The 144,179-nt window shown below is 45.3% G+C and overlaps 1 protein-coding gene across 2 annotated transcripts; it reads left to right on the forward strand.

The window, feature by feature from the left end:
• The first annotated feature begins 32,908 nt into the window (after positions 1-32,908).
• Positions 32,909-96,319, forward strand: psmf1 (proteasome inhibitor subunit 1). Of its 2 annotated transcripts, XM_048550374.1 has the most exons (7): positions 32,909-33,083; positions 40,323-40,475; positions 42,484-42,566; positions 55,734-55,931; positions 78,440-78,493; positions 89,590-89,748; positions 95,831-96,319. In XM_048550374.1, the coding sequence occupies exons 1-7, from the start codon at positions 32,955-32,957 to the stop codon at positions 95,880-95,882; spliced, it is 828 nt and encodes a 275-aa protein (XP_048406331.1). In that variant the 5' UTR covers positions 32,909-32,954; the 3' UTR covers positions 95,883-96,319. The 2 variants fall into 2 exon arrangements, with proteins under 2 accessions (XP_048406331.1, XP_048406332.1); XM_048550375.2 differs by lacking the exon at positions 78,440-78,493.
• The last annotated feature ends 47,860 nt before the right edge of the window (positions 96,320-144,179 follow it).

Below are 144,179 nucleotides of genomic sequence, written 5' to 3' on the forward strand. Positions count from 1 at the left end.
GACTCTATAACTCTACTCTATTAGCTAAGTTTCTGGATTAAGAGTCCAGCGGTAATAACACTAGACCATCACCTCTTGTCAGATTGGTCAAGTTAAACTTCTGAACAATAGTAACTCCCAGAATGCTGATGGTAAGAGATTCATTGATGACAGTGATTAAATATCTGGTGCAAATGGTTTGATTCTGTCATGTCTTCCTGCCTGCAGTCCTGTTCATTTTTCTATATTTCGTGCAAAGAGCTGCACATGATTGTGTTCTATAGACTAGCACATTTGAAAGTCCAGCAATGACATGCTGGGGTTTGGACTTAACTTTGGGGCTGAAGTTGCAAAGTGTCACTGGAAGAAAGGCCATAGTTTAGGACAATTTGGCTCCAGTACATCAAGGAGCTGGAACTGAGTAAACATTCCACAAAATTCACATCTAACTACATATGCAATCTGCAATGTATGCAGTGAGGATCTTGAGTGCCACTTACTTTATTTACACACACAGTTCTGAGGAAGGGCCACCGGATCCAAAATGTTAACTCTGTTTTCTCCATCACAGATGCTGCCAGACTTGCTGAGCTTTTCCAGCAACTTTATTTACAGAGCATCTGCAATTCTTTTGGTTTTTACTTTATTTACCCAAATTGATTTGTAATTTATTATGTATGTTGTTGTAGTTGAATTGTACCGTAATGCATCTTCACTCAGCTGACACCTTTGTTCCTTCTGTATGGTACAGGGATTATAGTTTGTCAGATGGCTTGTTATGTTTCATCCATGAGTCTGTTGTCTTTTAATGTAGTCTTCAGGGCAACCATGAAGTCTGTTCTGGTTGCATCTTTGTGGTTATATAGTCCAGTCCATGTAGTAGGACAGCTTTCACAATTTCTATGAGTTGTCTGCTGGATAGGTTTCTTATCCATGTGTCCAGTTTGTTGTTGTCCTTGACTTTGTGGTGGATCAATTTGGCGAATTTCTCCTGTAGCTTGTGTCTTTTCTTAGTTTTGGCCTTGTGTCAATTCACGGTGATGGCCTGTTCTGGGGTTGTAGTCCATTGCTGGTCTGTACTGTTCAGATACTCTGATTTTTGGCGTAAAATTTCCCATTCATACCTGTAGCGTTGATTATGTGCATCATTAATCATTGTTCATAGCATTCTGCATCCATCCTGTTCAGCTATTTTATATGCCTGTGAGCTGTTGAGTGCAGGTTTGTATTTCATGCTGTGGGGCCGTACCTGGTTCCTGAGGCATTCATGGAGTATGAAGTTGATCCCAGATACAACTCAGTCAGTTGACGAAGGTTTCCCATTGTCGGGCAATTTTTAGCGTCTTGTGCCTACTTAAAGCATCTTTACACATTTTATTGATAAAGTACATTTGAGGAAAAATATGTTTGTTGGGCAGTAGCGAAATATATCAGCTTTTTTTTTGAAAATAAGCACAATTGGCCTGTTAGATGGCAGCAGAACAAGTTGAACTAGGCTGTTAGTCAGCATCATTGGGATGCACGGCCAAAGAGCACCCTGCACATGTCCAAGATGTAAACCACCAGTATGGGAAAGTTTCAATTTATTCCTGTGTGAACTCCAAAGATCAAACTCGTACAACCTTCTGTCTCTTATCCTCTACCTTTTAATAAAGGCAATGAGTCACTAACATTGAACATTTAATTTGATTTCCTCCAAAGCAACATCCAACATTCTCTCATAGTTCTCAGAAAATGGTTTACAATCAATGGAATTAACGATGCAGCCCAGAGGGAGCCTATATTAATGATAGAATCTTTCTCATCACAAGTTTGATACTTTAATTTTAAAGTCTCACATGGTTTCATTTCTCGAATGGTCAAATGTTCCTCATTTTAAGAAACCAAAACATTGTGAAAAGTAACTGCCTGTTCTTTTTCCTGGGCAAATTTTCTATTCAACATGCAGTAATGACCATGGGGCACTCTTCAAAGAAGATCAAATCAGAATTCCCACAGACAAAGCCTTCATTATGAGCAAATATATATTCTGAACTATTTTCCAATCAAGGGATGGTTGCAAAATTAACTAGTACTGTAACTGTAACTGAAATTTCTTTTTAATCAGACCATTAATCAAATTGTCTCATTAATATTTTGTCTCTTTCCTGATTTATGTGTTTTAGATCACACACTGCTGATAGTAACCTGATAGTATATTTCTTGACTACTCCATGGCCACTTTGAAACCAATACTCCAAACATGGCACATGATCTTAATGAATGTTAAGAGTGCCTCCTTGTTTGATTGAGGTATTCAAAGAGGCATTATATAATTATTCAGATAAACATAATGTGCAAGCAGTGGGGGGAGAAGCAGGAGATTGGCACTAGGTAATCATGCACAGTTACTCCTTGCTGGCGAGTAATTAATATTGTTCCTCTGTTCAAGAAGGGAAATAGGGATAATCCAGAAAACTATACACTAGTGTGTCTCACATCAGTGATTAGGAAGCTACTGAACAGAATTCTTAGGGATAGAATTTACACACATTTGGAAAGGCATGGTCTAACTAGGAGCAGTCAGCATGGCTTTGTGCAGGACAAGTTATGTCCTATTGACTTGATTGAATTTTTCAACGAAACGATGAAGGTGATCAATGAGGGCACAGCAGTGGATGTTGTCCACATGGGTTTTAGTAAGGTTTTTGACAAGGTCCTTCATGGTAGGCTCATCCAGATGATTAAGAAGCATGGGATCCACAGTAACTTCACAATTGGATTGCTCATAGAGGCAGAGAGTATTGATGGAACAATGTTTTCTGGCTGGATATCCATGTTCATGGTGTTCTGCAACAATATATACTGGGACTGCTGCATAAATAACTTGGATGAAAATGTAAATGGGTGGGTTAGTACTTTTGCAGATGACACAAAGACCGGTAGAGTTTTGTATAATGTAGAAGGTTGTCAAATGGTACAAAGAATATAGTTCATTTGCACATATGGGCAAAGAAATAGTAGATGAAGTTTAATCCAGGTACTGTGAGATGCTGCATTTTTGAAGATCAAATGTTAAGGTAAAGTATACATTTAATGGCAGGTTCCTGAACAGCACTGATGTACAGAAGGATCTTGGAGTTCAAGTCCATAGCTCTCTCAAAGCGGGCACACAAATAGATAAGATGGTAAAGAAGACGTTTGGCATCCTTGCCTTTATTGGTCAGGAAATTGAGCACAAGAGTCAGGATGTCATGTTGCAGCATTATAAGACTTTGGTTAGGCCACATTTAGAGTGTTGCATCCAGTTCTGGTTGCCACATCACAGGAAGGATGTGGAGGCTTTGCAGTGGATGCAGAAAGTGCTTACCAGGATGCTGCCTGGATTAGACGATATGATCTATTACAAGAGGCAAGAAAAGCTCAGGTTGTTTTCTCTGGAGTGGTGGAGGCTGAGAGGAGACATGATAGAAGTCTGTAAAATTATAAATAGGGTTGACGGTCAGAATCTTTCTCCCGAAGTTGAAATGTCTAATATTAGGGGGCGTGCATTTAAGGTGAGAAGGGGAGAGTTCAAAGAAGATGTGAGGGACCAGTTCCTGTGCAGTATGTTCTAGGCTCTATTTGAAGAGCCAATGTGGGCATTGTGGGACAAACAGCTTCCTTCTGTATTAGTAACTGTGGCTATCAATTGCATTCACTGAGCTGACAACAAACATTTGTATTGTTTATTCCATGAATATTTTACATGGTAAATGATATGGCTGCATTATTATCATAACAGAATATTCATGACACAGAAATTACAACATGAAACAGGTGGTTCAGCTGAACAAAGTTCATGTTGGTATTTATTCTTATTTTCAGAAATGTTGCCAACAACTTTGATTTGCATTATTTATTGAGCCACAATAATTAATCCCCAAAGGAAAAAACAATAGAAGAATAAAATATGCATATCTGATATCTATAAGTAAATATGTTTTCTTAAAAGCATGATTAAAATGCACTTCAAATACTACCACTTTATATTATGATTGCCATATATTATTATAATATGCGTGCCGGCAGCTCTGATTGCTAATCCATTTCAAGTGAGTTCTTCAACAAAAAAGCACAAGGACCACTCATCTAGGGATAGAAAATAAGCACCATCGTGCATATGAATGATGACACAAAGGCAGGTTGAAGGAAAAATGTGTTGAGGAAACAGGGAGACTACAGGACATGGAAAAAGAGACAGATGGAATACAATATGTGAAAAGTGTGAACTTATGCATTTTAGTCAGAAGAACAAAGGTGGAGGCTATTTTCTAAAAGGGGAAAGTCATTGGAAATCTGAAGCACAAGGGGATTTAGGAGTCTTAGTTCAGGGTTTCCTTCAGGCTAACATGCACGTTCTGTTGACAATTAAGAAGGCAAATGCAATGTTAGCATTCACTTCACATGGACCAGAATATAAAAACAGGATGCACTGCTGATGCTGTATGAGGGTCTGGTCAGACTACATTAGAAATATTGTGAGTAGTTTTGGGCCCCGCATCTAAGGAAGGATGTGCTGGCATTGGAAGGGTTCCAGAGGAGGTTCATTAAAATGATCCCTGGGATGAAGGGTGAGTCATATGATAAGCATTTGAGGATTCTAGGTCAGAAAAATGAGGGGGAATTTCATTGAAACTTACAGAATACTGAAAGGCCCAGATAGAGTGGACAAGGAGAAGTTACCACTGTTGGAAGAAGCTAGGACCCAAGGACACAGCCCAAGAGAGAAGGTATGGCCTTTTCGAACTGAGATAAGGAGGAATTTCTTCAGTTAGGGGGTTATGAATCTGTGGAATTGCCACAGAAAGCTGTGGAGGTAAAGTCATTGAGTGCATTTAAGACAGAGATAGATAGGTTCTTAATTATTCAGTACATCAAAGGAGGGACACTGGAGAATGGGGTTGAGAAACATATCAGCCATGATCAAATGTCAGGGCAGACTTGATGGGCTGTATAATCCAATTCTGCTACAATATCATATGGTCTTATGAATAACAAGCATAAATTTGGATACCTGTCTGCAATTTGGGATTTGCTGGAGTTTGGTGCTTTTGATGTAATAACATTGGATTGTTGCCAGGATTAACTTGAAAAGCCTGCTCAAACTCAAAGTAAAATCCTAGAACAAGCTAATCAAAGAAGTGAAAAATAGATCCTGAAGATCTAATATTCCATAAAGAATGGACTTCTAACATTTTGCCAATATAGATGGCGGGTGTTCAAAGAATACAATTTGAATCTATGTTTGATCAGCAAGAATGGAAAACTCCATATGTTAAAGATTTCAAGTACAATTCAGATAGACTCAGAACAGAAAATGTTTTCTCTGCATGGTTTAACGCAATGAGATTTCTTCCATAAAATTGTTTGAAGGCCAATTATGTAATGAACACAACTATGAAACTGATCAACTACATTCAAGGAAAAGAATTAAAAACTAGGCGATTTTTATTTCTACTTGAGGAATCTGAATCTCAGTTTATGGACGCTATGCATTACATCAACACAATTTGGCTTAGTTTGAGCAAAGCATTGATAAGTGTGAGGATTGAGAATGGAAACTTGGTTTGTTTTTGAAAATGAAAGATAAAGGTTCAGATTTTCCACATTTGATCAAAGTGGATTGGCTCGCTCATTTTAAATTCACTGTTGATACTGTAGGCAGGCAAACAAGCTGAATTTGAAACTGGCATTTTGCTTATGATTTGTATTTCATTAATTTAACACAAACTTAATTGCTTTCTCTTGTGAAATAAACATGAAACTGTTCAGTCATTTTTCCCATTTTACAATTGACTGCTGTTAGAATTTAAAATGCTGAAAAGTGCATGTATTCATAAATTGACTTGCAAACTGATTTTTCTGGTCAATTTGAGGATTTTAGAATTATAGAAAATTAAATTTCTGTGATATCCTCATTATTCACATTTAACGTTTTTCTGTGATCTGTGTGACCTCTGACTGAAGCTCATTCTTAGGAACTTATGAAATAGGAACAGATGTGGAAGTTTCAGTCCCTCGAGCTTGCCTACCATTCTATACGATAGAACATAGAACATTGAACAGTACAGGCCCTTCAGCCCACGATGTTGTGCCGAACTTTTACCCTAAACCTATGGTCTATCTAACCTCCACCCCTACCTTATACTATCATCCATATGCCTATGTAATAGCCTCTTAAATGCCCCTAATGAGGCCTACTCCACTACCATCTCTGGCAAAGCCTTCCACACCCCACCATTCTCTGAAGAACCTACCTCTGACATCTCCCCTATATCTACCTCCACTCACTTCAAAACAATGTCCCCTTGTAATAGTTACCTCCACCCTAGGAAAAAGTCTCTGGCTGTCTATCATAGCTGATCTTCCATAGGCTTCAACTCCTCTTTCATGCCAGCTCCTCAAAGCCTTCAACTCAATATTTCACAAATCAAACAACCCCCGCTTAATTACTTTCAGTGACCTAGCCTCCACAACTTTCAGGGGCAGAGAATCCAGATATTCACTACTGTCTGAGAGAAGAAATACTGTCACATTCCAGTTTTAAACGTTTGTTCTCTTATTTTCTATGTCTCTTAGTTTGAGACTCCCACATTTGTATAATTATCTTCTCAACATCCACCCTGTCAAGCCCCCTTAAAATTTTAAATGCTTCAATAAGATTACCCCTCATTCTTTGAACCTCTAATGCATAAAGATGTAACCTCTTTAGCTGTCCTGTTTTGCTCCATGAAACAAAACCCATTTCTCTCACACCAATCTTTGAGCCACACATTTCTATCTCTAGTCTTATTCACCCTATGCTAACTTGCACATGTCTCAATTAGCAATCGAGAGATTATCATGCTTGTGGTTATGTGTTTTAATTTAGCTTCAGCTACACACAATCCCTCAACAGGACCTCTTTCCTAGTCCGACCAATGTCATTGGTACTAATGTGGACAATGACAACTGGATCTTTCTCTGTCACTACAACTTTCTCTCTGGCCCAGAATGATGTCCTTAACCTTGGCACCAAAGAACAAAGAACAGTACAGCACAAGAACAGGCCCTGCAGCCCACCAAGCCGACAATGACACATCGTGCTATCTAAACTAAAAACCTTCTGCCTCTATGCAATCCAAATCCCTCTATGTCCTGTATATTCATGTGTCTGTCAAGATGCCTCTTAAATGTGCTATTGTATCTGCTTCTATCAACTGCTCTGGCAGTGCATTCCAGGCACTTACCATCCTCTGTGCAAAAAACTTGCCTCTCACATCTCATAGAACATAGAACATAGAACAGTACAGCACAGAACAGGCCCTTCAGCCCACAATGTTGTGCCGACCATTGATCCTCATGTATGCACCCTCAAATTTCTGTGACCATATACATGTCCAGCAGTCTCTTAAATGACCCCAATGACCTTGCTTCCACAACTGCTGCTGGCAACGCATTCCATGCTCTCACAACTCTCTGCGTAAAGAACCTGCCTCTGACATCCCCTCTATACTTTCCACCAACCAGCTTAAAACTATGACCCCTCGTGCTAGCCATTTCTGCCCTGGGAAATAGTCTCTGGCTATCAACTCTATCTATGCCTCTCATTATCTTGTATACCTCAATTAGGTCCCCTCTCCTCCTCCTTTTCTCCAATGAAAAGAGACCAAGCTCAGTCAACCTCTCTTCATAAGATAAGCCCTCCAGTCCAGGCAGCATCCTGGTAAACCTCCTCTGAACCCTCTCCAAAGCATCCACATCTTTCCTATAATAGGGCGCCCAGAACTGGACGCAGTATTCCAAGTGCGGTCTAACCAAAGTTTTATCTCCTTTAAACTTTCCCCAATTTGCCTTAAACCTATGTCCCCGAGTAATTGATATTTCTACAATAGGAAAAAGACTGACTAACCATTCTATCCTTGTCTCTCATAATTTGTAAACTTCTTTCAAAAATGTCACTTCTCCGCATCCATCGTTCAAGCGAGAACAAACCAAGTTTGTTCAATCTCTCCTCATTGCCAATACCCCCCAAATCAAGCAACATTCTGGTAAACTTTTTCTACACTGTCTCCAAAGCTTCCATATCCTTCTGGTGTGGCAGCCAGAGCTGTATGCAATATTTCAATGTGGCCTCACTGAAGTTCCATACAACTGCACTTGTGTTGCCACTTTCAGGAAATTGTAGACATGCACTCCTAGATACCTGTTTATATTAATGCTTCTAGGCATTCTTCCATTTACTGTACACTTCCCTCCTGCATTAAACCTTTCAAAATGCAATACTTCACATTTGTCTGGATTAAATTCCATCTGCCATTTCTCAGCCCAAGTCCCCAGCCTGTCTGTATCCTGCTGTATCCTCTCAATTCCTCTCACCATCCACAGCTCCACCAAACTTGGCATCATCCACAAACTTACTAATCAGACCACCTGCATTTGTCAACTCATTTGCATACATCACAAACAACAGGGGTCCCAGCACTGATTCCTGCAGAACACCACTGGTCACAGATCTCCAGTCAGACAAACACTCCTCCACTGGTGATAATGGGAACTGCAGATGCTGTAGAATCCAAGATAACAAAGTGTGAAGCTGGTTGAACACAGCAGGCCAAGCAGCATATCAGGAGCACAAAAGCTGACGTTTCGGGCCTAGACCCTTCATCTCTTTTGAAGGGTCTAGGCCCGAAACGTCAGCTTTTGTGCTCCTGAGATGCTGCTTGGCCTGCTGTGTTCATCCAGCCCCACACTCTTCCACTGGTATTCTTTGAAATTAAGAATATATGAGAGCAGAGCTAGCTGAAATGAAGTCAGGACAATACAGATGTAGTGGAAGACATTTAAGCATAAATTTCAGAATGCACAAAATAAGAAAGAACCATTTCCAAGTGGATGGCATGGTAAATCAAGAAGATTAAATAGTATCAAACTTAAAGAAAAATTATGTAATTGTTACTAACGTGGGTAGCAGTTCAGAATCAAAAACAGAAATTGCTGGAAACACTCAGCATGCCTGGCAACACCTGTGGAGAGAAAGCAGAGTTAGCATTTCAGATTGAGTCACACTTCCCTAGAATTGTATTTGGCATTGGCCTTTATTGCAGAAGATAAATAATATATAATATTCTTGTGAAGTACCTTGGTACATCTCATTATGTTAAAGATGCTATATAAATATAAGCTGTTGTAGCTAGTTGTGGGACCTTGCTGTGTGGAAATTGGCTGTTACATTTTCTTCATTACAACAGTGACCACAAATTTGATACTGATATTTTGTGATGCCCTGATGTCCTAGAAGCTGTAATATCCAAATCTTTACTTTTTATTGCATTTTTCAGTACACAAAATGAACAACTAAGACTGTCCCTTTTGTATAAATTTCCTCTCAACCCTCAGGAACAGGGAGGTGATGGCCTAGTGGTATTATTGCTGAACTGTTAATTCAGAGACCCAGATAACTTTCTGGGGACCCAGGTTCAAATCCCACTGTGGCAGTCAGTGGAATTTGAATTCAATTAAAATATCTAGAATTAAGAATCTGATGATGGCCATTACCAATTGTCAGGGGAAAACCCACCTGGTTCACTAATGTCCTTTATGAAACAAAGCTGCCATCCTTGCCTGTCATTTTTAGAATTTTGATTATTTTCAAAAAGCCAGATGCTTGTGGGTTAGTGCTGCAAAGGTTTCTTTTAAAGGTCATCAAGTCATTCTGGAAGAGTAACATAAAATGCATCAGTTCCAAGAAGACATATGGCTTCAGACAAATGTCTGGCCCCTGTGATGTTAGCTGAATGAAATATTTATACTTTTGGATTTATGGCATACCATGGAAAAACTTTAAACATTAATTTTTTGTGACTTCAGAGCAAATTATTAAGGATATTATTAAGCTGAAGTGGGTTCAGAGGAGACATACCAGGAAGTTGCCAGGAATTGAGGGTGTGATTATAAGGAGAGGCTGGGTAGGTTGGGACTTTTTTCACTGGAACATAGGAGGTTGAGAGGTGACCTTATAGAGATTTATAAAATAATACAGATAAAGCGATTATTCCCCAGGTTGGGGGATTTCAAGACTAGAGGGCATATGTTTAAGGTGAGAGGAGAAAGAGTTTAAAAAGACACGAGGGGCAATTTATTTTACACAGAAAGTAGTTCATGTGTGGAATGAACTTCCTGAGGACGTGGTGGATGCAGGTACAGTTCTAATGTTTAAAATAAATTCAGATAACTACATGATAAGACATGTTTGGAAGGATATGGGCAAAACACAGGCAGGTGGGACTAGTTTAGTTTGGGATTAAGGTTGGCACGACTGGTTGGACCGAAGGGTCAGTTTCTGTGCTGTATGATTCTATAACTCTAAGAGCTCAGTGTTCATGTCTTCAATGACCAAGCCAGTTCTATATTCATATTACCAACTTACGATAGATTTCACATGACTTCAACTTTTGTATCATGAGGGACCTTGGCAAAAGCCTTGATAAAATGCATGTAGACAACATCTACCACCCTGCCCTCATCACTCATCTTTGTCACTTGCTCATAAAACTCAATCAAGTTTGTGAAGACACGATCTCTTCCACACAAAGCCATGCTACTCATCGTTAAAAAGTCTATATTTTTCCAAACATGAGTGAACCCTGTTCCTAACGTTCTTCTCCGATTGTTTCCTTACCACTCACCTAAGGTTTACTAGCCTGTAATTTCCCAGATTTTCCCTGTTGCCCTTCTTAAACAAAGGAACAATATTAGCTATTCTCCAGTCCTCTGAACCTCTTCTGTGATTATAAAGAATACAAAGATTTCATACAAGGGCCCAGCAATTTCCTCCCTCACCTCCCTCAGTATTCTGGGATAGATCATGTCAGGTCCTGGAGACTTGTCTACCTTATTAACATGCCCCAGAATATCAATAAATGCCTTCTAGCCTCACCATCCACCCTGTCCTTCTCCTTTGTAAATACAGATGCAAAGTATTTGTGAAGCACCTCACCCATTTCCTCTGACTCCATACATAAATATCCTCCTTTGTGCTTGAGCAGACTCATCCTTTCCCTAGCTATCTTAATTCTCCATATAAAATGCCTTAGATTTTCGTCAATTTTGTTTGCTAAGGACATTACATGGCCCTTTTTTTACCTTCCTAACTCCTTGTTAACTTCTTTTCAGCTTTCTTAATATTCTTTGATATCTCTGTGTGTCTTCAGTTTTCTAAACCTGACACATACCTCCGTTTTATTTTTGGCTCAGCTTACAATTTCTCTGAATCTTTCCATTGTTATCCTTCATTTTCACAGAAACATGCTAGTCCTGAATCCTAATCAACTGGCCTTTAAAAGTGTCCCACATGCCAGATGAAGAATTACCCTCAAACAGCCACCCCCAATCTACACTCCCCAGTCTCTGCTTAATATTGTCATAGTTAGCCCTCCTTCATTTTGGTACTTTCACCTGATATTTAGTCTTGTCCTTGTTCATAAGTAACTTAAAACTTACGGAATTAGGATCACTAATCTCGAAATGCTCCTCTACTGAAACTTGCATTACCTGGTCAGGGCCATTCCCCATTACCAGGTCTAGTATGGCCCCTTCCCTCATTAGACTATTTTCATAATTCTTCCAGAAACCTCCTGGATGCACCTAGCAAATCGAATCCTCCCCAATTCCTTGACACTAAGGGAGTCCCAGTCAATATAAGGGAAATTAAAATCACCCACCACAGTAGCCCTGTTGTTTTTACAATTTTCCATAATTTGTCCACATATCTGTTCCTCTATCTCCTGCTGGCTGTTGGGAGGCCTGTAGCACAATCCTACCAATTGATTGCAGCCTTCCTATTCCTGAGATCTACCCATATGGCCTCACTGGATGTGCCTTCCAAGGTGTCCTCCCCGGTTCAGCTGTGATATTCTGTCTAATCAGGAATGATTCCCCCAGTTCTGTTACATCCCTCTGTATCCAACATGTAAATCCCAGAACGTAAAGCTGCCAGTCTTGTCCCTCTCTCAACCAAGTCACTGTAATAGCTAAAACACAATAATTATTAATCCTACATTCATCTGCATTGCTTGAAATAATCCTAGTGTTAAAATGAAAAAAATGTCAGACCGCCAGCCCCACCATGTTCAGTAACCTCGCCCTGTCAGTTGTTCTTCTTAGCCTAACTGGCTTTAATCTTTAACTCCTCAGTCATTTCACTTGCTGACCTACTGCTCTGGTTCCCAATCCTCAACCAGACTAGTTTAAACCCTCCTGAGTGACACTAACAAACCTCCCTGCTAGGATACCCGTGCCCGTCCAGTTTAGGTCCCACCTGGCCTGGAAGACATCCCAATGATCTACATATCTGAAGCCGTCCCTCCAACACCAGTTCTTTAGTCACAAATGTAACCACACTATCTTCCTATGCCTAGTCTTATTATCACATGGCACAGGGAGTAACCCTGAGATTACAAGCCTAGAAATCGTGCTTTGCAATTTGCTACCTAACTCTCTGAACTCCCTTGTCTATGTTGTCAGTACCAATGTGAACCACAATCTCTGGCTGCTCACGTTCCCTTTTAGAACATAGAACATAGAACATTACTGCACAGTACGGGCCCTGTTGTGTCGACCTGTCGTACCGATCTCAAGCCCATCTAACCTACACTATTCCATGTACGTCCATATGCTTGTCCAATGACGACTTAAATGTACCTAAAGTTGGCGAATCTACTACCGTTGCAGGAAAAGCGTTCCATTCCGTTACTACTCTCTGAGTAAAGAAACTAACTCTGACATCTGTCCTATATCTTTCATCCCTCAATTTAAAGCTGTGCCCCCTTGTGCTCGCCGTCACCATCCTAGGAAAAAGGCTCTCCCTATCCAACCTATCTAACCCTCTGATTATTTTATATGTTTCAATTAAGTCACCTCTCAACCTTCTTCTCTCTAATGAAAACAGCCTCAAGTCCCTCAGCCTTTCCTCGTAAGACCTTCCCTCCATACCAGGCAACATCCTAGTAAATCTCCTCTGCACCCTTTCCAAAGCTTCCACATCCTTCTTATAATGTGGTGAACCAGAACTGTACACAATACTCTAAGTGCGGCCACACCAGAGTTTTGTACAGCTTCACCATAACCTCTTGGTTCTGGAACTTGATCCCTCTATTAATAAAAGCTAAAACACTGTATGCCTTCTTAACAACCCTGTCAAGCTGGTTGGCAACTTTCAAGGATCTGTGTACATGGACACCGAGATCTCTCTGCTCATCTACACTGCTAAGACTCTTACCATTAGCCCTGTACTTTGCCTTCCGGTTACTCCTACCAAGGTGCATCACCTCACACTTGTCTGCATTAAACTCCATTTGCCACCTCTCAGCCCAGCTCTGCAGCTTATCTATGTCCGCTCAGGGACATGCTTGATCCTAGCACTGGGGAGGGTGGGGAGGGAGTTGTGGGGGAGGGGAGGTGATGGTGTATATGGGGGTTACTGGGGGGAGTTGGGGGTCAACAAACCGTCTCTTGAAGCCACGGTGATAATGGGAACTGCAGATGCTGGAGAATCCGAGATAACAAAGTATGGAGCTGGATGAACACAGCAGGCCATCAAAGGGTCTAGGCCCGAAACGTCAGCTTTTGTGCTCCTGAGATGCTGCTTGGCCTGCTCTGTTCATCCAGCTCCACACTTTGTTATCTTGAAGCCACGGAATGCCTGTCTGTGCCCCTGGCTATAGAGTCCTCCATTATTACTGCTCCACTTTGACCCTCTCAACCGTACAGAGAGATAGCTAGCCACAGGTGTCTCCTGCACTATCTGCCTGCTTCTTCTGACGGTCACACATCTACCTGCTTAAACCTTGGGTGTGACCACAACTCTAAAAACCCTGTCTATGATGCTGTCCACCTTCTGCCTGCTAACTGAGTCCAACCGCTGCTACCACTGACACATGCGGTCTGACAGGAGCTGCTATTGGACACACTTCCTGCAGATGTAGTCATCAGGAATGTTTGACCTATATCTGACTTCCTGTATTTCACAGGAGAAGCATATTAACCCCCACCTATCATTTGTACCCTCTAGCGACTGCATAATTAAAAATAAATTTCCACTAAATTATTTCACATCAAACATGATGGTCTCTAGTGTTAGATTCTCACTAAAAATTACTAAACACACTATTCCATAAATGACAGACTGGTACTACTCCAATTCCAGTACTGTACTACGCTACCACTAGCCTAAATTCCACTACTTCAAAACTTTATGGGTATGAAAATTGATGGAAATTGAATGTAAGGAAAGAAAATTACCCGATCACTACTTACAAATCAGGAGCCCTACAGTCCGAGAAGTTCACTTTTGAACTTGTGAAATGTCAAACTGCAGTTCCCATGCTACTCCCCGTCTCTTCAATTAAGATAAGGCTGTTACTCAAAATTAGCAGTCACGGTGACTGTGGCAACTCATCCCATCATCCCAGAATCCTCCTCAGCATCTTCTCACCGATGGCCTCTGATCAGGTAGGAAACTCAGTCTTTGAAACTCTGCGATGACAAGGTGTTGGGCTGGATGAACACAGCAGGCCAAGCAGCATCAGAGGAGCAGGAAAGCTGACATTTCGAGTCTAGACTCTTTTTGAAGAAGGTTCTAGGCCTGAAACATCAGCCTTCCTGCTCCTCTGATGCTGCTTGGCCTGCTTTGTTCATCCAGCTCTACAGCTTGTTAGCTCAGATTCTCCAGCATCTGCAGTTCCTGCTATATTTGAGACTCTGTCTTTGCTACAGGGAACAATATCTATTACTCTAACTATGCTATCTTCCTAGTTCTTTTCTCTCCCCTACTCTGTAATGTGATATTATGGTCAATTCACTTGTCCTCTCTGTGCTTTTGTCCAGACTGGGAGCAAAACCCTCATACCTGTTGGACAAGGGAACCAGTTGAGGTGCCTCTAAAATTGAACTCTGTATTCCAACACCTGCCCTACTTGCAGTCACATTCTCCAGTACCTGCCTACAAACTGGATTTGAAGGAATTAATCTAAGAGGTGTGACTGTGTCCTGAACTACAGTGTCCAGGAAAATCTCACCCTTGCTGATGTGTCACAATGTCTACAGCTCAGTCTTGGGCTCATCAGCTCCAAGCTAAAGTTCCTCAAGTAGCCAACACTGAGTGCAGATGTAATCTAGATAGAATGCACTGGCTCCCACATTCTACAGCTGCAACACATCACTTACTCAGCCATCTCTATTCTACTTAGTTAATTATTTTAAATGTTAATCATTTTAAAAGTGAACTTCTTAACTGTATTCTTCAGTTGTGACACTGTTCTCCTGATTTAAATCAAATATGCCCATTGATTCTGTATCGTCAAAAATACACCACAACCTACACTAGACCAACTTTCTCACCCACAGCCTTGAATGTTATGACACTTCAAGTGCTCATCCGAGTATTTTTTAAAGGTTTTGAAGTTTCCTGTTGGCTTTTCCATTCCAACTGTATACAACAGGAGATAACAAGGTGTCGAGCTGGAAGAACACAGCAGGCCAAGCAGCACCAGAGGAGCAGGAAAGCTGATGTCTCAGGCCTCGACCCTTCTTCAGAAAGAAGGTCCTCAGCCCAAAATGTCAGCCTTCCTGCTCCTCTGATGCTGCTTGGCCTGCTGTGTTCTTCCAGCTCTACACCTTGTTATCTCAGATTCTCCAGCATCTGCAGTTCCTACTATTTCTGTATACAAGAAGAAATGGACTTCATCACAATAGCTGCTTAAACATTTTTTTCATAAAATTTTACAGCAGTTTTTGAGTAATCAATTTTACAGTGTTATTATGGCATAATTATTGCAATGGTTAAGTCTTTTTGAAAAACATTGATCAATTTGTTAGCATGTTATTGAGTATTTTTATTGCACGTGGAATCAACACAAAGGGTACTTTCTATATTAAATTCCAAAAATAGTAATGATAGAAGAAACATTATTAACACAATTACTTTTGTGCGTGGCATTGAATAGCTCACCAAAACATACAAATGGCTTCTCATAGAAACATAGAAGATCGAAGCAGGAGGAGGGCATTTGGCCCTTCAAGCCTGCTCTGCCATTCATCATGTTATGGCTGATCATCCAACTCAATAGCCTAATCCTGTTTTCTCTCCATAACTTTTGATCCCATTCCCCCAAATACTATACCTAGCTGCTTCTTGAATACTATTCTGCAGCTCAAATGAATGCTTTTCTCTTTTTTAGATGTTTTCTTCCCCCATACAACACATATATTTTAAAAGGCTCATTTTCCTGTACATTTTAAACCGGCTTCTCAGCTTCTTATCTCTAGGTGTTAGCTATGGCTCAGTAGCCAGAACTTGTACATCTAACCAAGAGGTTCATGACTTCAAGGCCTCACTCCACAGGCTTCACGGTGGCAATGATCTAGTTGTATTATTGCTCAATTATTAATCCAGAAACTCAGCTAACATTCTGGTGACCAAGGTTTGAATCCACCACAGCAGATGTGGAATTTGAGTTCAATAAAATAAAAACAACTCTGGAATTGAGAATCAATTCTCAAATTGAAACCATTGCTGATTGTCAGAAAAACCTCCCTGGCTCACTCAGAGATAGTAAGGACTGCCGATGTTGGACTCTGAGATAATACAGTGTGGAGCTGGAGGAACACAGCAGACCAGGCAGGAACAGAGGAGCAGGAAAGCAGACGTTTCATGTTGAGACCTGTCTTCAGAAATGGGAGAAGGGAAGAGGGCTCCGAAATAAATAGAGAGGGTTAGTGGTGATAGTAGGTAGATAGTGGAGTGATAGGGTGGGAGAGAAGATGGACTGGTCAAGGAGGCGGGCATGAAGCTCGTAAAGGCAAGTGTAGGTATAGAGAGGTGGGGATTGGTCAGTGAGGTGGGAGGAGTGGATAGGTGGGCAGGTCAAGGAGGCGAGGATGAAGCTAGTAGAGGTGAGTGTAGATAGGTAGGTAGTGGTGGAAATTGGTCAGGGAGCTGGGAGGGGCCGTTAGGTGGGAGAGAAGACGGACAGGTCAGTGAGGCGGGGAAAAGAGGAAGGTGCTGGTCTCGATTGAGGTCGGGGTGGGAAGATTTTGAAGCTAGTAAAGTGTACATTGAGACCATTGAGTTGTAGGCTTCCAAGGCAGAATATGAGATGCTGTTCCTACAGTTTCCAGGTGGCATTGTTGTGACACTGGAGGAGACCCAGGATGAACATGTCATCCAGGGAGTGGGAGGGGGAGTTGAAGTGGTTCACGAGTGGGAGGTGTTGTCATTTGTCATGAACCGAGCGTAGGTGCTCTACAAAGTGGCCTCGACCCTTCGCTTGGTCTCACCAATGTACAGGAGGCCATACCGGGAATAGTGGATACTATAGACCACATTAGCGGATTTGCAGGTGAACATCTGTTTAATGTGGAAGGTTTTTTTGGGGCCTGGGATGGAGTGAGGGGGGAGGTGTAGGGGCAAGTGTAGCACCTCCTGCGGTTGCAGGGAAAGGTGCCGGGTGTGGTGGGACTGTTGGGGAGTGGGGAGCGGAAGACGGAGTCACAAAGAGAGCGGTCCCTCCAGAAGGCAGGTAAGGGGAGAAATATATCCATAGTAGTGGGGTCAGATTGCAGGTGGTGGAAGTGGCAGAGAATGATGCGTTGAATCTGGATGTTAATGGGGTGATACGTGAGGACAAGGGGAATTCAGTCTCACTAATGTCCTTCACGGATGGAAATCTGCTATCCTCTCCTGGTCTGGCCTATAAGTGACTTCAGACCCACAGCAATGTGGTTCTCTTAATTACCCTCTGAACTGAGCAAGCCACTCAGTTCAAAGGCAACTAGGGATAGACAATAAATGCTAGCCAGCCAGTGATGCCCATGTCTCATAAATAAATAAAATACAAAGAATTAATTTAATCCGTGCTGACAATCTCAGCAGAGTGCTGCACTGTCAGAAATGTTAACCTTATCTATCAGGTCAGACCAAAAGATCAACTTAGAAGATATGAAAAATCAGAAAGTGGTCTTTGGGTTATGATTTGTACCTTACTTTTCAGGAAGCTCCAAGCAGTTTATGGGTTAATCCATAATGATATAAGCAGAATCTGACCAAAGCAAAAGAGACTTAGCCATAAACAAATAAATACAGAAAAACACACAGCAGGATTGATGGAGAGAGAAACCAAATAAAGCAGGACTTTGCCCCAAGTGTCAGGAACCTATTTTTGGAGTCATCTTGGTCATTAATTCCCTCAAGTCATCAGCATACCTTCCAGTTTAGAAGGCCATCTCCCCCTTTGATATTAAATTAAGCACCATGGAAAGCTCAGAGGACCAATCAGAGCAGCCAAGTGAAGAATAGCCGACGCTATGTAGGGCTGTGAGAGTTGAGTTACATGGAGCAAGAGAGGGCTGCTTAAAATGGAGCCACGATATTGATGATGATACTAGTAGCCAATCCCTTAAGTGACTGGGATTGAACAAGAGTTAGAATTGGTTCCAGTACTATTAAGCCATCCAAGAACTGTCCGAAAGAGGTATAGAGTTAAGCGTTTCAAAGTTCCTGTTGAAATAAGTCATTATTGGACTTGTGCTACATTATTGATTTCCTAAACTGTTGTTTCTTAATGGAATGCCTACAAAGTGAGCATTTTAATGGATAGCTCCAAATGTTTACAGAATGGAAATCTTTGTTTACATAAGGGGTTGAACATTGAAATGCCATTTTTGTTTTCATAACAGATGCATTGGAGGATTTCAATGTCTTGAATATTTTTCCATTTATGAATTTGTTTTTGTTCCAATTGTGATGTAATCAATAGATATATTATTTTCTATCAGCAGACCTCCTGAGACATGACCATGGTGGATACTAAGTGAGTTGGCATTGAGAGGGAAGGACAATAGCAAATGGTGGGTGGGGGCTCTGTGCATCCAATGTGAGAGTGAAAATCTGGACTTAACTTTATCTATATTATATGCACAACCATGCCTACTTTTTAAAATTCCAAAGGGTGCCTTACTTCTTCTAAAGTTATCTTAGGAAAGGATCTAGAGAGATACCTAATCTCTCAAAAGGGTACCAAGGCTGTCCAAACTGAGAACAGACTTGCCCTTACATGATCTAATCTCCAGACTTCGGATTCCACTCTCCAGGGACTGTAACATTCAGTTACAGTGGAGGCAGCTTCAATGGTCACCTGCCTTTAGAAAGTGCATGTACAATTTAAGGATTTCCATCAATTCCATCCCTGCAAAAATTATAGATGCCGGGCTCAGGCACAGGATTTGGGATTCTCATCTTCCTCTGGCATTTTGGCTTGAAAGGGGGGCATTTCATCATAGCAAAAATCTGGACGCAACAGACAAATGCCTAGGACACGACTTAGTTTGTATGCACAATGTTACAGGTTTACCTATCTTTAACTAGATTACACTGTATGCTCCAGCTTCAATATTTCTTAGGTACCATATCCATGAGAGATAGCAAGAACTGCAGATGCTGAGTTATAGTTGACACAGTGTGGAGCTGGAGAACACAGCTGTCTAGGGAGCATCAGAGAAACAGGAAAGTTGACGTCAGGTCAAGCGCCTTATTCACAAATGAAGACGGGGTAGGGAGCTCAGAAATAAATAGAGAGAGAAGGGGTGGGACTGGGGAAGGTAGGTGGGATGGTGATAGGTGAGTGCAGGTCAGGAGTGGTGGGATTGGTTAGTGGGATGGGTGGGGTAGATAGGTGGGGGAGAAGATGGACAGGTTGTGTCGGGCCAAGGAGGCAGGGATGACGGAGAGGGTTGGACATGGAATGAGGCCAGGGGTGGGGAAATTTAAACCTGATGAGATCCATGTTTAGGCCAATGGGCTGTGTACTCCGGAGGTGGAATATGAGGTGCTGTTCCTCCAGTTTGTGGGTGACATCATTGTGACACTGAAGGACGCCCAGGATGGACATGTCACCCAGGGAGTGGGAGGGGGAGTTAAAATTATTCGTGACCAGAAGGTGTGGTCGTTTGTCGCGTACAGAGCGTGGATGCTCTATAAGACAATCTCTGAGTCTCTGCTTGGTCTCACTGATGTAGAGAAGGCCACATCGGGAGCAGCAGATGCAGTAAACCAAGTTGACGGATGTGCAGGTGAACCCCTGTCTAATGTGGAAGGTTTGTTTGGTGCCTTGAATGGGGGTGGGGGGAGGTGTAGCACTTCCTGCAGTTGCAGGGGAAGATGCCAGGGGCGGTGGGGCTAGTGGGGAGTGTGGAGTGGATGAAGGAGTTGCGGAGAGAGTAGTCCCTATGAAAGGCAGATAGGGGCGGGGAGGGAAATATATCTTTAGCTGTGGGGTCGGATTATAGATGGTAGAAGTGGTGGAGAATGATACGTTGAAATTGGAGGTTGGTGGGGTGATATGTGAGGACAAGAGGAATTCTGTCTTTATTTTAGTTGAGGGTAGTTGAGGGGAGGGGTTGTGAGGGCAGAGGTGCAGGAAACACATGAGATGCAGTTGAGGATTTTAATCACCAGCGGGGGGATGCTACGGTCCTTGAAATAGGAGGACATTTGGGATGTGCCAGAGTGGAACACCCCATCTTGGAGCAGACACGGCACAGGCGGAGGAATTGGGAATAGGGGATCGCATCCTTGCAGGAAGGTGGGTGAGGGGAAGTGAAGTCTAGATAGCTGTGGGAGTTGGTGGGCTTGAAGTAGATATTGGTTTCGAGGTGGTCACCAGAAATGGAAACAAAGAGGTCCAGGAATTTCTTGGACTTCTTCCTGGCCGCTGTTACAGATGTGAAAGAAGCCGTCACCATGTGGCAAACCATACGATTCTATTAAAGTCACTGTAGAATAATCACATGGATTGACAAGACAGTAAAGGTATTTTGAAGTACTTATTTTACCCTCCACAATTAACCCTGATTTTTCCCAAGTGAAAACAAGTCCTGTGTTTGTATAAGCTCCTAATTCATATCAATATTCATGGGAACATAAAAATAGTAAATGTTTGCCCCATTCAGCCTTTTTCACCATTCAACGAGATTATTGTTGATCTGTGACTTAAGTCCACATAATCACATTTGTCCCATAACCTTTATTAACCTTTTGGTTAAGAAAAACCTAAGAAACTCGGATTTAAAATTAGCATTTGTGAAAGAGCATTAAAACTTGTACCACAAGAACTTGGAGTACTGAAGAGTAAGAGAAATATTTTTTAACTTCTTCCCTGAAAGAGCTGGTTCTAATTTCTAACTTATGTCCCCATTCTTAGAGTCTCCAACAACAAATTGGTCTTCATTCCTTAAACCAACATTAATATTCCAGGCCAGTAAAGACAAAGCCGTTCTTTGCCAGGGTTGCTTCAGATGGAAAGGGAGTTGTGAAGGGAAAGTGAATGCACTGCTTTGTTGTGAATACTCACATTTTTGTCACAAAAATCACAAAATTAAAATCATATATATGTTTATATATCATCATGTCAAGTTTATTCCTGTGATCCTCTACACAACTCAAAGAAGCACAGTTAATTCTCCAGTTGAGGCTGAATTTTTGCCAACTCTGGACCAGGACCATCCCTTGTCTTCCTTCGTACAGATATTAACTTTGTTGTTTTGGGGAGAAAAGCCAATGGGTTTATTTCTGAGATTTTTCATCCTCTCCTCTCTGAATCTCCCAAGTGGGTCCTTAAGCTTTCAAATGTCTAACCAGTATTGGTTGGTATCTCATGGGCTTTCACCATCTGTCAGATCCAGAGGTCACTTAGTTTTTATTCTTATGAAATCTTACAGCAGGGGTGGCCACTCAGCCTGTTTTGCCTGTGACAATTCTTTGAAAGAGCTTTCTATTTAGTTCCATTCATAAGAACAAGAGGAAGTAAATTTGGCCTATTAAGACTATTAAATGTAGGAGCAGAAGTAGACCATTTAGCTTATCAAGTATTCAATGAGATCATAGCTGATCGGAAAACCATCAACTCCATTCCTGCCTTGTCCCCTTTTCTGCTTCTATCAAATTAGTTCAGCCTGTCAAACCTGTCCCACCTTTCAATTTGACCATAGCTTGTTGACCATTTCAATGCCTTTTTTCCATCCCAATCACATTAATCCGGTATGCCACTAACCATAAGACATAGCAGCAGAAGGGGTAATTCTTGGACCCAGTTGCAATGTTGCTTCAATGTCCCCTTTCATATGGCAATGGGAAAGGAATTCTCCTCCACAATGCCAACCATTACCAGACTCTGGCTCAGAACTCGAAATCCTACCTTGGCATATACAAGCTTCTGCTGTCCACTTTGCACTTTGTACCATCCAGTTCAAGCATCATCCCTTTGTTCACCTTCCCACAAGCGCTCCTTTCTGGCTACCCTTCAATTTTAAAATTCTGATCCTTGTTTTGAAATCACTCCACAGCCCACTTCTGCCATCTCTGACACCTCTACCAAGTCCTCCAGCACACCAAGATATCTGCTTTCACAGGTACATATAAAAGCAAAGAAACCACTCTTTCAGAATTTTAAAAGACCATGCCACAAATGAGGCAATTTTTCCATGTTCGGGGTTCATTGCTACTGGGATTTTTTTTTGTCTAAGGCCTCATATTAATCTGAAGATGATTTTCATGCATGCACAGTATGTACTGCAGCTTTCTACCTTGTGTTAGTACATCCCCAATTCCCATGTTACCTGTTGACCTCTGATTCAGTTGACCCTATTGACCTCTGTTGACCCTATCTCCATTCCCTGTCCTGCCCCGGCTCCATCACCAACTCCTGGACCCTAGCTCTCTCAACACCTATTGTTTAGTAAAGCACTCTTAGTCATGAATATCACTGAATTCACCCCGTGCCATCTCACCCCCACCTCGCACAAATATTCCTCAAATCCTTTCACCTCGGTCCCACCCTCTCATCTGTGTTTGGGACTACCAGTCTCAGGCTGGTTCCAACTCATTGCAGATTCTTACAACCTAGACATAAAGAAATATGAGATACAAATCAAGAGATGTATTTAATTGCTAGAGATACAGATATGGACAGAGAGATACAGATGGATACAAAGATAGATATAGAGCTATAAGATCAACAATGGAGATAGACTGACGTAAATAGCGAGAGAGGAATAATAAAGAAATCATTGCTTCCCATACCACACACTTTCTCTCCACTAGACCCACGGTAATGCCAGCACTCAAATGGTGCCAGGATCATTCCAGAATCCCACACCCCTCTTCCTACTTGTCACCACCCTCTGCCCAATCGTCTCACATGCCTCTCCCCACATTCCCAACATAGTCAGGCCATCAAGCTCAACTGCCCCATTTAGTCCTTTGAGACTGATCACCATTCATCACAGCTGATCATCCAACTCAGTACCCTGTTCACACTTTTTCCCCATACCCCTTGATCACTTTAGCCCTAAAAAGATCTGACTCCTCAAAAACATTCAATATTTTGCGCTCAACTACTTTCTGAGGCAGAGAATTCCATAGGCTCACCTCTCTTTTAGTGAAGAAATTTCTCCACTTCTCAGTCCTAAACTCCATGCCCTTAAGGCCCATGATTACTCACGCCGGTGTCCCTTATTTTGTTACCCTGTAGATTAGATGCCATAGCAATATTTGAAGGAAAGAAGGCACGTTTTACACTGCTGTTCTGATAACTATCCATTCCTCCATGGCATCGTCAGAAAAGCAGATTATCAGGTCACTATCCAACTACTGTTTGAGGGAGCTAGTTGTATGTGAACTGATGGTTGTATCTGAGGAAGGGTCACCGAACCCGAAATGTTAACTCTGATTCTTTTCTTCATTGATGCTTCGCTGAGCTTTTCCAGCACCTTTTGTTTTTGTTGTTGTTATTGTTTGTGATGGATGTATTTCCAATATTACAACATTTCCTACATTACAACTATAACTTCCTTCACAAGTACTTAATTGGTGTAAAGTGCTTTGTCAGACCCGTTGGCTGTGAAAGCATCATGCAAAAATGGTTCGAAAGTAGTGTCCTCTTCCAAGCCAACTTCTCCAGCATCAAGGCCCTCCTCAACCAAAACAAAGTTCCTGTTGTAGGACATATCATTTGTATGTTGGATGCCAGGCTCCCAAAGCAATTGCTGCATGGTGAACTCAGTCATGGCAATATACCCTCAGGTGGATAACAGTAACACTTAAGAGATGTCCTTAAGAGGATCTCTGAAGAGGTCAAACATTGCACCAATTCACAGGTGACACTGGCTTGTGACCAATCAAAATTAAGGAAGGTCATTCAGAAAGTGACAAAACACATCAGGTGCTTCATTAGACACATCCAATGAAAGGGCAAGACAACAGAGGGGGCATGCAGGCCTCCAGTCTAGCCACCTCACTGCCCTTCAAGTACCAGCTGTTCGCACATGGAAAAGACTGCAAATCACACACTAGAATAATCGGTCATTTTAGAACCGATTAAACTGCGACGGAAGAAAGTCATCCTTGATGCCGAAAGATTGCATAAAATACAAATGTAAGAATTTTCGGTCCCTTATGCATTATTGATTTTAACCTTCCATCATTGCCAGCTGTGTGGGCTGTTAAGCATAGGTATTCTTTCACCAAAGTTCTCTATCTCCCTCTTCCTTTCAAGACACCCTTTAAAAACTCTTTGATCAAGCTTCTGGTAGTATGTTCCTATTGACTTCTATTCTTTGATGTTATGAGGGCATTGCTGACAAGGCCTTTTTGACCATCTCTAAGCATCATTGAACTGAGGTGATTGATGGACCATTGCTGTGGGTCTGGGTCACATATTGACCAGACCATATAAGATGGTAGATTTCCTTCCCTGAAAGACATTAGTGAATTCGGCTATCTGTGATGATTCCGTGAGCATCATTACTGAGGCTCGCTTCAATTGCAGACTTTATAAATCAGATTTAAGTTTCACTACCTGCTGTTGTCAGATTTGAATCCGTGTCCTGGGCATTAGCCTGGTCCTCTAAATCACTAGCTGAGTGACATTGTCACTGTACCACCATTCTCCCTTAAACACCGCTCTTACCCCCTACATGGTTCAGTTTCATATTTTGTTTTGCATGCTGAGTTTCTCCTGCAATTTCAGTTTGTTTCATATTGTCAGCACCCGCACTTCTGTTTTATTATGCAAGATATAGTTATTGATTCTGTTCACTGACATACAGTCAGAAATCATACGACACCAGGCTATAGTCCAAAAGGTTTAAATCAAAACACAAGTTTATGGAGTGTAGCCCCTTTGTCAGATGAATTGAGAAAGAAGCACATAGAACACAGAATTTATAAGCAAAAGATCAATAAGTCACACAACTGCTTAGAATCTGTTTGTGTCTTGGTTTGGAGTCAGACTGGGTTTATTTCTAAAGTAGGGATTTATAAAATGCCACATTGACTGACTGTCTATAAATTGTATGCTTTTTGAACAAAATAGAATGTATCTACAAACGCTGATTCACCCCATAAATTTATGTGTGTGTGTGTGTGTGTGTGTGTGTGTGTATGAGAGAGAGAGAGCGAGAGAGACAGGCAGACAGAGAGTGAGTATGTAGTGTGTTGAGATCACCTTTAGGGCGACATGAACCCAAAATCCTGGTTGATGCCGTTCTCAAGGGTCTTCCATCAGTTGTGTGAACCTTTGATCTTTTACTTATAAATTCTGTGCGCTTCTTTCTCAATTCACCTGATGAAGGAGCTGTGCTCCAAAACTTGTGTTTTCAAATAAACCTGTTGGACTATAACCTGATGTTGTGTGATTTCTGACCTTGTCCACCCCAGTCCAACATCAGCACTTCCATGTCTTGACATAGTGTTACAAAAATAAGCTGGAAGAAAGATTAAATTCTTTGAGGGGCAGTAGTTATTTTTAGCCCATTGATTTCTTAAATTTTCTATATTTTTTCGGTAGTTGTTCAGCACAGACTCCCGTTAGCAATTTTTTGGCTGTTTGATTTATTTCATCTCTATTTATAAGGATGGTTCTTGGATGTTCTTTTCTCCTGCCACTAACAATACAGGTATTCCTTTTCTGGAACTTTGACTAGCCAACTATTTTCTGTAAATCCATTTAAAAGCCAATCCTTGTTACACACATTCACTCACTCACACATGCCATAACACACACACTTCCCAGCAGGGTTCATTGATAAGCAATCGGCACTTGCTTCAAAGTTCTCCGACTATGCCTTTTTGTGGCCATTTGAAGAACAAGCAGTTTGCACTCATAAAGCACCTCAGGACATCCCACAATGCTATAAAGTTATAATGCATTAATAATGCATTGACACATAGCAAGCTCCCAAACACAGTAAAATGCCAATGGACAGCTAAGCTTTTTTTAAGTGATGTTTGCAGAGGGATAAACATTGGCACAACACAATGGAGAATTCCCTCACTCTCCTTCAAACATAAAGTAATTCTCAGCATTTTTATGGTTTATCATCTGATTTTTGAACTCATAGTAAAGGAAGCTACAAGTAACCCTATATGGTAATAATAGATAATGAGATGTGAGGCTGGATGAACACAGCAGGCCCAGCAGCATCTCAGGAGCACAAAAGCTGACGTTTCGGGCCTAGACCCTTTCTAGGCCCGAAACATCAGCTTTTGTGCTCCTGAGATGCTGCTGGGCCTGCTGTGTTCATCCAGCCTCACATTTCATTATCTTGGATTTTCCAGCATCTGCAGTTCCCATTATCACTATCACCTACATGGTAATAGTTGCTTCTTCCGCAGTGAGACTGCCAAGACATAGCAAACTGTGGGTTGTTTTGTGCTGAAGACTCAATCAAATATAGCAGTAGAGTGATTATATTACCAGACATTTGAATAAGATGTTAAACGAAAATCCCAATTTATCTTGCAGATGGATGTAAAAGATCCTGTGTTAATATTTCAGAGGAAAACAGGGGAGTTATCCCCAGGCCACCATTTATCCACAACCAGAGATACTAAAAAAAACTAATTATCTAATCGTCATCACCTTGTAATGTGTGGAAGCTAGCTTTGCATACATCGGTCATCATGTTTCCTATGTGGAATGAATTCTGGTTTAACAGAGAATGCAGGACTGCATGCCAGGAACAGCACCAGGCATACGGAAAAATAATGTGTCAACCTGGTGAAGCAACCATACCGCACTACTTGCATACCAAACATCACAAGCAGCAAGTGATTTACACAGCCAAGCGATCCTACAGCCAACAGATCAGCTGTAAGCTCTGCAAGTCCTGCCACATCCCGCCATGAATGCTGACGGACACTTAAACAATTAACTAGAAAAAAAGGCTTCACAACCATCCCCATCATCAATGATGGAAGAATCCAACACAAAAAGATAAGGCTGAAGCATTCACTGAGTAGATGATCAATCCTAGCCTCCAGTGGTCCCTAGCATCACAGTAACTAATATTCAGCCAATTGAATTCACTCTACATGATATCAAGAAACAGTTGGAGGCAGTGGCTACTGTAAAGGCCATGGACTTTGATATCATTCTTGCAATAATACTGAAGAGTTGTGTTCCAGAATTTGCCACTCCCCTAGCCAGGCAGGGTCACCACACTGGCATCTACCCAACAATGTGGAGAATTGCCCAAGTATGTCCTGGACACAACAGACAGGACAAATCCAATCAGCCAATTACCACCCTATCAGTTTGCTTCTGATCATTAGGCAAGTGATGGAAGGTGTCGTCAACAGTGCTATCAAGCAGCACCTGCTGAGTAATAACTTACTCATTGATGCCCAATTTGGGTTTCACAGGGATCACTCAGCTCCTGACCAATTCAAACATGAACAAAAGATCTGAATTCCAGAGGTTAGGTGAGAGTGACAACCCTTGGCATCATGGCCACATTTGACTTAGAACATAGAACAATATTTAGTGTGGCATCAAGGACCCCTAGCAAAACTGGAATCAATGGATGAAAACAAAAAATGTTGAAAATGACAGAAAGTCAGGCAGCATTCATGGAGGGAGATCAAGCTAATGCTTTGAGTCTAGGTTATTCTTCATCAGAGTATCAATGGATATCAGAGGACAAACTCTTCGCTGGACATCGGAAAATAATTGTGGCTGTGCATTTCAGTCATCTCAGCTCCAGGACATCTCTGCAGGAGTTCCTGAGGGTAGGGTCCTTGGCCCAACCCTCTTCAACTGCTTCAGCAATGACCTTCCCTCCATCATAAGGTCAGAAGTGGGAATGTTTGCCGAGGATGGCAAAATGTTCAGCACCATTCACAACTCCTCAGATACTGAAACAGTCCTTGTTCAAATGCAACAAGATCTGGACAATATACAGTGATAATGGGAACTGCAGATGCTGGAGAATCCAAGATAATAAAATGTGAGGCTGGATGAACACAGCAGGCCCAGCAGCATCTCAGGAGCACAAAAGCTGACGTTTCGGGCCTAGACCCTTCTCTCTGATGAACCCGAAACGTCAACTTTTGTGCTCCTGAGATGCTGCTTGGCCTACTGTGTTCATCTGGACAATATACAGGCTTGGGCTGACAAGTGGCAAGTAATGGTCATGCCGCACAGACCATTTCCACCGCCCCATGACATTCAATGGTGCTACCTACCATCACTAAATCCCCACGATCAAAATACGTGGGTTACCATTGATCAGAATCTCAGTTAGACTCAGAGCATAAACACAATGGAAACAAGAGCCGGCCAGAGGCTAGGAATGCCGCAGCAATTAACAGACCACCTGATTCTCCAAAGCCTGGCCACCATCTTCAAAACACACATCAGGAATATGAGGGAATTCTCTCCATTTGCCTGGATGAGTGCAGCTCCAATAACACTTAAGTAGCTCGACCCTATCCAGGGCACAGCAGCCCATTTGACTGGCATCGCATCCACAAACATTTCTGCCACTGAAACTCAGGAGCAGCAGTGTGTACTATCTACAAAATGTACTGTAGAAATTCACTGAGGATCCTTAAACAGCAGCACAGGAAACAGATAAATGGGAATATCATCACCTGCAAGTTCCACTCCAAACCACTTACCATCCTGAATACATCACCCTTCCTTCAGTGTTGCTGAGTCAGAGTCCTGAAATTCCTTCTTCAGGGAATTGTGGGTCAACCTACAAACATCGACTGCTGTGATTAAAGAAGGCAGCTCACCACCACCTTCTCAAGGACAACTAGGAACAGGCAATAAATGCTGATCAGCTTGTGATGTCCACATCCCATGAGTGAATAGTTAAAAAAACTTTACAATAGTAACTATAATTCAAAAGTACTTTATTGACAGTAAAGTGTCCTTCAATGTCCTGAGGTGCAACAAAGGCAATACAACGCAAGTCTTTCTTGTAATCTAGAAGCCTGGACTAATAATTCAGACATGATGAGTTCTTTGAAATGGGTGCACCTTAATATCCAGATGAAAATCTAAGTCTAAATCAAAGGAACAAGAGGCTATTCAATCTCTTGACCCTATTCAGCCTCTTGAGCCTATTCCTTTTCATTCATTCACAGGATGTGAGTATCATTGGCTAGTCTAGCATTTATTGCCCATCCAAGTAATTGCCCAGAGGGCAGTTAACAGCCAACTGCATTGCTGTGGGTCTGGAGTTCCAGGTAAACCAGATTAGGTGAAGATGGCAGTTTGCTTCCCAGATGAGTTTTCCCCTGACAATAGACAATTGACAACAGTTTCATGATCATCATTATGCTCCAGAGTTAATTTCAGCTGAATTCTTGGTTGGATTCAAATCCTTGTCCCCAGAACATTACCTCAGTCACTGAATTAATTGTCCAGCGATAATACCTATTGCCTTCTCCTTCATTCATTGAGATAATACTTAATCTGTATGTTAACTCCATTTATGAACCTTTACTCCAAATCTCTCGATATCTCTACTTAATGAAATTGTATTTTTACACAAAATATTGCAGGTACTTGAAATCTCAAACAAATCAGTAAATGTGGGAAATACTTGACAAATGGGCCTCTGAGACAAACAGCTTATGGTCTCAAAGTAGAGACTAGAAAGAAGATGTTGGACAACCTCAGTCCACTGGGCAGCAAGGTATCGCAGAGTATACCACACTATAAAGATGGTGACTTACCCCAAGCTCTCTGGTCCAATCAGAGGGCAAGCAACTCAGCAGTGCCACCACAAGCAGTGACTATGCTGAGGCTGCAACTGCAGGCTGAGGGTACATTGACGGCTTTCGACCGTATAGTTGGGAGTAACTGGGACCTGGTAGCAGGCCCCAGCAAGTAATGTACCATTTTATCAGACTCCCCATCTCCTAGTTTATCTGGCAAAATTCAACACAAATTGTCACAACTCACAAACTTTATAAATAAAACCAATTTAAAATCAGTCTTAAAACTGACAACAGCATCCACACGTTTTGACTGAGAGTATTCCAGACTTTCACCACCTTTTTTGAAATGCTTCTCAATTGTGCTTCTGAATATCTTCGTTCTAACTTGGAGTTTATGTCTCTTTGATAGTCCACAGGAGATAATTTTTCTACATATCTAATGATCCTTCTAAATTATCTTTATTCTGCACACCCTGTTCAACACGTGGTAGCCTCAAATTATTTTGTACAGCTATACACAGTACCTTAGAGAAAATGGATTATGACCAGACTACATAATAACTTAACAAAGATAATGGGAACTACAGATGCTGGAGAATCTGAGATAAAACAGTGTGGAGCTGGATGAACACAGCAGGCCAAGCAGCATCTTAGGAGCTGCTCCTAAGATGCTGCTTGGCCTGCTGTGTTCATCCAGCTCCACACTTTGTTATAATACCTTTACAGTTGCTGCACAATTTGCACCTTAAGGAAAACAACAAGGATCACATGCAAGTTCGTGAAGTGTTAGATTTTTTTGGGGGTGGCACAGTGGCTCAGTGGTTAGCACCGCTGCCTCACAGCACCAGGGACCTGGGTTCAATTCCACCCTCAGGAGACTGTCTGTGTGGAGTTTGCACATTCTCCCCGTGTCTGTGATAATGGGAACTGCAGATGCTGGAGAATCCAAGACAATAAAGTGTGAACTGGATGAATACAGCAGCCTCCCCCTGTGTGTGTTGGTTTCCTCCAGGTGCCCTGGTTTCCTCCCACAGTCGAAAAATGTGCAGGCTGGGTGGATTGGCCATGCTAAATTGCCCATTGTGTCCATGTGGATATGTAGATCAGGTAGGTTATGCAGGATGGGTCTGGTGGGATGCTCTGAGTTTCAATATGGACTTGTTGGGCTGACGGGCCTGTTTCCACACTGCAGGGATTCTACGAACTGTCTAATTCCACCAGATTTGAAATAAATTCACAAAGGCTGGTATCCCATCACCAAGTCACCCTATAGTTACATGTGCATAGCACATGATACTGATCCAGGTAGCTGAAAGCTGGCTCCGAGAGTGAGCAGAACTCCTGTTTCTATCTGTCAGCCAGGACTCCCTGATTTTGACAGGTTAAGAGACCCTATCAGGAAACTCATTCTATGAGATCCACTTGGCCCACCTCACTCCAATCATTACACAGTTGAATTCCTCATTCATTTTAAACACCTCCATTAGAACATTTAGGCAGTTGCAAGGCCACTGAGAATTGGAAGTGCCAGTGTTGGTCCGCAGTGGACAAAGTCAGAAATCACATGACATCAGATCGTAGTCCAACAGGTTTATTTGAAAACACAAGCTTTCAGACTGCATCCCCTTCATCAGGTGATGTGAGAAAAAGCACACAGAACACAGAATCCATAAATAAAAGATCAAAGAGTTACACAATTGATGAGAGTTAGAAAGTTATAATTGATTAATAGATATAGGTAAATCTTAGAATTTTTTTCAAGTCACTGCCATGATGGAACTAAAGATTTTATCAGTGTAAAGTGGAGGTCACATTTTAGGTCAGACAATGCATATTAGGTGTGAGGCCTTGCTTAGAATGTGTTTTGGTTTGAAGTCAATCTGGTTTTATTTCTAAAGTAGGAACTTATAAATTGCCACATTGACTGTCTATAAACTGTCCTTTTTTAACAAAATAGAACGTTTCTGCAAATACAAATTCATGTGTGTGAAGAGAGGAGGGGAAAGAAGAGAGTTTGTGTGTGCACGCGTGGGGGATGGTGTGTGTGTATGTGTGAGAGAGACAGAGAGATTGTGTGTGTGTATGTGTGTGTGTGTATGTGAGAGAGAGAGAGGTGTGTGTGTGTGTCTGAGAGAGAGAGAGAGTGTGTGTGTGTGTGTGTGTGTGTGTGGGGGGGGGGGGGGGGGGGGGTGGGTCACCTAGTGCAATACAAACCCAAGATCCCAGTTGATGCCATCCTCATGGGTACCAAATTTGGCTATCGGCCTCTGCTCAGCAACTCTGCGGTGTTGTGTATGTCAAGTCCACCTCGGAGGACGTTTAAGCGAAGGTCCGAGGCCAAATATCCTTGACCACTGAAGTGTTCTCTCCCTGGGAGGGAACATTCCTGTTTGCAAATGTTGCATGGTGTCCATTCATCAGTTGTTGGAGCGTTTCACCAATATACCATGCCTCAGGGCAACGTTGTCCGCAGCATTTGCAGTTTTAAAAATTACGATTTTACTTAATAAAACCCATCTTTCATGATAAATGATTCTCAGTTTTGATACCAACCTTGTAAACACTGTGTATTTTTGCCAATTCTTCCATTATTTTTGTCTACCAACGAGAATGATTAACTTAGGGCCACTTCAACCAAAAAGCCTTCCTACAGAAAGGGGCTCAAATGCCACCAAGTTCCACGAGGTAACTAAAGCAACATGAAATGAACTAACATTAAAACTCTTTTTTAAAACATAATTTTGTTTCCTTGATATTCCCAGAGTGTCTAATGTAAATAATATTTTTAACTACGGTTATTTGTTTTCTTTCTCTATTTGTATTTTGGGGCTTGAGGCCGTTGGTTGCTGTGGTGACCGCTCTGTGAACCCGCGCGCGCTCCCGACAGGCTCGTCCTCGCTCCCGCATCATGGCGGGCCTGGAGTTGCTCTATCACTCGGTGGCCCAGGATGTGTCTTCTCCCCAGGACGCCTTGGTCTGTTTCGTGCACTGGGAGCTGGTCAGGGCGGGATTCAAGTGCCTGGGGACCGGGGACCAGGTGAGCGAGAGGCCCGATGGAGGAGGAGCAGCAGGCCTCGGGGCTCCGGTAGCCGCTCATTGCCGGGGAGGTGGCAGGCGGAGGGGAAGTGAAAGCGAAAGTGCTTCCCCCGAACCGACGGGGACCTCGGCCTGTTGCAGCCCGAAGACGTGACCCCGCCTTAGCCCACACACCGCCATGTTCTCCGCCTCCGCCTAAAACCCTTCGCCCTGAAGTCCAGACCGCCCCTAACAGCGCTCCACTTCATCACCCCCCCCACCCCCCCCCACCAACCCCCCCCCACCCCCCCCACCAACCCCCCCCCACCCCCCCCACCAACCCCCCCCACCCCATTCACCAACCCCCCCCCACCCCATTCACCAACCCCCGCACTCTCCACCTCACACTCTCCACCTCACGCTCATCCGTCACACCCCCCCACACACACACTCTTTCCCCCCCCCACACACACACAGACTCCCCCCCCCCCCCACACGCACACTCCCCCCCCCCCCCCGCCACACGCACACTCCCCCCCCCCCCCCGCCACACGCACACTTCCCCCCCCCACACACACTCTTCCCCCCCCCCACACAGACACACACTCTTCCCCCCCGCACACACACACACTCCCCCCCCCCCACACACACACACACTCCCCCCCCCCACACACACACTCCCCCCCCCCACACACACACTCCCCCCCCCCACACACACACTCGTCCCCCCCCCACACACACACTCTTCACCCCCCCCCCCACACACACACTCTTCACCCCCCCCACACACACACACTCCCCCTCCCCACACACACTCCCCCTCCCCACACACACTCCCCCTCCCCACACACACTCCCCCTCCCCACACACACTCCCCCCTCCCCACACACACTTCCCCCTCCCCACACACACTCCCCCACACAGACACACACTCTTCCCCCCCCCCCACACAGACACACACTCTTCCCCCCCCCACACACACAGACTCCCCCCCCCACACACACACACACTCCCCCCCCCCCACACACACACACTCCCCCCCCCCCCACACACACCCCCTCCACACACACACTCCACACACACTCTTCCCCCCCCCCACACACACACTCTTCACCCCCCCCCCACACACACACACTCTTCACCCCCCCCCCACACACACACTCTTCACCCCCCCCCCACACACACACTCTTCACCCCCCCCCACACACACACACACTCCCCCTCCCCACACACACTCCCCCTCCCCACACACACTCCCCCTCCCCACACACACTCCCCCCCCACACGCACTCCACACACACTCTTCCCCCCCCCCACACAGACACACACTCTTGCCCCCCGACACACACAGACTCCCCCCCCACACACACAGACTCCCCCCCCACACACACAGACTCCCCCCCCCCACACACACACACTCCCCCCCCACACACACACACTCCCCCCCCCACACACACAAACCCCCTCCACACACACACTCCACACACACTCTTCCCCCCCCCCACACACACACTCTCCCCCCCCCACACACACACACTCTTCACCCCCCCCACACACACACACTCTTCACCCCCCCCCACACACACACTCTCCCCCCCCCCACACACACACTCTCCTCCCCCCCCCCACACACACACTCTCCCTCCCCCCCACACACACACACTCTCCCTCCCCCCCACACACACACACTCTCCCTCCCCCCCACACACACACACTCTCCCTCCCCCCCACACACACACACACTTCACCCCCCACACACACACACACTACCACCACACACACACACACACTCCCCCTCCCCACACACACTCCCCCTCCCCACAAACACACTCAACCTCCCCACACACACACTTCTCCCCCCCACACACACACACACTCCCCCCCCCCCCCCACACACACACACTCCCCCCCCCCCCACACACACACTCCCCCCCCCCACACACACACACCCCCCACACACCACACATACACCCCCCCCACACACACACCCCCCACACACACACACTCCCCCCCCCCCCACACGCACGCACACCCCACACACACGCCGCACACACCTCCCACACACACGCACACACCTCCCACACACACGCACACACCTCCCACACACACTCCCCGCACCCACACGCCCACACCCCCCCCACCCACACGCACACCCCCCCACCCCCCCCCACACACCCCCCCCCCACACACACTCCCCCCCCACACACTCCCCCCCACACACTCCCCCCCCACACACCCCCCCCCCCACACACTCCCCCCCCACACACACTCCCCCCCCACACACACTCCCCCCCCACACACACTCCCCCCCCACACACCCCCCCCCACACACCCCCCCCCCACACACTCCCCCCCCCACACACCCCCCCCCCCCACACACTCCCCCCCCCACACACTCCCCCCCCACACACTCCCCCCCCCCCACACACTCCCCCCCCCACACACTCCCCCCCCACACACTCCCCCCCCCCACACACACCCCCCCCCCCCACACACCCCCCCCCCCCCCACACACTCCCCCCCCCCCCACACACCCCCCCCCCCCCCACACACCCCCCCCCCCCCACACACTCCCCCCCCCCCCCACACACTCCCCCCCCCCCCACACACTCCCCCCCCCCACACACTCCCCCCCCCCACACCCCCCCCCCCCCCCACACACTCCCCCCCCCCCCCACACACTCCCCCCCCCCCCACACACTCCCCCCCCCCCCCACACACTCCCCCCCCCACACACACTCCCACCCCACACACAACCCCCCCCACACACACACCCCCCCCACACACAACCCCCCCCACACACAACCCCCCACACACACACACCCCCCCCACACACACACCCCCCCACACACACACCCCCCCCACACACACACCCCCCCCACACACTCCCCCCCCCACACACTCCCCCCCCCCACACACTCCCCCCCCCCACACACTCCCCCCCCCCCACACACTCCCCCCCCCCCCCACACACTCCCCCCCCCCACACACTCCCCCCCCCCACACACTCCCCCCCCCACACACTCCCCCCCCACACACTCCCCCCCCCCACACACTCCCCCCCCCCCACACACTCCCCCCCCCCACACACTCTCCCCCCCCCCACACACTCTCCCCCCCCCCACACACTCCCCCCCCCCCCACACACTCCCCCCCCCCCCCACACACTCCCCCCCCCCCACACACTCCCCCCCCCCACACACTCCCCCCCCCCACACACTCCCCCCCCCCCACACACTCCCCCCCCCCCCCACACACTCCCCCCCCCACACACTCCCCCCCCCACACACTCCCCCCCCCACACACTCCCCCCCCCACACACTCCCCCCCCCACACACTCCCCCCCCCACACACTCCCCCCCCCACACACTCCCCCCCCCCACACACTCCCCCCCCACACACTCCCCCCCCACACACTCCCCCCCCCACACTCCCCCCCCCCCACACACTCCCCCCCCCCCCACACACTCCCCCCCCCCCACACTCCCCCCCCCCCCACACACTCCCCCCCCCCCCACACACTCCCCCCCCCCCACACACTCCCCCCCCCCCACACACTCCCCCCCCCCCACACACTCCCCCCCCCCACACACTCCCCCCCCCCCACACACTCCCCCCCCCCCCACACTCCCCCCCCCCACACACTCCCCCCCCCCCACACACTCCCCCCCCCCCCCACACACTCCCCCCCCCACACACACCCCCCCCCCACACACACACCCCCCCCACACACACACCCCCCCCCACACACACCCCCCCCCCCACACACACCCCCCCCCACACACACCCCCCCCCACACACACCCCCCCCCACACACACCCCCCCCCACACACACACCACCCCCCCCCACACACACCCCCCCCCACACACACCCCCCCCCACACACACACCCCCCCCCACACACACACCCCCCCCCACACACACCCCCCCCCACACACTCCCCCCCCCCGCGCACTCCCCCCCCCCCCGCGCACTCCCCCCCCCCCCCGCGCACTCCCCCCCCGCGCACTCCCCCCCCCCGCCGCGCACTCCCCCCCCCGCGCACTCCACCCCCCGCCGCGCACTCCCCCCCGCCGCGCACTCCCCCCCCCCCCCCCGCGCACTCCCCCCCCCCGCGCACTCCCCCCCCCCGCGCACTCCCCCCCCCGCGCACTCCCCCCCCCCCCGCGCACACACACGCACACACACTCCCCCCTCCCCACGCACACACACTCCCCCCCACACGCACACACGCACACACACTCCCCCCCCCCCCACACACACGCTCACACACTCCCCTCCCCCCCCCCACACACTCACACTGCCCCCCCACACACTCACTCCCGCCCCTCTCACTCCCCCCCCACACATTCTCACTCCCCCTCCCACACACACCCTCCCTCCCCCACACACCCCCTCCCCACACACACACACACACACCCCTCCACACACACACACCCCTCCCCACACACACACACACACACACCCCCACCCCATTAACCAACGCCCGCACTCTCCACCTCACACTCATCCCAACCCCCCCCCACACACACACAACACACCCCCCACACACACGACCCCCCCCGCGGTCTCACACACACACCCCCCCACATGCGCGCACACAGCCCCCACACGCACGCCCCCACTCACATGCGCACACACCCACACACACATGCCCCCCACACACGCACAACCCTCCGCGTGCACGCCCCTGCACGCACACCCACACACACTCCCCCCCCCCGCGCGCACAGCCCCCACACGCCCCCCCCCCCACACACACGCCCCCCCCCACACACACGCCCCCCCCCACACACACACGCCCCCCCCACACACCACGCCCCCCCCCCACACACACACGCCCCCCCCCACACACACACGCCCCCCCCCACACACACACACGCCCCCCCCCCCACACACACCCTGCACGCGCACGCAGCCCCCCATGCGCGTACACACCCCCACGCACGCGCACCCCCCCCCCCCCGCACACAGCCACACCCCCCGCGCGCACGCACAGCCCCCACACGCATACACACCCACCGGCCCGCCCCCCCCCCCCCTACACACACACACACTGCACGCGCACACCCCCGTACGCACGCGCTCTCCCTCCCCCCCCCCCCCCCGCCGCTACGCGCGCGCCCCCTCTCTCACTCTATGGGGTATGCGAGATTACATGTAAATTGGGAGCAGGATTAATTTATTCAGTCTCTCCTATACTTCGCTGTTTTAAGATCTGATTGTACCCTCAACTCCGCACTGCTAACACCCCTATTGACCTTTGGCTCCCTTGTGAGTGTAAAGGCTATCCACCCTCCTCTTAAAAGTATTGAATGGCCATAACTCTACCACTTCCTAGGAAAACAAATTTCAAACTCTAACAACCCTCTGAGGGAGAGAATTCCTTATCTTTGTAAATAGATTATTTTAAAATGATGTTTCTCATCTCTCCAACAAAGGAAAGTTTCTTTTCAACATCCACCTTGTTATGCCCTCTCAGCAGCTTTTGTGCTCAATAAGATTACTTTTTATTCTTCTAAACTCCAATGTATACAGGCCTAGCCTGGCAAACCTTTCCTGATGAGATTAACGCTGGGCTCATCACATATCAGTAAAGGTGCTATTTCACCCCCTTCACTTGCATATCACCTCAAACCCCCAGGAGACAAGTGTGCTTCTCTGCTTGATACCTGTGATTCTCCTCACTGAAGTGTCGTCAAACTATTTTACTTTAAAGGATCGCCTTTAATGTGAGGAAACTATCCCTGATAAAGCTAAAATTGTGGTCAAATATACGCGCACTTAAATTGAATGCATTGTATTGAATGTATTCTTTTACTACTCACAAAGTGTTATAGTGTACTGTTGTGTTTTTAAAGGGAAATAATTATTATAGTGAAGGGAGCAGGGTAGTTTATTTGTGCATGTCAATATCCCACACACCACCAGTAAGAGGTGAGATCCACCCCAGAAAGGCAGGCAGAGTCTCTTCAACATTGATTACGAAAGACAGTGTCTCTGACAGTGCAAAACTCTTGTCAGCACTGCACCCTGTGTGTCAGGCTGGATTATCTGCTCCATCCTTGGATGTCAGCAAATTTCTGACTCAGATGGGAACGCTGGCAAATGAGTTGCAGCTGGTCACCACTGTTCAAATTGTTTAGAAACAGCCAGGTTTTTGGATTACTGAAATGTGCATGGAATTGCTGCTGGAATGCAGTTTGCTACGGCATAGAACCAGGTGGCGCATAGTACTGGCAATTTTACCACAAACTGGTTTAAAACTGAAATAGGCACGGACAGATTAAGTGAAAAATTTAGGACGATTTTTTTACATGTGTGGTGATAACATGGGATTCTCAACACTGGAATGGTTGGAGCAGAGTGCTGATGCATTTAAGGGACGTTTAAAGCATTATGAAGACAAAAAGATTAGAGCAATGTCAGGTTTGTTTGAACAAAAAGAAAGTTGCTGGAAAAGCTCAGCAGGTCTGGCAGCATCTGTGGAGGAGAAAAAAGTGTTAAGGTTTCAGGTCCAGTGACCCTTCTCCTCCACAGATGTTGCCAGACCTGCTGAGCTTTTCCAGCAACTTTGTTTTTGTTCCTGATTTACAGCATCCGCAGTTCTTTTGGTTCTTATTCAGGTTTGCTCGAAGTTGGAGGAAACTCAAATGGAGGATTCACACCAGCATTGATCTGGTTCCTCCCTGTAAAGTTTTTGTACTGTTGTAAGAAATTGTTTCATAGTAACTCCAAACTTTGTAGCACAGAGATAGGGGAGGCGATCGCCTGGTGGTATTATCGCTGGGCTGTAATCCAGAGACCCAGACGATGTTCTGGGGACCTGGGTTTAAATCCTGCCATGGCAGATGGTGGAATTTGAATTCAATAAATATTAGGAATTAAGAGTCTAATGATGATCGTGAATCCATTGCCGATTGTTGCCCACAGCAATGCAGTCAACTCTTAACAGCCCTCTGAACAATTAGAGATGGGCAATAAATGCTGCCTAGCTAGTGACACACTCATCCTGTAAATGAATAAGGGAAAAAATATACATTCTACGGGTTATGTTCCCTAACATTGTACTTCATTCCACCATTTCATTATTGGTTATAACCATTTTCTCTCAGGTACTTCTCCAGCTTTCATTTCAAATACAACATTAAAGACTGTAAAATAATTCAGGACAGCTTAAATTTTTACCAGTAATGGGTATATTTTACTTTTGGGCCGTAGACATTTTGACAGAATTTGTCTGTGTATCCTTACTTTGCAGGCTTTGATGGAGGAGAGAAAGAAGGAGCTCTTACCCACAGGTTGGAATGTCAATCGGGAACTTTACACACTCCGTTATAGCTCGGATAATGATCAGAAAATACTTCTGTTAAAGGCAATCACTGTTGATTCCAGTCTGATCATTAATGTTATGGTAATTATGTCATTATCTCAGCATTTGAGTGAAGTTTTATTGCATTTTACAACATATGAAGGCAGAGTGAGTGTGCATTAGAAATCTTAAGCCAATTGAGTTTAGTTTTGATGTTATGTGAGTTGTATTTTAGGTGACTCCATTGGAATCAAAGTGGAGCAGGTAAAGAAGCACTTGCAGAAGGTTTGCTGGTGTGCAGACCTGTTGAACTGAACCATTGGATAAGAGGCTTTGCAGCAGGCTGTAGTTGAGCATATCAGAGAAATCAAGGCATTCAAGGACAAATAGTGCTCAACCCTGATGGAGAATGAAAGTTTTGTTACATTAATAATATTGTTAAAATGCAAATTGCTTCTGGTATCAGAATCTTTATTATTTATAGAATACATTAACAGCTTGAATTGAGAAACAGATCCCAAGCTATGTAGATCCATAGATGATACCAAGTCAGTAGTGGGGTGAATTAGCAAATAGGCTAACCAGCAGTATTTTGTAGACTTTTTTTTAGCTCATGGGATGTGGGCATTGCTGGCTGGCTGGCTGGCTTGCATTTATTGCACATTCCTAGTTGCTGGTGAACTGCTGCAGTCCATGTACTGTAGGTTAACCCACACTGCTGCTCGGGAGGGAATTCCAGAAAATATGGTAGATTTGCCAATGTGATGGTTGAATCAATCCAGTCAACAAAAAAAGCACACTATTGTGCTGTAGAAAAAAAGCAGTAGGATGTAAGTAGCATGAAGTGAAGGCACACCTTGTGTCCAGAGTGCATCAGGGCACCGTTCCCAAGATACCAACGCACCTTCCATCAACTCAGTAGAACCTGGCCCCTCATACCACTGTCCCCTTACACCTTCTTGGGCTGTAGGATCCCGTCACGCTGTTAAACTCCTGTTGCAGCCGAGATCCTCTGGCCTTGGAGGCGTTTCTGTATGAATTGTGCATAGAACTGAATATAAAGTTTTAAACATTATCCTTGTTTTCACATTTTACCATACCCCCTCCTCCCTGCGTCTAAAATCTCCTCCAGTCCTAAACCACTTTGAGATCTCTGGACTCTTTAATTCTGGCCATTTGCGCATTCACTATTTTAATCATTTCACCATTGGCGACAAAAGTTTTAGCTATCCATGCCTTAAGCTCTGGAATTCCTTCCCTAAGCCTCTCTTCCTTTAAGACCCTCTGTAAAGCCCACCTTTTTGACCAAGTTGTTGGTCACTTACCCTAACATCCGCCAGAATTTACTCTGATAAAGATGCATTTATAAATGTAGTTTGTTTGATTGAGAAGTGAATGGATGAACTGAGACTGAATGGCTTTTCTCTTCTCGCTACGTTTTAGTTTGGACAAAAATTAACATGGCGGGGAGAATAAATAAGCCTGCCTCAAAGCCGTACTGCACTGTTGGCTAATTGTTGGATTGTGCCCCTCACACAGGGGAAGTTCCACCCTCCAAATCTGTCAGTCAGCCTGCCTGATTGCTTGGCAGTTCCATTACTCTGAATAGCACCAAAGTTCAGTTGTGGGCTCTGTCAGGACACGAAGGGGTCTGAAGAGGATCTCAGCTGCAACAGGAGTTTAACAGTGTGACGGGATCCTATAGCCCAAGGAGGTGGAAGGGGGCGGTGGTCTGAGGGGCCAGGTTCCATCCAGCCTCACATTTTATTATCTGTTGTGTTGAAGGAAGGTGCATTGGTATCTTGGGAACGGTGCCCTGATTCAAGGAAGGCACCAGGTGAATGTGATGTCCCCCTCACTTTCATGCCTTTTGTGTATGCATTTAAAAATAGGCTGCCCATTCTTGTCTATTTGCCGATTTTATTTATTTACGTATGGTAGGTGCCCACCCTCTACTATGAGATTGAGCTCAGGCAGGAAGGCATTGACTTCAGCACTCAGCCTATTTTACATGTACCCTGTCAACAACAACACCTGGAGGGGCCTTGCAATATGCGTTCCCTTGTATTTATTCATTCTTTTGTTTCTGTTTCTGTTTCTGTCTTTTCAGAATTGCCAGTCTGAACAGGTTGTAGATTTGACAGTAAATTTAAATGATTATATCAACTCCGATCACCTGCGGGACTATGACAGGTAAATACAAAAGAGGGCTGGATTTTCACATTAGTATTTAGCAGTACACCCTGTTTGACAATTAGAACAACAGTGAACTTTAGCATCTTTATTATATGGCAGTTTGTGTTTGCCTGTACATTTCATGTTTTGCTCTCTAGATGTGAAATACAACTCAGCTTTCTGCATAAAACACAGGCCCAATCATTTGAAAATGGGTTTTACAATGCGATAATCTAATCCAGGATCCAAGTTGGTTTTTCTTGATGCCCACATCTTTATCATGTTAGAAGTTTCTAGACTTTGAAGGATGATGGACCTTCAGTATTCTCCCTCTACAGTCTATTGGCTTTTAATATCTAAACTGGTTCAAGAACCTATCCCATTCTTGCTTTAAGATAACAAGGTGTAGAGCTGGATGAACACGGCAGACCAAGCAGCATCAGACGAGCAGGAAAGCTGACGTTTTGGGCCTAGACCCTTCTTCAGAAATGGGGGAGAGAAAGGGGGTTCCGAAATAAATAGGGAGATGGGGGAGGCGGATAGAAGATGGATAAAGTATAAGGTAGGTGGAGAGGAGAAAGACAGGCCAAAGAGGTGGGGATGGAGCCAGTAAAGGTGCGTGTAGGTGGGGAGTTAGGGAGGGGATAGGTCAGTCCAGGGAGGAAGAACAGGTCAAGGGGGTGGGATGAGGTTAGTAGGTAGGAGATGGAGGTGGGGCTTGAGGTGGGATAAGGGGATAGGTGGTAGGAAGGACAGGTTAGGGAGGCGGGGACGAGCTGGGCTAGTTTTGGAATGTGGTAGGGGAGGGGAGATTTTGAAGCTTGTGAAGTCTACATTGAGACCATTGGGTTGCAGGGTTCCCAAGCGAAATATGAGGTGCTGCTCCTGAAACCTTCAGGTGGCATTGTTGTGGCACTGCAGGAGGCCCAAGATGGACATATCGACTGAAGAATGGGAGGGGAGTTGAAATGGTTCGCAACTGGGAGGTGCAATTGTTTAGTGCGAACCAATGCCTCTGCTTGGTTTCCCTGATGTGGAGGAGGCCACAACGGGAGCAGCGGATGCAGTATACCACATTAGCAGATGTGCAGGGTCTTCTTAGGGCCTGGGATGGTGGTGAGGAGGGAGGTGTAGGGGCAGGTTCCTGTGGTTTCAGGGAAAAGTGCCGGGTGTGGTGGGGCTGGAGGGGAGTGTGGAGTGGACAAGGGACTAACAGAGAGAGTGGTTCCTCCGGAAAGCAGATAAGGGTGGAGAGGGAAAGGTATCTTTGGTGGACTCAGATTGAAGATGACAGAAGTGTCAGAGGATGATACGTTAGATCCAGAGGTTGATGGGCTGGTATGTGAGGACGAGGTGGATTCTATTTTTGTTGTTATTGCAGGGAGGGTGTATGAGTGATGAGTTGTGGGAAATGTGGGAGACATGGTCAAGGGCATTCTCGACCACTGAAGTGGGGTGGGGGGGGGGGGGGGTGTGGAGTTGTGGCCCTTGAAAAATGAGGACATCTGAGTTGTTCGGGAGCGGAATGCTTCATTCTGGGAGCAGATGCAGCAGAGGCAAAGGAATTGGGAATGGGGGATGGAATTTTTGCAGGAAGGTGGGTAGGAGGAGGTGTATTCTAGGCTGCTGTGGGAGTCGGTGGACTTGAAATGGATATCGGTTTCCAGGTGGTTGCCAGAGATGGAAACAGAGAGGTCCAGGGAGGCAAGAGAGGCATCAGCGATGGCCCAGGTGAACTTAAAGTTAGGGTGGAAGGTGTGTGTGAAGTGAATGAACTGTTTGAGCTCCTCATGGGAGCATGAGACGGCGCCGATACAGTCATCAATGTAACGGAGGAAGATGTGGGGTTTAGGGCCAGTATAGCTATGAAAGAGGGATTGTTCCACATAACCTACGAAGAAGCAGGTGGGTCTGGTCAGGCCTGCGGGACATGAAAAAATTGAAGGGCCTTGAGGCCATCTGCATGGGGAAAGCAGGTGTACAGGGACTAGACATCCATGGTAAGGTTGGAAAACGGAGCCGAGGTAGGTGGAGATAACTTCAGTGGGGCAGGACCAGGCGAAGACAGTGGGTCAACCGGGCCAGTCAGTTCTGTGGACTTCGGGAAGGAGGTAAAAGCGGGCGGTGTGGAGTTGGGGAATGATGAGGTTCTTTATTCATTTGTAGGATGTAGGTAAGGCATCTATTGTCTGTTCTCATATCCTTGAGAAGGTGCTGATGAGGTGCCCTCTTGAATACAATTGGGTAGCTTGCTATGATATTTTAGAGGCTGGTTAAGAGTCAAACGTGTTGCATTGGTTCTGGAGTTACAGATAGGCCAAACCGAATAAGTACAACATGTTTCTTTTCCTAAAAAGAAACGAATGAAACAAATTGATTTTTTTTTGACAATCGAGTAATTTCATGGTCATTTCTGTGATAAGCTACATTTCCAGAATGATTTAACTGATTGAATTAAATGCCCCAGCTGCTAAATTGGAATTTGAACTGTTGTCTCTATTATTAGAATACTGTTTAGTTACTGTATGACACCCTGCACATTGTCAGGCTCATACAGTGATGTCTTCAACATTCCTACCCTAGTACAAAAATTCCCTGAGAGGAAGCCTTTTAATTTTAATTTGGATCAAAATTATTTTCAGATGAATTGCACTCCAGAGGCTGAACTGCTACTGCGCTGCCCTGTTTGCTACTGCCCTACACTGAACAGCTATGTTATAGTCCCTGAGATAGCAAGAACTGCAGATGCTGGAGACAGAGATAACAAAGTGTGGAGCTGGAGGAACACAGCGGGCCAGGCAGCATCAGAGGAACAGGAAAGCTGACATTTCGGGTCAGGAGCCTTCTTCAGAAAAATTCAGCTGACCCAAAAAGTTAGTTTTCCTGTTCCTGTGATGCTGCCTGGCCTGCTGTGTTCCTCCAGCTCCACACTGTCCCATTCTGTGCTGAGTTAACTGATATCAGCTCACACGGGCTTAAGCCAGTATCTGAATTTCACCAAAAAAATCCAGTTCCCAGGAAGTCCCCTTTACTTCTGTTCAGTGAAATCAGGATTGGGCTAATACAAAATCAAACATAACATACTGGAACTACACTATGAAAAGAGGGACAGAGTTAACTTTTCAGATCAATGACCTTCTATCAGAACTAGGAAAAGTGAAATAAACCACTAGATTTTAAGTTGTGCAAATGAGAGAAGGTGGAGAAATGCAAAGAAGGGAAAATGATGCAGAAGATAGCAAACATTAAATAATAAGAAGAGATTGGGCAGAGCCAAAGGGTCTGGTGATCGGACAAGTTAGGGCACAGGATGGTTTGAATGACAATAAAGAGCAGCTGGCATTCAAAAGGAAAACTAGCAAGGAAGCAGACTAAGACAGAAACTTTTAAGAGAAAAGGAAATAAAATGGACTTCAGTTATTGAACTCAATGATGAGTTTGGAAGACTAAATTAAAGGATGAGGTAATGTAACTCGAGCTTGCATTGTGTTTCATTAGCAAGTTGCAAAAGGCCAATGATAAAGATCTCATCATGAGACCAAGATGGAGAATTAAAATATGAAAAGCTCAGGACCATGCTTACAGACTAAATGGAGTTGTTTCCTAAAACAGTTACCCAATCTGGCTTTGATCTCCCTAATGCAGAACAAACGTCATTGTGAGCAGCATGTACAGTACACTTAAAATAACACATTTAAGTTGATGAAAGGGACGTTCAGGGCCATGGATGATGAGAGAGACGAAGTAAAAGGGCAGGTGTTGCTTCTATGGACGATGCCATAGGAAGATGACAGGGTGTTTGAGTTGATGGGAATGTGACAGTAGAAGTAAACCCTTCAGCAAGCATAAAGGAGAGATGAAGTATAGATGAGTTTGGTGGCATCATAACGGATTTGCAGAAGTGGCACTACTCCCTGTTAGTTCTATTTAAAACCTTTATTTTTAAATCTGTTCATGGGATGTGGGCTTCACGACCTGGACCAGCATTTATTGCCTGTTCCTAATAGCCCTATTATTTCCAACTTTTCTCAGTTCTGAGACTCTCCATTTTTCCCTAAAGTTCTGCCAGACCTGCAGACAATTTCCAACATTTTCTGGTTTTATTTCATACTCTGGTATTTCCATCATTTTGCTTTTGCTTCAGAATAATCTAAACTGATGTCTTCAATCAAGAAGACATTGCTGAAATAGCCCCTCTGCTGATATACGAGGTAAACACCAGTTAGTGGGCAGGAATAAGGTGGGAAAAGAATCCATCCAAAAAATTGGTCCTGCTGATAAGAGCAACTGAGAACATAATAGCCTATTGTGCCTGTTCTGCATTTCTAATACATCACTCCTGCTGTGTACTTCAACTCTATTTTCTCAATATCGCTTGATGCTGGGTCATAACAGAAAGGGCAGACTGAGCCTTGATTTGATGGAAGTCCATAAAAATTCCAAATTCAGTTGGATAAATAGGATGTTTTCCATTTTGGGAAAACATGAAATATTTGTGACTATAAGATATTCTTGAACACATCCAATAAGGAATTCAGAAGAACCTTCTTTGCCCAGAGCAGCAAGAATGTTGACCTGATTACGATGTGGAGAGGTTCAACCAAGTGTTATATATGCATTTCAGAGGAAGTTAGATATAGACATGGTGAGGAATAGAGGGATAATCTGAGAAGTTTAGGAAGTCAGATCGAGTGTGGCTTGTTTGGATCATAAACATCAGTATAAATCAATACTGAAAAAGGGCCATTAGACCCCAAATGTTAACTCTGCTTTCTCTCCACAGATGTTGCCAGACCTGTTGAGTTTCACCAGTAATTTCTGTCTTTTTTCCTGATTTCCAGCACTGTAGTTGTTTGTTTTTGTTTTGTTTAGTATAAGGGACTTGAGCTGAATGACTTGGTTCTAAGCTTTAAAATTCTATGTAAAATCCAATTGATTTCAGTCTTGAACAATTTACATGTCTCCCTGTCTGTTTTTTAGTTCACTTGTGGTATGTGGGGTTATTGCTGGCTGGGCCAGCATTTATTGCCTCTCTCTATTTCCCTCTGAGAAGTTAGTGGTGAGCTGTCTACTCAAACAGCTGCAGTTCATATACTGTAGGTTGACCCATAATGTGGCGAGGGAGTTAATTCCGGGATTTTGACTCAGCTACAGTGAAGGAACAGAGATCTATTTCCAGGACAGGATGGTGAGTGGTTTGGAGTGGAGCTTGCAGGTGATGGTGTTACCGTGTATCTGATGCTTTGACTTCTAGATGGAAGTGGTTGTAGGTTTGGAAGGTGCTGTCTAAGGATCTTTTGTAAATTTTTGCATTTTGTCGTTGGTACACCCTGCTACTATTGAGTGTTGGTGGTCACGAGAGTGAATACTTGTAGATGTGGTGCCAGTCAAGTGGGCTCCTTTGTTCTGACTGCTGTCAAGTTTTTGAGTGCTGTTGGAGCTGCACTCATTCAGGCATTTGGTAAGTATTCCATCACTCCTGACTTGTGCCTTGAATTTGGTGGACAGGCTTTGGGAATCAGAAGATGAGTTACTCACTACAATATTCTTAGTTTCTGACCTGCTGTTGTAGCTGCTGTATTTGTATGGCTTCATCCCCCAATGATTTTTGATAGTGGGGGAGTCAGTGATGGTAACACCATTGAATGTCAAGGGGTGGTCATTAGATTGTCTCTTATTGAAAATTGTCATTGCCTGACGTTTGTGTGGCACAAATGTTACTTTCCACTTGTCAGCCCAAGCCTGGATATTGTCTAGATCTTGTTGCATTTGAATGTGGACTGCTTCAGTATCTGAGGAGTTGCAAATGATGCTAAACATTGTGCAATCATCAGCAAACATCCCCACTTCTGACTTTATGTTGGAACGGAGATCATTGAAGCAGCTGAAGATGGTTGAGCCTATGAAATTACCCTGGAAACCTCCTGCAGATATGGCCTGGAGCTGAGATGACTGACTTCCAACAACCATGACCATCGTCCTTTGCGCCAGGTATGACTCCAGCAGAGTGTATATCCCAGATTCCCGTTGATTCTAGTTTTGTTAAGGCATCTTGATGCTAAACAGTCAAATGCAGCCTTGTTGCCAAGGGCTGTCACTGCTGTCTCACCTCTGGAATTAATAGTTGTTTTGTCCACTTTGAAACAAGGCTGTAATACAGTGAGGAGCTGACTGGCCCTGGAGGAGCGCAAACTGGGTTCCGTGAACAACTTGTTACTAAGCACGTACTGCTTGATAGCACTGTTTATGATTCCTCCCATCTGTTTACTGATGATCAAGAGTAGACTGATGGAACAGCAGTTGGCTGGATTGGATTTGTCCTGCTTTTTATGCTCGGGACATATCTGGCACTTCTCACATTTTGGAATAGATGCCAGTGTTGCAACTGGACTGAAACAGCCTTCTGTGGAAGAGTGTTCAAAGTTTCTGCTACCTTTAGTGTGAAAGCATGCTTCCTGATTTTCGTCCAAATGGCCTGTGCCTGACTTAAGATAATACTCTTTTGTTCCAGACATAGAAAGGAATTATAAACCAGGACCTAGGTTCTCTTCAGATAATGCCTCGCTCTGTTTCAGTATGCTGTTTCAGATTAGAGATAATGGGAACTGCAGATGCTGGAGAATCCAAGATAACAAAGTGTGAAGCTGGATGAACACAGCAGGCCAAGCAGCATCTCAGGAGCACAAAAGCTAATTACTTGGGCTGACATGCAGTCCTTTTGACCTTCAATACATTTTAACTGAAATCTAAAGGAAGTGAAATCTTCAACATGTTCCCTCTGCATCACGGGGGGTAACCAAAACCTGGGAGGAAGGAAGTGTTTTATCACCTCCACTGGCAGGCTGGGTCTGAAAGGGTCCCATCCCTTGTAAGGAAGACAGATTAGAAGCAAAGACACTGCTCACAGTCGCACAGCGGCACCTAATGTGTATAACTGTAATTTGCTGTGCTTGTCAGTTAGAGAGTGGCACTGTTGAATGTCAGAATAATTCTATTCCCAGTGCGGCCTGCTGACTGTTCAGCAGCTGCACTGGCTTTAACAATTTGACAAGCCCAGAATACTGTGCCCCACTGGAGCATTCGATACTCGGCTGGATCTGGCAGCGGTCCAACAATGGACCTCTTGGTTTAACTTTAGCTGAATTAGGACCAAAGAATGAGTGTGCATATGTCATAGATAGCTCAAGACACTTGTAAAAAGGTAAATGAGAGCATTAACAATTTCCACGGATTGACTTAAGACCTAAAGATGTCCAAAAACAGGCCATAACCAATGGACTGCTGTTGAGTGCTCTCACAGCTATAATGTAGGAAAAGTTAGCAGCTAGTTTGGACACAGCAAAATCTCAGCAGCAAGACTAACAACCAGAATATCTGTTTCAGTGATGGTGGTTGAGGGACAAGTATTGGTTCTGACATGAGGAGATGTCCCCTTCAGATGGTGTCATTGGATGTTTTAGGTCCATGTAGTAGGGCAGATGGGATCTCTGTTTGGTATCTTACTTGAAGCACCTCTAACAGTGCAGCAGTTCCTCAGGGAATGTGAGCCTTATTTTTTTAAAATCTCATTTCTTTAGAATGGGGCCTAAGCGTATGATATCTGGCTTGGATGAGAGGGCTACTGATTCCCAAGTAGCCGCAAATCTTACTGAATGATGCCTCTGTGAACCTAGACAACCTCTGTACCTTTTCGAATTGCTAATCCTGGGCTGTAAGATGGTGCTATATCTTTTACATACCTCACTGATAATGTTCTCACTTGGTGCTCTGCACTTTATACACTTTCTCATGGTTATCACTAACAAGGTCAGCATTTATTGCCTGTTCCTAGTCAAAGCTCTTAGTCACCTGTGCTAATGTCTCATCCTTTTGCTTGGAGTCAGATTTCTTGGATCTGACATTGACCCTGTGAAGTTTCTTGGAATTCTTTTACTGTGCTAGTATACACTTTCTGGCAGAGTGACAGGGACCCCAGATTTATTCTCCCCACTACCAGAGCTGGTTGTAAAGGAGTACTGCCAATGAACAGTCCTAGAAGAAAAGTGAAATCCTGATCAATATCAGATTATGTCTTTAAAATCTCATCTCTGGAACTGTGCATTTCACATCCCACTATGTTGTTTTCTAATAATCCAAGATGAATACACACAAAAAAGAAATATGCATCTTTTAAGTTCATTTGGGAGAAGGGCGTGGTGTAACAGTGATGTACTTGTAAGTCAGGACCCCAATCTATTGTGATGCCATGTGAGTTCAGTTCTTCCCATGGAAATGGTGAAATTTGATTTCATGTAACTCTAGATCCACAGCAATGTCCTTGACTCTCAATGCCCTCTGGGTAATTGGAGATGGAAAATAAATGCTGACATAGGCAGCAATGCCCATATCCATGAACAAATGTAACGGAAAGGTTATCACTAACAAGGTCAGCATTTATTGCCTGTTCCTAGTTAAAGCTCTTAATCACCTGTGCTAATGTCTCATCCTTTTGCTTGGAGTCAGATTTCTTGGATCTGACATTGATCCTGCAAAGCCTCTTGGAATTCGTAAACTATGTTAGAAAAGCAATATAAATGCAACTTGTGATTGTTGACTTGTCTTGCAATCACACTAGCAGGTGAAGATATTCAACTGGTCAAAGAACCTCAGTGAATGACAAGGAGAAATGGGAGAAAATGAGCATTAAAAGAAAGGAGCTTTACTTTTTTTTTGTCAGCACAGACAAGAAATCGATCTTTTCTCATGGAGTTCAGAAAATATTCTCCAATGTGAGGAAACAAGTAACTTGAGTATTCCCGAGAGCTTTCAAATGCATCAGAGGCCTTGAACGCAGCATCTTCGACCATTTCCCTGTTATGTTTAGAGAGCTCACATTTCAGTTTCGAGCACAGCGGGGCTGTAGAGAATTTATGCTTAATTTGCAAGCAAAAGCTAATGGTCATCCCTCACATTCCTGGACCCTTCAGTCTCCATCTCAGGTAACCAGCTAGAAATTGATGCCCATTTCAAGCCCACCGACTCCCACAGCAACCTAGAATACACCTCCTCCCACCCACCCTCCTGCAAAAATTCCATCCCCTATTCCCAATTCCTCCACCTCTGCCGCATCTGCTCCCAGGATGAGGCATTCCACTCCCGCACATCCCAGATGTCCACGTTCTTCAAGGACCGCAACTTTCCCCCCACAGTGGTCGAGAACACCCTTGACCGCGCCTCCCGCATTTCCCGCAACACATCCCTCACACCCCACCCCTGCCACAACCGCCCGAAGAGGATCCCCCTCATTCTCACATACCACCCTACCAACCTCCGGATACAATGCATCATCCTCCGACACTTCCGCCATCTACAATCCGACCCCACCACCCAAGACATTTTTCCTTCCCCACCCTTGTCTGCCTTCCAGAGTGACCACTCTCTCCGTGATTCCCTTGTCCGCTCCACACTCCCCTCCAACCCCACCACACTCGGCACCTTCCCTGCAACCGCAGGAAGTGCTACACTTGCCCCCACACCTCCTCCCTCACCCCTATCCCAGGCCCCAAGATGACTTTCCATATTAAGCAGATGTTCACCTGCACATCTGCCAATGTGGTATACTGTACCCGGTGTGGCTCTCTCTACATTGGGGAAACTAAGCAGAGGCTTGGGGACCGCTTTGCAGAACACCTCCGCTTGGTTCGCAATAAACAACTGCACCTCCCAGTCGTGAACCATTTTAACTCCCCCTCCCATTCCTTAGACGACATGTCCATCATGGGCCTCCTGCAGTGCCACAATGATGCCACCCAAAGGTTGCAGGACCAGCAACTCATATTCTGCTTGGGAACCCTGCACCCCAAGGGTATCAATGTGGACTTCACAAGCTTGAAAATCTCCCCTCCCCCCACTGCATCCCAAAACCAGTCCAGCTTGTCCCCACCTCCCTAACCTGTTCTTCCTCTCACCTCTCCCCTCCTCCCACCTCAAGCTGCACCTCTATTTCTTACCTACTAAGCTCATCCCGCCTCCTGGACCTGTTCATCCTCCCTAGACTGACCTATCCCCTCCCTACCTCCCCACCCATACTCCTCTCCACCTATCATCTTTTCTCTCCATCTATCATCTTTTCTCTCCATCTTCGGTCCGCCTCCCCCTCTCTCCCTATTTATTTCAGAACCCTCTCCCTATCCCCCTCTCTGATGAAGGGTCTAGGCCCGAAACGTCAGCCTTTGTGCTCCTGAGATGCTGCTTGGCCTGCTGTGTTCATCCAGCTTCTCACTTTATTATCTCAGGCCTGAAGGGTTCTTTCTCTGCTGTAAGATTCTATGAAAGTGCTGTTACTGAAAACAACGCAGACTCTCACACTGATTCCTTTGGCTATATGCTGATTAGAGATCTGAAATATTCCATTCGCAGGTCTATTCTGCTGTGTCAACTGCTAATCCAGTGAGCAAAGATGGTCCAACTTGTTTCCTACATTTAAGCCTAAATCTAAATCAATGATATACACCACGAATAGCAGAGGATCTAATATGGCGTCTCAGGAAACAAAACTGGAAGTGCCCATTGACCAGAGATAATGGGAACTGCAGATGTTGGAGAATCCAAGATTCTGTTCCCACTGCATGAACAAACTGAGAATTCTGTAATGAATCTCACTCTCTTTTTCTCGATTGCCTGCAAGTGATTTCATTTTAAATAGGGAACTAATTATCTTTGGATCTTACCGTGGGACTCAATTCCCACCATCCTTTTCGCAAACTCCAGATCATCATAATTTGCTGTGTAAGCAAAATGTTCTCGTCATCTGTCTTCTGGTCTGTATTACCAATTGCCTTCAATTTCTGTGTTCTGGTGACTGAGTCTTTTGAAGCTTTCATAATTGCAGCAAAGATTATAAGTCAAAAACTTTACGATCGTATTACTCTTTGAGGTGGAAGGACAAGTCGAGAAGCCTGCATAAAAAGACAAAGAGGATACTTGACCTTATTGGTAGGGTGATGTCATACAACAGTATGGAAGTTATACTAAACTTTGATCAACTAGGCTACTATGGCCAATTCTGGGAACCATGCTTTAGAAGTGTTTGGAGACAACGCAGAGAAACTTTACTAAAATAGTCTACTACTTAGGCATTAATTGAGACTGAGAATGACTTTCTTTCACTCCAAAGTTGTGGGTCCTGTGATCACTAAACAGGCAGTTTTTAAGTGGTGGTGGGTGGGATGGTTGGGTTTTTTATATACTTTGCTGTTTGTGCTTGACCTCCAGCAAGACTTGTCAGAGATACTTGAGATGGTTGGTAGCTTTTCAGATGCATCTTTTCACATTTGTGCTATCATGGGCAACAGATTTCCATTGAGGCTTTGACTATATCTTTGAAGTGTTTTCTCAGCCCTTCTGGTAACTGAATACCACGATGGAGTTAGGAGCAGAAGTTGGGTTTGGAAGTCTTATGTCATGCATGTGGATGATGAGTCATGCCCAACGCAGGTTAACCAAAGTTTCTATGCTGGGAACATTTGCTTGTGAGGTCTTTGACACAGAAACATTTACCATGCCATTGGATTTGCAGGATTTTGCTGAAACATTCACTTTTGATATATTTCACTAGGGATTTGGGATGTCTGTTGTACATTGTTCATATTTCCGATGTAAACAGAAGGGCAGGTAACACTGCTGTCCTGTAGACCTGGAGCTTGATATTAGGTCAGAGGTCTTTGTTATCAAACCTGTTTTGGTTAGATGGCCAAAGCCGGCTGATACATTCAGAATCGATGTTGAATTTCATCACTAATTTCTGGACGTATTAAAAGGAAAGTCCCAAGGTATGGGAATTAAAAACAGAACTTTTTGGGAAAACTTAGCAGGTCTGGCAGCATTTGTGCTGAGAAAGCACAGTTACCATTTTGGATCTAGTGACACTTTTTTCCAGAACTGGACCCAAAATGTTAACTCTGCTTTCTTTCCACAGGTGCTGCAGATCTGCTGAATTTTCCCAGCAATTTCTTGTTTTTGTTTCTAATTTCCAGCATTTGCAGTTCTTTTGAGGTTTTTCTCCAGTGGTATTGAATTGATCCTTGTTGCCCAGTGGCTTGCTGTGGATCTTAGTAGCTGGGGACAGTGCTGTGCCTCAAGAACAAGCTGGTAGAGAATCTCTCTCTTGTGGGCGTAGCCCTAAGGCTCAACCTCTTATATGCCTTGGTGAATGTGGTGACAACAATTTGGAGCTCAGCTTCTGAGTGTGTGTGCATACAAGCATTATCTGCACACTGCAGTATGATGTCTGAAGTTGGTGTGGTCTTGATTCTGAACTGGAAGTTGATGCAGGTCAACCATGATGCAGTTACCCGCTCATCCTGTAGAGAAGTTCAACTCCAGTAGGAAATTTCATGGACTTCTGGAGAGCATTGGTTTGAAGACTCTTACTTGACCTCCATTTAAACACGCGGCTTCTGTAGTGGATCTGTTGGTAAGGATCATGACTTGCACATTGTCATTCTGTAAGCAGAGAATCATGACAAATTTCTCTGTGCAGCTGTATTTAGGTAAATTGCCGTTTAATTCCTCCCTTTAAAGATACTTGTGATGTTAGATTAGACCAGGTGTAAAGGTTGTTGCCGTCTGCATTTTCTTGGTCTTGTCTTGCTGTTAAGATCTCGTCCATTGGACCCCTTGATGCGTGGAATCCACATTATGACTGAGAGGAGATTTTTAGCTAGTACTAAGGATAACTTCACTGATGGGGACTTGATGTTCTCTTTAGGGAAGTGATGGTTAAGCAGAAATGTAATAAAAGCATTAAAAGTTGTGAATGGTTTTCAGTGACAAGAGGCTTGATAACTAGAGGGTCCAGATTTAAAATAATGGAGAGGAGATGAAAACTAGGTTTTTTGTAAACAGTAATTTGTACCCATAATGAATGCACTATCTGAAAGGGTGGTGAAAGCTGATTCAATTCTAACATTCAAAAAGAAATTTGCAGGGCTAATGGGACCAATTGGATAGCATAGCCATCGAGCCAGCACAGGTGTTATGGGCCAAATGGATTCCATTTCTGCTGTATCAACCTGCAAAGATATACAATTCATTTTCCTCAGCCATATTAGAAATATCCTGCACAGTTGCCACCTTGCTCATTTTTTTGGAACTATTTTTGCTGTTTTAATGAAAATGCTTTTCTACCCCTTTTCCCTCAAACAGAGTCTTCAAGAAGGAAGAGGAGTTGCGGCATCATATTGAGTCAGCAATAGTTTCTCCTTTAGTTGGCACAAAGCAGCGAGCTGGAGGAGGGCATCAGAAAGGAAAAAAATCAGTTCGGTCTGGTCCAGGTGCTCAACCACATGCAGGCACCAACCCACTCTTCATCCCACCCAGTGCACCACAAAGGCAGCCTCCCTGGTGAGTTTGATATCTCATTGCTGTTCAAAAAGATGCATGGCAGGAGGTGGGGGAATCTTTTGATTTTTGAAGTGTGGCTTAAGTTATGACCTGATTCAAAAATAAAAATTTCAGCACAGCAAATGTAGTTAGGTTTAAAAAAAAGAACATTCAATCCTTTAGTACCTTGCACATCCTACTAAAGTCTAAATTTTCAGGAAGGACCTGCCAATTCCAGTGGGCTTCCTAACCCACAGAGAATCTAAGGAGCATAATACACAGGTGTAAATAGATTTTGGCCTATATTCTGTTTCTGAATCTACGTACGTAGCATGGCAACATCTTAACAGAGAGAAAAAGAATACTCAAATAATACAATGTGAATATATAAATATTATAAATATATAAATACTATAAATATGAGAATATTCACTTATAAAATGGTCAAACAATACATGAGGCCATTCAGCCCTATGTTTTACTTCTGGCTGTTTTGAAAGAGATATATCATTCTTGCCATGGTAGCCACCACTGCTGCATCACAATGCTAGGGACCTGAGTTCAATTGCAGCCTTGGGTGACTGTCTTTGCGGAGTTTGCATTGTCTCCTGGTGTCTGCTGGGTTTCTTCTGAGTGCTCTGCTTTCAGAGTACAAAGATGTGCAGGTTAGGTAGATTGGCCATGCTAAATTACCCCGTAGTGTCCAAGGTTTGGCAGGCCATGATGAATGAGGAGCTACGGGGATAGGGTGATGTGGGGATGCTGTTCGGATGATTGGTGAAAGCTTGGTGGGCCAAATGGCCCGTATCAGCACTGTAGGGACTCTGTGAAATCTGTGATATGATGGTTATGTAATTACATAATTTGATGTTTGATTTAAGCTCCATGGGACTGGTGTTTGTTTCCATGCTGCATATGTATACTCCTGCCAGCAACAATTTCATTACATCTTGTCAGGCTCACCAGTCAACAGAAGAAGGAATTTTGGCCAATATTTTGTGTGTAGCGACATTAATGAGACAACCCTATGACAGAGGAACTTCACTGGGTGCCTCGGTGGGGTAGAATGGTCTAACTGCAGGAGAAGGAAAGACTGGTGAAGGCTGTAATGCTGTATCTCTGAACAATGAAAAGTAATGATAAGTAGGTTCGTTAGCATTAAACAGCAAGGATGGAAATGTCAAAACGCCAAGCACAATTTGAAATGAAAAGTGACCAGATAAGATGCTACAACAAATAGAATGTTGGAACAAGCTGTCTGTTCTGGGTGACTTGATGCCTTTCGAAATGTACTGAATCAGTATCTATAGGGGAACTGAGCTCCTGATTGTAGAGATTTAGCAGTCTGTTTTATTCGAATGGGAATTAAGGAAATGAGTGTCTTAGGTGCGAAGGAGTCTTTATTTGGTATTGTGATAGATACACTGTCGAAGGACTGTTTTGATTAGCATGTGGCCTTTTCTGGTATTGTACGCAGGACTATTGATGGAGTACAATGAGCATAGTGAACCCTTTTTGACATACTTCCTGAATATATTATACCACCGTTCTGATGATCTTAAAAATTGCAGTTATAGAAAGAAAGACTAGCATTTATGTAGGGCTTTCATGGTCTCATGATATCACAAACACATCACAGCCTTTAAAATACTTTTGAAGCGAAGTCAATCATGTAATATAGAAAGCCTGTCTGTTAATTCATGCACAGCAAGCTCCCACAAACAGCATTGATATAATAGTCAGTTAATGTGTTTTAGTTATGCTGATTAAGGGATAAATATTGTATTGGAAACCAGGGACATGTAATTGATTAAACATCAAAATAATGCTAAGGGATCTCTTACATTCACCTCAGAGGGCAGGTAGGTTATTAGTTTACTGCCCCTCTCCGGCAGTGCAGCATTCACTGGGAGTTTCAAGCTAGAACCTCTGACTCAAGGACAGCCTGCTGAGGCTAGGTTTTGCACTTAAAGGTAAATAGAATAAGATGTTTATTGTGTGTAACTGGCCAGTGTATTTCATTTTGACTGCAAAGTGACTTGGACGTTATGTCGGAAAACATGAAAGTTGCTACATCAATGTAAGTAAAGAATCATATGCAGAAAATGATACATTTTGGATGCAAGAACAAGGCAAATGAGCATTTACCTTGCATGATGATTTTCTCTGCCTGGAAGAGTAAGCGTTATTAGCGTGCAGATGCAAATATCTGCAAAAATTGAAGGATATATATTAAAACTGAGATTTTTCTGTTCAGACCAATGGTTCCTTGAGTCATTGTCAAATTTTTATCATTGCAATCCGGTAAACCATCTTGGGATATTTTGCAAAATTCTAAGTGTGCAATTGTTAATATTTATTAAAGTGCAAATTATTTTGTTGCATGGTAAAGACAGCAAGAAATGTGAGCATAAAAACAGATTCTGGAGGAACACACAAGCAAGAAAGAGGCATAACAGCCCTGTGCTAAAATTTCTGTTATCAAAGATATATTTTTCAGATGTCAGTGACATTTCAAATCTTTTTAGGACTGCCAACTACTGTGACTATATACTAATTCACTTATCCAGGCTTTGCTGCATTTGCCGCACTCCCTTCTCGGGAGACAGATCCAGTGTTAACTCAAATTTTACTAGTCTGGAGGCATCTACCTATTGCAACCAGTGTCAGTGGGATCTGCCCTGTTTCAACCACAAAATGAGGCTGTTGAAGGTGTTGACTGGCAGTCAGAAATGATTTTATTTCAACTTCTTCTGAAGAGACTCATTAAATATTTCTAACAAAAATTACATACAGAAACTAAATAATTGCCCTTTTTGTGGTTTTCACAGGAAGAAAAGGCTTATTTTTTAAATTTTGTAATACAGGAAAGATGGTAACAAATGTGTGCACATCCAGATCCCCCATACAGCAATCAAGTAAAGGACCAGCTCATCCATTTTTTAACATAATAGAAGCAGTGCAGTGGGATCACTTGTGCCCATGTGAAGGGACAAAAAAGGGTCTGTAGCGTATTGACTAATCAGAAAGACAGCACGTCCAACAGTGCAGCATTCTATAGCCTGATTTTGAATCTGTCACTTTCTGACTTATAGTCAAGAATCCGAGAACATTCCTAACTGAGCTAGGCCTGACACACACATACAAGAGAGTCTTCTCTGCAAGTTATGATAAACTAATTGAAACTTTTTGCAAATATTGAATAACCATGTGATCATTTGAATGTTGTGTTCCTTTTGTCCCCTGTATGTGTGTTTCATTCACCAAGGAGATCTGTTATAATCAACATCCTGGCATATCAGATGTGATTGAAAGTCTCTTTAATGAATGAGATATTCTCTACTGTATAAACATACCTTTTGAGAACCAACTTTTTATTTTGAGGTTTTCATATCTTGCTCCCTCCAAAAATCAAACATTTTAAGAATTTATTTGCACAATTATTTGAATCAGGAGCTGAGGGGAATTACTTCTAAACTGAGCTATTGTGAACTGGTAAGCATTGCTTCAGGAGATGGTGAATTCAGATTTAGAATTCAAATTTAAAAGAGAATTAGATATGAGAAAAGAGTTGGGAAGTGGAAGGAGGTACAGTACATAGCTCTTTCAAAGAGGTACAATGGGTAAATGGCCTCCTGTTAGCTAGTGTTTTGGATTAACATTGGGTTCTTCATGAGCACTCATTGGAAACTTAAATGATTCTTGTTAATGCAATAAAATGGAAGCATATGGACCTGAAGGTAAATTATTGACCTGGTTAGAAAATTAGCTGAGTGGGAAGAAGCATAGAACAGGGATAATAGGAAGGTAGTCTAATTGATGGAATGTAATTAGTGGTATTTCTCAAAGATCTGTGTTCGGGCTCAAATAAGTTATATTCATCAGCGACTCAGATGGTGGACATGAATGGCCCAGATCCAATGTTTACCAACAGCATAAAGATGGCTGGCATTGTAAACATTGTATACAACAGCAAATTGATTTCAATCGGTCAAGTGTGAAATCAGCAACTTCAGAATTAGAAAATACATAATTGAGGTACTTAGAAATGTTGAAAAACTAGAAATTGTGGAAATCCCAATTGACTTGGGTTTCAGTATGGATCATTAAAATGTGACTAGGTACTGAAAATGATCAAACCACAAATGAAATGATGGACTTCATATCAAGAAGACCAAAATATCGTATGGTTAAAGTTATGTAAATCCTGATTAGATCACACCTGGAATATTGTAAGGATTTCTGGACACCATGGTTTGTGAAAGGTACATGGACAGTGTGGATGTACCCGAGTGATACCTGGACAGCAGGGGTTTAAATTACAGAGAGAGATTAAACAAACTAGAGTTGATACCCCTGTAATTTTAGAGATTAAGGAGTGATTTCATAAAGTTTTTATACTTGAAGCGACACTGGAATAGCAGATAGAGAAATTATTCCCAAGGTTGGGGCAGTATCTAGTATTCAGCGGGATTAGTCTTCAAATTAGGATCAGATCTTTCAAGAAGTTATAAACAACTTACACAGAGTATGGAACTGTAATTTAGAACTCTCTTTGACAAAAGGCATTTGATGCTAGATTGTTTGTGAAGAATAAATGTGAGACTATAATATATTTTTAAGATATTAATAACTTCTTTAGTAGCACCTTCAAAACCCATAATCACTTCCCCAAGTACAAATGTAGCAGATACATGCAAACACCACAACTAAGTTCCCCACCAAGCCACTCCCCATCCTGACTTGGAAACGTATGTTGTCATTCTTCACTGTTGCTGAGTCAGTATCCTGGAATTCCCTTCCTGGTTTCTTTTATTCATTCAAGGATGAGTCACGGGATGAGGGAGTCACTGGCTAGGCAGCACTTATTGCCCCTCTGGGCAATTAGGAATCAATCACATTGCAGTGGGTCTGGAGTCACATGTAGGCCAGACCAGGTGAAGATGGCGGTTTCCTTCCCTGAAGGGCATTAGTGAACCAGATGGGTTTTTCCCCAACAATGGATTCAAGGTCACTTGTTAATTCCAGATATTTATTGAATTCAAATTCCACCATCTGCCATGGTGGGATTTGAACCCGATTCCCAGAACATTATCTGGGTCTCTGGATTAACAGTCCAGCAATAATACCACTCGGCTGTTGCCTCGCCTGCTGGCATTGTGTGTCGACCTACAGCACATGGACTGCAGCAGTTCAAGAAGACAGCTCACAACCTTCTCAAGGGCACCTAGGGACAGACAATAAATGTTGTCCCAGTCAACAACTCCCATGTATGAATTTTTAAAAAAGGAAAAGGCAGGTGTATGGAGTTAAGTTGCAAATTAGCCATTATGTCATTGAATGAAGAAATAGGCCCCAGGCTAAATGGCTTTCTCCTGTTCTTGACTAACATTGGTCAGCTGATGCTGTACAGATACTGATTATAGAAGGTCAACGTACCTACATGCCCCTGAAAAGACAAACCTTTCACTGTCCTTGTAATGCCAGCTCACCAGTGTATTCTTTGCTGTTTAATTCCAACAAAGCGGTGAATTTTCTTCCTCATGTCAGCTGTGGCTCAGTACATCTTGCTTCTAACTGTAAAGGTCATGGATCCAAGTTTTACTCCAGAGATTTCTGTGCATAATCTAGCCTGACACTTGAATGTAGTATTGTTGAATGTGCACTCTTTCAGATAAGCTATTAAATTGAGGCATTAACTGCCCAGCGTGCAGATTTAGAAAACAAGCTAGTATTGTTCAAAGATGAACAAGAAAGTTCTGACCAATACTTATCATTTAACTAGCAATTGTGAAGTTAGATTTGGTGGCCATTGTCTTGCTGGCTGCAAATGGACATAGGCTCTACCTGAAACAAGGAATGCAGGTCAGAAATAATCTTTTGATTTAAAATCTCCATTAATCCTTCTGCCAATTATCGTTTCTTAAGTTAAGGGGATCTGTGCTTTGCTGGTTGGGCCAGCATTTATTGCCCATCTCAAATTGCACGTGAGAAGTTAGTAGTCAGCTGTCTTCTTGAACTACACTGATAGCCATTTGATATAGGTACATCCAAAATAGTTCCAGGATTTTGACCCAGTGACAGTGAAGGAACAGTGATATATTTCCAAGTGAGGATTGTGATGGCCTTGGAGAGAAACATACAAGTGATGGTGTTTCCACATATCTGCTGCCCTTAACAATACTTCTCTCTGTATCAAACATCCTGAGCTGTTTCTAACTGATTGGCATTTGCAAAGTTGAAAGCAGTTGCAAATGATCAATATCAACAAATTTTAAGGGATGTTCTGAAATTCAGTCCACTGAAATGCGTAGTAATGCAGTGTTAATGTATATTATGTGCTAAATGAGCATGCACTTGAGATTTGGAGCAGGAATCAATTCCAGGAATGTAACTGTGCAAGTCATGAATAGTGTCTGGAAAGTATTCCTTACAAAGATTTTAAAAACATTGTGGAGGTGAATATCAAGAAGAATGACACTTATATCTGGAGATGTGCATTCAAAACTACTTTTGTTCCTGGCTAGATCATATCTAAACTGCAGCAAGCAGTTTCAGCCAATTTCAAAAAGGTCTACGCAATTATTGGAGGGGATAGACATTTAACCCTGGAACTTGAGGGAATAACTTGAGAAAAAATTGACTGTCCACGTGGAAGTACAATGATAAAATGATAAATCAGATCCATGTAGGTTTATGGGTTTTGCACAGAATTTAAACAAAGAGACTGATATTTACAAATTAAAGACAACAAAAGGGAATGCTGGAGTATTTCTTATACCATAAGATGTAGTCAGTTTATGGAACAGTTCACAGCTATGGATGGTCAAACAAGAAACATTAATGGTTTCATGACAAAACTAAACTAGTTCTGCTTAACAAATTGGCTCTGGGTTAGAGACGCACCGGGGGCAGAGTTGAGTATGGTAGGCATTACAAAAGAGAAGGTGCTAGAAAAGCTAAAAGGTCTAAGAATTGATAAATCTCCTGGACCCGATGGGCTACATCCTAGAGTTCTGAGGGAGGTGGCTGAGGAAATAGCAGAGGCTTTGGTTGTGATCTTTCAAAAGTCACTGGAGTCAGGGAAAGTCCCAGATGATTGGAAAATTGCTGTTGTAACCCCCTTGTTTAAGAAAGGATCAAAGCAAAAGATGGAAAATTATAGGCCGATTAGCCTAACCTCGGTTGTTGGTAAAATTCTAGAATCCATTGTTAAGGATGAGATTTCTAAATTCCTGGAAGTGCAGGGTCAGATTAGAGCAAGTCAGCATGGATTTAGTAAGGGGAGGTCATGCCTGACAAACCTGTTTAAATTCTTTGAAGAGGTAACAAGTATGTTAGACCAGGGAAACCCAGTAGATGTTATCTATCTAGACTTCCAAAAAGGCCTTTGATACGGTGCCTCACGGGAGGCTGCTGAGCAAAGGGAGGGTCCATGGTGTTCGATATGAGCTACTGGCTTGGATTGAGGATTGGCTGTCTAACAGAAGGCAGAGAGTTGGGATACAAGGCTCTTTTTGGGAATAGCAACCGGTGACAAGTGGTGTCCCACAGGGCTCAGCGTTAGTGCTGCAGCTGTTCACCTTGTATATTAATGATCTGGATGAAGGGACCAGGGGCATTCTGGTGAAGTTTGTCGATGGTGCAAAGTAGTTGGCAGGCAGGTAGTACTGAGGTGGGGAAGCTGCAGAAAGATTTAGACAGTTTAGGAAAGTGGTCCAGGAAATGGCTGATGAAATTCAATGTGAGTAAATGTGAGGTTTTGCACTTTGGAAAAAAGAATACAGACATGGACTATTTTCTAAATGGTGAGTAAATTTGCAAATCAGAAGTACAAAGGGATCTGGGAGTGTTGGTCCAGGATTCCCTAAAGGTTAACTTGCAGGTAGAGTCCGTGATTAAGAAAGCAAATGTTATGTTGCCGTTTATCTCGAGGGTTGGAATATATAAGCAGCGATGTGCTTCTGAGGCTTTATGAAGCTCTAGTTAGGCACCATTTAGAATACTGTGTCCAATTTTGGGCCCCACACGTCAGGAAGGACATACTAGCCCTGGAGCATGTTCAGCGGAGATTCTCACGGATGATCCCTGGAATGGTGGGTTTAACGTATGATGAATGGCTCAGGATCCTGGGATTGTACTCATTAGAATTGAGAAGGTTGAGGGAAGATCTAATAGAAACTTACAAGATAATGTATGACTTAGAAGGGGTGGACGCTAGGAAGTTGTTTCCGTTAGGCAGGGAGACTAGGACCCATGGGCACAGCCTTAAAATTAGAGGGCGTAAATTTAAAACTTAAATGAGACAACATTTCTTCAGCCAAAGAGTGGTGGGCTTGTGGAATTCATTGTCATGGAGTGCAGTGGAGGCTGGGACGTTGGATGCGTTCAAGGCAGAGATCGAAAAATTCTTGATCTCAGAAGGAATCAAGGGCAATGGGGAGCATGCAGGGAAATGGAGTTGAAATGCCCATCAGCCATGATTTAAATGGCGGAGTGGACTTGATGGACCGAATGGCCTGCCTTCCACTCCTATGTCTTATGGTCTTAAGAGAATGTTGGATAGGTGGGCTAATTCAACTGGATACTTTCTGTCAGAATCAGTTGGAATGTAGTCAATTGTTAAGTAGAGAAGCACAGCAGCCTATTTCTGCACAGCAAGCTCCCACAAAACACCAACATGATCAATGACCAGGTTCTATTTTCAGTGGGAGTGCACAGAAGGACAGACAGGGTAAAATGCCAATGCGTTGAGCAGCAAAACTACAGTGAAGCGCAACACAAGCTGGAGAGACAACACATCATTTTCTGCTTCGGGACCCTACAGCTCTCCGGACTCAATATTGAGTACAATAATCTTATAGCCTCAACTCTCTCATGTCCCAACCCCCTACCCCACACACCAGGCCTTGTTACCACAGAGCCTGCCATCACACAACCCCTGTTGTTAGTCTCTAACAGTCCCCATTAACAACTATTCACCCTGCTAGCCTGATCATTAGCAACTCCTTTGTCTGTTCAACTACCTTTCTCTCTCTTTGAGCTCTATACTATCGTTTACTTCCCACTCCACCCACCTCCCTATTTTCTGCATATAAACTGACATATTCCCAGCCGCCATCAGTTCTGACGTGAAACTTTTAACTCTGTTTTTTCCTTCACAGACTTGCCAGACCTGCTGAGCTTTTCCAGCAACTTTGTTTTTGTTCCTGACTTATAACATCTGCAGTTCTTTTGGTTTTTATTTTGAATCTAATGGAGTCTGCTCTCAATCAACGTCATGGCTATTTAACAGAAACTTAATGTCCTGATCTTTAGCTTTTAAGGTAGAGTTAACATTGGGCTTGTAGCTTAGTGGCAGTGTATAACTTGTGTTTGCACAGTATAGTATTGCAGTTTGCTCACTATTTAACTCAGTTCTACAGGGATTAAATAAACCAGTTTTCAGTTTTATCGGGATTGATGTGATTTAAATTCACAGACAGTGCTTCACTGAATTGATTTCTTTTTAATGGGCTTCTATAACATTCCTACGGCAATGCAGCCTCTGCTGTTTAATAAAGGTAAGTTTATGCACTGCACTAATTAATTAGATTCATTGAGTAGGCTCAGATGTGTTTAGAGCATGGCTTTTGCTGTGATGGATTGTACACACTGCTGCTCTTGGGCTGTGACTTGAAAATTATCATCAGCATCATCATTTAAACTGTTTCCATGTTTAGCATTTAAGATGCACAATCTTAAAATATTCTCATGCTTCATTTTCATTTCAATGGTATGATTAAGACCTGTGCAATCTCCAAATACTCTCCCCAAATGGAATTGGGAAGAACAATGACTGATGAGCTGTCAGCTGCGGCTCAGTGGGTTACACAAAGAAATCTGGGTTTCAAGTCCCTCTCCAGAGGCTTGATAATAAAAACTAAGCTGATGCACCCGGTGTACTCCCTGAGAAGCACTGCTTCATCACATGCCCTGTTTTTCAGATGAAACATTAAACTAAAGGTCCAACTGCCTTCTTGCTTAGACACAAAATACCCTTTGGCACAGGCCGATATTAATCCTTCAGTCAACATTAGTGAAAAGGATGACCTGGACATTATCTCATTCTTGTTGATTAGACCTTGTGTTCACAGTACATGCTACAGTACCAACATTACAGCTGTGAAAGCATTTCAAAACTATTTCTTCACTTTGGAACGTAATGAAGTCTAAAGAGAACTGCGGAAGCATATTTATTGTTTCTTTCTTACTATGACTCATGCAAAGGATTCTGACACTGATAAGTCAATGGGACTGGATGAGATGCATTTAATTTTGCTGATGAAAGTAAGGGTGGAAATTCTGGGAACATTGGCAATAACCTTCCAGTTGCCCTTAGATACAGGGGTGGTGCCAGAGGACTGTGGAATTGCAAATGTTACACTCGTGGCCATAAAGAGTGTTAAGAGTCAGACCAGTCATTTTAACCTTTCTGATGAGACAGCCTTTAGAAATAGTAATCCAGGATAAGCATGAATAGTCACTGAATAGATGTGAATTAATTAATTGTATTTAACTAACTTAATTTGAGTTTTTGTTGAGGTAGCATAGAGCTTCATGAGGGTAATGTGGTTGATGTGGTATCTGAACTTCCACAACGTATTTGATTAATAGCTACGCACCAAGCTTGAGAGCAAAGTTAAAACCCGAGGAATGCATGGAGCAGTGACGGCACAGACACAGTTGACTGTGTGACAGGAATCAGTATTGTTGTAACAGTTGTTTATTACTTAACAGTGGGGTACCCCATGGGTCATTATTAGGTCCACTGCTTTCTTGATCTGTATCAATAATGCAGACTTGAGTTTCCAGGATGGCTGCATGAAATATTGTGAACTGTAAAGAGGTTAATGATCGACTTCAAAGGAAATAGAGCGTTGATGGAATTGATAGAAATATGTTGGCTGAAAATTAATGCAGAGAGGTGTGAGTTGGTACCTGTCATATGAAATACCAGAAAAGACTATATAAAATAGAGGAACTGCAGAACAGAGGAGTCTGGGTTATATGAAAGCAATTTGTTAAAAATGGCAGGGTAGGCTCAGAAAGTAATTAAAAGGTATAGGGATTCTGACCTTAACGAATAAAGGCAAAGAATACAAAAGCAAAGAAGTTTTGATGAACCTTTGTAAAACACTGTTTAAACATCAACAGGAAAATCTTGTGCAATTTTGCCACCACCACCTTTTGTGAGAAATTCATGAGGCTAGTTCCTGAGGGACTTCAGTCGTGTAGACAGATTGGCAAAATGGCTCTTCTTAGAGATTAGAAGATTGAGATGAGGTTTGATAGAGGTGTTTAAAATCATTGGAATCAATTTAAAGTGAATGGCAAAAGAACCAAAGGTATCATGAGGAAAAATGTTTTTACAGAATGAGAAATTAGGATCTGAACTGCTCTGCTTGGTAGAGTCAGATTCAGTTAAAAGAGAATTAAATAGTTATCTGAAGAGAAGTATTTGCATATCTGAGGGAGAAAGGCAGAGCAGTGGCATTTACTAATTTGCTGTTGCAGATGGCTGACACAAGGGGCTAAATTCCTCCTTTAGTGTTCTAACCATTCTTTTTTGGCATTTTAAGACCGGTCTTAAACCCGCCTAAATAAATTTGGTTAAATCTGGTGAGTTATGAGCATTCAAATTGCCAGTCACTGGAGCTATACATTTACACTTGGAAGCGGCAAATTAAGTTGAGCATAGTGCTACCATGTGTCCCTCATATATCACTTTAAAAGAGCATTCATTGACAGTATCTGTTTTGCACTCATGAAGATCCCAGAAACCAGAATAAGATAAATAATCATTGTATTTTGAATTGAGGCATGACCGCTGGTCAGGAGACAGACAGTGGATGGGAAACAAATAGCTGTTGGAATACTAGCATAAAATCTTTGGTATTGTCATGAGCATTAATTTAGTCAAGATTCCACTGAAAGTGCATCCTCCCTCAAAGTTCTATTGAGCTCAGTCCTACCACCTTCTGAACACCATGTTCTCCCGAACACAGGCTCATTGCTAAATGCAGAAGAAGTAATTGTGTGGTATATTATTTCTGTTGTCAGAATTTTGCTTTACCGTGTCCCCTGCTCCCAGCATTATCTCTGAGGGTTTGTTTGGCCAAAAACCACTCATTTCCTTTGAGAATTCATGTTCTGTGAAAGCCAGATGCAGTAACTTATATAATTGGTTTGAGGTGTCATAGATAACAATTGGGCAGTTTATCATTTTAATAGTTTCTGTTGTGGAGATTGCAGCTGTTGTATTTAATGGCTGCTTGTATTAGTTCAGCCCCGTATATGGTTGTGTACATGATGTGAGCACTCCATTCAATGCAATGCTGAGGAATGTGGTGTACTGTCAGAGCGAATATCTTTGAGACGTGACATTAAACAGAGAAATGTATCTGCTTTCTCGAGTACACATAAAAATATAACTTATCACTGTTTTAAATAAAGAGAGCAGGGAAATTCTTCCCAGTGTCTTGGGCAATATTTGTCTTCTAACTAAATTATCTAGGCATGATCTTCTTGCTATTTGTGGATCCGTGCTGTGTACAAATTGCTGCAAAATTTTCTAAACTGCAACAGCAACTTTATTTCAAAACCTGCGTAATTGGCAGTAAAGTGCTTTGGGATATGCTGAGGTTATGAAATACGTTATGTTAATGCAAGTTCTCCTGTTTTTTTTGTTGAGTCATTTTTCAAAACTGATCATAAACCAATGTCAGGAAAGGATGTGCTAGGCTACGAACACCAATTGTGAGCACCCTGCCTAGCATCCTCTGAATGGAAGTAAATAACAAACAGACACAAGTGCAGTTGTTTCAAGTCAGCCTTATTACCAAAATACTTTGCGTACCATGCATGTTTTGTTTGGCTACTGAGTAGGGATTTCCATTGACTGGAGGCACCCAAGAGGAGTTTGATGAAGTGAAGCAAGAGTGAGTTAATGGTGAGATAGCTGATTCTTATTGCAGCCTGAGTTTCCTGTCACATTCCAGAATGTGACAAAATTTGACAAAACAAATCCTCAGATAATGCTGGGAGCAAGGGACATATGTTCCAACAATAGAAATAATGTTCCATACAATTACTACTTCTGTATTTAGCGATGAGCCAGTAGTATGAACTTGTTTGGGAGAGTATGGTGTTCAAGGAAACCTCTTGAAAGGCTGCAGGGAAGGAGCAGAGAGAGTGGGCAGTATGGTGTTAGTGGTTAGCATTGCTGCAAAACAGTACCAGGGATTCAGGTTCACTTCTAGTCTGGGATGACTATCTGTCTGGAGTTTGCACCTTCTCCCAGTGTTTCTGGGGTTACGGCCGGGTGCTTCAGTTTCTTCCCACAGCCCAAAGATGTGAGGTTAGGTATATTAGCCATAGTAATTGCAGGGTTATGGGGATAAGGTAGGGAGGAAGAATCTGGGTGGGCTGCTCTTTGTAAAGTCAATGCAGATTCAGTGGGCCAAGTGGCCTCTTTCTTCACTATAGGGATTCAGTGAGTGGGCTTAATTGTTTAGCTGTCTTAAAGAACTGGAACGGGTCTGAATGGCTTCTCTGTGCTGTAATATCTGTGACCCTAGTGTGGTCAATGCGATTTTTCCCCATGGTGATCAAGAATTAAAAGAAAAGATATAAAATGGGTAATATGCTATTGTTAAAAAAGAAAAAAAAAAGCCCATGAACTAGAAGAGAATCTTGCATTTAGATAAAGTAAGAATTTAGGAGCAGGGTAAGCATTCACCCCCTCAAACTTGCTTCAACTAGTCAATAAGACAATGGTTGATCTAATGTAGTCTTAACTCTGCTTATCTGCCTACCTTCATAACTTTTGATGAAATTATCAATCAAAAATCTATCAAACTTACCCATGAACATATTTAATGACCCAACCTCCTCCGTTTTCTATTCAAGAGAATTCCAAAGATGAATAGAATCATAGAATTTTACAGTACAGAAGGAGCCCATTCTACCCATCTTATCTGTGCTGGCTCCCAAAAGAGTTATCCAGCTCAATTCACTCTCTCCAGTCCTACCTATCTCCGTAGCCCTCTAACCTCATCACCTTCACTGAATGATCCTCTGAACAGAAATTCTTCCTCATTTCCTTCTTAAATCGATGACTTCTTATTTTGAAACTGTTTCTCCAATTTCTAAATTCCTCTATAGTGAAGATAACCTCTCAGTACCTGTCCTGTCAAGCCCCCATAGCATTTGTATGTTTCAATAAGATCACCACTCATTCTTCTAATCTGAATTGGTCTAGCCCAACCTTCTCAACTTTACCTCAAGGATAGCAGCTTTGCTAACCTCAGGATAACCTAAAGCACCTGCCAGACAACGAAGTACTTTTGAAGCATTGTGCCACTGTTGTGATATTGGAGACAAAGCATGTAATTGCCACACAGCAAGATTCCACAAATAGAGCAAGATAAACAGCCAGGTAATTGGTCTCAGTGACAGTATTTAGAGGGGTAAATATTGTCCAGCATAGGGAAGAACTCCCTGTTTTTCTTCCAAATTGTGCCATGGAATAATTTACATTCATCCAGAAGAGAAGGCAGAGCCTTGCTTTGCTGCCTCAGCCAAACTATATTACCTCTAACATTGCACCACCCTCTCACTGCTGCACTGGAGGGTCAGCCTAGATTAGATACAGAGGACTGTCTTCCAACTCTTACCACCAGCTGTTTCTTCCTGGAGGGTGATGTATGCTTCGAGATGCTGGGAAAAAACAGGATACTTGTAAATTGTTATTCACTTGCTGGCACTGAACTCGAGGGTATCTGGGAAAACAAGGCATGCTGTGAAATGTTCTTCTCTAACACTCATCACGTTATCAGTCGATCTTGTAATAGGGCTTACTCGAGATCACTAGAAGCTACATTATTCAAGGACCTTTTCTCTGCAGGAAAGAGGAACATGTTCAAGGGAAACAAAATTTCCCATGTACATTTTCCTTAACTAATCAGAAATGCCTTGACAGTCAATCAAAAATGTTCTCATGCAGTATTTATTCTTTCTTTCACCCCTTTTGTAATGATTGCAAGACAATAAGTTTAAAGAATGTGTGTGTCTTTCTCAGCAGTACTTAATGAGCTCTTTACATTGGAGTTTACTCAGGAAGAGGAATCTGACAAGAGCAGAGATGGTGGAAGCGTTGGATAATGTGAAAGTTTATGGAGAGGAGGTACAATGCAGTCTGGCTATGCTTTAGGGTAAATAAGTCACATGATTGCGATGTCTTTTGCATCCCAAGTTGTGGTAATAAATGAGGGCAGCTATTGCAGAAGAGTTTGCTTTAATATTTGAAACTTAATCTGGACATGTGGAGGTGTCCGCAGCTTGGAGAGTGGGACATTTGACATTGTTATCAAGAAAAGTGTAAGGTCATTCTGAACACTACGGCCCATTAGTTTAACTTCAGCACTAAGTAATATTTTGTAAATCAGTAATCAGGAAACATAATTGACAAGCACTTGGAGAAAGTTTGCGTTAATTAAGGCAAATTATTATAGATTTGTAAAAGGCAGATTATGCTTGATGAATCGAATTGAATTTTTAAATGATGTAAGATCAAAGATTGATGAAAGAGACATTCTGACTTGTCTTTGAGACTTAGTAAGTAGTAATTTGCGGTAGCTTGTAATTCTTCATACTGGAGGGTGGAAAACAGTGGTGTTCCGCAGGGGTCAGTCCTACGAACACTCTTTTTTGATATATATAAATGACTTCGATTTTGCAGTATGAAGTAAAATTTCAAAACTTGCTATGATATCAAACTTGGAGGAGTGGTAAACAATGAGGATTATACAAATTGCGTATAACTGGTCCTGGCTAAGCTAGCAAAATGGTGACAGATGGAATTTAGTACAGAAAAGTATGAGGTAATGAATTTTGGCAGAAGTGACGGAGAGAGATAATATGGATTTACTGGCAATTTGAGAATGGGTAGTGACAGAGGGACCTGTGGTTCATGTGCAACACCATTTGAAAATAGTAGAATATATTGAGTGAGTCATTAGCAAAGCCTGTGTAATCTTGGACTTCATAAATAGAGGCACAGAGGCCAAACATAGAGAGGTTATGTTGATTGTTTATAAAACCCTGATTGGTCCACAGATCGAGCATTGCCTCCAGTTCTGGTCAGACGAAATGTTTCAGAGATTGTGGGGAGGGAAGGTAAGTCACATGGTTATGTTTGGAAAAAATGGGCTTGTCTTCCTTGGAGTGAAAGAAATTGAAGGGATTATTATAAAGGTGTACAAGATTAGGAAGGCTTGACTGCCCGTTAGCTGATGGTACAAGGACTAGAGAACATTTTTTACACTGCAAATGGTGATGATTTGAACTGTCTACCAGTGAATGTGGTGGAAGTAGAATTGACAGTTTCAAAATCAAGTTGGATGGGCACTTGAGGAAAGTAAATGTGCAATGCTGCAGACATCACGTAGGAGAGTGGAACAGACTGGATTGTTCTGCAGGCAACCAGTGTGGACTTGATGAGTTGAATGGTCACCATCTGTTCCATAAAATGACTGTATGGTTAGCCTCTACCAAGATTGTTAGATTTGAAGTATATTGTGGTGATCAGTCACATCCCTCCAGTTATGAAAAGGTTTGAAATTTGTGCTGCGTGGTACACTGAGTAACGAATGCGCAATTGCAGACAGTCATTTTTGAACTAACTTTATTTACACATGTCTCAACTTTTCCTCACCTTCCAAAATGGAGATGAGGAATTTTTTTCTCTGTGGGTCATTACAAATTCTCTTCCCCATGAGTTAGTAGAGTCTGGATCTTTAAATTTATTCAAGCTGTGTTGATAGATTTATGATAAACAAGGGCGATGGGGGACAGACAGTAGAGTTAAGACAACATCAGATCAGCCATGACATTGAATGATCAATGGCCAACTACTGGTTCTAAGTTTGAAGTTCTTAACACAGGTATCAAAAGAGAAAGTGCTCAGCTATGTATTACAATTTTCTAGATTAATGATTCATTTAAAAAATTTTAGTTGCAATAATTCATTTTGGTGAAATTTCAAATGCCTTGGATACACGTGTGATCTGAAGTTATTCAATTTATTTTTAATTATGTATCCATGAAGAAACCATTCAGTCTGTCATGGCTGTTCTTTGAAAGAGCTCTAATCCCGCTCCCAACAGTTTCTCTACAACAGTGTAAATTTATCTCCTTCAAGCATATATCCAATTCCCTTTAGTAGAATAAAAATAAACAGAAAATGCTGTAAATACTCAGGTTTGGCAGCATCTATGGAGAGAGAAACAGAGTTAATATTTCAGATCTGTGTGCTTTTCTCAAGATCGTGATGAAAGGCTTGACTTAAACATAAATGCTTTTTCTCCCTCCACAGATGCTGCCAGACCTGCTGACAGTTTCCAATATTTTTTCTTTCTGATTTACAGCAAGTATACTATTGTGTCTTTGTTCTCTTTTTAAAGTTACTGTTAATTTCAGTTCCACCTTCCTTTCAATTTACACCTCTGGTTACAACAACTCACAAAAGACATCCCCTCATCTCTGTTTCTTTTGCTGGCAATCTTTCATTTGTGCCTTCTGAATAGCAAATTATTTGCCATTGGGAGCAATTTCTCCTTATTTGAACCATCAAAACCCTTTATGTAGTGAAAAGTGAAAATCACTCTAATCCCAAAGTACCATTGTTTGCTGTCCAATCAGAGAGCGCGATGACCGACAGTGAGTTTAAGCTGCAGGCCACCACACCTCAGTTGAGAAGCAAAGTTGAAAAGGTGCAGCCTTCATAGTAACTTCAGCCATTACAGAGATTGAACCCTGTCCTTGACATCATTCTTTATGAAATCTCTATATGACTACCTTTGCTCCAAAGAGTACAATCTCAAAATTTCTGGTAATGGGATATTTACTTCCCAGTTTTAATTTATTCCATCAGAACCCATCACAATATTTAATATTTAAAATTTATAGGGCATCTTTCATTCAAGCTTTCTTTAAAATCTTGATATGTTAATTAGTGGTTTTGGAACGATTGTAACACATTGACAGATGTTGCGATTGCCAGTTTTGAAGATTGGCGTTTAAGATTAAAACATATATCAGCCAATCTCATCAACAGAACTGCTAAATTGATATTTTAATTAGTTTTTAAAAAATTGTTTTGCTTCAAAACTCCAAGATGTTATTCACCTTTGAGACTGCAGAAAATGTCAGCTATATTTGTGATGAGTAACATCTCCCTGTAGATTGCTGTTATGCAGGTACCAGAAATGAAACAGGCAGTTATTAGCCTGCATTTGCTGGGGCCATGGTTGAGTGCAATAGAAGATATCCTTGAAACCCGCATTGTGTGCTAGTCAATTTCTTTTATTCTGTTGTCTGTCCGATCTGTAGAAATGCTGTTGGCAGCTGTGTATCTGATTGTATCAAATAAACTCTGTTGTTAATGTGTTTATTCCTGAGCCAAAGTAAGATACTATGCGGATGAAATCATAGAATGATGCAGTAACGAGGCCACTCAGTCCGTTGTGCTTATGTCAGCTGTCTGAAAGAATCATCCAATAACTCACTCAAAATCTGTCCTTTCTCCGTAATCCTGGACACATGTCACCTTCAGTTCCTTGTTTGAAATAATATTTGAATCTGCTGTTTCTGTCCTTTCAGGCATTGTATCCTAGATCACAGTGACTCCGTTTTTTAAAACGAAATTCTTATCTGTTTCTTTTGCTAACGGTCTTATATCTGTGATCTCTGAATAGCAAATCTACTGCCATTGGGAACAATCTCTCCTCATTTACACAATTAAAACCCTTTATGTTTATGTAATGGAAAGTGAAAATTAGGCATTTTAACAGTGGCGTAACGGTACTATCATTAAACTATTAATCCAAAGACCCAATAATATTCTGGGTGTCCAGTTCAATTCCTGCCACGGCAGATGGTGGAGGTTAAATTCAATTTAAAAAATAAAACTGGAATTAAGAGTCTAATGAGGACCTTGAATTGATTGTTGATGGGCAGTTGGAAGGTGATAAATGCTGGCCTAGCTGGTATGCCTTCATCCCATGAATGAATAAAGAAAACCATAATCTCAACAGCCTGTGGGTTGCTTTCCCATTGGAGAGAGGGAAAGAGACAACTAGCAGTGAGTTTAACCTGCGGGTCACCACACCTTAGTTGAGAGGCCAAGTTAAGAAGGTGCAGCCTTCATAGTGATCTCAGCCATTACAGAAATCAAACTCCAATCTTGGTGTCACTCTGTATCAAATCGCTCTGTGACCATCTTTGCTCCAAAGAGAACAATCTCAAATTTTCTAGTAATGGAATATTTACTGCCAAGTTTTCCCCTCTCAAGTGTCCATATTGCTATCGCTGCAGTTTATAAGACTTTGGTTCGGCCACATTTAGAGTACTTCTTACAGTTCTGGTCGCCAGATTACCAAAGGGATGTGGATGCTTTGGAGAGGGTGCAGAGGAGGTTCACCAGGATGTTGCCTGGTGTGGAGGGTGCTAGCTATGAAGAGAGGTTGGGTAGATTAGGATTTCATTAGAAAGACGGAGATTGAGAGGGGACCTGATTGAGGCCTACAAAATCATGAGTGGTATAGACAAGGTGTATAGCAAGAAGCTTTTTTTCCCCCAGAGTGGGGGACTCGGTTACCAGGGGTCACGATTTCAAGGTGAGAGGGGAAATGTTTAAGGGAGATATGTGTGGAAAGTTCTTTATGCAGAGGGTGGTGGGTGAGTAGAACGCATTGCCAGCGGAGGTAGTGTTTGCAGACACGATAGCGTCTTTTAAGATGTATCTGGACCAGGTACATGGATGGGCAGGGAGCAAAGGGATACAGACTCTTAGGAAATCAATGACATGTTTAGACAGAGGATCTCGATTGGTGCAGGCTTGGAGGGCGGAAGGGCCTGTTCCTGTGCTGTAATTTTCTTCATTCTTTGTTCTTGTTTTTCAGATGTACTTGTGTCTTGCTAGTTACCCTCACTGAGTATCATTTTTAGAGAGAACTGGCGGCAGTATTTGTATATGCCAAAGACAATTGGGCCACTACGATGTTGATTGGAGACATTTTTGAGATGGATTGTCACACTTGAAAAAATATATTAGTGGTCATTCGTTATGTATCTGATCACAAAATAATAAAGAGACAGTATTCAACACATGGATAGAGAGATATAGGACAGGTGATGACCAAATGATTGGTCAAAAAGGTAAGTATTAAGGAGTGTCTTAGAGGTAGCTAGAGAGAGGTCTTTGGTGGAGATATGATCGAAGTCCAGAACTTGGGGCCCAGGAAGTTGAAAACATGACCATACCTGTTGCAGTCATAAAAATTGTGTATTTTCAAGCAGACAGAATTGGAGAAGTACAGAGTTATGAGAGGGCCTACAGGACACCAGCTGAGTGGTTACAGGTTGGCCTCTGCATCTTTGTGATGCTAAATCTGAAGCTTTGCAGAATTCAAACAGTGCATGAGCCTCCATTAATTGCTTTGGCTGGTGATTACACATTCTGCGCGATATGAGATGGGCAGGACCAGTTGAACAATTGCTTGTATAGTTTTAGCATCCTGGAGAAAGCTAGTACTTGTTTATTCCTTATTTCTTTTCATTCATGGAATGTGGACATTGTTGGCATGGCAGATATGTCTTACCCTTGAAGGTGGTGGTGATCCACTTTCTTGAACTACTGCCAAGGTTATGAAGGGGCTTGCACAGGTGTCGCTGGGGCGGGAGTTCAAAGCATGTGAATGAACGACACTGTACTATCAAGTCAGAGCCGTGTGAGACATGGAGGGAAACCTGCAGAAATAAGTGTTCTTGTGCATTTGCTGCTCTCTTCCATCCAGGTGGGAGTGTTTGTGAATTTGGAAGGTCCTGTCAATGTCCAATAACTGCAGGTCACCTTGTGAATGGTATTCACTGCTGCATCAGTGGTGCAGGGAATAAAGGTTTGAAGTGATGGATGGTGCCAGTTAAGTGGCTTGCTTTGGCCTGGAAAGTGTCAAGTTTCTTAGAGTCATATATAGGGGCAGCACTCATCCAGCCAAGAAGAGAGCACTCTATCACTTTTAGAGATAGTAAGAACTGCCGAAGTTGGAGTCAGAGACAACACAGTATGGAGCTGGAGGAACACAGCAGGCCAGGCAGCATCAGAGGAGCAGGAAAGCTGACGTTTTGGGTTGGGACCCTTCTTCAGAAATGGGGTAGAGGGAAGGGAGCTCTGAAATAAATAGAAAAGAGATGCGGTGGGGCTGGGGAAGGTAGGTGGGATGATGATAGGTGAGTGCAGACAGGCAGTGGTGGAGATTGGTCACTGAATGGTCGGGAGAGAAGACGGACAGTTTGTGTCAGGTCAAGGAGGCAGGGATGAATAGGAGGGTTGGTCATTTGATGGGGCCGGGGGTGGGGAAGTTTTGAAACTGGTAAAGTCCTCATTGAGACCATTGGGTTGTAGGCTCCCAAGCCAGAATATGAGGTGCTGCTCCTCCAGTTTCTGGGTGGCATCATTGTGACACTGGAGGAGGCATAGGATGGGCATATTGTCCAAGGAGTGGGAAGGGGAGTTGAAATGGTTTGCGATTGAAAGGTATTGTCGTTTGTCACGAACAGAGTGTAGGTGCTGTACAAAGCAGTCTCAGAGCCTCCTGTTTGTGCCACCGATGTAGCGGAGGCCATATCGGGAAGAGCAGATGCAGTAGACCACGTTAGCGGATGTGCATGTGAACCTCTGTTTGATGTGGAAGGTTTTTTTGGTTCTTTGGAAGGAGGTGGAACATCTCATATCCTGCCTTGGGAACCCACAACCCAATGGCCTCGATCAGAGAGATGAAGGGTCTAGGCCCGAAACATCACCTTTTGTGCTCCTGAGATGCTGCTTGGCCTGCTGTTCATCCAGCTCCACACTTTGTTACCTTGGATTCTCCAGCATCTGCAGCTCCCATTATCTCGGTCTCAATGTAGACTTTACTAGTTTGAAAATCTGCCCACCCCCCATCCCCGCCTCGTTGACCTGACACAACCTGTCCGTTTTCTCTCCTACCTATCCACTCCTCCCACCTCACTGACCAATCTCCACCACTGCCCACCTCCACTCACCTATCACCTTCCCCAGCCCCAGCCCCACCCCTCCTCTCTCTCTTTATTTCAGATTCTATCACTTTTGCCGTGTAGGGATTGAAGAGATGTTACTTGCTGGCGAATTTCCAGTCTCTGATCTGCTCTTGCATCCATGCCATTTGTATGACTGGTCCAGTTAGGGTTCTGGACATTTGTGAACCTGGAATGTCATTGCTGACGATTCATTGATGGTAGTGTGTCATAGGAAGATGGCTTTAAAGTACCTGAATTACTTTAAGACATTCACCATGGGTTATGACATGACATGACATTATGAATTTTAAAAGTGTTTTAAATGTCTTAATCATTGATAGCTGCTCAGATAACAAATGCATCTCCTTCTCCCATGTTTCCCATTCTAGGTCTGACCCGATGGCACCGTTTGCATCAGGAGGAGATGATCTCGACCCTTTTGGGTATGAGTGCATTTATGACGTCTTGTGTCCTCTCTAACTTTTTCAACCACAATTATTCCAATTTCGCAAACCTATATAAGATTTGTTCAGTAGTGAGGATTTCACAAGCGCATACCCTGCTACAATATGTGTAATGCAAGCACAAAATGAAAACTGAAGTAGATCTTTGCTGAATCAGAAACAGACTTGAGTATTGGACTTGTGGTTATGTCCATTTAAATTTGCTCAGTCTGTAAGTAACGCTAATCTATGCCGAGAGTTATAGCATGAGATCTTGAATTTTCGAATCCATCCACAGCCTCACCCGCACATCTATTAGCCACACAAGATTTCTGAACTGCTTGACCTCTGGCTTCCTGTGCATATGCAGTTTTAATCATCATACGACTGACATCCCTGCCTTCAGCCAACAAGGCTGTAAGCTCTTTAATTATTGAGACATCTGGGTATCTTTTTCCCTCCTTTAAAACACTCCTAGATCTACCACTTAGAAGAAACTTACAGTCACCTTTGCTGTTGATGCCCTCATGATTTGGTTTCAGTTCATGTCTGGGGGAGCAGCCATGCGATGGACCTTGGAGCAGTTTACAGCATTAAAGGTACTAAAGAAGTGAAAGTTGTTGTTGTTGGGTACTCATGATAATACAAGCTGTGCAGAGGCCTCCATGCGTCTGTTTAATCTCGTACCTCTTGCTTGTTGTCTTTTTAAGAGAAATTGTCCTTTCAAAAATGCTATCAGCTCTGTCTCATCCTGTGCCAATATTATAAGCACACTGCCTTATCTTGTACCATCCTCGTGTGGTTTCGGAGAGCAGTAGGTTGAATGAACACTTTTTTTTTGGAGATGAACAGATGAAAACCTTTCAAGGTAATTTATTGTTTTTTCTATGATCCCAGGTTCAATATAGGCTCTGTTTTGATCCCCAAATTCAGTTCTACTGAGCCAGCCTGAATCCTGATATTTGCCCTCTCCTGTTCCTTGACATTATCTTCATGTGTTGTTTATTCAGCACCCGCCATAGCAAAATAAAATGGTGCATAAAGTCCTTTGCAAAGTAAATGTGAAGCTGCATTGCCTTATAGAAACTGTTATTATCTTCACAGGGGTTCAAGTCAGTAAGGTCTTGTTTTCTTTGTAATTCTTCTGTGGCCTGTTTAGTTTACACATATTCAAGGTTTTCTGGAGGTTAATCTTGGATGGCAATAATTAACTATACAAACGATTTACCTCCTGAGATTAATTTGTGTATGAACTTGGCCTGAATGAAAGAATAGCAATATACAGAAAGATTTTTCTTTTTAGCATTCAAAGAAAGCTTCCAATGAGACAATATTTGTTCCCTCCACTTCTGTTTAATTGTTTCCTACAATTCATAGCAATCTAAGCTTTATCTGTACAATTCAAAATAAGACAGGTCTTCTTGAAAGAACCAAATACTAAGTGTTTTTCTTATCAAGTCTCCACTTGTAAAACCTGTAACAATTTTTGCGTAGTAGGGATTTATCCGTGTTAGTTGGTTCACGGGTTGTTTAATTTTCTCTTTTTATTTGTTTGTTCATGGATATGCACCCCAATTGTCCCCCCACCGAGTTGCTATTGAGAAGCTGACATTGAGCTGCTTTCTTGAACTGCTGCAGTCGTTAGGACATAGACCCTCAGTTAGGTTAAGAAGGGAGTTCCAGGATTTTGACCCAGAGACAGTTAAGGAGTTAAAGCAGTAGGCCATAGAGCAGAGATAGCAGGAACTGCCGATGCTGGAGAATCTAAGCTAACACGGTGCGAAGCTGGTCGGGACTCTCCGTCACAGACCCATTTCTGAAGAAGGGTCCCGACCCGAAACGTCAAGCTTTCCTGCTCCTCTGCTGCTTGGCCTCCTGCGTTCATCCAGCTTCATGCCGTGTTATCTAAGGTCATAGAGCAATTTGTTTAAATGATCAGCACCACTAGTGTTAGTTTAAAAAAAACACAACAGATTATTTCTAGTATCTTCCCTTCTGACTGAAAGTCATTGACTTAACAGAATTGAAAATTGCTACTCAGGTTCTTGTCATCTATCCTTGGCATTTCTCCATCTCATGTCAAATTTAAAACTTGTTCTCCCATGTTTTACAATGTTCATTTCTGGATGCAAATGTTTTCTGATTAAACTGCAATTAAGTATCAGTGTCCAGCTTGTGGTTGAACAGCAGTTTTTAATTGAGGATGTACTGCATGCTAGAAGATCTTGATCTTACTGCCCTTTATCAGTCAATCTACATTGTATTACAGTATGCTCAAGTGTACTCCTGAGTTCCCATTATTATTCTGTGATTTATGAGGTCAAGGGTGATAAATCACCTCCCGTTTTAATCAAACCAACACTGACTGGAATCTCCAATTGTAACCTGCAGAGCAGCTTTTTCATTTTGGTTAAGTAGGTGATTATGTTTCAGCTGACATGGTAATGTGTTTGTAGCTCTCTATTAACTTTGTACAATTTTTTCTGAGTATGTTACAGTTTGACCTGCCCTCACTGTTTGATATCTCAATCCATGATTTTTTAGTGCATGTCAAAGCAGTTGCTTCTTTCAGCTCCTACCCAGTCAGTTATTCTTTCTGTTTCTCAAGGTTATACCTTGTGATGATTTGCTTGTAAGTGAAATGCTTACGTTTGTATAGTGCCTTTCACATGCAATCATTTTAAACCACTTTACATGCATAAATTACAGATTCGAAGTACCGTGAAGCTGGACAGTTCATTGTGCACTGTCACAAGAACTGAGATGCAATGGTTAAACTATATTTTCTTCCTGTCAGAACTTGTAATTGAGTATGCCTTTTCCACATCTTTTGATTGAATAAGGAGGAGATAGTTGACCGTGCAGGAGACTACTCTTGTCCAAGTTGGTTGAGAGAGAGCAAAGGGAAGAAATATGTCCCAACAGACAGAATGTAGAGGCAGAGATTGAAGAAAGAAGTGGTAGAGTCAGGGAGAAAATTGTCTGCTGGTTGGTGACAATGTTATCTTGTCTCATTCCAGACACAAATAACCATGCCTATGTTATATAAAGTGAGGATGGAGGCCTCCTGTCCACCACTTTTCTGCGTTTTGTGTTTTGCATTTTCCTGCTCTATTATCATATCCCTTAATTCTTTATGTTTAAAAACCTATCACAGTCAGTGTTGGATATGTTCAATGTCTGAGCATCCATAGACCTTTGGAGTAGAAAGTTAATCCCTTTTACACCTGGATCTCTAAACAAAACAGTTTTACCAGATTTGCAATATTAAGCTTTTTTCTCTTTCCGCAAATGCCGCCTGACCTACTGAGCTTTTCCAGTATTCTCTGTGCTTGTTGTAACATTATCCAGTTTTTCAGTTACAGCACCAATTGATTGGTTCATAAGACGATGAATTAATAATTGCCTGAGGAAAGTTTAATCTGTTATATAATTAAACCATTCTGATTGAAACTGTCCATGTTAGTAAAGTTCCTCATTATAAACCCCCTTCGGCTCTTCTCCAGACATTTATTTAGAAATTCTGTGCTGAATTAAATTGTTTTCATCTACACTTACTTTGAAATATGACATACTATCAGATAGTGTAGTCTTAAGTTGCATATTGATTCCTTTCCACTTACCATGTCGTTCAGTAGATTTTGCAGTCCTCATTCTGTATCCCTTGTTGGTACATGCCCCTCCCCCAGAATGCTACTCATGCATAACTGAAAATCCATGTGGCATATTTGGGAACATAAGATCATAATACGTAGGAGCAGACGTAGGCCATTCAGCCTAATGCATCTGCTCCTTCATTCAATGATACAATGGCTGATCTGATAATCCTCATTATCTCTCCTATTACCTGGGATCAAGTTAGTAAGCCTTCTGTGGACTATGTCCAATGCTAGTATGTCTTTCTTCAGGGAAGGAACCAAACTGTGTCGTCTAATTGGTGCTTTGTATATTTTTAGCAAGACTTACCTATTATCATACTTCATTCCTTTTGAAATAAAGGCCAGCATTCTATCTGCCCTTCCCTATTAGTGAGTCATGCACAAAATTTCTTCCTGCTCAATCCCTTTGTGCTGCAGCCTTCTGCAGTCCTTCCCCATTTGAAATATTAGTCACCTCTTCCTGCTAAAGTGCATAACCTTACATTTCCCTGAATAATATTCCATCCATCTCTATCCCACTGTAAGAGATAGTAGGAACTGCCGATGCTGTGTCTGGGATAAGAAAGTGTACAGCTGGATGAGCACAGCAGGCCAGGCAGCATCAGAGGAGCAGGAAGGCTGACACTTTTGGTCTGGACCTTTTTTCCAAAGAAGGGTCCAGACCCGAAACGTCAGCCTTCCTGCTCCTCTGCTGCCTGGCCTACTGTGGTCATCCAGCTCTACACCTTGCTATCCCTATCCCACTGTGGACCCTTTGTGCTATCCTCGCTATTCACTTTCCCACATATTTTTGTGTTATCTGCAAACTTGAAGGTAGTACTTTTTGTCTATCACCAAAGTCAGTAGAGTCCTAGAGATGTAGAGCATGGAAACAGATCCTCTGGCCCAACTCGTCCTTGCTGACCAGGTATCCTAAATTAATCTAGTCCCATTTGTCAGCATTTAGCCCATATCCCTCTTAATCCCTTCTTATTCGTTTACCTAACCAGATGCCTTTCAAATGTTGTAATTGTATCAGCCTCCGTACTCCATATGTATACCACTCTGTGCTGAAAAGTTGCCCCTTAGTCCCTATTAAATCTTACCCCTCTCAGCTTAAACCTATGCATTGTAGTTTTGAACTCTCCACCTGGGGAAAAGACTTTTGGCTATTCACCCTGTCCATGTCCCTAATGATTTTATAAACTCCTATAAGGTCACCCCTCAACCTTCAATGTTCCAGGGAAAATAGCCCCAGCCTATTCAGCCTCTACCTGTAGCTCAAATCCTTGAAGCCTGATAACATCTTTCTTCAACACCTTCAAGTTTAACAACATCTTTCCTACAGCAGGGAAACCAGATTTGAATACAGTATTCCGAAAGTGGCCTAACCAATGTCCCGTTCCGCTGCAACATCACCTCCCAACTCCTACCCTCAATGCACTGATGAATAAAGGCAAGTGCACCAAACGCCTTCTTAGCTATCCTGTTTACCTGTGACTCCACTTTCAAGGAACAATGATTCTGCACCCCGAGGTGTCTCTGTTCAGCAACACTCCCCAGGACCTTACTATTAAGTGTATAAGTCCAGCCTGATTTGCCCTACCAAAATGTAGCACCTCACATTGAGCTAGATTTAATCCCATCTGCCACTCTTCAGCCCATTGGCCCATCAGTTTGCAGTCCCATTATACTGAGAGATAACCTTCTTCGCTGTCCACTACACCACCAATTTTGCTGTCACCTGCAAACTTAGTAACCAATACCTCCTATATTCATACCCAAATCACTTATATAAATGGCAAAAAAACAGATTACCCAAAACCAATCCTTTAACACATATTGCAAATAATTGTGGACATGGTACTGATCCCTTTGCCACTCCACTAATTCCAGGTTGCCCTCCTGAAAGTGCCCTTTTTATAACCCCAGCTTTCTGCCTTATATTAGTTTGCCAGTCCTCTCTCCACATAAATAAATATGCACAAGACAGTGGGCTCTTATTTTGTTAAGTAGCTCTATATGTGGTACCTTTATAGAATGTCTTTTGGAAACTTAAATATGTTACATTTTCTGGTTCCCTTTTATCTAATCAGCCTACTACCACCTCAAAATTAATCCCTCATAGTTTACTTTCTCCAATTTTATTATTTCTGGTCATCTTTTCTTGGCTTTTAAAAATTCCCAATCTTCTGATTTACTATTAATCTTTGCCAAATTGTGTTTTGTCTTTCAATGAGATGTTATCCATAACTTTCCTAGTTAGCCATGATTGATTTATCCCCTTCCTAGAATCCTGTGAGGCATGAATTATTTTCTTAAATATCAGCCCATGTTCTTGAACCTTTCTGCTAAACACATTTCTACTTCACTGCAGCCAATTCTGCCCTCAATCCCATGTAGTTACTTCAGTTTTAGTATAATGTGTTTCCAAGCCAAGTTTCTTGCCTTCAAACTGAATGCTAAATTCTGCCATGTTATCCTCACTGTTCCCCGGGGGATCCTTGAGCCTGTGATAATTTACTAAACCTGCCTCCTTATACGTTACCAGATTCAAAATAGCCTGATGCCAGACTGGATCCACAACATATTGTTATCGAAACTATTTTGATTCACTCCATAAATTCTTCCTTTATGGCTATGTCTGCCAATGTGCTTTTTCCAATCTGTGCAAAGGTTAAAGTCACTCATGTTTAATGTACTGCCTTTTTTAACATGTCCTCATTACCTCCTTATTTCCTCTGTGAACCACAAAACAGCAATTTTGCTGGGGGCCTATACACTACTCCCACCAGTATCATCCCCTTTGTTGTTTCTCACCTGCATCTATATGGATCCTGCATGTCTGATCCAAGATCATTTCTCGCTTAGATACTTATTCCATTTTGCCCTGACAAAGTTACCCCATCGCCCTTCCAAAAGGTCACATACCCTTGAATACCCTTGTTACCAGTTTTGTAATGGCTGTCACACACTCAAGCCTTAATTCCCTTGAGATTGTAACAGAAAATGCAGAAATCAGCAAAAGTGTGGACAGACTAGTTCCCAACCAGCATTTAGTTCCTGGATTGTAGAACATGATAGCCCATATCAAAGGAAAAAAGTATGCATTTCTCATAAGATTATAAAAGGTTAGAGCATGAATTGGCCATTCAGTTTACTATATCCAGCTGAGGCTGCAGGCAGGGTCTCTTGGGTGATCCGATTATTATAACTGCACTTCCCTGCCACCTCCATAGCACTAATATTTCTGATATGCATATGTCGAATTAGGCACTTGCAGTGATTTACAATTGTTAATTGTAAATCCATCATTTAATGCAAGTACCGGTTTCCACCTTTCCTTCTGGATCTTTTCCCTGTCTAGAATCCAACCTGTCTGGAGCAGATGGGACTTGAACCTGGACCTCTTGCCGTAGAGTTAGGGATACTCGATTACACCGAGATAATCCCTGTTTTACAAAGAAATGTCAGTAGATATTTTTCCAATCAACCTGTTCAGGCAAGTTGTAACACATCTGGGGTAAGTTGGACTTGAACTTGGACCTCCTGTCCCAGTAGGGAACTGATACCGCACCACAAGAATCCTAAGAACCTAACACTTCTTCGGTTCAGTGAGATCATCATGTACTTCTTGATTTAGAAGTTCCGCTGATTCCAATCAACATCAGATATTTGGGCTGTTTCATTCGGATTGAATCAACCTGAAGCCTTCATTGTTATCAGGCCAAACAGCTGGCTGAAGTTGCCTGCAGTCCGCATCAGCTGTTTACTTTGTTAACAGTTTTATGTATAAGATTACACCACATTTCGCATTTCTCAGTGTATCAGCAACTGGAAAGCAGGAGATTTTAGGCAGCGTCAAGGATCTTTGTTGTTTTAGCCAACCTGTTCAGATGTGTTGAGCTAAACCTCCAGGGCAGCGAGACTTGAACTTAGACTTTCTGTCCGAGAGGAAGTGACGGTACCACCCTAAGAACCCAACTCTTTTTTTTTTATTCTTTTTTTCTGTTCAGAGATGCTGTTACACAAGAAACCAACACTTTTTTTTTGGAAGAGGTTCATGAGCTGGCACATTGACATATTTTATCCCTAACATCTTCATGCTTCTCCTAGCCCAGTGTGTTCTTTCTGAGGTATGGGACACAAAGCTGATGTGCAAGACTTCAGAGAAGTTTGATAAAATCATTGCACAGCATTCAAAGTATTTCTTTTTTTTGATCAGTCTAATCTGAAATGTATTGAAACACATTTGGAACAGGTCTTCTAGTTCAGAAAGAGGGGCACTCCCACTATGTCGTATGACTCCTAAGACCCCAGCTCCTGCTTTTTAATACAAAAGTTTTATTCAAAGAATTCTGTGTATAATCATAATTCACGAGGCAAACTGTACAGTGTTACAGGGATACTTTGACCAGTAACCTGGCTCGTCCTTTTTATCCAGCAATGCTGTTACACATTGCTGACTGTTTTATTTTACTACCCTCAACTTAAGAGCCTACCTCTGATATTTTCTAATCATCCTGTTCAGAGATTACACACCTCTGGAACAGGTAAGACTTGAACTTAGGCTCAGAGAAAGGGACACTGCCACTGTACCACAAGAGCCTGAACCCAGCTCTTAAAAGTCCAATGACCATCAACTTTGGAGCTGCTTTGGTTGACCCTCAAAGGGAACTGCATTTCAATCTGTGACACTTAACTGTCTTTTAATAGATCAAAAATCTCTCCAACCCTGCATTTCGCAGTCTCAGAATTTTCCAGTTTACAAAGAGTGAAGCAACTTTTTGAAATGTAGTTACTATCACAATGTTTGAATGCAGCAGTTATGTATAGCAAGCCACCACCTATTACAGGGAGATTAACAAGGAAACAAAGGGATTGTGGTATTTCCACTGAGCTAATCAAACAGTTACAGGCTAATGTTCTTGGGCCAAGTGTTCAAATTTGACCAAAGCAGCTGATGGTGGAATTTAAAACAATTAATAAAATCTACAATTAACAGCTCATTTCAGTACTGGTGACCCTGAAATGGTAATTGATTGCTATAAAAGCCTGTGTGGTTCACTAATATTCTTAAGGGGATTAAATCTGTTTTCCTTACTTGGCCTAGCTGACATATAACCCCAAACCTCTCTGAATGTGGCTGACTCTTAATTATTCTCTGAAATGGTCAAACAAATAAACTATGAACTAAACCTTGAAATTTAAGGACAATTAGGGATGGGCACCACATTGCTGTCCCTGCCAATGATGCCACCGTCTCATGAATCAATAAAGAAAATAAAAATGTCCAAATAATCTACTTTTAGGTTTTCAACAAAAAATAAGTATTGGGCAAAATACCCTTACTCGTCTGCAAAATCATGCCAAGGGATCTATTACATCTACCTAAGGGGGCAGACCAGGGCTTGGTTTAATATCTCATACGAAAGACCACCTCTGACAGTGCAGCACTCTATATAAAGGCATTAAGTCATTCAGAACTTTGGAACATAATATTGCTGAAAAAAGATGTATTTTACTGAAGCTTTCAGCTTGCACTCATCAGAACAGTTTGCAATACCAAAATCAAGGGAAAGCAATGTTTATTGTGTATGAGAGGAGAGTGCTGATTGATTACCAAAGGGATTCTGATCATACACGCACTCTCTTTGTTACAACAATACAAAATAGCTGACAGCTATTCTCTTGTTTACATCCAAGGGCAATGTCTTTATCAGTTAGAGTCAACCTGCATGTTTAAAACTTAAGCTGGGTGGAAGGATGTTGTATGAAGCAGATGCAGAGATGTTGAAGTGTGATTTGGACAGGCTGAGTGATTGGCAGATGCAGTTTAATGTGACTAAATGTGAGGTTACACTTTGGTAGCAAAAATAGGACGGCGATTATTATTTGAGTTGCTGTAAATTGAGATTGGGAATGTTCAGCAAGACTTGGGCATATTTGTGCAGTGGTCGCTGAACGTAAGTGAGTGGTGTAGCAAATATTAAAAAAGGCAAATGTATAAAGAAGGCTTTCATTATGAGATGATTTGAGTACAGAGCCGAGGATGTCCTGCTACAATTGTACAGGGCATTGGTGAGGGCATACGGAGCATATTGTGTACATTTTTGGTCTCTATCTAGGGAGGATGTTCTTGCTATACAGGGAGTACAGCAAAGGTTTGCCAAATGGATATTTGGGATGGCAGAATTGACATATGAGGAGAGATTGAGTCAGTAAGGATTGTATTCACTGGAAATAAGAAGAATGAAGGGGAAACTCTCAGAAACCTATAACATTCTAACAGAACTAGACAGATTAGGTGCAGGATTGATGTTCCTAATGGTAGATACGTCCAGAACCAGGGGTCGTAGTTTAAGAATAAGAGGTAACCTTTTAGGACTGAGATGAGGAGAAATGTCTTCCCAGGGAGAGGTGAGCCTGTAAAATTCACTGCCACAGAAAGTGGTTGAAGCAAAAACATTGCGTTTTCAAGAAAGAGGTAAATATAGCTCTTGTGCTGAAGGAATCAAGAAGTATGGGGGAGAGTGGGATTAGGTCATTGAACTTGATGAATGGCGGAGCAGGCTGGGGGTGTTGAATGGCCTACTCCTCCTGTCTTCTGTGTTTATGTTTCTGTTGCCATAAAGCTTTAACTGATTCATTCTCCATGGCCACACCTCTACCAATCCCTGATAATAAAATGTGAGGCTGGATGAACACAGCAGGCCCAGCAGCATCTCAGGAGCACAAAAGCTGACGTTTCGGGCCTAGACCCTTCATCAGAGAGGGGGATGGGGTGAGGGTTCTGGAATAAATAGGGAGAGAGGGGGAGGCGGACCGAAGATGGAGAGAAAAGAAGATAGGTGGAGAGGAGAGTGTAGGTGGGGAGGTAAGGAGGGGATAGGTCAGTCCAAGGAAGACGGACAGGTCAAGGAGGTGGGATGAGGTTAGTAGGTAGGAGATGGAGGTGCGGCTTGGAGTGGGAGGAAGGGATGGGTGAGAGGAAGAACAGGTTAGGGAGTCCATTGGGGATGATCAGGTTCCGTAGGCAGGTGCTGAGGAAGGCGATGTGGCTGTGGTACCTGGTTTGCTTCAGGACATGGTCAAGCAGTTTCAAGGCCGAAGAGATTACAAGAGAGTTGCAATGGGAGAGAGATTCCCTGAGGTTATCACTCTACCAATCCCTGTTTACTTGCCAACGAGACAGCACTCTCTTCTCATTCGCAGTAAACTTTGAAAAACTGAAGAGTCTGTGTTTAAAGTTGAAACCTAGCCCTGAATGAATGGATCATTCTCTGTTCTCAGATTGAAGATCTGAGACCTTCATTTTTTGCCTCCAGTCCCTGTTGGATTCTGACTTGTTGATTTTTATCTCTTCTCTTCCCCCCCCCCCCCCCCCCCCCCCCCCCCCAAAACAACCACCCGCCACCACCCCCGGGCTGAAGGGTCTTTTTTTCTTTTATTTCCTAGTGAACGGAGAGGTGGAATGATTGTTGATCCTTTAAGGTCAGGATTACCACGTTCTGGCTTTGACCCATCATCGGGGATACCAGGACAGCTTCCTCCTGGTTCAGTCCCACCTGGAGCCAGATTTGATCCATTTGGACCAGTTGGTCCCAGTCGTTCTGGGTAAGTATGAACTTTTTCATATTAATAGAAATTCTCAGGAATTTTTGCAAGTGAAATGTTTCATTGTATTTGTGGCAGCGCAGTGTAGGAACAATTATTTCTAACTCAACATGCTTCACTCTAGATTAAATGTTTCGATCTCCAGAGCTCCATTGCTCCTAGCAATATTACCATGTACAGTTCAGTGTTTTCTCCAAATAGAGCATACTTTGAAAGAATATTGTCTGTAATTGCATCACTGAGTATTTGCATAGTGCAGGACAGCATAGCAGGAATATTCAGGTCAGGAATAGAAGAGAGAGTGCAATTGAGTTTTGGTTGGGGGCGAGGGGTCAAGTCGGATGAGAGCATGTGGTGACAAGTGGTGGTGGAGAGACCGACAAAAGTGCAGGCGAGAGATGACAAAGGCTAAGCATTAGAGGGACAGAAGATGCAAGTGGAAGAGAGATAATGGGAGAGAAGCTTGAGGTGGAGAAGCAACACCAAGAGAAAGTGGTGAAGTGATAGAGCCGAAGTAGTGAAGAAGACACAAGCAAGGTTACAGGACTAAGGGAGCAGCAAAAATTGAAGTACATAGTGACTAAAATAAAGAGTGTGAGACAGACTGGAGTGACAGAATTTAGTAGAAGCAACATTATAGCGAAGAGCAATATGAGGAAGTTGGAGCATAGAGGGAAAGATGGTCGTAAGGATCCCAGGGTAGTAAGAAATGCAAAATAAATTTTGATTTGTACTTAGCATTCCACAGAATCGGAAATTAGCTGCAGCATTAGAGGTGGCTATGGAGCAATATCCTCTGCTGACATGCGTAAATCACTTTTCATAGAATCTCTGCATTTGTAGAACTAGGGCATTCAGCCCATCAAGTCCACATCGATACTCCAAAGACCATCCCACCCAGACCCTCCCCTTTACTCTGTTCCTATAACCCTGCATTCCCCATGGCTAATGCGCCTAACCTGCATATGTTTGGACTGTGGGAGGAAACCGGAGCACCCAGAGGAAATCCACGCAGACCGGGGGGGGGAGAATGTGCAATTTCCACACACAGTCACCAGAAACTGGAATTGAATCATGGCCCCTGGTCCTGTGAGGCAGCAGTACTATCCACTGAACCATTGTGCCGCTTGATTGTTAATTAGAATGACTTTTATTTTTGCTACTGTTTTATTATTTGTTTGCCTTTAGAAGGCCGAGGCTTCCCTTTTATGTAGCTGCCGGTCTCTTCCCATACTTGCTCGTTGCTTTTCTTTTTTTCATACTTTCCCTTGCAACTTTCTCTATTCATCTTGATTCTTATCATCTGTGCCCTTTTGCTGCTTCACCTTATTCCCTATCTCTTTCATCATCTCGGAAGTTCTAGCTTTGTTTGTTTCACCTTTCCCTTTCAAGTTTCCACAGCAATGTCCAATCTATCTCCTCCGTAAAGGCACCCCTTTGATCAGTTACAGTTGTGCCTGCCAATCTTTCATTGAACTTAGTTTTGAAGAGATCTATCCTCACTGCATTGAAGTTGATGTGCATCCATTTAATTAGATTTACTGGAATGTGTCTTGTCCTTTTCTAACTCTTAGGATGCTCTGATTGCTGTTCCCTAAATGTTCCCTTCTGACACTTCATGCAGAAATAGTTATGCCTCTTTTCAGAAACTTATTGATCTAGAAATTCTCTTAAACCCATTTCAGAAACATTTCCCTCTCTCTGTCCTTTACATTATTACTTTCCAAGTTCATATTAGGGCAACGAAACATCAGCCATATGTCTGCTCTCGTAAATCTGTTTTGTACAGTTCTGTAATTGCCTTGCACATACATCTCTCTGTATCTTTCCCACATGATAGAAGCCTATTGGCAAATATATTTTGTTGGTACCTCAGTGCTTTTACTGTTTTTTTTTAAACTCCAGTCAGATTCTGTCCTTGATTCCTTCGGACATCCTTGCTCCCCAGCATTGTAAAATTCACTTTAATTAATAATGCTATCCTCCTTTCTTTCTTTACTTCCCTATCTTGCATGAAACCCATGTTTACAGGAGTATTTAGCACCAATCTTGCCCAAGTCTGATTCCTGTTTCAGTTCTGTTTATTCATTCAGAATCAGATGTGGGTGTTGCTGGCTAGGCCCGCATTTATGCCCATCCCTAGTTGCCCAGAGAGCAGTTAAAAGACAACCACATTGCTGTGGGCTTGGAGTTACATGTAGGCTAGACCAGGTAAGGATGGCAGTTTCCCTCCCTTAAGGACATTAGTAAACCATTATGAAGTCGAACATGGTGTCCTCAGAGATGTACGAAAGCTCTATCTCGCTGTTGTCTAACACTGTCAATCAGCCATCAAACAGGTTGTGTAGGTGTAGCTGCTGCATTGGTTACCTATCAGTCACTTAATAGAATAATTAAATCATTTGAAGAATCCCAAGCTATTTTCTTCATTCCTAGGACGTAAGCATCACTGTCTGGGTCAAAGTTTATTGCCTGTCTCTAATTGCTGATGGAAATGTAGTGGTGAGCTGCCTTTTTGAACTGATCTAATCCTTGTGGTGTATATACACTCAGTGCTATGGGAGAGGGAGTTTGAGGATTTTGATCTAATGACATGAAGGAATGGTGATATATTTCTGAGTCAGTGTGGTGTGGGGCTTGGAGGGGAACTTGCAGGTAGTGGTGCTCCTGTATATCTTCTGCCCTGTCCTTCTAGGTGGCAAAGGTTGTAGGTTTGGAAGATGATGTCACAAAACCTTGATGAGTTTTTGAAGTGAGTCTTGCAGATTTTGCACACTGCTGCCGCTGAAGCAAAAAGAGTGAATGTTGAAGATAGTGGATAGGGTACCATCCAGCAGGACTGCTTTGCCCTAGCTGCTGTAGAGGTTCCTGAATACTATTGGAGTTGCACCTCTCCAGGCAAGAACTGTGTTTACCTTTCTTAAAAAAAAGTCTTCAGAATGCACTAAGTGTTTTTGTATGAGACCCACTAGTCACCAATATCTGCTGAGTTAAAAATTTGGCTTAACATTATTGGGCTGAGTGCATCATGCGTTTTTCACTTTATTAATTGAAACTATTGAGTCATGCACTGTAAATGAGCTAAACCACCTTAAAGGAGTGGAGTAATGAGTATTATGTGTGGAAAACTTTACGCATCAGGTGCCGATGTTCCTGCTCACGCTGTCTAATGTCCATAACAGTCTCATTTCTCAATCTGGATGCTGTCATAGTGCACATATATAGTATAGCATTTTAGCAGCAATCAGAATGGAAATTTCTGTCGTGTTTTGTCTTTTGATGCAGCCTTCTAAATTCCCAGCTCTTTTGCCGTATGCTGACAGAAGTTCCTTTGTTGCCTGCTGCTGTTCATCTTGTGTATGCAGCTGAACATGGAAGTTAGTCACCATAGTCAAACTGAAAGCTTAGTCCTTTGCTGTGGCTTTCGTTTGATGTGACCTTAAGACCGTAAGACATAGGAGAAGAAGCAGGCCTTTCAGCTTATCAGTCTGTTCTGCTTTTCAATAAGATCGTGGCTGATCTGCTAATCCTCACCTTCACTTTGCTGTTTTTCCCCCATAATCTTTGATTCTGTTGCTAATCAAAAATCTTGTCTGCCTCAACCTTGAATGTATGCAATGACCCAGCCTCCACAGCCCTCTGTGGTAAAGAATTCCACAAATTCACCAGCCTTTGAGAGAAAGAAAATCCCCTCATCTCTGTTTTAAATGTGCGACCCCATATTCTGAGATTATGCCCTGTTGTCGTAGACTCTTCCGCAAGGGGAAACGATATTATTTCCACATTTACCTTGTCAAATCCTGTAAGACTCGTGGATGTCTCATTAAAATCGCTGCTCATTCTTCTACATTCCAGTGGATACAAACACAATCTACTGAACCTCGCCTCATATGATAGACCCTCCATACCTGGTTATGAGCCTAATGAACCTTCTTTGGACTGCCTCCAATACCAGTGGGAGATAGATAAGGGACCCAAAACTGTTCAGTGTTCCAGCTGTGGTCTAACTAATGCTACAGAGAATTTTAGCAAACCCTCCCAACTTCTACATTTCATTCCCTTTGAAATAAAGGCCAACATTCAATTTGTCATGCTTATTACCTGCTTGCTTTTTGTGATTCATGGATGAGGACTCCCAAATCCCCTTATTCGGCAAGCTTCTAGCTGTCTTTCTCCATTTTAAACAATATTCACTTTCTCTATTCTTTGTGACAAAGTGCATAACCTCTCGTTTCCCCATTCCATCTGCCAGTTTTTTGGCCACTCACTTAACCTGACTATATCCATCTGTAGAGATAATGGGAACTGCAGATGCTGGAGATTCCAAGATAATAAAATGTGAGGCTGGATGAACACAGCAGGCCAAGCAGCATCTCAGGAGCACAAAAGCTGACGTTTCGGGCCTAGACCCTTCATCAGAGAGGGGGATGGGGGGAGGGAACTGGAATAAATAGGGAGAGAGGGGGAGGCGGACCGAAGATGGAGAGTAAAGAAGATAGGTGGAGAGGGTGTAGGTGGGGAGGTAGGGAGGGGATAGGTCAGTCCAGGGAAGACGGACAGGTCAAGGAGGTGGGATGAAGTTAGTAGGTAGCTGGGGGTGCGGCTTGGGGTGGGAGGAAGGGATGGGTGAGAGGAAGAACCGGTTAGGGAGGCAGAGACAGGTTGGACTGGTTTTGGGATGCAGTGGGTGGGGGGGAAGAGCTGGGCTGGTTGTGTGGTGCAGTGGGGGGAGGGGACGAACTGGGCTGGTTTAGGGATGCAGTAGGGGAAGGGGAGATTTTGAAACTGGTGAAGTCCACATTGATACCATATGGCTGCAGGGTTCCCAGGCGGAATATGAGTTGCTGTTCCTGCAACCTTCGGGTGGCATCGTTGTGGCACTGCAGGAGGCCCATGATGGACATGTCATCAAGAGAATGGGAGGGGGAGTGGAAATGGTTTGCGATCAATATGGACTTCACCAGTTTCAAAATCTCCCCTTCCCCTACTGCATCCCTAAACCAGCCCAGTGCATCCCCTCCCCCCCACTGCACCACACAACCAGCCCAGCTCTTCCCCCCCCACCCACTGCATCCCAAAACCAGTCCAACCTGTCTCTGCCTCCCTAACCGGTTCTTCCTCTCACCCATCCCTTCCTCCCACCCCAAGCCGCACCCCCAGCTACCTACTAACCTCATCCCACCTCCTTGACCTGTCCGTCTTCCCTGGACTGACCTATCCCCTCCCTACCTCCCCACCTACACCCTCTCCACCTATCTTCTTTACTCTCCATCTTCGGTCCGCCTCCCCCTCTCTCCCTATTTATTCCAGTTCCCTCCCCCCATCCCCCTCTCTGATGAAGGGTCTAGGCCCGAAACGTCAGCTTTTGTGCTCCTGAGATGCTGCTTGGCCTGCTGTGTTCATCCAGCCTCACATTTTATTATCTATATCCATCTGTAGACAGTTTGTGCCATCCTCACCATTGCCTTCCAATCTATTTTTCTGTCATCCACAAACTTGACCACAGTGCATTCATTTTCCTCATCCAGTTATTAATGTCTGTTGAAAATAATTGTGGCCCCAGCACTGATCCTGTAGTTGTCCAATTGTTGCTGATTGCCATCCTGAAACTGTACCTTATTTCAACTCTGTCTTCCTTTAGTTAGCCAATCCCCTATCCGTCCTAATATACCACCTTCAACACCATGGGCTCTTTTCTTAAGTACCTAATGTTAGTTACTTTATTAAATGCCTTCTGAAAATCTAAATATTTTATATCTATTCCTTCCCATTTATCTCTTGCTTGTTGCTTCCTCAAAGAACTGTGTTATCATCTTTTCAACTTCACCCCAGTGCTTTCCCTCTGGAGGTGAACTCACTCAGTTGCGGTTCTAGGCATGCCATTTCTGATGGTGTAGTATTCCTGGAGGCTTCTACACATGTCCGTCTAATCCAGCAGGTCAAATAGCTCTTTCTGTCCTGACTCAGCAATTGTGGTGGGATAGCAACCTTAAACGTAACTTGTGTGGTTTGGTGGGAAGGATAAGCGTCTGTGCTTAATGTTTGATTTCTGAATGTTTATGAAATGTTTCTTTTTTTTCAGCCCTGATCCAGATCATCTTCCTCCTCCTGGCTATGATGACTTGTTCATGTGATTTTTCTTTCTTCCCCTCGCCTCCCTCCTCACTTAAAACAAGTTGGGTTATAAAGAAGACTTTCAATATAAACCACAGCTTGTGGAATCCCATGGACTTCGCATCTTTTGGTTAAATGAATATTTTATAAACAGTGTAACTTAGCCACTTGATCTGGTGCATTCCTGTTTGACGAAGAGCAGCTTCAGCTGAGCCAATCTCCCTTTGGTAGTGGGGCAAGTGTGATGAACTGAACCGTTGAAACACTTGAGAGCAGCCAAGTGCTTTATTGTCATATATCTGACACATGCTTCCAGTGTGGACTTGTAACCATTCTCCTGCACATTGTCGCAGAGTTGTCACTGTGCTGTATCTTTGAGGTAGGCAGTTTAAATTAAATGTATAAAAACGTTTGAGGTAAATGATCCTGTTAATAAACTGATGTGTAAATGAAAAAATAGTTTGATTGCACTTTGTCACATTGATACACTCATTTTCTTGCTCTGTTCGTAGGACTTATGAAGAGTTGTTCGTGAATTAATAGAATCTTACAGAACAGAAGGCTACTTGACCCATCATATCTGTGCCATTTCTCGAAAGATTTATTCATTTTGTTCCATGATGCCACTACTTTTTCTCATTCACTCTGCACATCTTTATCCTTCAAGTATTGCCCTGGGGTCAGAAGATTTCTTTTAAAAAAATTAATATATACGCACGTTGTATTATGGAACCAAATTCTATTTTGTTTGGCAGTTAACCACCTTGTTTTAAAACTAGGCTGATCATTCATTTTCCTGAGCTAATGTTCCCATTTAAAAAAGCACATTCTGCTCAGTCCTGGTTTTAATTTCTCCAGATTCCTCACTGTCTGCTGTACTTCAATTTCTTACCACCTCAATTCACAATTCACATACAGAATACTGAATATCTCGGACACAATACAGTGTGGAGCCGGAGGAACACAGCAGGCCAGGCAACATCAGAGGAGCAGGAAAATTGATGTTTCGGGTGGGGTCCCTTTTCTGAAGAAGGGTCTTGACCCAAAACGTCAATTTTCCTGCTCCTCTGATGCTGCCTGACCTGCTGTGTTCCTCCAACTTCACACTGTGTGTTGTCTCTAACTGCAGCATCTGCAGTTGTTGCTGTCACTGAATATCTCAATCTCACTTTGAGCTTGAACAATTGTTTTCTATTTCACTTAAAGCTGAAATAAAATATTTTATAGAATTGCATTTGTGAAACGATTTACAAACATCTCCAAACTTCTTTTCTTGTTAGGAGAGAAACATGTTGCAGGGACTAGGAACAAAATAATTCCAACCATACAGATTGGGAGAAGGAATAATTAATTCAGCTCTTCAAACTCGCTCTGACATTTGATAAACTTTTGACTGTTCTAATTGCGGTCTCGGCTTTAGCTTCCTGTCTAACCCTAACTTTGTCAATAAAGACCTATCAAACCAGCAAAAACGCTCAATTACCTTACCTCTGCTGTTCTATGAGGAAGGGAATTCCACATATCTCTGAGAAAAATGCTGCTCATCTCTATTTTAATAGGGAGGCTTTACTTTAATAAAATAACACGAGTACATGTGTGCCAGGATGTCGAAAATTGGATCTGCCTTTTTCTCTCAATACAAATCTAGTATTTAACTGAGGAAGGGTTTTCAGATCCGAAATGTGAACTCTAATTTTTTTTTCCTCACAGATGCTGCCAGACCTGCTGAGCTTTTCCAGCAACTTCTGTTTTTGTTCCTGATATACAGCATCTGCTGTTCTTTTGGTTTTAATTTGCTGTAAAGGTCTACTCTCACAATCAGTTATGTGGAAAGACAAGTAAGCTGGGGTTGTTGACCAGAGTACTTAACAATAAGGGAAGATCTAATAAAGCTATTTTAACTACTGAAGGGTTTGACAGAATAACTAGAGATAAATTGTTTCCACTGGCAAGAGAGGAAATAATCAGAAGGCAAAGATTTAAAATAATTGACCAAAATAAAAACCAGCTTGGGTTTTTCAATGCAGCATGATGTGACACAGAATTCAATCCAAAAAGATGGTGAAAGGAGATTCAGTGCTAACTTAAGTGGAATTGGATAAGTGTTGAAAGGAGTAAATTTGCAGTTCTATGAGAAAAGAGGAGCAGGATTAAGACTAACTGGGTAGTTTTTTCAAAGCCAGCACAGGCTTGCTTGTCTGAAAAACCCACTTCTGTGCTGTATGATTCTATACAGGGATATTATTTTAACCTGATATTCAGGAATGTGATGACTCTGCTTTATTTTTTCTGTGAACGATTGCAATTTATTGCTGTGAAGTTTTGAGTCGTTGACATTTTAGGCATCAGGTGAAAGCAGATTGATACCACACAAACTCAAGGGATGCTTTGGGACTAGTAACTAACGTTAAGTCCCAGTTGCACTCAGCACGTGCTCATTATCACAGTAACACTTCTCTGGAAGTACAGAAATATGTAGCTGAATGAAAATACAGTAAGAAATTGTTCTTATAAAAATGATTAATTGCAAGTAAAAAATCTTTTAGTCAAGTCTGGTTGTGTTCTTTGGAATATCTGTGTTTTGGAGAAAGCTTCCTCAGATCTAGAAAAGTAACTGAAAACAAATTTGTAGTAATTTTCAAGAAGGAGTTGGATATATACATTAAAAGGGAAAATGTGCAGGCCATCGGAGAGGAGGAGGATGTACTTTCAGAAATCATGCACAAGTTCTCTTGTGCACTGTTATTCTGTATGTACGTGAATTTAAGCTGCAAATACCAGTTTTCTGGTGCTGCTCCTGGCATCCAAACAGCACTCTTTATTGAACCATGTTTGACCCCACCTTAATGGTGTAAGCTGGGCCATAAGGTTACAGATTGTGATGGAGCACAACTTTGCTGCTGGTGATGGCCCACAGGGCCTCATGGATGCTCAGTCTTGAGTTGCAAGACCCAATTTTTAAAAAATCAACACTCGCTGCCTTTTAGTCCAACAATCCTTAACCTGACCTAGAACTGGAGATTTTGATCCTTACAAGACAGCCCAATTTGTTATGGACCTGACCAAATCTTTTCAAAATACTTTAAGAAGATACTTTAGAACCTTACTTTTTCTTATTTTAAAGGCAAGTGTCAGGCATTGTGTTTCAGATGCAATTTGATTGGTCAAACTCCTAGTCTTGAGGCAAAATACTTTATTCACATGCTATAGTTAAAATACAACAAAAGAGATAAGAAATTGAAATAATAACTATTGGAAAATTTAACAGAATAATAGATTAACTACTAAACAGCAACTGTTCCAATATTGTGACATGTCATCAATGCCTCCTTGGCAAAGGCAAATTCAGTAAAATAGATTGCCAGAATTTCATATGAGACAGCAGGAAGAGAACCCTCAGCTTTTTGCTGTAATAAAGAGAAGAAACAGCTTTCATGCTCAGCTTCAAGACCCCAACAGCAGCTGCTACTGAAAAACTAAAATTAAGAATTCTGATTCTGTGGGAACTTGACCTCAGGTTGCTTCTATTGTTCTGAATTTTGAGAAGAAAAGACCCTGAGGTCTTACAAGCGGTTTATTGACTTTGAAGCAGACTGCTCACCACCTCAGCCTGAACCTTTCTTCACAAAAAAAAGGACCAAATACACTTCTTAAAGACATAGTATTGTCACACTGTTTCTTGAGACTCAGTTGTTTAAATCAGCCAAAATATGTTGATTATTGTGTATTGCAAAGTTGCCTCTCTCAGTACATTATATGCTGTATGTTTTCAGTAGCACGTATTTAGTCAATATCTGACTGCCTCAATAAATAAGATGTTTAAATAAACACTCCAATTCAATGAAGTGTTGACTTACGATGAATAATATTCTTTGATTTTATCCAGTTATTGTTCTCATGAGTGATAATGGGAACTGCAGATGCTGGAGATTCCAAGATAATAAAATGTGAGGCTGGATGAACACAGCAGGCCAAGCAGCATCTCAGGAGCACAAAAGCTGACGTTTCGGGCCTAGACCCTTCATCAGAGAGGGGGATGGGGGGAGGGAACTGGAATAAATAGGGAGAGAGGGGGAGGCGGACCGAAGATGGAGAGCAAAGAAGATAGGTGGAGAGGGTGTAGGTGGGGAGGTAGGGAGGGGATAGGTCAGTCCAGGGAAGACGGACAGGTCAAGGAGGTGGGATGAGGTTAGTAGGTAGCTGGGGGTGCGGCTGGGGGTGGGAGGAAGGGATGGGTGAGAGGAAGAACCGGTTAGGGAGGCAGAGACAGGTTGGACTGGTTTTGGGATGCAGTGGGTGGGGGGGAAGAGCTGGGCTGGTTGTGTGGTGCAGTGGGGGGAGGGGATGAACTGGGCTGGTTTAGGGATGCAGTGGGGGAAGGGGAGATTTTGAAACTGGTGAAGTCCACATTGATACCATATGGCTGCAGGGTTCCCAGGCGGAATATGAGTTGCTGTTCCTGCAACCTTCGGGTGGCATCATTGTGGCAGTGCAGGAGGCCCATGATGGACATGTCATCAAGAGAATGGGAGGGGGAGTGGAAATGGTTTGCGACTGGGAGGTGCAGTTGTTTGTTGCGAACTGAGCGGAGGTGTTCTGCAAAGCGGTCCCCAAGCCTCCGCTTGGTTTCCCCAATGTAGAGAAAGCCGCACCGGGTACAGTGGATGCAGTATACCACATTGGCAGATGTGCAGGTGAACCTCTGCTTAATGTGGAATGTCATCTTGGGGCCTGGGATGGGGGTGAGGGAGGAGGTGTGGGGACAAGTGTAGCATTTCCTGCGGTTGCAGGGGAAGGTGCCGGGTGTGGTGGGGTTGGAGGGCAGTGTGGAGCGAACAAGGGAGTCACGGAGAGAGATGGCGTACTGACCTCTACATCGCCGAGGCCAGACGCCAACTCTCCGACACCACCTCCTACCGCCTCCTCGATCATGACCCCACACCCGAGCACCAAACCATCATCTCCAACACCATTCATGACCTCATCACCTCAGGGGACCTCCCACCCACAGCCTCCAACCTCATTGTTCCCCAACCCCGCACAGCCCGTTTCTATCTCCTTCCCAAAATCCACAAACCTGCCTGCCCTGGTCGACCCATCGTCTCAGCCTGCTCCTGCCCCACCGAACTCATCTCCACCTATCTGGACTCCATTTTCTCCCCTTTGGTCCAGGAACTCCCCACCTATGTCCGTGACACCACCCACGCCCTCCACCTCCTCCAGGACTTCCAAATCCCTGGGCCCCAACACCTCATATTCACCATGGACGTCCAGTCCCTGTACACCTGCATTCCGCATGGAGATGGCCTCAAGGCCCTCCGCTTCTTCCTGTCCCGCAGGCCCGACCAGGCCCCCTCCACCGACACTCTCATCCGCCTAGCGGAACTCGTCCTCACACTCAACAACTTCTCTTTTGACTCCTCCCACTTCCTACAGACTAAGGGGGTGGCCATGGGCACCCGCATGGGCCCCAGCTATGCCTGCCTCTTTGTAGGTTACGTGGAACAGTCCATCTTCCGCACCTACACAGGCCCCAAACCCCACCTCTTCCTCCGGTACATTGATGACTGTATCGGCGCCGCCTCTTGCTCCCCAGAGGAGCTCGAACAGTTCATCCACTTCACCAACACCTTCCACCCCAACCTTCAGTTCACCTGGGCCATCTCCAGCACATCCCTCACCTTCCTGGACCTCTCAGTCTCCATCTCAGGCAACCAGCTTGTAACTGATGTCCATTTCAAGCCCACCGACTCCCACAGCTACCTAGAATACACCTCCTCCCACCCACCCTCCTGCAAAAACTCCATCCCCTATTCCCAATTCCTCCGCCTCCGCCGCATCTGCTCCCACGATAAGACATTCCACTCCCGCACATCCCAGATGTCCAAGTTCTTTAAGGACCGCAACTTCCCCCCCACGGTGATTGAGAACGCCCTTGACCGCGTCTCCCGCATTTCCCGCGACACATCCCTCACACCCCGCCCCCGCCACAACCGCCCCAAGAGGATCCCCCTCGTTCTCACACACCACCCTACCAACCTCCGGATACAACGCATTATCCTCCGACACTTCCGCCATTTACAATCCGACCCCACCACCCAAGACATTTTTCCATCCCCACCCCTGTCTGCTTTCCGGAGAGACCACTCTCTCCGTGACTCCCTTGTTCGCTCCACACTGCCCTCCAACCCCACCACACCCGGCACCTTCCCCTGCAACCGCAGGAAATGCTACACTTGTCCCCACACCTCCTCCCTCACCCCCATCCCAGGCCCCAAGATGACATTCCACATTAAGCAGAGGTTCACCTGCACATCTGCCAATGTGGTATACTGCATCCACTGTACCCGGTGCGGCTTCCTCTACATTGGGGAAACCAAGCGGAGGCTTGGGGACCGCTTTGCAGAACACCTCCGCTCAGTTCGCAACAAACAACTGCACCTCCCAGTCGCAAACCATTTCCACTCCCCCTCCCATTCTCTTGATGACATGTCCATCATGGGCCTCCTGCACTGCCACAATGATGCCACCCGAAGGTTGCAGGAACAGCAACTCATATTCCGCCTGGGAACCCTGCAGCCATATGGTATCAATGTGGACTTCACCAGTTTCAAAATCTCCCCTTCCCCCACTGCATCCCTAAACCAGCCCAGTTCATCCCCTCCCCCCACTGCACCACACAACCAGCCCAGCTCTTCCCCCCCACCCACTGCATCCCAAAACCAGTCCAACCTGTCTCTGCCTCCCTAACCGGTTCTTCCTCTCACCCATCCCTTCCTCCCACCCCCAGCCGCACCCCCAGCTACCTACTAACCTCATCCCACCTCCTTGACCTGTCCATCTTCCCTGGACTGACCTATCCCCTCCCTACCTCCCCACCTACACCCTCTCCACCTATCTTCTTTGCTCTCCATCTTCGGTCCGCCTCCCCCTCTCTCCCTATTTATTCCAGTTCCCTCCCCCCATCCCCCTCTCTGATGAAGGGTCTAGGCCCGAAACGTCAGCTTTTGTGCTCCTGAGATGCTGCTTGGCCTGCTGTGTTCATCCAGCCTCACATTTTATTACATTGTTCTCATGAGTGTTCAGTCACTGTCTTCTTTGATCTCTTTATTTTCTCCTAACTCTGAATCCCTCTTGGCTGGCCCATTCTCTCACAACTGTCTGAGAACAGGCTTCCTGCTCTAAGGATGCAGTATGTCTCTATCTATTTCCCCTCCTGTACCAATTTTTTCCTCCACTCCACATGTGGCCTCTTGATGCGACTAGAATAGTTTGGCTCGGGAAGCAGCGAGTTCTGGAGCACAAGTCTTCACTACTATTGTGGGAATCTTGTCAGGGCCCATAGCCTTTGCAGTATCCAGTGACGTCACATGGAGTGAATCACATTTTCTGAAGAATGGTATCTGTAATGCTGGGGACCATTGGATGAAATTGAGATGGATCATCCACTTAGCATTTCTGGCTGAAACGTTCTTTACACTGATCTGTTGATTTCTTCCATCATCGAGGATTGGGATTTTTGTGGAGACTCCTCCTGTAGTCAGTTGCTTAATTGTCCACCACCGTTCATGACTTGATGTGGGAGGACTGCAGAGCTTAGATCTGATCCATTGGATGTGGAATTCTTTAGCTCTATCTATCACTATTTATGCTGTTTGATGTGCAAGTAGTCTTGTTTGATTGCTTCGCCAGGTTGACACCTCATTTTCTGGTGCTGCTCCTGACATGCCAAACAGCAGTTTCCATTGAACCAGCTTTGATCCCAGCTTAATGGTATATGCTGGACCATGAGATTACAGATTGTGTTGGAATACAATTTTACCGTTGTTGATGGCCCACAGTGCCTCAGGGATGCCCAGTCTTGATTTGCGAGATACGTTCAAAGTCTGACCCGTTCAGCACGTTAATAGTGCCGCACAATATTACGGAGGTTATTCTCAATGTGAAGGTAGGACTATGAAGTGTCACTCTTACCATTATTGTCATGAACAGGTGCATCTTCAGCTGGCAGATTGTTAAGGGTGAGGTCAAGTCTGCTTTTCTCTCTCTTGCTGGTTTCCTCACCACCTGCTGCAGACCCAGTCTAGCAGCTATGTCATTTAAGACCTGACCAGCTTGATCATTAGTGTTACTGCTAAGCCACTGTTGATGATGGACATTGAAATTCTTCATCCAGAGTACATTTTGCACCCTTGCCATCTTCAGTGCTTCCTCCAAGTTTTGTTCAATGTGTAGTACTGGTTCCTCAGCCAAGGAGAATGGTATGTGTTAATCAGCCAGGAGTTTCCTTGCCCATTTTTAACCTGAAGCTATGACACTTAATGGGGTCCAGAGTCAATGTTGACAATCTCAGGCAAACTCCCTTCTGACTACATACCACTGTGACACCTCAGCTGGGTGTGTCCTGTCGGTGGGACAGGAAATATCCAGGGATGGTGATAATGGTGTTTGGAACATTGTAAGGTGTGATTCTGTGTGTATGATCATGTCAGGCTGTTGCTTGACTAGTCTGAGAGATAGCTGTCCCAAGTTTGGCACCAGCCCTGCAAAGGATGCCTTTTCAGGGTCAACAGTGCTATATCTGCTGTTGTCTTTTCCAATGGCTGCAACAATGCCTAGTGGTCCATCCAGCTTCATTTCTTTGTTGAGACTTTGTAATGAGTGATACAATTGAATGGTTTGCCACGCCATTTCAGAGGCAGTTGAGGGTCAGCCACATGGCCGTGCATCTAGAATCACATGTAAGCCAGACTAGGCGGGAATGGCAGATTTCCTTCCCTGATGGACATTAGCGACCCAGTTGGATTTTTCCAACAATTGACAATAGCTTCACGGTCAACAGTAGATTCTTATTCCAGATATTTTGTACTGAATTAAAATTCAAACCTGGTTCCCTAGAACAACAGCTGAATTTCTAGATTAATAGATTTGCGATAACAGCACTAAGCCATCGCTTCCCCATACTTTGAGTAATACTTGGCATATAGGAAGATATTTGTTGTTTTTGGAGGTCAGCTGTGTCACCTGCAGGACATCTCTGCAGGAGTTCCTCCAGGTAATATCCTAGGCCCAACTGTCTTCAGCTGCTTCATTGTTGACCCTTCCTCCACCATAAAGTCAAAAGTGGGGATGTTAACTGATAATTACACAACGAATAGCACCATGTACAACGCTTTAGATAGTGAAGCAGCCCATATTCAAATGTAACAAGATCTCACCTTGTCACTCCCCAAGCCTATTCACCATCTGCAAGACACAAATCAGGAGTGTGTTGGAATATTCCCCACTTGCTTAGATAAGTGCAACTCAAACAACACTCAAGAAGCTTGGCACTATCCAGGACAAAGCAGCCCACGTGATTGGCACTACATCCACAAACGTCCAGTCCCTCCATCACTGATGCTCAGTGGCAGCAATGTGTACTTTCTAAAGATGCACTGCAGAAATTCACCAAAGATCCACCCAGTGCCACTGTAGGTCTACCTACAGCAAATGGACTGCAGCAGTTCAAGAAGGCAGCTCACCATCACTTCCTCAAGGGCACCTACAGATGAGTAATAAATGCTGGCCAGCTAGCAACATATGCCCCCTAACTGAATAAAGGGAAATAATATTGATAAGCTGAGATGGTGAAGGAAAAGGGTGGAGGCTTTTATGGAGCATATATAATGATATGGGACAAATGGGCTCTTTAGTGCTTTAAATAAAATGTCAGACTTCATAAAAAGGGAAGAGTTGGTCACCCCTATGCCCAGCATTTAATGTTACGGGGAAATGGTTGGATTCTTTATTGTTGGAAATATTGGAAGGTAGCAGCTGAAAATGGTTGTACCTAAGTCACTGTCCTGAATAACTCCTGCAGTCTGGTCAATTTCCAGATTCCTATTCATGGGAGCTAGCTGAGTGCTGATTAACTGCTGGCTTTCCTAAATTATGGCAATGGCTTTGCTCCAAAACTAGTTCATTGCTTTTGAAAGACTTTGGAATACTCGAGGTTGTGAAGGGCACTGCATTTGCAGTTGTGCCATGGGGTCTTTCATTCTCATCTATGGGTCCAGTCAAAGCTTTGGTTGTTATCAGAAAGATGACATCTCCAACAGCACAAGATTTTCTCAGATGCCTAAATTATGCAGTCAAGTCACTGGAGTTAACCCAGACCTTCTGACTCAGAGAAGAGAGAGCTACCCACTGAGCCACAGCCGATCATCGTGCATTTTCTCTTTTAACAATAACTTGCTGTTACTGCATATCTCTGCTTCTTACAAGTTCCTTGTAAATTTCAGTCCCTGGTTTTACAAAAAAAACAATCTAACATAAGAAAAACAGGACAGAGCTTGCCATGTTGTTTCAGGATTATCATTTATTAAAATTTGAATGTAGTTCTATTGGGATTGTGTCTCCATGGTGATTGTAACTGTTTTTCCACAGATGCTTGATTTGCTAGCTTGTTGACTTAACCAGCAGCCATTAACCAGTTGGCCTATGAGAACAGAAGACTTTGAATGTTGTAAATTGCTGCATCACAATCGATGACTCTGTAATTAGGATTTCAAACTTGACTTATTACTGGGGAGGTGCCTGCTTTGCATGCAAATTCTTCAACTGAGTGCATGTTAATTTTAGACAATTTAAGAGCACTTCCTCTTTCTCTTACCTACCCCCCACCCTCCTCTGTTCCCTCTCGACATTGATGTAAAGACCCAATATTTTTTAATTAATGCAATGCTTTTTAAATAAGTATTTCTTCATTCGCATTCATTTCACTAAATAGATAGTAATTGCCACTAAAGATTATTTTATGAATTCCATGCGCACTTAGGCATCAGAGTAATTACCCTTGGCTCCTTTTAATAATTTACGAAGCATCCACTACTTGTTTAAATATATTTAATACTGCCATGTAAGACAGTGCAATTTTTTATTGGTAGATCTCATTAGTAATCCCTTTTCGTAGTATTGATAGTTTAACAATAATTCTGTGACTGAAAAAAAAATCTGGTTAGGTAGTTCTGTATTTGAATGCCTGTGTTAACTGGCTGAATAGTAACACTCTCACCTCTGATTTATTAAGCCAAACACAAAAGATTTGAGAACAGTGCAGAGGGACAATCATAACATCTTGTTATTGTGGGGTCTCACTGTCCAAATCAGATCTGGGTTTGCCTACATCGTAATGACTGAATATTAAAATTGCTATAGGCCCAGAGGGTCACTGCCTCGTTAAAGAGAGACAGCTAATGGTGGTGTACACTATACCGCAGATGAGGGGGAAGGTTGAGAAGGAGAGACTTGTCATGGTAACCTCAGCCAGTGTGGGAGCTGAGTCCAAGCTGTTGATGATACTCTGCATGGCAAACTAGCCATCCAGCAGTCTGAACAAACTGAAACCCAGATGAGCTTACTGGCTGTAAAGCATGGGTCTGGGTGAGATGCTTTTCAGAGTACTAGTAGTCACTTGATGGGCTGAATGGCATCTTTCTGTATTTTAAGCATTCAATGATTCTAAATACTTTGAAGTTTAGGCACTGTTATCAGGAAATATGACAACCATTTTATGAACGAAATCTCCCACAAATAGAAATGAAATAATGATCAGAAAATCTGTTTTTAATTCCAAAGAAGTCACATACTGGGCTCGTAACAGGAATTCTATTTCTCTCTCTCCAAGGATGCTGCCAGACCTACTGAGATTTTCCTTCACTTTTTATTTTTAATTCAGATTACTAGCATCAGCTGTATTTTATTCTGCCTAATTGATTTTGAGGGATATTGATATTAAAAATACTGTCCAACACTCAGTTGCAGCTGATTCTCTGCAAAGTGTTCTTCTTGTAAGTGATTATAAGCTCTCTTCAATAGGACATGGTCAATTAATAATCAAATATTTTTTATCTCCAAGCTCTAACCTCTCATTCTTCAACTTTTCCATATGATTTTCATCTTGTTCCTTAAATGCATTATTTTACACAATCTTCCTCAAAAATTTTCACTTTATTGAAGATCCATTGCACAATCCCTTATTCCAACTGTCTCAAAGTCTTCAAGCCTGAACTCCTTACACCCCCATTCCTTCAAGAATCTTCAAGCTTTTTGATTTCCCCAATGATGTCACCTCATCAGGACTTCCTAATTCCCGTGGTCTTCTGTCTGCTTCTTTTCCAACTGGTCGAGGTCCTGCATTGCAGATTTTTATCCTAGTGTGTCTATTTTTAAAATCTCTGAATAAGATGTATTATAAACTATCTTTTAAAGTAATTTAATCTTTCTACTGATTATAGAAATTAAAAAGAGCTATGTGAGATTTAAAGAAAGACGTTCTACCAGGAAAATCATTTTATTTGTTTGTGCAATACTGGCACCACAGTCTTACAAAACAGCATTTATTACCCATTTAGTGCAGATCTGAGGAAAGGTCACTCCACCTGACACATTAACTCTGATTTCTCTCCATAGATTCTGCCAGACTGGCTGAGCTTTTCCAGCAATTTCTGTGTCTCTGATTTACAGCATGCGCAGTTCTTTTGGTTTTTACTTAGCATTGATTACCCATTCACTATTGCCTTTGAGTGTGCACTGTGCAGTTGTAGGAATGTAAGTGGACACTGACAGTTTTCAAACTCTCTGTTGAGCTCTCTCTGAGTCAAACTGTGCTGGTTAATTTCTATATTTTTCCAATAAGACACAACTACAAATTTTGTACTTCTCACTTCTGTTGAGAATGATGTTTCATTGATGGTAACAATCCATACATAAACTGTGAGAGCATTGACTCTAGAATTCCAGAGTTCGGGGCCTGGTCAGCTGGAAGCAGATATTTACAGAAGGATGTGGAAGAGGTTAGGAGTTAGGGGAGTGCAGATTTCTCATAGAATTGTGGGGCAGGAGATGTTACAGAGATAGGGAAGGGGTGAGACTACGGAGAGAGCTAACAAATCCTCTGTAGGTTTTAAAACTGAACGTTGCTGGACCGGGTGCCCCATATCAGTCAGAGGGATGATGGGTGAATGGGACTTGCTGTGAAATAGGAACTGAAAGGATTGGTGTGAATGAGAGTGTTCAGAGCAAGTGACTAATTTCCTGAACCTCCAAAATCTCGATTTATCATCATAGAACGCTGCAATGCAGAAAGAGGCCATTCAGTCTATCACATCTGCACTGACCTTCCAATGAGCATTCCACTCAAACCCAGCCCCCTACCCTATCCCTGTATCGCTGCATGTCCCATAGCTAACTAACCTAGCCTACACATCTCTGAACACTATGGGATGGTTTAGCATGGCCAATCCACCTAACCTGCTCATCTTTGAACTGTGGGAGGAAACTAGAACACCCAGAGGAAACCCATGCAGACACAGGGAGAACATGCAAACTCCAGCCCAGCCTGGAATTTGCCAGTGAATGAGGACAGGTCCTGAGCTGACAACCCCAGCCCCAACCTGCAAACTAGACCAAGGCAGCAGGTGCACAGCTAGGCCCAGGTGCCTGAAGGAGGAGAAAGTTGATATAGGCCGGGTGTGGCAGTCTGCCTGTGTGGCTGTCTCCCAGTGTGGTGGCCTCCTGGTGTGTCAGTTTTCCAGTCTCATGGTATTGTCCCGGTGTGGTGGTCTCGTCTCCATCTGAAGACCTTCTTCATCTTCAATGTCTGGGTATTCCAGCAGCCCAGCCGGTAATCTAACCCAGGAGTTGCGGTCTCAGCCCAGCATGGTAGTCTTATTTGGTGGAGGCTTCTGGCCTGCCATCCAGCTATCTGGTGTGGTAATCTTTTCCTGGTTGCATCTTCAGGGTACTCTATCATTCATAAATTGTATTTTCCCGAGCCAAGAAATCATTAACTAAACTGTCATGAACTTTAACTTAATTTTGCTTTCATTTTTATTATTACGTATGATTTCTGTCATTGATGTCATGCTGGGATGACTTATTAAACCTTTCAGTGTATTTTTCCTGCAACAGTACGCATGACAATAAATTTCTACTCTATTCCACACAGATAGACACCCAAGGCTGAAATTGAACCAATATCCCTGGCGTTGTGAGGCAGTAATGCTAATCACCGAGTCCCCATGCTCCTGATTTAGACTGAAGGCAGTGCTGTTAGTGTGCTGTTAAGGAGGGAATTCCAAGAGTTTAATCCAGTAACAGTGAAGAAATGATGATTATTTTCCATGTTAGAATTGTGTTAAACTTTGATGGCATTTTTCAACTGATAGTGTTCCCATGTACCTAATGCCCCTTCTAAGTGGCAGATGTTGTGGGTTTGATAATGACTGTCAAAGGAGCCTCAGGGACTGTTATTGTGATCTGTAAATTACAGTTGTAAAAACTTTTGCCCTAGAATGAACACATTGGTCTGCAGAGGTTTAGAGGCCAGAAGGAAGACCATTAGTTAGATCCACCCCAAAAGATTGCTAGCGTCCCCTTCCTTCTCCCTTTGCTTCAGGTATTTATTACAACTTTTCCTTAAAAATGCAACATTACCATAGCTCCTCCAACAACAATCCTCTGTGTTCAGTATCTTTCCTTTGCTCTTTTGTTCATTCTTGACAATTTGAAATTAATGCAATTTTGTTGGTGCAGAGAAAAAAAAGCTATTTCCTATTTACCCACCAATGTAAGGCCCGCTGGCTTGATTTAAGGCAGAGGTGAATTGTGCTTTATTATTTTAACTATTACGTTCAAATTTACTACCTCAACCTTGTTAAATATTCATAATTTTAATGAGAGTTTGGAGCATTGCCTGACATTTCATTATGTAAAGGAACCTGCAGTGCAGTCCTTCCTGATTTACTGCTGCTCTGACTGCCTCTTTTATCGCATTACATTCTTGTTAGTAATTTATGAGGTGCCAGAGCTGAACCAGGTTGTCTCAACTAGCTAAGTATCGTCAGACTCTGAAGAGATGAGAAACTGCATGACATGTTTTAATCCTTGGCAGCTGGCCTGTACTATTGTAAAATATTTTAAAGAAAAGCATTAGACAATCAAGTAAAGGTTGCAAACCTGGCTGTTTAATTAGGATTCAGCCTTGCAAAATAAAAACTGGATTATAAGTCATTCAAATTTGGCAGAATGTCCAAAACCTTTCACAAATGGTTGTGTATTTGTGCATCATTCATATTAATATAAACCACAGTCAACAGTTTGATAAGACAGATATTGGCTGGGTCACATATCTTATACTGGATGAAATTGAGTGGCTCAGGCTTCCAAACCTGTTGATGTATTTATGATGAGGTGATGGTTTTAAGATTCTGTTTTCACTTCTGTAACCCTCGGACAGAAGCCTGACATTTCTGATTCTGGCTGTCTGGAACTCGTCGGAAATTCACAGAAAATTCTAATGGGACTGCAGGAGCAGAAGGGCTTGAGTGCTCATGTTCATAAATCATTGAGGGTGCCAGGCAGGTTGTGAATGTCGTTATTAAAGCTTCCTGACGTTTGTCAATCAAGATACATGGAGTTAAAGATGGAAGGTATTGTCCATAGTGCTACCAAGCAGCACCTGCTCAGCAATAACCTGCTCAATGATGCCCAGTTTGGGTTCCACCAGGGCCACTCAGCTCCTGGCGTCATTACAATTTGGATACAACATGGACAAAAGAGCTGATTTCCAGAGGTGAGGTGAGAGTGACAGCCCATGACACCAACGCTGCATTTGACTGGATTTGGCATCAAGAACCCCTAGCAACACTGGGGTATTAGGAAATTAGGGGGAAATTCTCTGCTGGTTGCAGGCATCATAAGGTCAGAAGTTGGGGAAGTTTGCTGATGTTCACAATGTTCAACACCTTTCTCATGCTCAGATACTGAAGTACATTATGTTCAAATGCAACAGTCTGGAAAATCTCCAGCACTGGCTTTGCCACATGTGTGGCATGACTTCCTTGTTTTTCTTTATTCGCTCGAGGATGTGGACATTGTTGGCTGGATGTCTGAACAAAGTAGATCCCTTGAAGTTCCGTGAAAGTGGAGTCGTAGATAGACAGGGTAGTGAAGGTGTTTGGTATGGTTGCCTTTATTTGTCAATGCATTGAATATAGGAGTTAAGATGTCATATTGTATCTGTATAGGCCTTTGGTAGGCCACTTTTGGAGTATTGTGTTCTGGTCTCTCTTTGGAAAGATGTTGTTAAACTTGAAAGGATTCAGAAAAGATTTACAAGAACGTTGCTGGGTTTGGAGGATTTAAGCTACAGGGAGAGGCTGAATAGGATGGGACTGTTTTCCCTGGATCATTGGAGACTGAGTAGTGACCTTATAGAGGTTTATAAGGGCATGGATAGGGTGACTAGCTAATGAGCTGCCAGAGGAAATGGTGGAGGCTAGTACAATTATAACATTTAAAAGGTATTTGGATGGTACATGAATAGGAAGGAATTAGCTAAATACTGGAAAATGGAATAAGATTAATTTGGGATATCTGGTCAGCAAGGACGAGTTGGACCGAAGGGTCTGTTTCTGTGCTGTACAACTCTGTGATTCTATGACTCGATGGGGAAAACGTATTCTCATTAGTGGAAAGACAGAGAAGCAGAGGGCAAGGATTTAAGTGAATTGTTAAAAGTAGGAATGGTGAGATGAAAAACCTTTACCTGCAGCGAGCGATTTTGATCTGGAATGCACTGACAGTGTAATGGAGGCAGTACCCATTTATACTTGCAGAAAACAATCAAATTATCATCTGAAAAGGAAAAATTTCAGAGCAGCGCAGCCTCAGTGAGCCAACAGTGGCCTTCTGTGCTTTTACTATTCTGTAAATCTAGGAGGAATTTATTTGGTTCCTTGAGCCTTTTCCACTATTCAATTAGATCACGGCTTGCCTGTATGTCAGCTGCATTTATCTACATTGATTCCGCAAACTTTTAATACCCCTGCCTAACAAAGTTTTGAAGTTTTCACTTGATTCCAATCACAGCATAATTCCTGGCGGGGAGATTTGAAGATTTCCACTAGCCCTAGTGTGAAGTAGTACTTCCTGGCATGACTCATAAACTACCTGGTTCTGATTTTTAAGGCTGTGCCGCAGATTGTGGACACTCGCACTGAAGTAAACAGTTTGTCTCTTTCTGTCTTATCAACTTCTTTAATTATTTCAAGCACCTCAGTCAGATTCCTCGTTTATCTTCAGTAGCTCAAGGGAGCACAAGTTGGTCTGTGCAACTTGTCATCATAGTTTGGTCCTTTTGATGCTGGTGTCATTTTAATGAGCCTGTGCTGTAGCTCCTCCAAAGCCAACAGATCCTACCATCTTTAAATCATGCAATAACCTCTTAAAAACTAATTCTATTGTGTATGGGCAAGATTGGCAGGCATTTATTGTCCATTGCTAATTGCTCCCATTGGAACATGGGATTAGAGTGACATTTTACCTAGTGTTCTCTCCTGAGGTCATTAGTGAAGTAGTTGGATACACATAGTTATTATGATCAGTTTCACTGATATCAATTTGTAAATTTAACCTGTGTTTTTTTTCTAACTCGATTCAAACTTGTATTTTGTGAAGTATTAGTGCTGTAAGGTAATTACTAGACCACTATCTTATCCAATCCTTTCATTCTCTTCCTAAATGCCATTTTCTTTTATCTTTTCAATGTCATCCCTCTCCCTTGCACCTTTCAAAGCTCTCTGACACATTTCGCACTATCTTACAAATACACAGGAATTGTAAGCTTCTTATTTGACACCATGGCTCAGTTGCTAGCAATCTGCCCTTTCAGTTGAAAAAAATGTAAGTTTAAATCTCACTAAAGGAGTTCAGCAAATAATCCAGGCAAATGGATACATCTTAAATCAACACATTATCAAGGAAGTACTACGCTAACAGAAGTGGTGTTTTTGGACAATTTATTAAACTGAAGCCAGTATTCCACCGTACTTGTCAAAAAGAACAAACAAGAAATACAGCACAGGAATGGGCCCTTCAGCCCTCCAAGCCTGTGCAGAACATCATGCCCTAACTAATCTAAAAAACAAGGCACCTGCTCTTATTTGATCCATGTTCCTCTATTCCCCTCCCTATTCATGTAACCATCCTCATAAATGTCGCCAGCATGCCTACTTCCACCACCTCCTCTGGCAGCTCATTCAAGGCTCCTACCACTCTTCATGTGAAAATCTTGCCTTGCATATCTCCCTTAAACTTACCCCCTCTCACCTTGAGCATGTGCCCCTTTGTAATTGAAACTCCAATAGCGAGTTTTGAAAAGATTTGTAGCTCAGGTTGAGGTTCTGGATGTAAGTTTGCTCACTGAGCTGGAAGGTTCGTTTTCAGACATTTTGTCACCTTTTTTTATTTGAAAAAATATACTTTATTCATAAGATGTACAAAAAATAAAACATTTATACACCTACCCAGGCATGCAAGCCGCTCCGGGCTATCCGGGGGTACGTACACCAACTAAAGGAAAAAACAAAACAAAGAAAACACCCCGGCAGTCGCCACCCCGCACAGTCCCCGTTGGCCCCCTGACCAGTTGGGGAAGGCGCCAGCTGGACCCAGTTACCAGATAGGGCCCTTGTTTCTATTCTGGACGAGGGGTTTCATACGGTGGTCTTTCCCCACCGTGCCTTAGCGGCAACTGCCCCAAGCTTTAGCGCATCCCTCAGCACGTAGTCCTGGACGTTGGACTGCGCCAGTCTGCAACACTCGGTCGGGGTCAGTTCTTTCAGCTGGCAGACCAGCAAGTTGCGGGCAGACCAAAGAGTGTCTTTCACTGCACTGATGGTCCTCCAGGCGCAGTTGATGTTGGTCTCGGTGTGCGTCCCCGGAACAGCCCGTAGAGCACAGAGTCCCGTGTCACGGAGCTGCTCAGGACGAACCTCGACAAATACCACTGCATCCCCCTCCAGACCTCCTGCGCATAGGCACACTCCAGAAGGAGGTGATCGACAGTCTTGTCCCCCCCGCAGCCACCTCGAGGGCAGCGTGCGGTGGTGCAGAGATTCCGGGCATGCATAAAGGATCTCACTGGCAGAGCCCCTCTCACCGCCAGCCAAGCAATGTCCTTGTGCTTGTTTGAAAGTTCTGGCGATGAGGCATTCTGCCAATTGGCAGTCGGCGTGGGGAACCACACGACGGGATCCACCCTGTCCTTTTCCCGAAGGGTCTCGAGAATACTACATGCTGACCACTGCCTGACGGCCTTGTGGTCAAAGGTGTTTCCTTTCAAAAATTTCTCCACGAAGGACAGGTGGTACGGAACGGTCCAACTACTTGGAGCGTTCTGCAGCAAGGAGGCCAGGCCCATCCTTCGCAACACCGGGGACAGGTAGAACCTCAGTAAGTAGTGACACTTGGTGTTTGCGTACTGAGGATCTACGCACAGCTTGATGCAGCCACACACAAAGGTAGCCGTCAGGGCGAGGGTGGCGTTCGGTACGCCCTTTCCCCCATTTTCCAGGTCTTTGTACATGGTGTCCCTGCGGACCCGGTCCATCCTCGACCCCCAAATGAAGTGGAAGATGGCCCAGGTGGCCGCAGCGGCGCAGGTCCAGGGAATAGGCCAGGCCTGCACCACATACAACAGTACCGAAAGCCCCTCGCACCTGCGATGGAGAGGGACCAGAGCGTCCCCCTGCCCAGCTTCTGCTTCAGTTTGGTGATACGCTCCTGCCAAGTCTTAGTGCACGCCCCAGCTCCACCGAACCAAACACCCAGCACCTTCAGGTAGTCTGTCCTGACGGTGAAGGGGATGAAGGAGCGTCATCCCAGTTCCCGAAGAACATGGCCTCGTTCTTACCCCTATTGACTTTGGTACCTGAGGCCAGTTCAAACTGGCCGCAGATGTCCAACAGCCTACTCACCGACCGATGATCGGTGCTGAAGATGTCGAGCAGCTTGGCGTCCTTCAATGTGCCCATCAGGAATCTGGATGTGACGTCCAGTTGACTTCCCCCACCCGCTGTCCCCACGCCGGATCTTCCATCTGCATCGATGATGCAGTTGAAGTCTCCGCCTAGGATGACCGGCCTGGACGTAGCCAGCAGGGGTGGAAGCCGCTGCAGGACGGCCGACCGCTCACTCTGTACCGCTGGGGCGTACACGTTGATCAGCCTCAGGGGAGCGTTCCTGTAGGTGATATCAGCCACTAGGAAGCGCCCCCCCACCACCTCCTGAACTTGAGAGATGGTGAAGTTGCGCCCCCGCAGCTGAATAGCCAGGCCCGAGGAGCGACATTCATTACCCCCCAACCAGATCGAAGGCCCACAGGTCCAGGCGCCCGACCATTTCCCGTACCTGCTGGGGTGCGGTATCCTGCACTCCTGCGGAAACAGGAGGTCTGCCTTGACGGTGGTCAGGTAGGCCAACGTGGTCACACATCTTGCGGTGGACTTGACGCTTTGCACATTAATGCTCGCAACCCGTAACCCCATTGTGGGCAATGACCACAGTACCCTCCCCAAGTCCAAGGTCCTGTCCCTTCATGCCCATTGCCCGGGCAAACTGCTGGACGCTCTCCAGGCTTAGGAAACCGTCTGTGCTGCCTTCCGGGTGGCATCCCCCCGTCAGAGGTACGGAGGCAGGAGAGTCCGGCCCTGGATCAGGTCGGGGGCATGTTTCCTGCTTCCCGCCTGCAGGTTCCAGGGGGTCCTGCAGGGCCCCAGCAGCACGTGCTGGGTGTCGGAGGGAACCTCAGGACACCTCCTGTCCCCTGGAAGCGTGGTGCTGCTTTCCTTCTCAGTGGAAGTCTTCAGCTTCTGCTTTGGGCAGGCCTCCTCCGAATCCCCCTCGTCAGAGGAGCTCTTATAGCCCCCCTGTAGCTGCCTCTTCCTGATGGTTGCGGAGCTGAGGCCCTCCGTCGCGCCTTCCTCCTCACCTTCCGGACCGTTGCCCACTCCCCTGGGTTAACTGTCACCTCCTCCATCGACTCCGGGTTGTCGGCGGGGAGCGAAGCCTGCAGGGGCGCTTTACTGGCCTTGGGTCCATCCTGCGGGGCTGGTCCCTCCTGCAGACTAGGGAGGGTCCTGCAGCGGCCTGGTGCTTTCCTCTCCTCCGGGGGGGCTGGCCCCACATTGCCCCTGCCAGCGACCTGGGCGTAGGTGGTCCCCCGCTGCGGGCATGCCCTATAGAGGTGGCCTGCTTCCCCACAAAGGTTGCAGCTTTTCTCTTGTGGGCAATCCTTTGCAAGGTGTCCCTCCTCCTTGCAGTTCCTGCAGATGGTGGCTTTGCAGTCGGCTGCCACATGACCTGACCTACCACAGGCATGGCAGACTTTGGGTTGCCCTGTAGAGGTCAGGTAGCCCTTGCTCCTGCCGATCGTGAAGCTGGATGGTGCGTGTACGATGTTCACATCCACGCCTGACCTCAGTGTCACCCTGACCTGCCTCTTAATTGTCCAGATCCCGAAGGGGTCCATGATGTCGGTTAGGTCCCCTTCCACCTTCACGTACCTTCCGAGGGAGGTCAGGACATCAACTGCTGGCACATGCGGGTTGTACATGTGTACAGTCACCATACGGCTCCTCTGCGCTGGCATCACAAACAGCGGGACAGCAGTCAATACAGAGAGGGGGCCCTCACCTCCTTTCTCCTTGAAAACCTCCAGGAAGCGCTCACAAAGCTTGGCGCTCCTGAAGGTTACATCATAGAAACATCCTCCAGGGAAATCCTGCAGGCAGTAAATGTCCGCAGCAGCAAACTCACAACAGTCCAACAGGACCTTCTTCATGAAGAAGGTGCGGTCCACAGGTGCATCTTCATCCACCTTCTTCACGAAAACGCGGATGGTGTTCCAGGCCCCCTGACCCGGGGCACAAGCACTCGCCGCAGCCATCATTGCAGGTTGGCTGCTCCTCTTAACCAGCGTAAGGCCGAAGCTAGCATTAAGATCCACCGGTTGCCAGGGTGCACAGCCCACCCGACGTTTTCCTTCCACCTCCAACACAGTTGCACTCTCCTCTTCTCGGTCCATAAAAGAGTGGGTCTTTATTTTGTTCCGGATGTAAGCTGGTTCACTGAGCTGGAAAGTTCGTTCTCAGACATTTCGTCAGAATTCTAGGTAACATCATCAGTGAGCCTCTAATGAAGCGCTGGCGTTATGTCCCACTTTCTATTTATATGTTTAGGTTTCCTTGGTGATGTCATTTCCTGCATTGGTGATGTTATTTCCTGTTCTTTTTCTCAGGGGGTGGTAGATGGGCTCCAAATCAATGTGTTTGTTGATGGAGTTCCGGTTGGAATGCCATGCTTCTAGGAATTCTCGTGCGTGTCTCTGTTTAGCTTGTCCTAGGATGGATGTGTTGTCCCAATCAAAATGGTGTCCTTCCTCATTTGTATGTAAGGATACGAGTGATAGTGGGTCATGTCGTTTTGTGGCTAGTTGATGTTCATGTATCCTGGTGGCTAGCTTTCTGCCTGTTTGTCCAATGTAGTGTTTGTCACAGTTCTTGCAAGGTATTTTGTAGATGACGTTTGTTTTATTTGTTGTCTGTATAGGATCTTTTAAGTTCATTAGCTGCTGATTGGACAAACAGAGACACGCACGAGAATTCCTAGAAGCATGGCATTCCAACCAGAACTCCATCAACAAACACATTGATTTGGAGCCAATCTACCATCCCCTGAGAAAAAGAACAGGAAATGACATCACCAATGCAGGAAATGACATCACTGACCCAAGGAAACCTAAACATATAAATAGAAAGTGGGACATAACGCCAGCGCTTTGTTGGAGGCTCACTGATGATGTTACCTAGAATTCTGACGAAATGTCTGAAAACTAACCTTCCAGCTCAGCGAGCAAACTTACATCCTGAAACTCCAATCCTTGGAAAAAGCCTCTGACTGTCGACCGTTTCTATGCCTCACATAATTTTGTAAATTTGATCCTCCAAAATGCATCGCCTTGCATTTGTCTGTTTTAAATTCCATCAACCATTTCTGTGCCCAAATCACAATTTATCTATATATTGTTGTACCCTTTCACAATCGTTGGCACTATCAGCAACTCTACCAATCTTCGTGTCAAGATTAAACTTGTTAATCAGACCACCCAAATTTTCCTCCAGATCATTTATATATATTACAAACAACAGAGGACCTAACACTGATCCATGTGGAACACCATTAGTTACCAGTCTCCATTCTGAAAAACTCACTTCCACTGCTACCCTCTGTCTTCTATGACCAAGCCAGTTTTGTATCCATCTAGCCAGTCTACCCCGAATCTCATTTGATTTTATTTTTTGTACCAATCTGCCATGTGGGGCTTTATCAAATGCCTTACTGAAGTCCATATAATCCACAGCCCTTCCCTCATCAATTGTCTTTATCACCACTTTATAAAATTCAATCAAGTTGGTGAGACATGACTTTCCCTGTACAAAACCATGCTGCCTGTCACTAACTAGTCCATTTTCTTCCAAATGTACCTCTGTCTTGTCCCTCAGTATCTTCTCCAAGAGCTTCCCCACCACAGATGTCAGGCTCACCAGCCTATAACTTCCTGGATTATCCCTGCTTCCTTTCTCAAAAAGTGGTAAAATATCCTGGGCAACATCTTTTCCCTTAAATAGCGCTGTCAAAATTGGATTAGGTTCTTGTTGCCTTTTGTCATTTGGATCAATTTGTGTTTAATGAAACAACATCTGATTCAAAGCCACGTAAAGAGATAGGACAAGGTGACCACAAGATTATAATCACAGTATAAGAATAGGGGTCACAGTATAAGAATAAGGGGTAAACAATTCAGGACTAAAATGAGGGACCAATTCATCACTCAGAGAACTGTGAACCTGTGGAATCCTCTCCCACAGGAAGCTGTTGGGGGCCAGTTCATTTGATATATTCAAGAGGGAGCTGGATGTAGCCTTTGTGGCTAAAAGTATCATGAGGTATGGAGAGAAAGCAGGACTGGGAGACTGAAATTGCATGATCAGCCATGATCATGTTGAATGGTGATGCAATCTTGAAGGGCCGAATGGCCTACACCTGCTCCTATTTTCTATGTTTTTATTCGTTGAAGAACTGAATTTGGAGGAGGTTCTTAAAAGAGAAGCAGAGAGTTTTTGGGAGGAAAATGTAGAGCTTGGTGGCTCAAGATGGGGCTACAACTGATAGGGTGAAGGAAATTTGTAATGCAGAAGAAAACAAGAATTGGAAGAGTGCGGAAATTGTGGAGGCTCCCATTATAACATGACAGGATGTTCAGTGCTGACACCGTGTTATATTCTGGTGCCTGGGTTCCACCCACTGATGGCTTGCCGTTGGGATAGAGTGCAGTCACCAACTCTCCTTCCAGTGCTAGTTTAGGGCTGTTAAGTTGTCTGTGGTGGAGGACAGACCATGAATACATCTCCAAAGGCGAGGCATGTCTTGATAACATGTTACAGTTTTTTCTTTACATAATAGGAACCAATTACAGGTAACTTTAATTCTGAGGCACATTAGCTATTACAACCAAGAGGTAATGTCACCAGGAGACTGTACTAGAGCCTGATGACTTCTCCATGTTAAAGGTGTCATCAGATTGGGTGGAGCACAGTATAGCTCAAATGTTAACTCTTTCAAAACCATTAACCTATAAAACAGTTGTTACAGCTGAAGAAGTTGCAGAGATTGAATGAGATGAGGCCATGGTGGGATTTGAAAACAAAAATGAAAATTGGCGTGTTATTCATCTGGAAGCCAATGGAAGAATTTGATGGATGTGTGTTGAGACATGCAGTAAAATTTTTTACTTGCCATATGGCTCCTGCATTCATCAACACAGCAATACTCCGTGACTATGTTACAAAATAACTCTATGGGAAGTGCTTTGAGAAATGGATAGAGTTGTGATAAATGAAGTCTATAATCTGTTGATGTGAAAAAAATGTGAAGCTGTATTTTCCACCCCGCCCCCATGGAACAGAACATAATAAAAATTGTGCAAGTATGGAATAAATCAGGGGAAGTTGTTCCCAATGGTGAGAGGCTCAGGATTCTGAGGACCCTGTCTTAGATCATTGGCAAAAGAACCAGAGGCAATTTTGTTTTTTGTATTCCGTTGTTTTGAATTCAGGACTGAAATTCAGCTGTAACTTTTAAAAGTGAATTGGGTAATACCTGAAAATGAAAAAAAAATCTCAAGGCTGTTGACCAAGAACATTGGGGGGAAAGGATAAGTATAATGGAACAGTTCCTTCAAAAGGCCACCACTAGCATAATGGACCAATTTACAAACTACATGTTAAACCAGGCTCTGACATAGATTACATTAAATGTTCTCCATTTCAAGGTTTATAACTCCATAAGACAGAGCAGCAGAAGTAGACTATTCAGAAGATTGAGTCAGCTCTGCCATTAAGTGAGATCATGGCTGATCTGATGATCCTCAACTCCACTTTCCTGCCTTTCCTTCATAATCTTTGATGCTCTTACTGAAATTTCCTCTCAACCCTGCCTTATTCTGAGGTTATGTCCTCTGGCCCTAGACTCTCCTACAAGGGAGAACATTTCCACATCTACCCTGTCAAGTTCTCTCAGGATCAGTCTCTATCACTTTATCAACTGTCTATAACCTTTGACCTCCTCTTCAGTAACCCCCAAACTGTGCTGAGCAACATATGGAAAACTTGCTATAAGCCCCTCCCAGAATGTAGGATTTCCTCACAAGATTAAAAGGAATGCTTTAAATGAAGACAGAGGTAGAGAACTGGAGAGGTTTGGAGATCTTAGTGCCCAGTCCATCAAAGACATAGTCACCAATAGTGGGGGGCATAGAGTCAGGAACATGCAAGAGAACTGCAGAGGCCTGTAGAGGCTGAGTTTTACGTACATTCAAGGCTAAAATAGACAGATTTCTAATCATTAAGAAATAAGGGGCTGCGGCAGGCGAATGGAGTTGAGGATTTCAGATTAGCCACGCTCTCATTGACTGGCAGAGCAAACTTGATGGGCCGATTGGCCTACTTCTGCTTCCACACCTAGTGGTCTCAAGGAGAGAAATTAAACGCATGCAGAGATCATGCAGAGACCATGCAGAGACACCTATGCAGTGCCTAGCCTGTCTATAGACAGCAGTAAAAGAATAAAAGGTGTTTCAGTCTGATTATAATATAAAGAGAAAGGGAAGGTGAGGTCTTGATTTCAAATCAATGGGATTCTCTGAATAAAATTTCCTTGAACACTAATTATTATGGTGTTATTGTCAATGATTGAATTTTATTAGCTCACAAGGATGAGAGGATCTAATTGTATGTGTCTATTGCCCTTATGTAAAAGTGAGGGTGTTGAAGGTGTGTGAAGTGTAGAGGTGCATTATTCTTAGGCAGACTAACAATTAATGGCACTTCATTATTTTCGCAATTGTTTGTGTAAATGTCTTGTGTGTAAAACTAGTTGAGACACATTTAATTTAGGAATTCAGTGTTCCTGCCAGCTGATGAAAATGGCCTTGTATCAATTACGGTTTGCTGCAAATGTCATTTGAATGATATTTTTTCATTGTTCATTCAAAGCACTCATGCTAATCCTTTCATAAACTGGAATCAGGAGCTGCACATTCACTGAATTCACCCAAAGTATTCTTTCCCAAGGCATGTCTTAACTCAAAGGATATTGGCAATCTGAATTTTCTGCCCTTAAAAACTATTGCGTTTGGAGAGCAACTGAAATTTCAAAATAGAGACTGGTAGATTTTTGTTTGGCAAATTGTAATTAGGGCTGCAGAACCAGTGTTGCATAAATTGAGTTAAATCAGCTGTGGTCACATTGAATGGTGGAACAGGAACAAGGGGTTGTAAGTTCTAAGGAAGGGTCACCGGTCCCAAAATGTTAACTGTTTTATTCTTCACAGATGCTGCTAGACCTGCTGAACTTTTCCAACAACTTCTGTTTTTATTCCTGATTTATAGCATCTGCAATTCTTTCGGCTTTTATTTGCTGAATAGCCTCCACCTGCACTTATTTCCAATGGTAACAACTGAAGTTCTTTAGCCATTTTGAAGTTTGAAGAAATGCAATGCTTTCATGTGTCCTTCTCATGTCTTTTTTTTACTTTCAGTGTACTTTCCAGGTAGACTGTTACCAACGCCAAAGAGACCCACCCGTCAGCACCCTGCTGGATATCGACTTTTTTTCAAAGTGAGTCCTCTGGTCTCCACTCACCGAGACTGTCTCTCCTGGGGCCCAAGGCAATCATTAAATCCCAGAAGCAGGAATGCTATCCTGAACCAGTGATCACTCACTAGGCAGTAAGCCTCCCACTGAATGTCAGCCTAATATTGTGAGATCATATTCCTGTCTTCATTTGATGTCTGGAAAAAGGCTTGAAACCTTATGAGTTTTAAGACCAGGAAGTTAAACTAAAGTCTAGGGTTCAGCTCTCTTAAGGAGTAAGGGCGAGTAATTTGAATATGGCCTGTTTTAGGAACTAAATATATCAGGAGACTCGTCAACAGCCCTGTCTTACTGATTCAACCCTTTGTTTCTATAAAGATCTTCTATAAAGGATTATAAAATCCTGAGGGGCATAGATAAGGTGAATAGTGAAGATCTCTTCCCTAGGGTAGGGGAATGCAAAACTAGAGGACATATTTTTAAGATGAGAGGAGAATGATTTTAAGTGAGACATGAGGGGCAGGTTTTCCCACACAGGGTGGTCCATTTGTAGAATGAGCTACCAGCTGACGTGATAGTTGAAGGTACAGTTACAGCATTTAAAAGACATTTGAACAAGTACCTGAATAGGAAAGGTTTAGAGGGATATTGAGCAGGCAAGTGGGACTAGTTTAGTTTGGAAACTTGGTTGGCAAGAATCGTTGGACCAAAGAGTCACAGCATTGAAACAGATCCTATCAGCTGACACCAACTCCCACAGCGCTTTATAAAAACTGTTTCTGGAATTAATTGTATTTGGTTCAATTACATTGCTCATTCATGATTCATACTGGAAAGAGTCAATGTGACATTTACAGTCCCCATTATGACAGGCCCTTCCTCTGCAGAATTATCAAGAACTCCTTCTGCAACCACATGACCACATGCCTCCCATACAGGTCAATACTCAGCCAATACATAATCACATGTCATGTGGCTTTATGTTCATCAATCAACACATAAGCAACAGGCATTGAAGCATAGATATTACCGGGAATAAAAAACAAGGTCCATCTAGTTCTCCATCCAACAGCCTGGTAATCATGGGACGTGATGACAGTAGAGTTATTATGTGGAGGTGCTGGTGTTGGACTGGGGTGGACAAGGTCAGAAATCACACAACACCAGGTTATAGTCCAACAGGTGTATTTTAAGACACAAGCTTTCGGAGCCTCACTCCTTCTTCCGGTGTCAGCAAGAGAGGAAGCATCAGACAGAGAATTTATAAGCAAAAGATCAAAGGGTCATAGAAATGATGTGAATGTTTTGAATAAACCTAAGATGGCTGTTAAATCTTTAATCAGTTAGAAAGGATTAATATGCAAATCTCAGAATTTCTTTCACGTCACTGCCCCAAGATAAGTAAAGGTTTTATCATTATACTAGAGGTGACATCTCGGGTCAGACAATGCATTTTGGATGTGAGGCCTTGTTTGGAATCTGGCTGTGTATTAATTTGGAGTCAGATAGAGTTATTGACTAATCACAGTGATCAATCTCTATCAATTCACCCGCAACAGACCCAGATATGAGTGTGCAGAACCTCCACTGGGGGACAGCTTTAGGAATCTTAGATCCAATGTCACCTGTTCATCCCAAATACTCATTGTATATCTATCCCAAATTACCGAAGCATTAGGTCCCAAATATTATTATCTGAAAGAAATCTTTCTATTTTGTGCGTTAATAAACTGAAGCTGTTTATACCATCTCTGTCAGGAACCTGTCTCATGGATTTCATTCTGACAGGAATTTCTGTCCTCTGGCAGAGGTCTCATAGGTCCATGGATGTTTATAGCACAGTGGAGAAGGGGGCCGTTTGGCCCATTAATTTTGTGCTGTCGATGAAAATCTAACTGAACTGATCCCATTTTCCAGCTTTTGGCCCATATTACCGAAGGATATGGCCATGTGAGTGAAAACCCAAATGTTACAAGACTTTCTGACTCACCAGCTTACTGAGTTCCAGGCTCCAGGGGCATAGCATTTTGAATCAGACCTGCCTTCATACAGAAAACTGAGGAAGGGTGGACTTTGAGAAGCTTGCAGAGGAGATGAGAACAAGTAACCAAGAAGTGTAATAGGGAATATCTATAACCCACACAATGGTTAGAATATATCAGTCACTTTGAGTATTAGATGCATTGATGCATAAAAGGAGAAGCTAGATAAACACAAGGGAGAAAAGACTAAAAGGATATGCTGAGGCAGTGATCAGCGATAACGGGAACTGCAGATGCTGGAGAATCCGAGATAACAAAGTGTGAAGCTGGATGAACACAGCAGGCCCAGCAGCATCTCAGGAGCACAAAAGCTGACAAAAGGTCTAGGCCCGAAACGTCAGCTTTTGTGCTCCTAAGAAGCTGCTTGGCCTGCTGTGTTCATCCAGCTCCACACTTTGTTATCTCTTATTGCTGAGACAGTGAGATGAAAGGATGACAGGAAGCTCACAAGCCAGGTGGGCCAAATGGCCTATGACTGTAAATTCTATGTAATGTCGTATAACTAAGAAATTATATCACACCTTCCTAACACTTCCATTACAAGTAAGCCCATAAGGTATTATTTATATAAGTATACCGTTTAGAGTTGGGATTGCCAGGATTGGCCTTCAGTCTTCAGGAGCTATTCTCCTGGACATTGCCACAAGCGATATCCAAGATAAATGTGATAGGAATATTAAAAATGTAGAACTTTTTTCCCATTTTCTTTGAGCCCTCTGATAGTAATTATAAAAGTATTGGAGATGGGGACAAAAACTACTGGATTGAATATTGAACATGGTGAGTGAGTTGAAACTGACAAATATATGATCAGTCAAAGTTGGAAAACTATTCTCACAGCACCTGGGCACAACTTGGACTGCAGTTATACTGTTACACATTGCCTACTGATTGAAAAAAAATTGAGTAAATTATAATGTGTAATGACAACATTATAGATTACTGTAATTTTTTCCTTGATTAAGTTATTTAGGGTTTTGCAGTTATAATTAGAATAAAATCCTTTCATTCAGAAAGTAAGGAGGCATGGGATTCAGGGAAAATTAGCTGACTGGATACAGAATTGGCTGTCCAACAGAAGACAGAGGGTGGTAGTAGATGGAAAGTATTCAGCCTGGAGCCCAGTGACCAGTGGTGTTCCACAGGGATCTGTTCTGGGACCTCTGCTCTTAGTGATCTTTATAAATGACTTGGATGAGGAAGTAGAGGGGTGGGTTAGTAAGTTTGCTGATGATAGTGTGGAGGGCTGTTGTAAGTTGCATAGGGATATTGACAGGATGCAGAGCTGGGCAAAGAAGTGGCAGATGGAATTCAACCCAGAATAAGTGTGGTAATTCATTTTGGGGGGTCAAATTTGAGTACAGAATACAGAGTTAATGGCAGGATTCTCGGCAGTGTGAAGGAACTGAGGATCTGGAGTCCACGTCCATAGATCCCTCAAAGTTGCCACCCAAGTTGATAGGATTTTAAAGAAGGCGTATGGTGTGTTGGCTCTCACTGGCGGAGGATTGAGTTTAAGAGCCGTGAGGTTATGCTACAGCTCTTTAAAACCCTGGTTAGACCACACTTGGAATTTTGTATCAGTTCTGGTCGCCTCATTATAGGAAGGATATGGAAGCTTTAGAGAGGGTGCAGAGGAGTTTTACCAGGATGCTGCCTGGATTGGAGGGCAGCACTTATGAGGAAATGTTGAGGGAGCTGGGTCTTTTCTCATTGGAGCAAAGAAGGATGAGAGATGACTTGATAGAGATGTACAAGATGACGAGAGGCATAGATAGAGTGGATAGCCAGAGACTTTTTCCTGGGGTGGAAGTGACTGTTTGAGGGGGCATAATTTAATGTGATTGGAGGAAGGTATAGGGGATGTCAGAGGTAGGTTCTTTACACAGAGAGTGGTGGGTGCGTGGAATGCGCTGCCGACAGTGATAGTGGAGTCAGATACTTGGAGACTTTTAAGCGACTCTTGGATAGGCACACGGAGGATAGTAAAATATAGTTTGATCTTGGTAGGACAATAGGTCGGTGCAACATTGTGGGCCGAAAGGCCTGTACCGTGCCGTACTGTTTTATGTTCAAACACTGGAAAATACAACAAAAGTAGTGTTAAAAAATAAAATTTTCTGGGAGAAAAAATGATGCCATACTATTCCCCTTATTCTGTAGAAATATCTCACACCATCCAATCCCATTTTCATCCTGAAAACTCTGTCATTCTGCCAATGCAAACAAAGCAGCTGAAGAATTATAAAATCATGCATCAAAGCAGAAGAGTAGTTGGCCCAACATTTCCATCCCTGCCCCTGGGGAGAGTCAGCCCATTTATTCCACTTCTCAGTTCTTTCTTCTTCCTCGTCTTTCAGTTCCCGCCCCTTTACCTGGAGTCATCACAATTCCAACTGAGATCAGCTTCCTGTCAATCACCCATTCCTCTTCCACTCTCAACAGGTTTAAGCCTGTCAATATTGCATCCTTTCATCCAGCCTTAGGCCTTCCTTTTCCCCTTCTTCCTGTCAGTCCCATCACCATTTTTTCTTTCTGAACAATCGACACCACTTCACATCCTTCCTAAAGAGAGATGTGCAGAACTAGACACAATCCACCAGCTGAGTCTCAATCAGCATTTTAAAAATGTTCACCGTACAAAATTGCCGTATCCCATACATGTTTATTTATCAGCCTTCTTAACAAATCCTGCCACCATTAAACATTGTTATATTGATTAGTTTCCCTGTAACATTGGTTTTGTTTAGCAGCAATGGTATCAGTCTTGTTTCACTACAGCTTCAGTGTGACACTATTGATCTTCCTCTTTGAGTAAAAAGTGAAGTAAAGTCACCATAATCCTACCAGACCATAGGGCTGCTCTGTCATTGGAAAGAGACAACTGCTGGTGGTTTAACCTGAGGATCGCCACACCTCAGGCAAAGAGAGATATTGAAAAGGAGAATCCTTCCTGGTAACCAGAGCCTTACAGGAATTGAACCCACTCTGTTGGTATATATTCTACATTGTAAACCAGTTAGCCAGCTAACTGAGCTAATCAATCCCATATTGTAGTAATTCTTAACTCACTGACCACGAAGGATATAAGTATGTCCCGAATCAGGTGCCTCATGCATGGAAGTGGTGTTGAGATGCCCATCAGCCATGATTTAAATGGCGGAGTGGTATTGATGGGCCGAATGGCCTTACTTCCACTCCGATGTCTTATGGTCTTATGTAAATGCAGCTTATTTTATTTCTTTGTTATTTCTTTTCACATGTTACCAGTTAGGCTTCAGTTTGTTCAGAGATTGTGTTCAGGAAGACACATTAGGATTTCTTTCCTCACTGCAAAGAATATTATACAATGAACCTTAATAGAAGTGAATTGTTTGAAATGATATGGACTTGCAGCAGAACATGGAGAGGGATACAGTTTCCTGTGAGCTGAAAATTATTACGCCTTCAGCACAGAATTATGATCATTGGTAAAAGATACAGGAGAAAGATGAGGCGAAATGTTTTCAGCTGTATATTGTGATCTGGAATGTGCTATCAATGAGGATGTTGGAAATAAATTCAATAGCGGATTTGAAAAGGGAATCAGATATTTGCTGGAAAATAAAAAAATTGCAGAGCAGAGACGAAACAGCAAGGGAGAGGGCTAGCGAGATATGATAGATGAAATAGTCCCATAAGACCATAAGACATAGGAGCGGAAGTAAGGCCATTCAGCCCATCGAGTCCACTCCACCATTTAAATCATGGCTGATCGGCATTTCAACTCCACTACCCTAGCCCTTGATTCCTTATGAGATCAAGAATTTGTCGATCTCTGCCTTGAAGACATTTAACGTCCCGGCCTCCACTGCGCTCCGTGGCAATGAATTCCACAAGCCCACCACTCTCTGGCTGAAGAAATGTCTCCTCATTTTCGTTCTAGATTGACCCCCTCTAGCTCTAAGGCTGTGCCCACGGGTCCTAGTCTCCCCGCCTAATGGAAACAACTTCCCAGCGTCCACACTTTCTAAGCCATACATTATCTTGTAAGTTTCTATTAGATCTCCCCTCAACCTTCTAAACTCTAATGAGTACAATCCCAGGATCCTTAGCCGTTCATCATACGTCAAACCTACCATTCCAGGGATCATCTGTGTGAATCTCCACTGGACACGCTCCAGGGCCAGTATGTCCTTCCTGAGGTGTGGGGCCCAAAATTGGACACAGTATTCTAAATGGGGCCTAACTAGAGCTTTATAAAGCCTCAGAAGCACATCGCTGCTTTTATATTCCAACCCTCTTGAGATAAATGACAACATTACATTTGCTTCCTTAATTCCGGACTCTACCTGCAAATTAACTTTTAGAGAATCCTGGACCGACACTCCCGGATCCCTTCGTATTCTGCATTACAAATTTCCTCACCGTTTAGAAAATAGTCCATGCCTGTATTCTTTTTCCCAAAGTGCAAAACCTCGCATTTGCTCACATTGAATTCAGAACCAGAGGACACAGTTTAAAAATAAGGGGTAGGCCATTTAGAACAGAGTTGAAGAAAAACTTCTTCACCCAGAGAGTGGTGGATTTATGGAATGCTCTGCCCCAGAAGGCAGTGGAGGCCAAGTCTCTGGATACTTTCAAGAAAGAGATGGATAGAGCTCTTAAAAATAGTGGAATCAAGGGTTATGGGGATAAGGCAGGAACAGGATACTGATTGTGGATGATCAGCCATGATCATAATGAATGGTGGTGCTGGATGGAAGGGCCGAATGGCCTACTCCAGCACCTATTGTCTACATTGTCTATCAACCATTTCCTGGACCACTTTCCTAAACTATCTAAATATTTCTGCAGCTTCCCCACCTCCTCAGTACTACCTGCCTAGCCACCTATCTTTGTATCATCGGCAAACTTCGCCAGAATGCCCCCAGTCCCTTCATCCAGATCATTAATATATAAGGTGAACAGCTGCGGCCCCAACACTGAACCCTGCGGGACACCACTCGTCACCGGTTGCCATTCCGATAAAGAGCCTTTTATCCCAACTCTCTGCCTTCTGTCAGACAACCAATCCTCAATCCATGCCAGTAGCTCACCTCAAACACCATGGGCCCTCACCTTGCTCAGCAGCCTCCCGTGAGGCACCTTATCGAAGGCCTTTTGGAAGTCTAAATAGACAACATTTACTGGGTTTCCCTGGTCTAACATACTTGTTACCTCTTCAAAGAATTTAAACAGGTTTGTCAGGCATGACCTCCCCTTACTAAATCCATGCTGATTTGTTCTAATCTGACCCTGCACTTCCAGGAATTTAGAAATCTCATCCTTACCAATGGATTCTAGAATTTTACCAACAACCGAGGTTAGGCTAATCGGCCTATAATTTTCCATCTTTTGCTTTGATCCTTTCTTAAACAAGGGGGTTACAACAGCAATTTTCCAATCATCTGGGACTTTCCCCTGACTCCAGTGACTTTTGAAAGATCACAACCAAAGCCTCCGCTATTTCCTCAGCCACCTCCCTCAGAACTCTAGGATGTAGCCCATCGGGGCCAGGAGATTTAGCAATTTTTAGACCTTTTAGCTTTTCTAGCACTTTCTCTTTTGTAATGCCTACCATACTCAACTCTGCCCCCTGGCTCTCCCTAATTGTTGGGATATTACTCATGTCTTCCACTGTGAAGACTGACGCAAAGTACTTATTAAGTTCTTCAGCTACTTCCTTATCTCCCATCACTAGCCTTCCAGCATCAATTTGGAGCGGCCCAATGTGTACATTTCTCTCTCATTTGTTTCTTATGTATTGAAAGAAACTTTTACTATCATTTCTAATATTACTGGCTAGCCTACCTTCATAATTGATCCTCTCCTTCCTTATTGCTCTCTTTGTTATCTTCTGTTTGTTTTTGGAGCCTTCCCAATCTTCTGATTTCCCAGTGCTCTTGGCCTCTTTATAGGCTGTCTCTTTTCCTTTGATATATTCCCTGACTTCCTTTGTCAGCCACGGCTGTCTAATCCCACCCCTGATAATCTTTCTTTTCTTTGGGATGAACCTCTGTACTGTGTCCTCAATTACACCCAGAAACTCCTGCCATTGTTGGTCTATTGTCTTCCCCGCTAGGCTCTGCTTCCAGTCGATTTTCGTCAATTCCTCTCTCATGCCCCTGTAATTACCTTTATTTAACTGTAACACCATTACATCCGATTTTGCCTTCTCTCTTTCAAACTGCAGACTGAACTCTACCATATTATGATTGCTGCCTCCTAAGTCTTTAAGGTCTTTTATAAAATCAGGCCCCCTGCTGTGCTGAATCATTCTATGGAGACTGGCTAAAATTCTGGACGACTAGATATTAAAAATGAGATTTCCAGTCACAATGTGGCAAGAATTCAGAGCAGTTGTTTGAAGGTGTTGGTTTTTGGGCAAGATGGTGGCATCTGTAAGGTTAGGAGTGTTAGGGCTCCTGAGCCATGTGCTCCAGGCCGGCTACATCCGAATGTCTCCTTTTCTGTCTTTTTCTTTCTCTTCGTCTTCTTTCATTTTCTGACATTATGGGGAAGCTGGAGCGGTGTCAGAGGGTTACCAGCAGTGGGATCAAGGACTCCTGGCTTTGGTACACCTGGAGCCGGATTCAAAAACTCGGTGGGCCATCGGCTGCGGCAGAACTTGGTGCTGGAAACAGGGCTGCTGTAGGCTCACAGCGGGGACTCAATGGGTCATGGACGAGAGGCCTGTTACAGACTGGAGGTGAGGCCTGGTGCATCTGGAGGTGAGGCCTGGTGTATCTGGAGGTGAGGCCTGGTGTATCTGGAGGTGAGGCCTGGTGCAGTCTGAAGGTGAGGCCTGGTGCAGTCTGAAGGTGAGGCCTGGTGTATCTGGAGGTGAGGCCTGGTACAGACTGGAGGTGAGGCCAGGTGCATGTGGAGGTGAGGCCTGGTGCAGACTGGAGGTGAGGCCAGGTGCATCTGGAGGTGAGGCCTGGTGCAGTCTGGAGGTGAGGCCTGGTGCAGTCTGGAGGTGAGGCCTGGTGCAGACTGGAGGTGAGGCCAGGTGCATCTGGAGGTGAGGCCTGGTGCATCTGGAGGTGAAGCCTGGTGCATCTGGATTTGAGGCCTGATGCAGACTGGAGGTGAGGCCTGGTGCAGACTGGAGGTGAGGCTTGGTGCAGACTGGAGGTGAGGCCTGGTGCAGTCTGGAGGTGAGGCCTGGTGCAGTCTAGAGGTGAGGCCTGGTGCATCTGGATTTGAGGCCTGATGCAGACTGGAGGTGAGGCCTGGTGCAGACTGGAGGTGAGGCTTGGTGCAGACTGGAGGTGAGGCCTGGTGCAGTCTGGAGGTGAGGCCTGGTGTATCTGGAGGTGAGGCCTGGTGCAGTCTGGAGGTGAGGCCTGGCGTGTTCTGGAGGTGAGATCTGGGGCAGTCTGGAGGGGAGGCCTGGTGCAATCTGGAGGGGGGGCTGGTGCAGTCTGGAGGGGGGTGCTGGTGCCGTCTGGAGGGGAGGACTGGTGCGTGTGGAGGTGGGGCCTGGTGCAGACTGGACGTGAGGCCTGGTGCAGACTGTATGTGAGGCCTGGTGCAGACTGTATGTGAGGCCTGGTGCATCTGGAGGTGAGGCCTGGTGCGGTCTGGAGGTGAGGCCTGGTGGATCTGGAGGTGAGGCCTGGTGCAGACTGGAGGTGAGGCCTGGCGTTTTCTGGAGGTGAGGCCTGGCATGGTCTGGAGGTAAGGCCTGTTGCAGACTGGAGGTGAGGCCTGTTGCAGACTGGAGGTGAGGCCTGGTGCAGACTGGAGGTGAGGCCTGACGTGTTCTGGAGGTGAGGCTTGGCGTGTTCTGGAGGTGAGGTCTTGTGCATCTAGAGCTGAGGCCTGGTGCAGACGAGAGGTCAGGCCTGGCGTGTTCTGGAGGTGAGGCCTGGTGCAGTCTGGAGGTGAGGCCTCTGCAGCCTGGGGTTGAGGCCTGGTGTAGTCTGGAGGTGAGGCCTGTTGCAGACTGGAGGTGAGGCCTGTTGCAGTCAGGAGGTGAGGTCTGGTGCAGTCAGGAGGTGAGGTCTGGTGCAGTTTGGAGGTGAGGCCTGGCGTGTTCTGGAGGTGAGGCCTGGTGCAGTCAGGAGGTGGGGCCTGGTGCAGTCAGGAGGTGAGGTCTGGTGCAGTCAGGAGGTGAGGTCTGGTGCAGTTTGGAGGTGAGGCCTGGTGCAGATTAGAGGTGAGGCCTGGCGTGTTCTGGAGGTGAGGCCTGGCGTGTTCTGAAGGTGAGGCCTGGCATGTTCTGAAGGTGAGGCCTGGCGTGTTCTGGAGGTGAGGCTTGGCGTGTTCTGGAGGTGAGGCTTGGCGAGTTCTGGAGATGAGGTCTGGTGCAGTCTGGAGGTGAGGCCTGGTGCAACTGGAGGTGGGGCCTGGTGCATCTGGAGGTGAGGCCTGGTGCAGTCTGGAGGTGAGGCCTGGTGCATCTGGAGGTGAGGCCTGGTGCTGACTGGAGGTGAGGCCTGGCGTGTTCTGGAGGTGAGGCCTGGCGTGTTCTGGAGGTGAGGCCTGGCATGTTGTGGAGGTGAGGTCTGGTGCATTCTGGAGGTGAGGCCTGGGGCAGTCAGGAGGTGAGGCCTGGGGCAGTCAGGAGGTGAGGCCTGGTGCAGTCAGGAGGTGGGGCCTGGTGCAGTCAGGAGGTGAGGTCTGGTGCAGTTTGGAGCTGAGGCCTGGTGCAGATTAGAGGTGAGGCCTGGCGTGTTCTGGAGGTGAGGCCTGGTGTGTTCTGGAGGTGAGGCCTGGTGGGTTCTGAAGGTGAGGCCTGGCGTGTTCTGGAGGTGAGGCTTGGCGAGTTCGGGAGATGAGGTCTGGTGCAGTCTGGAGGTGAGGCCTGGTGCAACTGGAGGTGGGGCCTGGTGCATCTGGAGGTGAGGCCTGGTGCAGTCTGGAGGTGAGGCCTGGTGCATCTGGAGGTGAGGCCTGGTGCAGACTGGAGGTGAGGCCTGGCGTGTTCTGGAGGTGAGGCTTGGCGTGTTCTGGAGGTGAGGCTTGGCGTGTTCTGGAGGTGAGGTCTGGTGCAGTCTGGAGGTGAGGCCTGTTGCAGACTAGAGGTGAGGCCTGGAGCAGTCTGGCGGTGAGGCCTGGTGCAGACTGGAGGTGAGGCCTGGCGTTTTCTGGAGGTGAGGCCTGGCATGGTCTGGAGGTAAGGCCTGTTGCAGACTGGAGGTGAGGACTGGCGTGTTCTGGAGGTGAGGCCTGGTGCAGTCTGGAGGTGAGGCCTGGTCCAGACTGGAGGTGAGGCCTGGCGTGTTCTGGAGGTGAGGCCTGGTGCAGACTGGAGGTGAGGACTGGCGTGTTCTGGAGGTGAGGCCTGGTGCAGTCTGGAGGTGAGGCCTGGTTCAGACTAGAGGTGAGGTTTGGCGTGTTGTGGAGGTGTGGCCTGTTGCAGACTGGAGGTGAGGCCTGGTGCAGACTGGAGGTGAGGCCTGGTTCAGACTGGACGTGAGGCTTGGTGCAGTCGAGAGGTGAGGCCTGGCGTGTTCTGGAGGTGAGGCCTGATGCAGACTGGAGGTGAGGCCTGGTGCATTGGGAGGTGAGGCCTGGTGCAGTCGAGAGGTGAGGCCTGGTGCAGTCGAGAGGTGAGGCCTGGTGCAGACTGGAGGTGAGGACTGGCGTTTTCTGGAGGTGAGGCCTGGCATGTTCTGGAGGTGAGGCCTGGTGCAGTCTGGAGGTGAGGCCTGGTGCAGACTAGAGGTGAGGTTTGGTGTTTTCTGGAGGTGAAGCCTGGTGCCGTCTGGAGGTGAGGCCTGGCATGTACTGGAGGTGAGGCTTGGCGTGTTCTGGAGGTGAGTCCTGGTGCAGACTGGAGGTGAGGCCAGGTGCATCTGGAGGTGAGGCCTGGTGCAGTCTGGAGGTGAGGCCTGGTGCAATCTGGAGGTGAGGCCTGTTCCAGACTGGAGGAGAGGCCTGGTGAAGTCTGGAGGTGAGGCCTGGTGCAGACTGGACGTGAGGCCTGGTGCAGACTGGACGTGAGGCCTGGTGCATCTGGAGGTGAGGCCTGGGGCAGTCAGGAGGTGAGGCCTGGTGCAGTCAGGAGGTGGGGCCTGGTGCAGTCAGGAGGTGAGGTCTGGTGCAGTTTGGAGCTGAGGCCTGGTGCAGATTAGAGGTGAGGCCTGGCGTGTTCTGGAGGTGAGGCCTGGCGTGTTCTGGAGGTGAGGCCTGGTGTGTTCTGAAGGTGAGGCCTGGTGTGTTCTGAAGGTGAGGCCTGGCGTGTTCTGGAGGTGAGGCCTGGCGAGTTCTGGAGATGAGGTCTGGTGCAGTCTGGAGGTGAGGCCTGGTGCAACTGGAGGTGGGGCCTGGTGCATCTGGAGGTGAGGCCTGGTGCAGTCTGGAGGTGAGGCCTGGTGCAGTCTGGAGGTGAGGCCTGGTGCAGACTGGAGGTGAGGCCTGGTGCAGCCTGGAGGTGAGGCCTGGCGTGTTCTGGAGGTGAGGCTTGGCGTGTTCTGGAGGTGAGGCTTGGCGTGTTCTGGAGGTGAGGTCTGGTGCAGTCTGGAGGTGAGGCCTGTTGCAGACTGGAGGTGAGGCCTGGTGCAGTCTGGAGGTGAGGCCTGGTGCAGTCTGGAGGTGAGGCCTGGTGCAGACTGGAGGTGAGGCCTGGCGTGTTCTGGAGGTGAGGCTTGGCGTGTTCTGGAGGTGAGGCTTGGCGTGTTCTGGAGGTGAGGTCTGGTGCAGTCTGGAGGTGAGGGCTGTTGCAGACTGGAGGTGAGGCCTGGTGCAGTCTGGAGGTGAGGCCTGGTGCAGTCTGGAGGTGAGGCCTGGTGCAGACTGGAGGTGAGGCCTGGCGTTTTCTGGAGGTAAGGCCTGTTGCAGACTGGAGGTGAGGACTGGCGTGTTCTGGAGGTGAGGCCTGGTGCAGTCTGGAGGTGAGGCCTGGTCCAGACTGGAGGTGAGGCCTGGCGTGTTCTGGAGATGAGGCCTGGCGTGTTCTGGAGGTGAGGCCTGGTGCAGACTGGAGGTGAGGACTGGCGTGTTCTGGAGGTGAGGCCTGGTGCAGTCTGGAGGTGAGGCCTGGTTCAGACTAGAGGTGAGGTTTGGCGTGTTGTGGAGGTGTGGCCTGTTGCAGACTGGAGGTGAGGCCTGGTGCAGACTGGAGGTGAGGCCTGGTTCAGACTGGACGTGAGGCTTGGTGCAGTCGAGAGGTGAGGCCTGGCGTGTTCTGGAGGTGAGGCCTGATGCAGACTGGAGGTGAGGCCTGGTGCATCGGGAGGTGAGGCCTGGTGCAGTCGAGAGGTGAGGCCTGGTGCAGTCGAGAGGTGAGGCCTGGTGCAGACTGGAGGTGAGGACTGGCGTTTTCTGGAGGTGAGGCCTGGCATGTTCTGGAGGTGAGGCCTGGTGCAGTCTGGAGGTGAGGCCTGGTGCAGACTAGAGGTGAGGTTTGGTGTTTTCTGGAGGTGAAGCCTGGTGCCGTCTGGAGGTGAGGCCTGGCATGTACTGGAGGTGAGGCTTGGCGTGTTCTGGAGGTGAGTCCTGGTGCAGACTGGAGGTGAGGCCAGGTGCATCTGGAGGTGAGGCCTGGTGCAGTCTGGAGGTGAGGCCTGGTGCAATCTGGAGGTGAGGCCTGTTCCAGACTGGAGGAGAGGCCTGGTGAAGTCTGGAGGTGAGGCCTGGTGCAGACTGGACGTGAGGCCTGGTGCAGACTGGACGTGAGGCCTGGTGCAGACTGGACGTGAGGCCTGGTGCATCTGGAGGTGGGGCCCGGTGCAGTCAGGAGGTGAGGACTGGTGCATCTGGAGTTGAGGCCTGGTGCAGTCTGGAGTTGAGGCCTGGTGCAGTCTGGAGGTGAGGCCTGGTGCAGTCTGGAGGTGAGGACTGGTGCAGACTGGACGTGAGGCCTGGTGCAGACTGGAGGTGAGGCCTGGTGCAGTCTGGAGGTGAGGCCTGGTGCATCTGGAGGTGAGGCCTGGTGCAGTCTGGAGGTGAGGACTGGTGCATCTGGAGTTGAGGCCTGGTTCAGACTGGAGGTGAGGCCTGGTTCAGACTAGAGGCGAGGTTTGGCGTGTTGTGGAGGTGTGGCCTGTTGCAGACTGGAGGTGAGGCCTGGTTCAGACTGGACGTGAGGCTTGGCGTTTTCTGGAGGTGAGGCTTGGCGAGTTCTGGAGATGAGGTCTGGTGTGTTCTGGAGGTGAGGCCTGGCGTGTTCTGGAGGTGAGGCTTGGCGTTTTCTGGAGGTGAGGCTTGGCGAGTTCTGGAGATGAGGTCTGGTGCAGTCCGGAGGTGAGGCCTGTTGCAGACTGGAGGTGAGGCCTGGTGCATCTGGAGGTGGGGCCTGGTGCAGTCTGGAGGTGGGGCCTGGTGCAGTCTGGAGGTGAGGCCTGGTGCGGTCTGGATTTGAGGCCTGGTGCAGACTGGAGGTGAGGCCTGCTGCAGACTAGAGGCGAGGACTGGCATGTTCTGGAGGTGAGGCCTGGCGTGTTCTGGAGGTGAGGCCTGGCATGTTGTGGAGGTGAGGCCTGGTGCAGCCTGGAGTTGAGGCCTGGTGCAGCCTGGAGGTGAGGCCTGGTGCATCTGGAGGTGAGGCCTGGCGTGTTCTGGAGGTGAGGCTTGGCGTGTTCTGGAGGTGAGGTCTGGTGCAGTCTGGAGGTGAGGCCTGTTCCAGACTGGAGGTGAGGCCTGGTGCAGTCTGGAGGTCAGGCCTGGTGCAGACTGGAGGTGAGGCCTGGTGCAGACTGGACGTGAGGCCTGGTGCAGACTGGACGTGAGGCCTGGTGCATCTGGAGGTGGGGCCCGGTGCAGTCTGGAGGTGAGGCCTGGTGCAGACTGGAGGTGAGGCCTGGTGCAGACTGGACGTGAGGCCTGGTGCATCTGGAGGTGGGGCCCGGTGCAGTCTGGAGGTGAGGACTGGTGCAACTGGAGTTGAGGCCTGGTTCAGACTGGAGGTGAGGCCTGGGGCAGTCTGGAGGTGAGGCCTGGTGCAGTCTGGAGGTGAGGCCTGGTGCATCTGGACGTGAGGCCTGGTGCAGTCTGGAGGTGAGGCCTGGTCGACTGGAGGTGAGGCTTGGCGTGTTCTGGAGGTGAGGCCTGGTGCCATCTAGAGGTGAGGCCTGGTGCAGTCTGGAGGTGAGGCCTGGTGCAGTCTGGAGGTGAGGCCTAGTGCAGACTGGAGGTGAGGACTGGCGTGTTCTGGAGGTGAGGCCTGGTGCAGTCTGGAGGTGAGGCCTGGTGCAGACTGGAGGTGAGGCCTGGTGCATCTGGAGGTGGGGCCCGGTGCAGTCTGGAGGTGAGGACTGGTGCAACTGGAGTTGAGGCCTGGTTCAGACTGGAGGTGAGGCCTGGGGCAGCCTGGAGGTGAGGCCTGGTGCAGTCTGGAGGTGAGGCCTGGTGCATCTGGACGTGAGGCCTGGTGCAGTCTGGAGGTGAGGCCTGGTCGACTGGAGGTGAGGCTTGGCGTGTTCTGGAGGTGAGGCCTGGTGCCATCTAGAGGTGAGGCCTGGTGCAGTCTGGAGGTGAGGCCTGGTGCAGTCTGGAGGTGAGGCCTAGTGCAGACTGGAGGTGAGGACTGGCGTGTTCTGGAGGTGAGGCCTGGTGCAGTCTGGAGGTGAGGCCTGGTTCAGACTAGAGGTGAGGTTTGGCGTGTTGTGGAGGCGTGGCCTGGTGCAGACTGGAGGTGAGGCCTGTTGCAGACTGGAGGTGAGGCCTCGTGCAGACTGGAGGTGAGGCCTGGTGCAGACTGGACGTGAGGCCTGGTGCAGACTAGAGGTGAGGTTTGGTGCTTTCTGGAGGTGAAGCCTGGTGCAGACTGGAGGTGAGGACTGGCGTGTTCTGGAGGTGAGGCTTGGCGTGTTCTGGAGGTGAGGCCTGGTGCAGACTGGAGGTGAGGCCTGGCATGTACTGGAGGTGAGGCTTGGCGTGTTCTGGAGGTGAGGCCTAGTGCAGACTGGAGGTGAGGTCCGGTGCATCTGAAGGTGAGGACTGGTGCAGACGATAGGTGAGGCCTGGTGCAGACTGGACGTGAGGCCTGGTGCAGACTGGACGTGAGGCCTGGTGTAACTGGAGGTGAGGCCTGGTGTAACTGGAGGTGACACCTGGTGCAGTCTGGAGGTGAGGTCTGGTGCAGTCTGGAGGTGAGGCCAGGTGCAGAGTGGAGGTGAGGCCTGGCGTGTTCTGGAGGTGAGGTCCGGTGCGTCTGGAGGTGAGGCCTGGTGCATCTGGAGGTGAGGCCTGGTGCAGACTGGAGGTGAGGCCTGGTGTATCTGGAGGTGAGGCCTGGTTCAGACTGGAGGTGAGGCCTGGTGCAGACTGGACGTGAGGCCTGGTGCATCTGGAGGTGGGACCTGGTGCATCTGGAGGTGAGGCCCGGTGCAGTCTGGAGGTGAGGACTGGTGCATCTGGAGTTGAGGCCTGGTGCAGACTGGAGGTGAGGCCTGGTTCAGACTGGAGGTGAGGTGTAGTGCATCTGGAGGTGAGGCCTGGTTCAGACGAGAGGTGAGGCCTGGTGCAGTCTGGAGGTGAGGCCTGGTGCAGTGTGGATGTGTGGCCTGGTGCAGACTAGAGGTAAGGCCTTGTGTGTTCTGGAGGTGAGGCCAGGAGTTTTCTGGAGGTGAGGCCTGGTGCAGTTCTGAGGCGAGGCCTGGTGCAGTCTGGAGGTGTGGCCTGATGCAATCTGGAGGTGAGGCGTGATGCAGTCTGGAGGTGAGGCCTGGCGTGTTCTGGAGGTGAGGCCTGTTGCAGACTGGAGGTGAGTCCTGGTGCAGTCTGGAGGTGAGGCCTGGTGTCTTCTGGAAGTGAGGTCTGGTGCAGTGTGGATGTGTGGCCTGGTGCAGACTAGAGGTGAGGCCTGATGGGTTCTGGAGGTGAGGCCTGGTGCAGTCTGGAGGTCAGGCCTGGTGCAGTCTGGAGGTCAGGCCTGGTGCAGACTAGAGGTGAGGCCTGGTGCAAACTGGAGGTGAGTGCTGTTGCAGACTGGAGGTGAGGCCTGTTGCAGACTGGAGGTGAGGCCTGGTGCAGTCTGCAGGTGAGGCCTGGCGTGTTCTGGAGCTAAGGCCTGGTGCAGACTGGAGGTGAGGCCTCTGCAGCCTGGGGTTGAGGCCTGGTGTAGTCTGGAGGTGGGGCCTGTTGCAGACTGGAGGTGAGGACTGGCGTTTTCTGGAGGTGAGGCCTGGTGCAGTCTGGAGGTGATGCCTGGTGCAGACTGGAGGTGATGCCTGGTGCAGACTGGAGGTGAGGCCTGGCGTGTTCTGGAGGCGAGGCCTGTTGCAGACTGGAGGTGAGTCCTGGTGCAGTCTGGAGGTGAGGCCTGGTGTCTTCTGGAAGTGAGGTCTGGTGCAGTGTGGATGTGTGGCCTGGTGCAGACTGGAGGTGAGGCCTGGTGCAAACTGGAGGTGAGACCTGTTGCAGACTGGAGGTGAGGCCTGGTGCAGACTGGAGGTGAGGCCTGGTGCAGTCTGCAGGTGAGGCCTGGCGTGTTCTGGAGCTAAGGCCTGGTGTGTTTTGGAGGTGAGCCTGGTGCAGTCTGGAGGTGAGGTCTGGTGCAGTGTGGATGTGTGGCCTGGTGCAGACTAGAGGTAGGGCCTGGTGTGTTCTGGAGGTGAGGCCTGGTACAGACTTGAGGTGTGGCCTGGAGTGTTCTGGAGGTGAGGCCTGGTGTATCTGGAGGTGAGGCCTGATGCAGTCTGGAGGTGAGGCCTGGCGTGTTCTGGAGGTGAGGCCTGGCGTGTTCTGGAGCTAAGGCCTGGTGTGTTCTGGAGGTGAGGCCTGGTGTATCTGGAGGTGAGGCCTGGTGCAGTCTGGAGGTGAGGCCTGGCGTGTTCTGGAGGTGAGGCCTGGTGCAGTCCGGAGGTGAGGCCTGGTGCAACTAGAGGTGAGGCCTGGCGTGTTCTGAAGCTGAGGCCTGGTGCAGACTGGAGGTGAGGCCTTGTGCAGTCTGGAGGTGAGGCCTGGTTTATCTGGAGGTGAGCCCTGGTGCGGACGAGCGGTGAGGCCTGGCGTGTTCTGGAGGTGAGATCTGGTGCAGTCTGGAGGTGAGGCCTGGTTTATCTGGAGGTGAGCCCTGGTGCAGACTGGAGGTGAGGCCTGTTGCATCTGGAGGTGAGGCCTGTTGCAGACTGGAGGTGAGGCCTGCTGTGTTCTGGAAGTGAGGTCTGGTGCAGTGTGGATGTGTGGCCTGGTGCAGACTAGAGGTGAGGCCTGGTGTGTTCTGGAGGTGAGGCCTGGTGCAGCCTCGAGGTGAGGCCTGGTGCAGACTAGAGGTGAGGACTGGCGTGTTCTGGAGGTGAGGCCTGTTGCATCGGGAGGTGAGGCCTGGTGCAGTCGAGAGGTGAGGCCTGGTGCAGTCTGGAGGTGAGGGTTGGCGTGTTCTGGAGGTGAAGCCTGGTGCCGTCTGGAGGTGAGGCCTGGCGCAGACTGTAGGTGAGGTCTGGTGCATCTGGAGGTGAGGCCTGGTGCAGACGAGAGGTGAGGCCTGGCATGTTCTGGAGGTGAGGTCTGGTGCAAACTGGAGGTGAGGCCTGTTCCAGACTGGAGGTGAGGCCTGGTGCAGACTGGAGGTGAGGCCTGGCATGTTCTGGAGGGGAGTGCTGGTGCAGACTGGAGGTGAGGCCTGGTACATCTGGAGATGAGGCCTGGTGCAGTCTGGACGTGAGGCCTCGTGCAGACTGGACGTGAGGCCTGGTGTAACTGGAGCTGAGGCCTGGTGCAGTCTGGAGGTGAGGCCTGGTGCATACTGGAGGTGAGGCCTGGTGCAGTCTGGAGGTGAGTCCTGGTGCAGCCTGGAGGTGAGGCCTGGTCCAGACTGGAGGTGAGGCTTGGCGTGTTCTGGAGGTTTGGCCTGGCGTGTTCTGGAGGTGAGGCCTGGTGCAGTCTGGAGGTGAGGCCTGGTGCATACTGGAGGTGAGGGTTGGCATGTTCTGGAGGAGAGTCCTGGTGCAGACTGGAGGTGAGGCCTGGTGCAGTCTGGAGGTGAGGCCTGGTGCAGTCTGGAGGTGAGGCCTGGTTCAGACTGGACGTGAGGCCTGGTTCAGACTGGACGTGAGGCCTGCTGCAGCCTGGAGGTGAGGCCTGGTGCAGTCTGGACGTGAGGCCTCGTGCAGACTGGACGTGAGGCCTGGTACAGACTGGAGGTGAGGCTTGTTGCAGACTGGAGGTGAGGCCTGTTGCAGTCTGGAGGTGAGGCCTGGCGTGTTCTGGAGCTGAGGCGTGGCGTGTTTTGGAGGTGAGACTGGTGCAGTCTGGAGGTGAGGCCTGGTGCAGACTAGAGGTAAGGCCTTGTGTGTTCTGGAGGTGAGGCCTGGTACAGACTAGAGGTGAGGCCTGGAGTGTTCTGGAGGTGAGGCCTGGTGTATCTTGAGGTGAGGCCTGGTGCAGTTCCGAGGTGAGGCCTGGTGCAGTCTGGAGGTGAGGCCTGGTGCAGACTAGAGGTGAGGCCTCGTGCAGACGAGAGTTGAGGTTTGGCGTGTTCTGGAAGTGAAGCCTGGTGCCAGCTGGAGGTGAGGCCTGGCGTGTTCTGGAGGTGAGGCCTGGTGCAGTCTGGAGGTGAGGCCTGGTGTATCTGGAGGTGAGGCCTGGTGCAGACTGGAGGTGAGGCCTGTTGCATCTGGAGGTGAGGCCTGTTGCAGACTGGAGGTGAGGCCTGTTGCAGACTGGAGGTGAGGCCTGGTGCAGTCTGTAGGTGAGGCCTGGTGTGTTCTGGAAGTGAGGTCTGGTGCAGTCTGGAGGTCAGGCCTGGTGTGTTCTGGAGGTGAGGCCTGGTGCATCGGGAGGTGAGGCCTGGCATGGTCTGGAGGTGAGGCCTGGTGCAGACTGGAGGTGAGGCCTGGTGCAGACTAGAGGTGAGGCCTGGCGCAGACTGGAGGTCAGGCCTGGCGTGTTCTGGAGGTGAGGCCTGGTGCAGACTGGAGGTGAGGCCTCTGCAGCCTGGGTTTGAGGCCTGGTGTAGTCTGGAGGTGAGGTCTGTTGCAGACTGGAGGTGAGGCCTGGCGTGTTCTGGAGGTGAGGCCTGGTGCATCGGGAGGTGAGGCCTGGTGCTGTCGAGAGGTGAGGACTGGCGTTTTCTGGAGGTGAGGCCTGGTGCAGACTGGAGGTGAGGTCTGCTGCAGCCTGGGGTTGAGGCCTGGTGTAGTCTGGAGGTGAGGCCTGTTTCAAACTGGAGGTGAGGCCTGTTGCAGACTGGAGGTGAGGCCTGGCGTGTTCTGGAGGTGAGGCCTGGTGCATCGGGAGGTGAGGCCTGGTGCAGTCGAGAGGTGAGGACTGGCGTTTTCTGGAGGTGAGGCCTGGCGTGTTCTGGAGGTGAGGCCTGGTGCAGACTGGAGGTGAGGCCTGGTGCAGTCTGCAGGTGAGGCCTGGCGTGTTCTGGAGCTAAGGCCTGGTGTGTTTTGGAGGTGAGCCTGGTGCAGTCTGGAGGTGAGGTCTGGTGCAGTGTGGATGTGTGGCCGGGTGCAGACTAGAGGTAGGGCCTGGTGTGTTCTGGAGGTGAGGCCTGGTACAGACTAGAGGTGAGGCCTGGAGTGTTCTGGAGGTGAGGCCTGGTGTATCTGGAGGTGAGGCCTGATGCAGTCTGGAGGTGAGGCCTGGCGTGTTCTGGAGGTGAGGCTTGGTGCAACTAGAGGTGAGGCCTGGCGTGTTCTGAAGCTGAGGCCTGGTGCAGACTGGAGGTGAGGCCTCGTGCAGTCTGGAGGTGAGGTCTGGTGCAGTGTGGATGTGTGGCCTGGTGCAGACGAGAGGTGAGGCCTGGCGTGTTCTGGAGGTGAGGTCTCTTGCAGACTGGAGGTGAGGCCTGGTGCAGTCTGGAGGTGAGGCCTGGAGTATCTGGAGGTGAGCCCTGATGCAGACTGGAGCTCAGGCCTGGTGCAGACTGGAGCTGAGGCCTGGTGCAGACTGGAGCTGAGGCCTGGTGCAGACTGGAGGTGAGGCCTGTTGCAGACTGGAGGTGAGGCCTGCAGCAGTCTGGAGGTGAGGCCTGGTGTGTTCTGGAAGTGAGGTCTGGTGCAATGTGGATATGTGGCCTGGTGCAGACTAGAGGTGAGGCCTGGTGTGTTCTGGAGGTGAAGCCTGGTGCAGTCTGGAGGTCAGGCCTGGTGTAGCCTCGAGGTGAGGCCTGGTGCAGACTAGAGGTGAGGACTGGCGTGCTCTGGAGGTGAGGCCTGGCGTGTTCTGGAGGTGAGGCCTGGTGCATCGGGAGGTGAGGCCTGGTGCAGTCGAGAGGTGAGGCCTGGTGCAGACTGGAGGTGAGGCCTGGTGCAGTCTGGAGGTGAGGCCTGGTGCAGTCTGGAGGTGAGGCCTGGTGCAGACTGGAGGTGAGGC

This window comes from Stegostoma tigrinum, chromosome 19 (assembly GCF_030684315.1).
Source record: "Stegostoma tigrinum isolate sSteTig4 chromosome 19, sSteTig4.hap1, whole genome shotgun sequence".
NCBI classification, from domain to species: domain Eukaryota; kingdom Metazoa; phylum Chordata; class Chondrichthyes; order Orectolobiformes; family Stegostomatidae; genus Stegostoma; species Stegostoma tigrinum.

Bases quoted from the DNA above. Each gene is read 5' to 3' on its own strand.
- psmf1 (XM_048550374.1), top strand. From the start codon at position 32,955: ATGGCGGGCCTGGAGTTGCTCTATCACTCGGTGGCCCAGGATGTGTCT. The intron at 33,084-40,322 runs GTGAGCGAGAGG...CTTACTTTGCAG, and splicing joins GCCTGGGGACCGGGGACCAG to GCTTTGATGGAGGAGAGAAA. The intron at 78,494-89,589 runs GTATGAGTGCAT...TTTATTTCCTAG, and splicing joins GATGATCTCGACCCTTTTGG to TGAACGGAGAGGTGGAATGA.